The 108,636-nt window shown below is 41.2% G+C and overlaps 1 protein-coding gene across 1 annotated transcript; it reads left to right on the top strand.

Moving 5' to 3' along the window:
• Positions 1–3,108: 3,108 nt before the first annotated feature.
• On the top strand, positions 3,109–58,894 carry NOL10 (nucleolar protein 10). Its single transcript, XM_086608385.1, has 21 exons — positions 3,109–3,195; positions 4,064–4,109; positions 4,895–4,993; positions 6,043–6,120; positions 7,953–7,990; positions 11,790–11,926; positions 12,648–12,713; positions 14,155–14,215; positions 14,735–14,820; positions 15,182–15,260; positions 16,467–16,616; positions 19,384–19,450; positions 24,877–24,929; positions 44,298–44,424; positions 46,069–46,148; positions 46,297–46,395; positions 47,018–47,107; positions 48,874–49,047; positions 49,450–49,697; positions 55,060–55,162; positions 58,505–58,894. Exons 1-21 carry the CDS (start codon positions 3,130–3,132, stop codon positions 58,622–58,624), a joined length of 2,067 nt encoding a protein of 688 aa, XP_086464511.1. The 5' UTR covers positions 3,109–3,129; the 3' UTR covers positions 58,625–58,894.
• Positions 58,895–108,636: the final 49,742 nt, after the last annotated feature.

The following is a 108,636-nucleotide window of genomic DNA, read 5'->3' as shown; positions in this document are numbered from 1 at the left end:
GGATGAAGCAGCAGTGAAGTGGGAGAAGGGAAGGAGCATGCAGCACCACATGCCATGGGATACGGGGAGTGTGCTCTATATACTCTGGTGGTAATCTATGACAGCTCGTGTCTCCCCTGCCATTTCCCTGGCTGGTCCTGTGTGTTGTGCCTTGTGATCTCACAGCTGTCTAATTCCCTTGTGATCATCATGTGTCTTTCTGCTCCCTTTGATCCATCAATGCAGTGGACCTTTCTGTGACTTTGCCTCTTTCTGTGTTTATGAGTATTTCTTCAGATGTCACACTGAGGAGCAAAACTCTGCCTCCAAACAGTCATTAAGAGCACTGAAATATCCTACTTGAAGTATCTCCCAAGGCAAATTTCTCTAACAGACAACAAAACTTAATTACCTAGACAATTATGACATCGATACTAATGGAAAAGCTTATGATTTAAGCTTGCAAAACAGCAACGACAGAGCTGTATTTCTCTATAAAACAATTTATACATCTATTAATGTGTGTTTAGTCTTCTAGTAATGTGTGGGGTTTTTTTCCCCTCTGCATAAAAAGAATCTTTAAAAATCCTATTTCCTAGTCCCACGAGTGTTTTATTATTATTGTAGCAATGTATTTAAAATGATAGTCTAAAATATTTTGATGAAGGAACTCCTAAATAACTTGATAATGGATAATAAAATACTATTTACATGAAACATCTTTCTGTGTACTTTGAAGATTAGTGTGCAAACTACTTCTTTATCATAATTCCTTAGCTGTGTATCTATTTCTTTATTATGTTAAAGAATTTTGGTTACTCAATCTCTCTGCACTGTGAAGTGCAGGAGAACCTTCCTGAGGAATTGCATCTATTTACTTTTGTACACTGAATGTGAAATACGGTTTCAATGTGAATATACCTGAATTACTTAACATAATTATAAGTATGTATGTACTGAAGGGGCACTGTCTAGGTACTAAAATCAGGAAAGATGACATTCAGTTTGCTTATAATCACGTTGCCTCAGAACACTGCAGCACCGTCTCTGTCACCAGGTAATGCACACAGCAAATTCTGGTGCTAGAAAAAAGAAAGAAAAAGCAAGCAAAATTATTTGCTCTTGGTTGAATGCATCCTGTATCACACCTGTGTGCCATTAGCACACTTACCTGCTCATCTATATTCATTTGAATGGAAAAACTGAAAGCGTATCATTACTACATGCAACAAAGATTCATTATACACAGGAAGCAAAATGCTTTGTCAAAGCTTCTACTGCATCATTCAGATCTTGATTATTTTAACCCTGTAGCAAGTATAACAGGCAGATTTAGCTGCTCTTAAGTTATCTGGACTGAAATTTTAATAGTCCACATTCTAGCTGATCTTTTCCCCTTCTATTTTCTAAGAAGTCTTAAATGTATGACTGGCCAGGCTCAGATTTATCAACTTTGCCTGAGAACTGAACTGGACTGAAAAGAACAAAAAATTAATTTCAAGCAACTTGAAATAGAACACTGTTTCCTGCTGTGCAGTCAGAACTTCTGGGTTCTACCCTTCCTCTTTTGCATTGTGGTCAGTTAAATGCATTTGGAGAATGAATGAGAGGGTCAGGAATTCTTGGGCAGTCTCACCTAAACATAATTCTCCAGTCTGTAAGAATCTCCAGTGGTTTATACCTCTAGAAATTCTTTGTGGTTTCAGTCATCCTGACCCTGCCTAATGCCTTTTGAGACACCCTGGAGCATCCTGTTGGGCATTCAGCTGCTTTTCCAGGACGACACTGGTCTTCTGTACCTCTTGCGTCACACCAACCCACCACTTGCAGATGTCTGGGATTCCTTAGGGCATCCTGAATGACACAAGACTTCTATGTGTTGTCTAAGTACTTGAGCAGTGGCATCTGGAAATGACTGAGCTCACCCTGAAGAAGACACCTGGTGGCTACTGCACCACATTGCTCCTCAGGCTTCATCAACTGCATTTACTAGGGATGAGATGCAGCTGCCTGAGCTTCTAGTGCTACTTGAGATGTCCTTGCACATCCACCTGGCATCAAGCTCATGCTGCAGAAGGGGATGGGTTTTCCATAGGTCTTGTGTCACCTCTATCTAGGTGTCCTGAATACCATATGGCATCTCAAATGCCACTAGACAACCTACGTTTAAGCAACTGAAGCCTCAGCTCTCTGAAATGAGAGCTTATACGTCTAGCCTCCACGTAGACACCTGTATGTAGGTGTGTTATTCTCCCATGAATCACAGCTATGAACTAGAACAGAGTCCTTTCTAGTCATGATATTGGTATCATCATTGTTGAAATACATCATCCAGGGAATATCATACATAAGACTTATTTGAAACAGCTTCAATTTGTATCTTGTATCAGACTTATGTATTGTTGTGGTTAAGCGTTTGGCTTTGGTTTTCATTGTTTCTTGAGGACGTCCGTAGATCAGATACGCATTACTTTGATCCTTGTCTTTGCTCTTACAAGTTGAAGTAGGAATGGTCTGACTTTTGTATTGTCCCTTGCATGGTGATGCTACAAAGCAATAAAAAAGGTTCTTTTTATGTTCGCTGGCAAGGTTCTGGTCAGCCAAATCCTAGATTAATTGTTTTCCATAGATACAGGCACGGTTTGCTGTAGGGTGAGAAAAATAACCTCCTCCACCAAGTCTGGAAAAGCAACTCCTGCCTTCCTACCGAACCGTAAGGCCTCCCGGGACAGCAGCGCCGCCTGCCAGGCCTTTGGATGTTCCAAGACAGAGTTTTGACCACCAAGGAGGGCCGCAGGCCGTCCCCAGTTTGCCTGCCATCTCCCACACGTTTCGACTCCCGGCAGTTTCTTCCACAGGCGCTTTCGGAACGCTGGAAACGAACGCCTGGGGACGCCGGCACCGGCCGCGTTGTTTCGTTGCGGGCAGGGCGCGCTTTCTCACGGATTCGCACCCTTCCCGACGAGAGGCCTTTGCTTCTTCCCCATGAGGAGGAGCGGGCGAGAGCCGCCGCCGGCCGGGCTGCCCCCAGCCCCGCGAACGGGCGCGGCCACACGCCGCCGCCGGGCGGAAGCAAAGGCGGGGTGGAAAGGCGCCGCATTCCGCTTCCGCTTCCCCTCCGCCCGGGAAGGGGCGGGCAGCGCCGCCGCCATGCAGGTCTCCAGCCTCAACGAGGTGAAGATCTACAGCCTGAGCGCCGGCAGGAGCCTCCCGGAGGTGAGGGAGCGGCGGAACGGGGGGACGCGCTGCCGGCCCGGCCCGGCCCGGCTTCTCCCGCCGCGGGTCGGCGGGCCCCGGGCCGCCCGCCGGTTCCTGCCGCAGGCGGCTTTAAAATCGTGTTGTTCGCTTTGGGCCCGAGCTCCGGCCCGGCCGGAGCGGCTCACCGAGCTGCCCCTTTCGTCTGAGCGCTTGTGTTCGGGGTGGGGATCGTTGACTGAAACCAGGCAGGAGTGGTTTTTAGGCTGAAAGTGCAGGTGGAACGCGTGCGTCTCCGACTGAGGGTGTGTTATGCCACAGACCTTTAACAAACACTGCTTTCTAGGTGTTCTTGACGGCAGTGGAAACTTTGAAATAATAAAGAAAAAAAGAATTAACGGCTTAAATGTCGCATGCTTTCAAATTGGATAGGTTTTAAGCGGTTCTCTGGTTCCTTTATGAGTAATGAGCTCAAGACTGATCATAGAATCATAGAATGGTTTGGGTTGGAAGGGACTTGAAAGATCATCTAGTTCCAACCCCCTGCCATGGGCAGAGACACCCTCCACTACACCACGTTGCCCAAAGCCCCATCCAACCTGGCCTTGAACACTTCCAGGGATGGGGCAGCCACAGCTTCTCTGGGCAACCTGTTCCAGTGCCTCACCACTTTCATTGTAAAAAAATTTCTTCCTTAGATCTAATGTAAATCTGCCCTCTTTCAGTTTAAAGCCATTGCCCCTTGTCCCATCACTACACGCCCTTGTAAAAAGTCCCTCTTCAGCTTTCCTGTAGGCCCCTTTAGGTACGGGAAGGCTGCAATAAGATCTGCACAGTCTTCTCTTCTCCAGGCTGAACAACCTCAACTGATTTATATATTTTCTTTCAGTGGCTTTCAGACAGGAAGAAGAGAGCTTTACAGAAGAAAGATGTGGGTGAGTTTTCCTGTAACAGAGTCTTGAGGAATAGTCGGCTGTGCATACACAGCACGCAAGTCCAGAAGGAGACACTTCACTAACTGATACAAGGAAGTTACGCATAGCTCATACTTTAAAAACTACAAAATTAAAGCTATAAACATTTATGGTTCAAAGGTCATACTTCAACTTTCTACAAGCTCCATATACATAGAATGTTGCCAATATTGCATTAAAATTCAGGCATTAAATATTGGGGTTCTAGATTGTAAAGAAACGTGATGGATGAATTCCACCTATAGCTTATGATAAAGTCCAATTATAAACTCTCTTAGGTCTATTACACTCATTTTAGTGTGCAGGAACATCATCATTTTAGCCAAAACTTGTTATCCAAAATAAAATATGTCTATTTACATACTGTAAGTAGCATTATATAAAAATCTCAACCAACCAAGAATGCATAGAGTTAACAGGAGGATGGAATATATTATATAACATCTTAGTTGTGTAAAATATGTGATAAATATTTGCTACAACATTATATAACAATTTGTTACATAGTGACCACTTCAGAATAGGCATTTATTTTGCATGGAAGTAGCCTCCATCTCAGGGTTAACAGACTATTGATCTGCTTATAATATGTGTTAATTACGGTTACAGGATCTTTATATTTTAAAAGATCTTAAAACATATTCCATATATTCAAGTAATTCAGCATGCTTCCATAAGAAATCATTACAGTTTTTTTGGCTGATAAAATGGTACTACCTTTAAAAATATATTTTTTTTCTTTTTAGATATCCGTAGAAGAATTGAACTTATTCAAGACTTTGAAATGCCCACAGTTAGCACAAAGATTAAGGTATCGAGAGATGGACAGTATATTATGGCAGTTGGTGAGTTAACAAAGTGCCTCTCTCTAGCAGAGGCCAAAAGTGCTAGAAAATCTTGATTGCAGAATGACTTAGTATTTCAGGTAGAATTGATGAGAGTTCATTTTTAAATGTAGCATTTAAGAGAGTTTTGGAAGCTTAGTCTTAAGATGTGATAGAGTGTTTGTCTTGTCTCGTCTCTGTAGTGGTATTGTGAAACACTTCTTTTTAGAATACAGATGCTCTTAGAATCACAGAATGATTTGAGTTGGAAGGGACCTTTGAAGATCATCTGGTCCAACCCCTTGCCGTGGAGGGTTTATAATACAGTTAAAAACTAAGTTTTTAATTATTTTTATTGTGTGTACATAAATTTGCTTTAAATACCTTCTGAACATTGTTCTTTGAGGATCATTTTAAAGGATGGAGGATAGTGCTACATTGTGTAACTCACAGAATCATAGAATGGTTTGGGTTGGAAAAGACCTTAAAGATCATCTAGTTCCAACACCCCTGCCATGGGCAGGGACACCCTCCACTACACCAGGTTGCTCAAAGCCTCATCCAACCTGGCCTTGAATCCTTCCACGGTTTGGGGCAGCCACAACTTCTCTGGGCAACCTGTTCCAGTGCCTCACCACCCTCAGAGGGAAGAATTTCTTCCTTAGATCTAACCAAAATCTACCCTCTTTCAGTTTAAAGCCATTGCCCCTTGTCGTATCCTGTCAAAGCAGGATCCAAACATGAATACTTTAGTAGACATTAGTAGCATAAGGAGACTTGATCTTTCAGACTTACTGGAGGGTATTAAATTCTGGGTGATATACCTGGTAATCAGAAGAACCTGCATACAAGTAGGGTGCTTTCAGGCACCAAAGACAAAAACCAGGCCATAAAGTTATGTTACTAAGAGGCATGTTTTTCCAGGCCAGAGACTGGTAAGATCAGAATACTTACAGTTGAAATGCAGTAAAGCCTGTATATGTAAGACTTTATTTAAAAAAAAAACTGACAATGCTTTAATGTTATCTTTTTGTTTAATTTTATTATTAAAGATGAAATTATTCTTTCAGGAACTTACAAGCCAAGGATCCGCTGTTTTGATACCTATCAATTATCCCAGAAATTTGAAAGATGCTTAGATTCTGAAGGTTAGTATAAGCTGTGGTTGTTAGTACAATAGATCTTTCATACGTAATTCACGTTGGACTCGAGTGGAAAGTATCCCTCCCTAGGGGACAGAATGTGCTTTGAGGGAACACAAGAATCTAGAGTAAAACATCCCCTAGTCTTTATCTCTGTATTTTTCCCTTTTCCTCCTCCTTCAAAGTTCTTTCCTCTCTTAGAGCAGTGTGAGAAATGTAAGATTTACCTTGAGCCAGTAAGTGTGGGGCTCAGAGAGTGAATGTGGCTGAAGTCTGCACTGTCTGGGGAGTGCATTGCAGGTACGATGGCTGGGGAATGGCCAGATCTCCCTTCTTTCCCTTCTGTGAAGCTGTAAGGTAGGAGAGAATGCACTGCGGTTGCACTGTTGTTACTGAAATGAGTTCTCACTGGAGCCCCAGCTCAGTAGGTGAGTTACAGGGCAGAGAATTCCCTCAGAGTGGGTTGGTTGATTTGTTTGTTTTGTTTTTTCATTTGTTTTCTTGGAAACAAGGTACTTGGGGATAGACGGTAGCACAGCCAAGGCCCTAATTACGCTTTGTTTGCTACTAATTTGGAGGGAGAACAACTATGGTGAGGAAAGCAAAGAGCCATCTAGACAATGGGAAGGGGAGAATCTTCTGGCAGTTAGACAAGGGGAGGAGACCAGAGCTGCTGTAGCTCTGAGTTTTAGGGTGCATTCATTTGGGGAATGGTGTGTGGGATTTTTGTTTTGGTTTGTTTTTTGTTGGAGGACTGGGGTGCTGAAAGACTGATGTCTGAAGATGTCAGTACAGAGGTGACCAAAGGAATGAGGGAGTGAGCCTAGAGTGACAGAAATCTTAAGTCATTACCAAAGAATGAAACGAGTCTAACTGTGATGTGAAAAATAGAACTTGAGAGCTACTGAATTAGGTCAGGAAGAGGGGATTAGAGCATGGTAGTGTTTCCTTACCCTGTGCCTCAGGACTACACGAGGTCACGTTGGGTGAAGGGACAAGTGCTGTAACATAGTAAGAGGGGAAGTGGGTAGGGGTAGGGGTTCAGAGAGGCTGGGGAGAGGAAGGCATGGCAAGGGCGAGACCCACTTTAAAAGGGGAATCGGTGTAGTAGTAAACGCTTGCTGGTAATTTGATCTTAAAGTAATTTTTTTTTTGAACTGGCATCTTACTAGACTGCAGAAGTATGTTTAATTTGACATGTAGCGTAGAGTCACTTCAGGTAACTTTATATGAGCTGCTTCAGTTAAATGGAGCCAATTTAGCTGAAGCAGCTGCTCCCTAATGTTCCCAGCCCAGCTCACTTAAAATTAGGCAAAGTTTAATACGTTGCAGTGTTCAACATGGATAGTAGCTTTCAAATTTGTGGGGTTTTTTTTAACCCTTAAAACTTTTTCTATTGAAGTGCTGACCCCTTAGAAAGATTGTTTGTGCATAGTATATCTGAACTCATGTAATTTTTTATCATCTTTGGCAGATTACCAAAGGTCCATGGACCACACACTCACTGAAAACTGTTTGATTAGACCTTCCCCAAGCCAATAAATAAAAACATGGTTGAGTATTGTGTTGAGGAACATGTCAACTATACAAGAACGATAAAAAGATTACAAGATGCTTCATATGTTTCTAAAGTTTTAGAAAACTACTTACTATTTTGCAAATAAAGTTATATAATTAAAGATTTTATCACAATGCCTGCATTATGCATTGACACCTGTGGGGAATACTTATATGACTAAAGGTTAGCATGAGTGTAAATGTTTTCAGGATTTATGCCAATGTTTGCAAATAAGTTTGGTTGCTTAGTTAACTTAAAATTCTCTTGCTCTCTCCTCTAGTGGTTACGTTTGAGATTTTATCAGATGATTACTCAAAGGTATGTTTAATGTTTTCGATGTATAAATGAAAAAATTGTTTAATATATATATTAAAATGCATTTTCATATATAGTAAAGGCAGACAATCAACACAACTTTTGGAACAGAAACGTTTTTTTAGAAAAGCAAAGAGGATAAATGTTTTTTGTACCTTCAAAATGTTTTGGTTTTTCTCTTTGTTATAATTTTCTTTAGTGCTTTTAAAGTCTTTTGTCAGTAGTAGAGAAAAACTTCAAATAATGATCTATAAACAAAATAATGTGAAAAATGGAATTTATTATTCTTTCTAGGATGTTTAGTTACAATCCCTTGTGATGAGTTGTACACCATGTTTGAGAGGTGGGATAGCTATAGATAAGTTACCAGCATTGTTGTAGCCATGATGATTATAAGCATATGAATGAGGCAAAAATTGTGGAGAGAAGTAATGTTTGTTTGTTTGTTTGTTTTTTTCCATGAAGTGCTGTAACTGGAGGAAACAGTTGAGCTCTTAGGACAGTCAGGCCCAATACAGTTACCACTTCTTATTCAGTCTGACACCTTGAAAAGTGTTAATGTGCATGAAAACTCATCTGTTTCCTCCAGCTGCAATAGTTGATGTAACAATGTTATCTCTTTCTGTAAACTTTACTTTGCTGATTCATCAAGATGTTATGTTCAAAATTAAATATGAAATTTAAGCGTATAATTTTGCTGATTTCATTGGGACAAGCCTTTTTAACATTTATTTACTTTTAATTAAGCGGGTTTGTTTTTTGTTTTTTTTTTTCCGAGAAGAAACCTTAGCATTTCCAGTACAGGTTTGTTTTAATAAGTGTTTCTATTTGATCAGAGATATTATTGTATAGCCATCTAGCTTTAGTATTTTAAAATTTTTCCCCTGTGAGATTTCAAAGAACATCCATGAATTCACGTAGCAGAAGGTGGTGACTGACACAGTACAGTAGCCTCCCACTTCTCTGGGAGAATGTTTCTGGTTGTGCGGACCAAACAGTTACCTGGGAAACTGAGGAACAGGTTGTGTTTGCAAATGTGTTTCTGACTGGTTACAAATAGTAAGGCGCATGTGTGTGTTCAGCTGAAATTGGTACTGTATTTCAGACTGAAGCCTTACTTTCACAGCTTAATATGACTTTATTTTCAGTTTTCTTTTCCTAAAACTTATCAAATCATTAGAAAGAAAACTAATTTCAGGTAGCTGTGGTAATGTTTTGAACGTGTTAGAAAGAAGGAACGATATTTGAGAAATTACGTTTGAAATGCTTAGAATCATAAGAATATTGATTGAAAGGGGACCTTCAGACATCATTTAATGCTTGAACAGGACTGTCCAATACTGCAAACTTGGAGGTTCGACGGATTCACGGAATAAATTGTTGCAATGCTGCACTGCATCATTGTAAAGAATTTTTCCTTCCTGTCCAACCCACCCAGGAAAATCTGAAATTTTCACTGTTGCTACTGCAAAGAGTTTGACTCTTCTCATTTTTTGTAACTTCGCTTCAGCTGGTGACTGCTATTAGGTTGTCACAAGGTGCTCTTTGCTGGACTAAACAAGCTAAGATTCTTCCAGCCTTCCTTTGTACCTTTTGTGTTCCGCCCCTTATCTGTCTTGGTAGCCCTCTTGTTGCTCTCAAAATCCCTCTGAAATTGGGGGGCCGGACACTGGACACGCTTTGGCAGCGCAGGGAGAACAGCTTCTCCCCAGTCTGCTCCCGCTGTCCTCGTAAGGTCGCCTTTTGAGCCTTGTGTGCATTTCCGCAGTGAGAGCACGCTGTTGGCTTTCATTCATACTGGTATCCATAGGGCCAGTTACATGTCTGTGCTCTCTTAAATTTTAGACTTACAAGTTTTAGACTTGAGATAAGTTTCAGACTTAGGAGAGTGTGATATCTTTTTTTCCACAGCCTTTTGCAAAAATATATGTATTTCCACTTCGTTTTTTTGCCACACCGATGGCTATGCTTTTGCTACTCAGGTGTTTTCTGGTAGTGACCAAAACTAATTTAGTATGAAGGAAAGACAGACATGATTTACAGTGAGTGATATCCACTGCTAGTGAAAGAGGACACAAATATCTTCAAGTCCAATATTGTAAAAATTTATCTTAAAATAGAAAATTATTAGAGCTAAGGCAATCATTAGCAGAATATTTGGTTGCTTTTGGCAACTATAAAAACTTTCTAAAATCTTTTTGGGAAGTAGCGTGGGTGAGAAGAAAATTCACTTTTCTCGTAGAAAGCAAACTGCATCTTCTCTCTTCCTGGTAACAGGTTTTTGATGGCTTACTGGTAGTGAACTAAGAGAATGTGATACTGATATTTCAAATGAAATATAGTTTATTTTTTTTGTTCTTCTCGTAGTTTATTTAGCTTCTGTACTGCATGAAGATGCAGATGTTTCTTCTTTTGCAATGATGATAGAGAAAAGATTTGATCTATACATTGTTTCTAACAGATAAGTAAGGAGTTTTACTTGTTGTAAACCTCCAGTTAAAAGCATAAAGGCATTAGACACGCAAAGGATTGATTGGGATGTATGTGAAAAACATCAACCGTGCCAGTGCATCTGTAATGTCGTATGAAATCGTAGTTACGCTTCTGAAAGATGATACTCTACTTGATCTTGGACCAAGATGAGCGAGTCCCTGAACAAAAGTGGAAACACTAGGGGTTCTGATATCAGAAAAAGCATAAGTAAGGGAGGACTTAATGATAAATAGGCATGAAGTACTAGTCCAGGTCAGTACTTTCTCCGTGTCTCATAAGGGAAGAATATACAGATATATAAATAAAGACAGATTCAGAAAAACTTTTGTACCTTGCCTTTCCTGAGCTTGTCATCCTTGTTTGCGTTGCTAACAATGTAGTCCAGCAGTAGAAAATTTAAAATCTTCATTGTCTACTACTTTTAGAAGATGCATGGACTATACATATTATAAACTAAACTAGCACTTTTCTAATGTAAGCTGAATAAGGATGAGGCTCAGAATCAGGAGTTAGCCTGTGATTATCCATATCGTTTCATTGTTTGTATACATCGTGGCATGAATGTGGGCCAGGCCAACTCCATCGTGCAGTGCCTGGGCATGGTTTGAGGTACAGTACGAGTGTAACAGGTGATGCGAATGATACGGTCTCTGTTTGGAGCAGGAAGAATTCCTTCGTATGGATATGAGTTGTGCCATGTTAACTTGCCATCAGGACCATAGAGGCAGGTTCTGGCCTGTATCATTTACTAGTATAGATCTAATCTAGTAATGCCTCCCCATGAGCTCTTCCAGGACTGAGATGTTTGTTTATGTTTCAGAAAGAAGCAATGTCCTTATTCAGCTGGCAAACAACAAAAAAATGCACAAAGGTTGTCGAAGTCGTTTACTGGAATGCTGCTGTGCATCAGGGTGTATAGTTCACATGCTTACTTTCTGTGAACACATTGGTGTCTGCATGGCATTGTACCTGGAGGAAATTACTAACTCTGGTGTCTGAAAGAAGTACAGATGTTAATTTTGGTGCAGCGTAACACCGAAGTGACTGTACTGCTTCTGGTTGCGGAGTCACTTTCAAGGTGTCGCATGTGCTCTTGTGAATATTCATTTAATCTTTATTAGTAAAGTGCTTTGCTGTGGCTAGTGAGAATGATGAAGCCCTAGTCGATTCTGTCATTTTAGTACAAGTGGTTTAAATGGGTTGTGATAAACCTGTGTGAGCTTGAAAAAAATCACTGGAGTTTGTAAGACAAGTTGAGGAGATTGTTGTCTGCTTCTGTGTGTTTCAGTTCTTTCTATTTTATTTTCAGATTGTCTTCTTGCAGTGTGGCAGATTTGTGGAGTTCCATTCACAACATGGCCATTATTACAGGACAAGAATACCAAAATTTGGTAGAGATTTCTCTTACCACTATCCATCGTGTGACCTGTATTTTGTAGGAGCAAGGTATTGATTAAGTGGCTTATTTTGTTTCACTTTTGTTAGCAATGTTTTCCAAGAATAAAAAGAGTACTAATATACCAGCAAAAGTAAAAATTAGAAGTGGCAATTCCTTCCAAATTAATACTGGAGACAGTTTGCGAAGGGTGGAAAAAGTGGGAAGACTAAGATTAATTCAGTTTCCTGTACTGTTTTAGGACTTTATTTCTTCGATTCTTAAACCAGGTGCATCATGTATTTGCGAATTTGTTATAAAAATTGCAATTCAGTGTGCTGTTTTAAAAATATAAAATAACTTTTTCTGTCCTGGTTCGTGTTTTGTTGCTGTTAAAGTGTGAGTCAAATCACGTAAAATAATTAATTGAATTTGTGAGAAGACATAGTAAAAATAAAATGAGGTCTTTAGGGTTTCAAACAAAATAAGGAACAATTCAAGATGTAACGTAAATCATAGAAAATTGAAAGATCTTAAGAAATGAATTAATGCATTTTTTCCCCTGGAAAAGAAGTAATTGGTAGGCTATTGCAGTGTAATAAATATTTTTGGTGAACATGCATGATTTTCTGTGTATTTTTAACACTGCGGGGTAGATTTGTCTTATGGTTTAGATTGTGAAAATTGTATATTTGGTAAAATTAGGCTGCCAGCAAAAGTTTTTGTAACTCTTAACTTGTATTTTTCGGTATTTGTAAGAGAAATGAGTAATTCTGGATTTTTCCCTTGTAGCTCTGAAGTATACAGGCTAAATCTGGAACAAGGAAGGTTTCTCAACTCCTTGCAAACTGATGCTGCGTAAGTTACCTGTAGTGCATGATGTCTATCTGTCGTCTTTCCACCAGGTGGAAGCAAACGACCAACATCAGTACTGTATTTGAATGCTCCCCAAACGTGTTGTAGAGTTGAAAAGGAACATATGCTGAGTCTGAGCCTCATTTATTTTATGTTCTGTAATTCTGTTGTTCTAGTTGTTAAGTTTTAATTGAGTTATGTTTTGTAGATATTTAAAAATTGCTTAATATAGTCTTGTAGTAGGTGTTATATAACTTGATCTTAAGAGCATTTTATTAAAACTTTGCCATTATTGCTCAATTTAGCCATCATATAGAGATCTACCCACAGGGCATGTACTTTCCCAGGCATGTCTTTGTCCTTCTGCTCTTGGAGTAGCCCAAGGAGAATTTTTGTATCTCCAGCTTGTGTCTGATTCTTTTGGAAACCCTACCAGAGCAGGAGCTGTTCTGCTTCTATGTGAGGAAGCAAATGAGAAGAACAGACTTGACTAGATAAAGTGGCTAGTTGGTGGGCAGCAGCTGGTGCTCAGTGAGTAGGAGAGTTTAATGCATGAAGGAATATTTGGGCAGACATAATTGCAGAAACTGAGCAGTTGCAAAAAAAAAAAAAAGAAAAGGAAAATCCTGGAGCGGGAATGCTAAGGGGTTTATGTAAAATCTGAATTAGGGAGATGAGACTTGAAGTTGTGAGAAAGTTGTGAAGGTAGGGGAGTTGGGAAAGTTATAGAATTAGAGGTGGAGGGCTTTGAAAGGAGGAAGTTGGAAGGTGCCAGGAATAGTGGTGTGAAGAGAAATATTTGCGCTTTGGAAGAATTGATGGAGAAATACGGGACTTCTGGGTGCTGTGCTCAGAAATAGGATACTTGGGGGAGGGAAGGGAAGACTATGGAGGAGGTCAGAATATGTTGAAGATGTAAGCTTCGGAACATGAGTGCTCAGGAACACCTTTTGACATAATTGAGTTGTTTAAGAATATAGTGGAGCAGAGCGATATGGCAAGGCTTGGTGGTGGGTAGGGGCGCAGAAACACAGAATCATTCAGGTTGGAAAGAGTCTCAGAGCCCAGTCTCCTGCTAGAGGCCTGGTCACACTGAATTCAGATGAATTTTCCCAGGGCGTCCTGAAAATTCCCAAGATGGAAATTCCACAGCCTCTCTGGGCAACTGCTTCCAGTGCTTAATATTCTGCATTGCATAAAATTACTATCCTTACATCCAGTTGGAACCTTACCTGTTTCAAGTAAATCAGCACTGTCTCTGATGGCTCCAAATTCTTGGTTCCTCTTAAGTATGGGAAGCTGCTGTTAGGTGGCCATCTGTCCTTCCCCTCAGCTTTTGCTTTTCCAGGCTGAACAACAGTGTATATGATTACAGAAATCTTTTTAATTGTTCATGTGTGAAGTTATTTTGACGTCATTAAACTTGCTCGTTTTCCTGTTTTAGGGAGAGTAATGTCTGTGACATAAATCCTGTACACTTCTTGTTTGCTATGGGAACAGCTGAGGTAAATGTTTGCGTTTCTTTTATAAAAAGGGCACTAGTGTTTGTTTCTTTTTTCTATTAGTTTGCATGAGGATAAGAAGAAATCGTGACCGGAACCTAATTAATATATTTGATCTCGTTTGCTACATTAACTATAGATCTGTTAAACAAGGTGACTTTTTAGAGCATAGTGCAGATATAATTTCTGAGCTACCTTGGTTGCTGAGATGCTTGAGATTTTGCAGATGGGAGAGAAAATACTGTTATCTTGCTTTATAGTATAGCCATCTAGAAATTAGCTAGCATGTGTACCCTATTAATCTTCGGAAATTTAGTGTTAATGGTTTTCATTTATATCACATTTTTTAAAAATATAAATGAAATGTGCGGAGCTCCTATGCCATTATTAGAACAACTTATGTCAACCTAGGAAATTTGATTAATTATTCATAGATGAAATAATTAATAATTTTACTTACACATTTTCAGAATACCAGACATCTGTTGCATAAGCTTGAAATGTATTTTCTAAACTGTTTAGGGTAAAGTGGAATGCTGGGATCCTAGAACTAGAAATCGAGTTGGGCTGTTGGACTGTGCTTTAAGCAGTGTGACAGCAGACACAGAGTGAGTAAAGGCTACTTTTTCAAAGTGTGTTCTTCTGTTTTTTCAGAAGTTTTACTTTTAGAAACATATCCCACTTTGCCTTTAAATGACCTGCCCATGGTTTTCTCTTCTCATTGCTAGTGTGAATAAAGGCTTTCCTTAGTCATAAAGAAGTCTCTTAGCTGCTGATCTGAGTAGTAGTGGCTGATTTTCTATACAACCACAACCTGTGAAAGTAAACAATGCAGCTTTTTGAAGTAGTATTTCTGAGTGATATCTATGAGTGAATTTGCGTTCATTGTCTTAGCTATTTTTAACATTTCGGAAAGTATTTGCAGTCTCTATCGAAAGTATTTCTGACTATAAGCATTGTGCTTTGCAGGATAGAGGGTTTACCATCCATTTCAGCACTGAAATTTGATGGAGCTTTGAATATGGCTGTTGGAACATCTACTGGGCAGGTAGACTTCATCTACAACAGTTCTTAGGAGATCCTGTTCTTGAAATTGCCAGTCCAGGTCTATCATACATTGAGTGCACTTAGTGTCTTGTAAATATATATTAATAAAAGTATTTATAAGAACATAAATTAGATGTATGGAGTAGTAGTAGTCATTCTAAAACCACAAATTAATTTTGTCAAATGGGCTTGCTCTTCAGAATACTGTAGGGACCACTTAAAATCATCACAATCTGCATACTATATAACTTCAAATTCTGCAGTTTTCTTATGACTTGAGTCAAGTACGTGGGGAAGTTGCTGCTCTTTGTGATTCTCAGTGCCATCTCAGTGCAACATATATGCTGTCTCTTATCTTGATGGTGGCTAACGAAGCATAAGTCATTGTCTTTACTGTCTTATCTTTCTATAAGGGATCATTTAGATTAATTTATTCATTGTTACCATCATATTTGTAAAGTGAAGTATGGAGACTCTTTCTGCCTTCATGAGTATTTTGATGGGTTTAGAAAACTGTAGCTTGTTCAAGAGCAGATATGTATGTCAGAGTTGTATTTGTGGTAATGTTAATATTCACATCAGACAAGTTTTACTGGAGGTTACATTTTTTAATTAAACAAACTGGTAATATTTATTCCCCAAAATTATTAGTATTCACACTTTATGTGTGAAAGATTTAATGTCTTTCTCAAGTTCTGTAGGAACTCTTGGAGATAAAAATGCAGGTTTCTGCAAGACAAGTTCTGTGCTCTCTATTTTCCTTAAAATAAGAAATTACATTCTGTGGTGTTTCACTGAGTGAAAATGATATTCATTGAATGTGGAAGGAAGTCTGAAAATTTAAGTCTTGTTAAGAACAGCACAAGAATCTGGAAGTGAAATATTAGTAATTAAGAAATACTAAGAGCCTTGAAAACTTCATTTTTTCAATAGAAATGAAAAAGACTTTAGAAAGATGGTGAGCTCTTAAATTTGCTCTTAGTTTTTCTAGACTGAAGCATTCTGAGGTTTAAATATATTGTCAGAATAACCTGGACTCACTTAATAAACTGTTTTCAGAATTTAAAATTATTTCTTTTACCTAGATCCTGTCCATGTATTTAAGTAAAAAATCTCAAGTTTAGTTAAATCTTTAGTGAAGATCTGGTGTGCATGACTTCCTCTTGATCTTACAATATTGTAAGTTTAATCTCTCTTATCCTTCAAGGTTTTATTATATGATCTCCGGTCTAGTAATCCATTGATAGTCAAAGATCACCACTATGGCCTGCCTATTAAGTCAATTCAGTTTCAACGTCAGCTGGATTTAATTATCTCTGCAGATTCCCGAATCATAAAAATGTGGAACAAGGATACGGTAAGTGTTTTTGTGCTACTGTATTCAGATTTTTTCAATTTTATTTTTTTTCATCTGGCTTGACTATAAAACTGAAATTCAGTGTAGGAAGTTGGGTTTTTAACCTGTCCTAATTTACATAGCATTTTATCCTGTCTGGCTAAATAAACCAACATCTGGGAAGTTATTCAGCAGCCTGTTAGGTATACTAAGATACAGTCTTAGGGTTTTTTTTTTCAGCTGTTTGTACATGTCTGCGTAAGATGCTTCTTTCAGTAGAAGGATTTAAACATAAAAATTAGCGTCTTGACCGTTGCCCTAGCTTGTGTATTTCTCAGTGTGCTTGAACACATCCAGTTAGGATTTTTCATCAGAGAAAAAACCACGGTAATTCCAGTTCCTTGCTCAAAGAAGAGCTAACTTCAAAGGTAGATCAGGTAGTTTATGACCTATTAAAATCAGGTGCTGTGTATTTTCACAGAAACCTGTTTGGATATTGAAGCACATGCTATGCCTAGATCCAAATAACGACGTGTATTATGCTGTATTAATCGATCATGTTGCAGTAGGCAACGTCTTTATCCCTTGCTTTTGCACCTCTTAAGGGAAATTGAAATCTCTAATTTTCCTAACATTCTCTTTCATTATATTATGCTGTTCTTTTTCTTACCTTTCCATCAATGAAGCTTGCACAAAATATTCTACTCCAAAGATTCGTAGTAATAGTACTTAACTTACGATCATGGAATCGTAGAATGGTTTGGGTTGGAAGAGACCTTAAAGATCATCTAATTCCAATCCCCCTGCCATGGGCAGGGACACCTTCCACTAGACCAGGTTGCTTGAAGGTTCATCCATCCTGAGCTTGAACACTTCCAGGGATGGGGCAGCCACAACTTCCCTGGGCAACCTGTTCTAGTGTTTTACCACCCTCATTGTAAAAAATTTTTTCCATCTAATTGAAATCTACCTTCTTTCAGTTTAAAGCCATTGCCCCTTGTCTTGTCATTATATACCCTTGTCAGAAGTCCCTCTGCAGCTTTCCTCTAGGCTCCCTTCACGTACTGAAAGGCTGCAATAAGATCACCCCGGAGCCTTCTCTTCTCCAGACTGAACAACCCCAGCTCTCTCAGCCTGTCTTCATAGGACACTTGGTTCGATTTGAGGGGCTATCTTTAGTCATTTTATTCCTTCTAAAAAACATAACTCCATCTATGCTTTTCTAGCTTTGTAATGAAACTTATCAAGAGCTGTTATAGTAATTTAGAGGCACTTTTTTCTGACTATTTCAGGCAGTCATTTCTCTATTGTGCTTCTTCATAAACTTTCAACAGCCTCTTTTATTTTTTCTGTGAGCGCAAGCAGTTTTTTGTAAGCTCCTTTGCAGTTACTTTTTATTGTTTAAAAGAGCAAATAAATTATTGGTTATTATTATTTAAAACATTTGCAGTGTGCTCTCCATTTTTCCTAGGTGTATATACATTTCCCTCATTGAGAATGAAACACTGTAAGGTTTGTCAGGTGGCCTCTGCAGCGGGAAAAGGGAGGGTTTCTTACTGCTGGAAGGTAAAGATAGCTTTGGACTCTTTCCTAGAGTATGTTCCAGCTGGCTCCACCTCTCCCAGATGTTGGTTCCTGACTATCTCTGGCTGGGAACCAACTGCAGAGGCAGACTACGGGGTGGAGAGCATATGGCTTTGATACCAGAATAGCCCCATGCTGAGACGTGCCTTGGGGTGGGGAGCGTGAGGCTTTTGTCTGCTAAGACCGGGGTGGGGGAGGACTCCTATTAATCATCAGGGAGAGACCAGAGGTGGGTGGGGTAACAGCATGTAACTGGGAGGGAAAGGAAGGGCCCAAAAAGGTAGGTGGGATTGCTGCAGGGAAAGAAAAAAGAGGAATGGATCAAAATTTGCTCTGTTCCTGTCCCTCATTTAGAACCATGAAGGCATGTACTCTCATGCTCCAGATTCTGTGGCCCAGTTCTTAGAGACTCTTCCTTTACTGGCTGCCGTGTGTGTTGGCTTATAAGAGCACCTGTATTTTGTCTGGGTTTTTCACACTCTGTTCCAATTTTTTTTTTTTTTTGAGAATGTTGTTTCCTGCTTTTACCTTATTCTTAAATAACGTTTATAACTTCAAATTTGATCTAAGCTAGATACCACTGTATCTTTTTATTTTATATTTACTCTTTGTAGATTACTCTTTAATACCGAGTTTATAAATTACAGATAAAGTACCAAGCTATATTTCATTTTATGTAGACATGAGCAGGGTGGAGGAACCAAGCTCCAGAATGAAATTCAACTTCCAATCCGTCATTTCAGCCAGTGATACTTACCAAAATAAAATTACTTAAAACTACTACATTCAGACTTGAACAAAAGGAGAGTTACACTGGCAGTGTGCCAGGAACTCGGGGACCTCACACCCCCTTCCCCCCCCCCCGCCTTTTGCATAAAATAAAATGAAGCAGACCTGACACATATTTTCAACACAGAAGTATGAGCTGAGAAGTTCGAAGTACCACTGTACATTGCTGTGTCTTCAATAACCAGTAGGCTGCACTTCCTTATAAGAGATCGAATCAGAGAGAAAATGCAGTACTGAGTTCCTTGTGTTATGTTCACGTACTTTAATAACATTTTATTGTTCTGCAAAATCTGTTCCATCTTTATTCCATCATATTTCTTAGCGTCTATAATGGCTATTCTTGATGTTTAGATTTACTAAATTTAATTATATTGTTTGGAGTTCTTTATAATATATTTTCTTCCTACAATTTCAGGGGAAGATATTTACTTCAATGGAGCCAGAATATGATATCAATGATGTCTGCCTGTATCCAAATTCAGGTATGTAAGATATATTAATGTCTTAGTAAGTTCAAAAGGGAAAACTTGTGTTAACCCAGTCTGTGGTCTTTTTTCTGTTTAGGTGATACGCATTGGGTCCGCTTTCCTCCTTTATGACAGAGCTAGGAAAAAATGGCTACTTGTCAGTTAGTGTCATTGTTTCCTCTGCATCTGTATTAAATCAGAGCCTCTTTGCAGTTAGGAGCTGCTGTGCTGTCTATTGAGTGACTGACGTCTTTTGCCCTTTTGAATATCTGAAGTGTTTCGTTTCATAAGAATAGGAATTTTGGCCTTTTGTTTTGGCAAAGTCCCAGATGAGTTAGAGCTTGCCTTCTAGAGCTAGGAAAAGTCTCTACAGCAAGTTTACAAATTTTTACAAGTGTTTACAACTATTTGATCTTTCCTCATTTTAGATATAGCACTTAACAGGCCCTCCCTGAGATTGAATATGTAGGGTTTAAGTGCAGATTTCTGAGTGTAGATTCCACAGATTTGCATGCTTTTTGCGACTGTTTTCAGATTTGCTGTGTTTCATAATGTTATGCTTGGAAGTCAAAACTGAGGGTCACTTTTAACCAAAGTTTCCAGATCCTGCCTTAGGAGTAAAAATATTTTACAAAATGGCGCTTCTATGTGCACATGTGCTTTGATTGTACCTCAGATTGCAACGGGCCTTGATTTTCTCTGCTTGATCTGAGTTGCTTAGTTCTTAACTAGTATGTGACACCTACTAGCTTTTTAGAAAACAGTACTGAAAAAGATGAAATAAAAATTAAGGCCAGTAGGATGGCACAGGACAAAATTCTAGATCCAGAGAATGCCTATGTTGCAAACTCTGCTATTATCTTCATTTTAGAGAGAGGTAGCAGTGAAGACAGAGCAACTTGGACTTTGATTTACACTATCAGCTTAAATCCAAGATTGTAGATAATTGAGATTTCTAACAAGTTAAAACTTATCTTGTCTTTTCTGCCAATTTCAGTTAAGAATGTTTTCCCTTTTTTTTTTTTTAATTGTAAATGAGCACTTAAATACTGATCCCTACTGAGATGGTGAGTATTTTTGACCTTATGCAGCAGCAGAACCGTAAGGGTCTGCAGGACCTTGCTGATGAAAATATGAACTCACTTTCATACTGCTCAGGTTTTAGCCCCCTGTGAAACAGACTGGTGTTTCACTACTTAGGAGTTGAGCTAGGCTTTTCTGAGCTCTCAGAAAGGCATCAATACCATTTTTATTTGTGTTCCATATATTTGCGTTTCCAAGATCAAAGCGCTAGAAACAATGTAAGCAAAGACGTGAAGCCTGCCGAAACAGGGACTTCCTGGCATGGTGCATCTTCCTGGAGAGTGCATCTCATGTGCCCTGGTTGTATGTATGAGTTTCTTCTGGGGTATTTGAGTATAACTGTGTGGTAAAAGTGTGGACTGTGCAACGTGGTAGTAGACAAACCTCATCTTCTGTCATCCACAGTGGCTACAGAGAAAGGTCATTGGAGTAAATTATCTTTAGCATTTCATCCAGGTTTTGCCTTTGATAAGCTTATGGATTTTATCCAAAAGAGAACCCAGCAGTGAATTAACATCGTACAGCATTGATAACGGAAGGGCTTATGACAGGACATGAAATGTAGGTTGGAAGGGACCTCTGTGGGTCATATATTTCCTGCTCAAAGCAGGGCCAAACTTGAAGTTAGATCCAACTTCAAAGTCTGGTCAGGTTGCTCAGGTCATACCTGGTTAAATTTGAATACCTACAAGGATGGATGTTACTCAGCTATGGATGCCCTGTACCCCCTGTGATGTGTAGACATGCCTCAAGTGCTTTTGCAGAACTGATTTTCATGAGACTCTGCAGGAAGAATTTTGCAGCACAAAAAATTGAATGTACATATCTCCCTAATGTCGCTTATTGGACATTACTTTTTCATGTGTCTGTGACCTAGATTGTACATTCCAGTTCTGTGTCCTGCGTCTCCTCCTGAAGTCAGTTCTGCTTTCCTTATTGTTCTTTCTTTGACCATGTCTGTTAGGGGAGAAGGTTGATGTCTTTTAGTAAGCACTGTTGTGGGATGAAACTAGGTTGTATTTTAAAATCTTATGGAAAAGATTTTAAAAATCTTTTAAAAAAAGAAAAAACAGAAAAAACTAGTTTTTTAGCAGGGAAAAACTAGAACGTGTTGCAGTGAAAATTAAGAGACTTAAGGTAAGAGGTGGTGCATTACATCTTTGTCATACATATTGTTGCTGCAAAATTTAAGATGCCTAGCACCATCTCATGCTCCTTCAGAATAATTATGTTTCAACATCTGAAAATAAGGAAATAGTTTCAGTGATAGGAACTTGCAGTTGTGGAGAGCTGGAAATACAATGTAATTTAAATACTGGTGTGGCTATGGCTCAGTGTTGTCACTGGTGTCCCAGCATTCTCGGAGCACCCTTGGATGTTCATGAAGCCAGCATAGCACAGGAAGCCCAAGAGATATTTGCCTGATTTCTGCTCCAACAGTTTGCGTGACACTGCTGCTTAGAAAGCCCGTATCCTAATCTCATCCTTATGCTCTTAAGTTCGCTTAGAACAGCTTTGCACTTCATCATTGCATGAAAGGAAACGCTTTCATATTGTGTTTCACTGATTTGGGTCAAAATACAGAATTTGTTTCATACACTTGCGTGTCTTGTTTCGAATGAAAGAGAAAAATTTCAGAAACGTCATGAACCAGAAGTCATTGAATCTACGTTTAGAATGCTTTTGTTTGGGAAGAATTGTTTAGTATGTCTAGACATTTTACTCTTCCATTTTATTTTTATACTTTTATTACAATAGTTGTAATAATGAAGTTTTGTTTTTAAACCTCAGAAGGTAGCTGATACTTTGCGTTAGTTGCAGCCCTGTTTTACTTCAGCATGTCCGCAGCATGTGCAGTGATGAAATAATTTTAACACCGCGTTGTTAATTATAAAAAAAGTTAAAAAAAAGAATTGGAAAAGTGAAACTATATTGTAACATAAACCATTCTGAAATATTTATGGTAAACTGTAGATCAGGGTAATGTACATTATTCTTTTTCAGTAGTTTTGTGGGAGCTTTGTTGTACTTGGGTGTGTTTTTTTTAATTTACAAACCAGCTTCAGTACTACTACCTGTCATGGGAAACAAACAAACCCTTGTGTATCTTTGGCCAGACTATACAATGACAAACTTTAGTGGATCTCTTAAACTAGCTATGAATCTCTTTTCTCTGATCACATGTACACAGAACAGGGCTAGGGGAAAAAAGGTTTACCACTTAGTAAGTAGCCTTGACTCAGCTTCAGTAAATTGTACAATATAAATGAAACTTAACAGCATCTTCGATGTGTAGAAATCTGTGCTTCATTTGTTTCAATTATTGTAAGATGTTTTTTTTAAAGTAAAAAATTTGCTTTTTCTAAAACTGCTTCACCCATTTACTACTGCTTCATGCTCGTGTTTTCTTTCCTTTAAATTGATGATACTATATTGTAGACCACTTTCCAAAAATGGTCTTATAAAAACCTTTTCTCTGAAAAAAGTGTACTCATTTATTTCGCTTTTAAAGTGATCAGATGAGGCTGCTGTGTAGTTTGTTAGGGTGTGGTCTCTCTTCCCATAAAAATTGGTTAAAACTAACAAGCTGAAACAATGAAAATGCATGGAGTAGACTTCCACAGAGTAGTTCCTTTTTTAAAAATTCTTTTATTTCCCCTGTAGTGTACGCCCATGTACTGTTCCAAAGTCTGTTTTTTTCCTCCTTTAATTATTGGTGGAAGACTCTCAAAGAGGAGTTTTTCCCTTTACTGTCATCTTTGAAGCACCTGCAGAATTAATTTCTATCCTTTTATCTCGAGTGATTCATATGCAGTCAATGGAGAAATGCTTTGTCTCCTGAAATAGTAGAGAGCATGTTGATATGTTAAGACAGCATGTAATCTATATACTGTAGTATATACTTTTAGTACATTGTGTGCACGTATATATGTATTTGCAATAAATTCTTGCTTTTCCCTTAAATTGCCTGCAAACCTTTCCAGGTATGGTTTTTAGCCTCAGTTTGCTGACTAAGCTTTCACAAATTCCTTGCTTTGCCAGGAAAGCAAGCCCCCTTTTTTCTGACATTTTAAGTCCAGCTGCATTGTATATTTTAATGAAAGGATTAGGTAGGAAGGATTACTCCACCCATGTTAATTGCGTTCCTCTAGTTGGGTGTAAATTATATTTCTACCCTCTGGGTGTGTAGTAATTGACCCAATTATTCATAGTCTCAGTGGCACATGTTACAGTACTTTGAGATCAGAATGTTATCTAACTTGATTACTCTTTTCTTCTTCCTATTCCATCTCTTGTATTACCCGGTGATCAGCTATGTTGGAAAGACGAAATTGAGATAAACGTGAAAGTATATGTCAGATGTCCTTATTACTCTTTTATGTAGAAGGAAATCGAGAGTATTTCTCATTTTGAACTTACATGAAGTCTTGTGGCAGTTGGAGATTTCCAAGGATTTTAGTATTTCTGCAGTGGTTTTTTTTATATTCAGAGCATTTACAATCCTTATTCATGGTGTATCTTGGGTATGTTCATAGGTATTTCAAATTTTACATTTGCCCTGGTTGACTAATATCAGTAGTATTACTGCATTGAAGCCACAATATCCTCTCTCTCGTTTTGTGTTGACAAGCTACTGTGCTGATTTCCCAAGATGAAATATGAATAAAGGTGTAAACCATTTTATGATTTATGATTTTTTTTAAATTATAGATGTGTGTTAAATCACAACAAAACAAAAAACCCAAAATCCTCTTCTATTAATAAGAGGGTTTATGCCCAAGTTGGCTTTAAGTGCAATACTAACTGGATTTGTTCTAAACGGTATCATGAGATGAACTAGTTAAATTTGTTATGAAAATTGGCAGCCTGCAATTGTCAGGACTTTGTGTTGCTTGAAGTGGTGCTGAACAGTTGTTGAGATAGAGGACAAAATGATGAATATGTAGGGAATGAAGCTTCGTTAACTGTGCTGCTGTCAGACCTTTTTGTTCTTAGCATTTGATGCAACAATTTATTATGGATCCCAGTTAGCTGTTCTGTTGCAGGCTAAGAATACGTACTGTATGAGCTACAGGTAATGTGTTTTCACCCCTCCTCTCCTAACCCATGAAAGGTTCTTTACTTACAAATGCTCAGGTTGCCATCTTAATTTTTTTTTTTTTTCTGGTGCTAGTAAATTTTCCACTTTTGTAATTTCATTTCCTGGAAAAATATTTTAAGTCCTATGTACATATCTACTTCATGTGAATTAAATGCCTCAAGTATGTATATGTATTTTTGTTTTTGTTGTTTTTTTTTAAAAAAATGGTGTTATCCTCTTGTGACCAATATATTTAAATGTGGAAATCTCTTTCTAGGAATGCTAATGACTGCCAATGAAGCCCCTAAAATGAATATCTATTATATACCAGTAAGTAATACAAATTGTTGCTGATATCACGGTTTTAAAACTCAGTTGTTTGGTGCTGTTCTCATGTTGGAAAATTACTTCTACAAATTCATGTTTACATTCTCTGACTTTTTGTGATAAAGTAAATTTAAGCTAACAATAATTTATCAATGTAACATATTGAATTACTAAAAAACCAGCCTGTAATTTGCCTTTTGCTACCAGTTCCAAAACTGGCTAGTAGCAGTAGAAAATTCAAGTGGAGTTTTGCTGGAAAAAGTATTTTTTGATAGCTATCAGAAAAGAATTCCTAAATAGGTACTATGTAGCTTACTTCCAAGATAATAATTTTGCTTCATTGTGAAATATTTCGTTACTGTCTTTGATATATAGTGACATAGTCATGGCAGTACACATTCTTCTCTGTTCTGACAAAGAAATGTTATTGTGTGGCTTTAAGTGTGGCTCTTGGCAGTAGCTTCTTCTCAATGCCTTGCTTCAATTGCAACTTTTCTTTTGAGAAGCTCTTCACTTGAAGGGCTTAACCGTAGGTTAGTGGTATGTTTTATCTCTGCAGGTAGGTTTTAGGGAGATCTAACAGCAAGCTTTCTGGTGTTAGGGAATGGTACAGAAAACTACATCTGTGTTTCACTCTTGTTTTGGTTATTATTCTATGGTGCGTTCACTAGGCATTTTTTGGCCTGGGAGGAGATAAATAGTAGGATATATGTGCGAATGTTAAATGCAGAATAGCTGACCAGACTCTAAAAATACATGCGTTTCTTCTTAAGTCATTTTATTCAAATTCTGGACAAAATAAAATTTGTTAATGTTAAAATATATTTTTAGTTGTTTTTTAAATCAGCCAACAAGTCTTCATTCAGATAATCAATTTTAAATTAATTTTAATTTGATTTTCTTTAGTTTTTTTCTGGATTTCCCCTCCGCCCCAATGGTCTTGATTACATTTAAGATGGGGATTCATTAGTTTACATTTTTATTTGTGGAATAGACACTATATACCTCTATGTACGTGTCTAAACACACCAGTATACCACTCTAAACAGTTCTATAGTTATCCTTACTTTTGTTACTAGATTTTTGCATTTAAAGAAAGGTAAAATTTTATACGTGAGTTCTTTGTGTGTTATTTATGTCAGGTTGTTCTTCAGATGTAAATTACCTATTTCTCTAATTCAGCTCTAACCAACTTGTATTTTTTTAAATGGAGCTGTTCCGTGCTTTGGATAACAAAGGGCGGGAGGACAACAAGTGTTTTTATATTTAAGACAAAGTATTAGCTGTAGTTAGAATCTGAAGACTTTGTTTCTATTTACCTTGTCCTTTGTGAGGTTCAGAGAGTAGCTCTCCAAGCATTTTTTTCTATCTGTCATCTTTTAATTAATGGATTGGGGAAGACAAACTCTCATATTTTCAGTCTGATGAGTTTTTAAAACTTGAATGGACTAGTTACTCGATTTAAGTAATTCAGAGGGGAAAAACATTCCTCTTGTCACTAAGGGTAAGGTTCAACTTCACTCTGAAAATTGTGCACTGAGATTTTTTTATGCAGGTGTGCATGATATATGAACTTTACAGCTATACTATGTTACATTATTTCCAAACCTAAATATCAACTAATACTGTCTAGTATTTTTGCTGCATGCAGGCTATTTCGATGAAAATTAACACAAGTCTTTCCTTCAACCATCCTACTTTGTCACCATTTTCTGATTATTGATACTTGAGTCTGCCTGAACTTGTTCGGATTGTACCTTTTCATGGATTTTGTGTTCACAGTGACACATAAGTGAACAAATGGACCCAAATGATGAATATTAAATCTTAGAATAGTTTGGATTGGAAGGGACCTTAAAGATCATCTAGTTCCAACGCCCCTCCATGGACAGAGACACCTTCCACTAAACCAGGTTGCTCAAAGCCTCATCCAACCTGGCCTTGAATGCTTCCAGGGATGAGGCATCCATGACTTCTCTGGGTAATGTGTTCCAGTGCCTCACCACCCTCAGAGGGAAGAATTTCTTCCTTAGATCTTATCAAAATCTCGCCTCTTTCAGTTTAAAGCCATTACCCCATGTCTTATCACTACACGCCCTTGTAAAAAGTTCCTCTCCAGCTTTCTTGTAGGCCCCCTTCAAGTACTGGAACACTGCTAGTAGGTCTCACTTGAACCATCTCTTCTCCAGGCTGAACAATGCCAACTCTCTCAGCCTGTCTTCATAGGAAAGGTTCTCCAGCCCTTGGATCGTCTTTGTGGCCCTCCTCTGGACTCACTGCAACATGTCCATGTCCTTCTTGTGTTGGGGACTCCAGAGCTGAACACAGTACTGCAGGTGGGGTCCCACGAGAGCAGAGTAGAGGGGCAGAATCACCTCCCTCAGCCTGCTGGCCACGCTTCTTTTGTTGCAGCCCAGGATACAGTTGGCTTTCCGGGCTGCAAGCGCACATTGCTGGCTCATGTTGAGCTTCTCATCAACCAACACTCCCAAGTCCTTCTCCTCAGGGCTGCCATTCTGCTACCCATTCTCCACCCAGCCTGTGTTTCTGCTTGGGATTGCTCCAACCCACGTGCAGGACCTTGCACTTGGCCTTGTTGAACTTCATGAGATTTGAATGGTCCCACCTCTCCAGCCTGTCAAGGTCCCTCTGGATGACATCCGTTCCCTCCAGCATGTCAACCACACCACACGGCTTGGTGGGTGCTTGCTAAGGGTACACTTGATCCCACTGTCCATGTCACCAACAAAGATGTTAAACAGCGTCAGCGTCAACACTAACCCCTGAAGAATGCCAGTCGTCACTGGTCTCCACTTGGACATTGAGCCATTGACCGCAACTCTTTGAGTGTGACCATCCAGCCAATTCCTTAACCAGTGAGTAGTCCATCCGTCAAATCCATGTCTCTCCAATTTAGAGACAAAGATATAATGTGGGACACTGTCAAATGCTTTGGACAAGTCCAGGTAGATGATGTCAGTTCCTTCACTTATGCACCAATGCTGTAACCCCATCATAGAAGGCCACCAAATTTGTGAGTCACGATTTGCCCTTCCCACGTTTTCCCTAGCCCTGCTTTTGTCACTGACATATCTATAGAAGCTTTTCTTGTTGCCCTTGATGTCCCTGGCCAGATTTCGTTCTACCAGGGCTTTAGCTTTCCTAACCTGATCCCTGATTGCTCAGACAATATGTCTCTATTCCTCCCAGGCTACCTGTCCTTGCTTCCATCTTCTCTAGGCTTCCTTTTTGTGTTTGAGTTGGTCAAAGCTCCTTGTTCATCCATGCAGGCCTCCTGGCGTTTTTGCCTGACCTCCTCTTTATTGGGATGTACCGCTCCTCAGCTTGCAGGAGGTGATCCTTGAATATTAACCAGCTTTCTTGGGCCCCTCTTCCCTCCAAGGCTTTCTCCCACAGTACTTTTCCAAGCAGATCCCTGAGGAGGCCGAAGTCTGCTCTCCTGAAATCCAGAGTAGTTAGCTTGCTGTGCACCCTCCCTGCCTCCCTAATGATCTTGAACTCCACCATTTCATGGTCACTGCTGCCAAGGCTGTCCTTGAGCTTCACGTTCCCCACCAGCCTCTTCTTGTTGGTGAGAACAAGGTCCAGCAAAACATCTCTCCTCGTTGGTTCCTCTATCACTTGGAGAAGGAAGTTATCATCAGTGCATTCCAGGAACCTCTTGGAGTGCTTCTACCCTGCTCTGTTGTCCCTCCAACAGATACCAGGGTGGTTGAAATTCCCCAGGAGGTCCAGAGCTCGTGAACATGAGGCTGCTCCTGTCTATAGAGGGCCTCATCTGCTCGGTCTTCCTGGTCAAGCGGCTTGTAGCTGACCACCACTATAATGTCAATAAGATCATAGATCATTTAAAGCATGAATCCAAATATGATTTCTGTTTTTGAAATACTGTTGTGTATAGCAAAACTCTACATTTCATTCAAAGGCTACTGCCAAGCTTATTCAAAAAGTGAATTTAGTCTGAACTTCTCCACTTCACGTCAAGGGCTTTTGAGTTTGAAGGCTACTGAAAATACCTTAAATACCAACATGATTTTTTTTTCTTTATTCAACAATCTGTAGTTCATTTTGAAACATGGAATGTTTACTTTAGACAATAGAGAAGTTAAAGGTAGTGAGAAGTTACTTTGAAATAGAGACAGAAGTCTCACACTCTAGTAACTGGCTTTTTTACTCTGTCTGCCTTTTCACAGGCAAGACTGAAAGGGCTGGCACAGGTAGTATTGCATAATTGAAGGGTTTCTTATCACATTTCCTAAAAATCAAGTATATAGTTCACTAAATCTGTTTTGGTTGGCTGTTTTGGCTTTTTTAAATCTCCTTTTTAAATGAAGATAATATAAAACATAGAATGGAGAAGTCATGTCAGCCTTAAGCTGCTCCAGGGCATTTGTTATTAAGGAAAACTCCATGTTATTAATGTGTTCAGGTTACAGTTTTATTCCTTGATCTTTTGGGCTAGTTATTTGAGCTCAGAGATGCACACCTGTCCTTTTGTTTCTATGTCAGTAGATTATTAGGACATGAGTTTTTCCCATCTTTGGAACACTGAGTAATTTCTTTGCACAGACAAACATGAGTTTAGTTGCATGTGTCTTTGGAGCAAAGTGATTTGCTGGATTACCTGATCTCTTTTCATAGTTAAGTTTTCTGGCATTTTTTAAGAACTAGGATTCACCATTTTTTTTTCCAATGATTAGCTTAATTTTCTATTTGTTTGTTTTCTTTGAGGTAGACATGAATACTACTTAAAATTTGTCCTCTGTTTTTGGGTTGTTGACAAAACTGAGTTATAATTCTTGAATTCCGCAACAGAATAAATGCCTGGGGGAAAGGCTACTGCTATAAAGAACTGTTGTGTTTTAGAGCTCTTGGAAGTACTTTTGTGTAAATAGGGGCTAGGGCAATCGAATAGATTCTCACTGTCCTGTAGTTCTAGTAATTATTCTCTTTTTTTAAGTCTTCATTGGAACAGCTACAAGGAATTAGCACGATTATGGTCAAGGGGTCAAGGAGGATACTTAAAATCTCAAATGTATGATGCTATGCTCTAGCCCTTCTAGGTTACAAAATGAGAAAAGAAAATCTTAGGAAGAAGAGATGCACAGAAGTCGAAAGTCTTACAGAGCAGGAGTGTGTGCGTATGCAGATGGGTGCAGACAGACCCAGCATCCTCTGTCCTTGATTGTAGTTGGCCAGACAGTGTAGGACTGTGCCCAGCCTAATATACCCTGCCTCTCAGCAGGTTTTATTAGTGTGGGCACAGTGCTGTGCTAACACAGCTACATGACTTGTGAACTAGAGCTGGCTCACGTCTGGCCGGCTTGGAGTACGGTCTGACTGAGCTCATGTCTGACTGAATTATCTGTGTACATGTGCCCATTCTCTCCATTGTTAATGCCAAACCTAAATTTCCGTTGCAAAACCAAAAAATGACTGTCTCTTGAACTTCGGGATTATAAAAGAGTTGACAACAGGTATCATAATATTGTCTGTAAATGAAATGGCATGCTTCAGCTTTTCCTGCAGAATTTTCAACAAGATAGGTATGACATTTGAGACTAGGAATGTCTGAGAGAACTATGCTTTTTTTTAAAAAAAAAAAAAATCACACACAAAAAATCGCCGCAGTTGTTTCTTTTTGTGCAAAACTGTTAGTAGAGGGAAAAGAAGGTGAGTTTTGGTTTACTAGAAAGGACAGACAGGTTTAGTTTTAGATGGCAAGAAGATGCCTTATGCAGGTACACAGTGCAGGGAGTGAGTAAAAGCCAAACTGAATTTGACCGTTAAAATGAAATGTTTGTTTTACATAGGTAACATCTTGAATGGCTTAGCTTAGAGACTTTGTTTTTGTTTTATTTTGCTGGGCTTTAATGAGGGCAAGTACCTCTGACTGGAATTGGGCTGTTTGCCAATAGTTTAATAGTTAACTTGCAGTTTATGCAAACATTTGGAAGCTACTTCTTGCCAGCTGGCTTCCTGGTATATCACTTTGATGTGCGCCTTGGGAAGGTTGAAATGAAAGTTGTGTGTGCCTTGGGATACTTTTCAGACTACTGACTCAGAAACGTAAGTTGAGTCAATAGTGCAACCAGGTCCTGGCCAAAGAAGGGAAGAGAGGAAGAAGCTCCACCGATACGTGGTGGTCCACTGGCTTGCGATCTGAGTTGAATTCTCTTACATTTAATTGAGGCTGTCAGCTTCCATAACATATAATGTTCTCCTTTCAGGTTGTACAGAAAAACCCCTATGTGTTAGCTCCTGATACTCTGAGTAGAAAGCAAGAGGCGTAGATGTTGTTTATTCTGAGTGTTTACTACTGGTTACATGAACAAGTCTGATCTTAGCACAGACATTTCAAATCAGTCTTGTCTCCTTTATTGGACTTGAAACTTTCGGCTGCATATTCGTACTGAAACTGAAACTTGCTCTGTTCATTAGGCTGTTAGAAGAAGAGAGCAATTAAGCGTGTAATTAATTGAGTGTAATATTCTGTGTTCTGGTTTTTTTTTGCTTTCCTGCAGTCTTGGCAGAAAGCTCCCTGTTGAGGCTAGAAGCAATGTACTTTTGGTATAGAGAAGATATTAAGCTCTTTAAGAAAAAATAAATCCTGGAGCGTTTCTGGCTTCTTTTCAGGTGGTTTTGGAAAATCATTTGATATCCTAGCACTCTCCTAGTTCAGGATTGTTGAAGTTAGAAACTGGAAATGTGTCAAGGGCAAGTATTTCTTGCCTACTCAATGATTCAGTTTCTCCAAGAATATCTTTATAATGAGTCTGGTTTCTAATACAATACCTTCTTTGGATATGTGGATTTCTTTATTGCTAGAAGTATTTATGAATTTTGTCCTCTGCAAATTGAGTGGCTTTTCAACTAAACCAGCCATTCCTGGTACTATTTCCTTTCATACATTCTGTTTTAAATTATTTCATTTGTCCTTTTTTCAGGTCCTCTGCTTGCCTGTTTTAATTGCTCGTTATCACCATCTTTTTGTTTTGAATATGCCTCAAAAATGCTCGTTCTTAAAAAAAAGTGTTTTCCTTAGATTTATGAAGAAAAGTTTAAGAAAAACTGTAGAAAAAGCTAGTTTTCCGTAGTAGTTAACCCTGAAATATCATAATCACAGATGAAGGCACCAAATTTTACTAGCTTACATGTTTTCATGTAATGCACTGAGTATTTGATGAAACAAATCTGTAGAGGGAACTTGTACTGAAGGAAATACAAGTGAAGACAGTTTTTTAACACCTTAATTCACCTCCTTTCTTTCTTTCTTTCTTTCTTTCTTTCTTTCTTCATACTAGTTTGGAACAGCTCTGGATTGTAAATTAAGGATGAACGTGTTTTGGTTTGATTGTAGACTTCCAGGTTAGCTGCTTCTAAATCTACTTGAGACTGAATTGACCAAAGTGTTGCGTTCAGTTCACTCACAGACAGAAAAAGCATTTATCTGAAATAGGCAAGTATTTTCTGTCAGTCTGACAGTCCTCTCACTAGTTCTGTACAAGGGGTTATGATCATCAGATAACCTGTCCTTACAGTCTGTCCTTTTTCACTTTAGAAGGTGTGGGAGGTTTCTTTTGAGTGGCACGCTCCACGCTCACCTCTATGGTCATAGACTTTCAGAACAATTTTATCACTCTAAGATTTACTTTAATATCTTTTCATTATTTTAGGATCAACTAATTGTTTTTTTCTCTCTTGGATCTTTACAATTAGAGAAAAACACCTATCCACACCTTGTAGTTAATGCCCTTAAGACCAATGTTCTGTATAGTCAGCTGTCGTTCCGATGTTTTATGGGTGCAGTTAGAGTTACAGCAAGATCTTCTGAACTGATATTTGACTTCTACATGGTAAAAGCCATGAAGCAAATGATGCAGTTCTTTTTATGTTTGTGGCTGGCACGTTGATACTAATAGAACAGACTAGGACTAGTGTGTAAGATTTCGATTCCTTTTAGGATGTTTACATGTCTTCTGATTGGCAGTATTAGGTCATTCTGGATTAATGCTGCCTCAGCTGTCATCTCGAAGATCATATGATGAGACTGTATTTTTTTAGAAGGCAGTTGTTCATTTCTTTCATACAACCCTTAACTAAAAAGTTTTAGGTAAAGTGGAAAGTAGCCATGAAACTGAATTGTGCCAAGAGATTTTTTTTTTTTTTTTAATCCTGAAACAATATATAGTGTGGAAAAATGTTTCATTTCCTGGGAAGAAATGTAAAATACAGTAGCTATGACGCTGAATGGGAAATGCTTGTCTTAACCTTATTTTGCTCATTTTGAGAACTGTGAAATGACTGGAAAGCGGGGTTGTTATGAAGTAGCGTATTACAGTTGTGCTTTGGGGCTGCCAAGTGTTAAAAGAAGAAACTTTCCATTGACGAAAAGATGCTTGAGTGTATCTTTGAACTTCAAGCTAATTCGGAATTTTGCTATATCAATCTTTTAGACCTGTCTTTTCCATCCAGAGCAGTCTAATGCTTTGCACAGAAAATCGTGCAAACAATATATGAAATGTCTGGTGAATGATACATTACCTATCTCACAGTATTTACAAACATAGGAAAAAAGTTGTTTAGCTTTGCAAACAGAAATGTGAGCTTCCTACTTTTAACCTAAACACTTTCAAACTGAAAAATAACATGCTGGGCTTATTCCCAACAAAGGATATCCTCCATTTCCCATGCACTGGCTGAGAGACGCTGCACCACTTGTCACACATACATAGAAGGAAAACACCAACGTGCAATAATCAGGAAACAATTTTTGATCTTCCTGTAAAACTTTTAGATGTTTTTTGGTGCTGATGATGTAGTAGTTCAACATCATGTATAGATTATGAAGATGTATGATCCCTGCTTACTGCTGTTGTAGATGATAGTATGATAGGCAGCACTTCTCTGTTATTATTTATTTACTAGATAGCAGCATGCTAACTGTTAAGTCCATACTTCCTTATAGTTTATATCATACCATTCATACAGCAAAGGAGAAAACTCTTAAAAGCAGAAGTTTTACTGAATTATACCAGATGATTGTTCTGCCAGTTGTTAGACTTACATGTTTTTTAGTGTTTTGACTCTTTCTTAAGAAATTGGTAGTGTGGAGCTCTCTGTTCCTGGGTTCCTATTTTAAGAAAACAGGGTTTGGATGGAGAGTGTCCTCCCCTTTTTAAGTGCTAGAAGTTTTAAACTTTGAATATCTAAAAGGTTTTTTTTCTTTTTTAAGTTGCACTTGTTCCTTCCTTCGGGGCATCTGTTCTTTACCTGGTTTCTGAAAATTGAGAGATGGAGTTGCTCAGCTTTGGTCAGTGAAGAGAGAAGCAATCACGGGTAATGAAAAGATGTAGTTTCTGAAAGGAAGTTTTGTACTACTGTTATCTATCAGCATTTAATAAGAATCAGTGTCTTTTTTAGCTTTTGGATCAGAAAAGACAAAGCATCTGAGAATTCTCTGTATGATAATTTCAGCTAAGTCTGTTTCATTATACTTGAAAGCAGAGGCAAGTGACTCTTGTGACTTTTCTGTACTGTCATCTTCTGTGCAGCACTCAGTAGTGAACCAAAGGTGCTATGAGTTACGACTGTTTTATACAAAAATAGTGACAAAGTTGTGAGGATTTAAGATTTCTGTCACGCAAACCAGGGAGATGAATAAAACCATCAAATACTTGAAAGCTTTCAAATATATATTTGAAAGAATGTTTCCTACCCTAAGAAAATTACTTTGTAAGTTATATAAAATTTCTTCTCGCTGGCATTATGCACTGTAAAGGGTAGGTTGGTTTATGCTGAGGTTATCTTCATCATCTGTCTGGAGGAATTGCACGTTCCCAACAGGTAGTTGCCTTTCCTTCCATTCCCTTTGTGTTGTCTGGCAGTAGTTGTATAAACTCACAGAGCAGTGTTCCTCCCAGGTTTGCAAAGAGCAATTAAGCTGCCATGGTAGAGAGTTATTAGAAGCTCACACGTTCCTAGATTTCCAGTAGTTTGTCAGTTATGTAAGGTAGATGTACAGCGGGATTTGCCACGATCTTTATACCTGTAGTATCCCTCAAATTCCTTTAAAATGCAGGTCATGCTCTGAGCTCCAGTGCAGTAAGTTGTGTTTTCATGACCGTAAAGATACGTATGCTGTGATGTTCCTTGGCATCTAGTTTGTACTGCAAGAGCTCTGTGTTCCCGGTGACTTAAGAGGCAAGTCCCTAGACAGTGTGACGGTTGGGAAGTTTCCTGTCCCATCAGAGTATTGGAGAAGGAGACTTGCCGGGGTTTTGCATTTCTGGCTTATTCTTAGTTCTTCGTTCTTCTTAATTTAGATTGCAGTCAGAGGCTATTATGTACATACTGAAACCAATGCACATGCTACTGTCATCTCTATCAGTAGTGGAAGTTTTGACCGTTGATGGCCCGTGCCCTTAGTGTTGCAAGAAATGCTGTTGTATTTTGAGATACAGATTTCTGATTGTGTTGGAACAGGTAGAAGTTCCCTCCTTGTGTAAGAAAAAAGCCAAGGAAGTTAGGAAGTCTCCCACTTGCCATTTCCTTGTCTGTGTCCCTGCAGTCACAATTGTTAAGTGGAGGGTGAGAGCTTTGTGAGGGATTTATTCTTCAGAGTGTATCATAATAGGGTGGGGCGTTCTTTTTCATTAGACTTCATATAAAACGTGGCGGTGTTGTTTTTGTGAGGGGGATTGTGCTGGGTCAGTGATGTTGAGTCACTGAACACTAAATTGGCTTAATGAAGGGTCTAACGAATATCAGGACCTATGCAAAGGAACTGGTAAGAGCACGCAGTCAGATGTGGTAGGGAATGGGAAGTGTGGTTGGCAAAAGTAAAATGTGGTTGCTGCCTTTTATCGTCAGCAAGGCATCAGATCAGCTCATCATACATGATCTGCACCTTCTTTTTCATGGATAAAGAAACTGTCAGCAGATGTTCATGGGTAAATAAATCCTGTGAAGTGAGTCTCAGCTGAACTTACTGCACAGTATTTAAGTAACTTAAAGTTACTGTTACTACAACAGATACACTACAGAAGCTGCTATATTAGAATAACAACAGACTTTTGGGAACTTTTAATTCATTTCCAGCTGATATTTGTGGGAAAGTGCTTGAAAAGCAGGTCATGCTTATAACACGTGCTTTGAGAAGCCACTTTCTTTCTACCTCTTGAGCTTTATCTGGTTAGTTGCCTTAATGTGAAAGTAGCAAGTTCTTGTACTTCAAGTTTCTATCTATTTTTCCGACCTCTGATCATCTCGGCTCCAATTTTCTGAAGACCTTAGACATGTAAGGAGTCTGATAAATAAAAAGATCCGTAGCAATAGTGACAAGAGTTTATCTTTTATGTATGTCAGCGTGTCAGAACATGATAGTGATATTGGAGAAAGCATTGAACTCCTTACTCTTAATGTCACTGCTGGTGAGTTACAGATGACTTGTGAGAAGTGTCCCTTTTTATTCCTGTCTTGTCTTATTCTTTATTCTTGTCTTCTATTCTGCTAATCTTATTTACAGTTTTAAGGAGTAACTTCATTTTCTGAAAAATTACTTGTTGTTCCTATCTTGGAGGACATTTTCTCCCCAACATTATGAGCAACAGAGCGTTACCTCTTTCAAAAGATGGTGGCTTCACCAAGAAGACACAGTAAGAGCAGATGGGTGACTGGTTAACTGACTGTAGTACCTGTCAGATCAGAGAATATGAGATTTAAAAAAAAAAACCTAACACTATAACGCCAAACTGCTTAGGATTAGAAAAAGAAGTACTTACTATCTGATAACTACCAGGGCAGAAAGATTTAGTATCTCATTCCTAGAAGATGTGTGCAAGTTCCTGCAGCAGTTTTTGTTTAACAGTGGGAAGATCTTAAAAGCAATGTTTCCTTTTACATGCTCTCTAAGGAGTAAAACCTCCAAATTGTTGATTTGGCAGCTTCCATCGCATAGTGAAAGGTAGGAAAACCAACCTCTCTCAGATTAAAGGATCTGCCAAAAATGTCTGGACGTGCTGGAGTTAGGATGAGAGAAAGAGCCAATTTGTTGTATAGTTCAGTGAAATTTATGAGTGTGTGGGCTTAAAACCAAACACAATGCTGTTGTCAGTAGTATGCTGAAAAGGAAAAATTCGCTGTTTGGTCTCTCCTGGTCACAGCTGCACTCCAGTGAGCTACTTGATGGCCATGGAAGTTCAGTTACCGTAAAACGATCAAATCTACACCGTATAATGTAGAGTGAATGAAAGCATGAGGTTATGAAAAATGAAAATATATGGGTGATTTGTTTGGAGTTTATTCCCAAAACCCATTTTAAAGAATTCAGGAATTTTATTCAGTACATTAAATGGATTTACTCAGGAGATTAACAGGGCATGATTGGAGCTGATCATAGAACATTCGTAGGGAGAAAGTAAATTAGAAAGGAATGGCAGAATCAAATTCAACATCACAAATTGTTGGGAGCACGTTGGTTGCTAAGGGGAACGCACTGTATATGGAAACGTAGTAGATAGAAACATAACAAGGTAATGTGATCCCAAGGCTCCTTTCTAACACAAGCTAATCTCCTGAGCTCTCTGAAGTTCTTGGGCTAAGTATGACTGAATCCCGAAAGCATAGAAACAAGAATGGAGAGCCGCAGCTTTTCATGTCTACATGCTAGAAATAATCCGTCTGATTTTCGAGACTTACCAATTGCAATTGGTGTAACCTTGACTGCTAACAACCTATAATAACAAGGTATTCTTTCTTCTCCTGCTTTTTCAATGCATATGGATGGAAACTTTTCAAAGTTATTACATATTGAGAGATCTGTCTAATTCTTAAAATTAGAGAACAAAACATTGAAAACCGTACTCTTAAAATGAATAGTAATTAATTACTCATGTAATTGCATTAATTAAACTTGGCTGTGCAATTAGGGAGCTAATTATGTTTAAAATGCAATTGCACATTTCAATCACTGCCCACACCCTGGGAATCACCCGTTTTTTTTCTCCTCTCTTATGAGGCCTTCTGTAATCTCCTTCTGTTAAATGGCATGATTGAAGCTGAGAATATGCATACATAGATGTGCCTTTACATTCTCCAGCAAATGTGTCCTGTTAAAAGTTTTAAATGCTTTTTATTGTGCTATTTTATTTAAAAAAAAACCCACCAAGTGAAGATTTATTATTATTATTATTATTATTATTATTATTATTATTATTATTATTATTATTATTATTATTATTATTATTATTATTATTATTATTATTATTTGTCTCCTCCAAGGAATTACTTTTGTCTCCTACAGGTAAATGTGTATGTGAGGTCTTTGAGTCATATGTGTAAAATATATTGAATTTAAAGAAATTATAATCTAGAAAAGAATCTCTCTTTGTTAAAGGGCTCTAAGTTTGGGTTGTGGGTTTTTTTTTTAAATGGGAACAGAGCAATGGAGGAGCTTCCTTGGATCATGGAGTACAGTCGCACCTTACGACACACAAACAGATTGTATAATCTTTTCCATGAATATGTCAGATTTTATCTGACAATTAGTCGCTTGTTTCTTCCTCTTTATCTCTATTAAAAGGCTATTCAAGAGTCACGTTCCTCTGATGCTTAGCTGACTTTTCTAGTTTACTGTGTCACTGTGATACCTTGGTATGTATTTATTCTTGTGCAAGCATTACTGCTTCAGAAATCATCCTAGCAGCCTTTCACTGTACTTGCTACAGTTTGCATTCAGGTATCCTGAACATTATTGCCTGGAGTTGTACAAGATGTACACTGAGTCATTATTCCTATCCTATACTAATACAGTGGCCTTAGATGACTATTTTATTGTCTTGTGATCAGATAGTATCATTTTTTCCTATTCTGTTCCTTACAGCTGACAGTGATTTGCTATACATTTCATCCAATTTCCAGCATTCTAGCTTTCAAGGTGGTTCTTTTTCCTTGAGAGATTTTGACAGGGTTTTTTTTGTGACATCAGTAGATTTTAGTGGTGTTTTCCTACTGTATGTGGCAGTCGTTAAGGAAAGTATTTAATAGGACAATCCTTGAGCTTCAGTTGTAACCTGCTTTCTGTGCAATAATTCCCTTTTCAGCATAAACTGTTTCTTATTACCCGGTTCCTATGCCTTACAGGATTAAAATTCTCATCCTGACTAGTAATTTTGCACAATACAGTGTACCCAGAGCTCTGCTGAAATCTTTAAAAATGTACTATTTTCATAGCTAGTCAACATTGTTCAAATAGGATCACAATGGATGATTTAACAATAATTGTACGTTTTTGCTACCTGGTGAAGGTTTTACAGTCTTAACTAAAATCCATAGGAGACACTACAACAAATCAATTTGAAGATTTTTGAAAGAAAGTTTTACTTTTAAAATACATTATGAAACAACAGTAATATGATCTATTTTATACTTAATTGTTATGAACTGTATTTGGTATGGCATGATACACCATTACATTGTTAATTTTTGTGAAACTGTGAAGTTTCTGTGAAACTGCACGTTGCTGTCTTGTACAGCTGTGTCAGCTAATACTTCTGCTTTCCAGAACCTCTTCAAGTGTTTTATTAAATGATGTCCACGTACATTATGTTAGTCTTCTAGATGGATTTCAGGCAGTTTAAACTTTGCAAATTCTTTGCAAATGATTTTCTAATCCGATTTATGCTATCTGTGAACATTTTGTGTGTTTTTGATTGCTAAAATACACCAGTGAACGTTGGAAGGAGTTTCTGCTGCTTGAGTCTTAATATATTTTGACATCTTATTTACAGCTGAATGGTTTATCACTGCCTTGTATGAAATCTTCCAGAGACTTACTATTTATTATCCTGAAAAATAGATTTTGGAACCTGTTTTGCCTCCCTGAGAAGAAAAGAGCAACTGTTCAGTTTACGCATGTGGAATTGGTCCCTGAAACCTTCACACAGATACTTAACAGTACTCACCTGTATGTGCATTCAAAGTCATTTAATTTAAATCTCATGACATCTGACTCAAGCTTCTACACATCCTGGGCTTCTTTTAAGTTGTTGAGCGTGTTTAGTACTAGTTAGGATTAGACCCAGTTTTTCTGTGGCTCTAAGGGCTCTGCAGAGCCGTCTGTCAAATTGTTGAGTGACATTTAAATTGTACAAGTGCTGTCTGGTGTTCCAGATGGAAGATAAGGAATATTCTGTTGTGGGTTGGGAATAATACCTACTCTGTCCTAGGGTTCATTAATTTCAGGGGAATTACAGAATGGTAACAGGATGATATTTTCTACAGAAGTGCTGAAGAATTAGGCATGGCCGTAAGTGCAGCACATTGCAGAGCTGTACCACGTAAGATTTGTGGTGCTACAAGACTATTAAGATATACATCTTGTAAAATAGAATACAAAGAACTCTGTTGTTTGAATTTATTTTACAAAATTTGAAAAATATTTTTCTGTGAACATTTTTATCTTCCTTTTCTTGAACAGTTTGGCCTTGCACTCATCACCTCCGCTTGGTTGGATGCTAGATTACTCATCATATTTTGTGTTTTCTCTTTAAAAAAAAAAGAGACGTTCTAATGTGTACCAACAAATATTTGGCATTAGATGGCACGATACAAATAATTGTAAAGTCCAGATTTTTACGTGTTGTGACTTGATATAAGACACAAAAGGCGATGGCAAGATGTCTGTATTACCTGTGTATGGCAGTGGGAAGCCTCCTGTGGTACGTCCGGCTGTGGGGAGGAGAGGGCCATGCTCCCTGGCTGCTCCTCATCTCCTGCCTGGCGTGTCCCAGCCACCACCCTGTCTTGCAACACAGTGGTGGGACACGATGTGGGATAACTGCATTTCAATCACCTCATGGTTGCTGTTTTGAGTCGGCTAGGGACAAGAGTGCTGGGAGGGGAGGGGAGCAGGGATCAGCCCACCCAGCTCACTGCCAGCGGGACCCAGCCCACAGATGGGGCTCCTTTGTTGATAGGCAAAAGTATTTCCAAAGGCAATCTTCTCGACTTTCACCAGCAATTGGTTAAAGTTGTCTCAACAGTGGTTATCCTACTGAAAATAGGAGAATGATGAAATAGCAAAAATACCGGTTCGATCACTTGGTGATGATGTCTGGTTTTCCTATCCTAAGAAATATTGGAGTAAAAGCCAAATGTAGATGTACACTAATTTAATAATCATTTTCCCATTAGCTGTATGCAACTTTTCTAAAACTTGCAGGGAAACCTATTTGATATATCATGAATATTGTAAAGATGAGACCTGCCGGTTTAGTTGCATGCGATTACCTACCTCAGAAACATTTCCTTATTCTTGCTGTGAATTCCAGTGCATTTTTCTCCCTTAAATATGGTAGAATTGTACGTTCTCAATCTAAATTGACAAGTATATTAATTAGACTACACAACCTCCCCAGCTTCGTGGCTGTTTTGCGGGTTTTGGTGGGCACTGTGCACCGGGCTGAGGTGGTGCCAGTGCTGGGTGGCAGGAGCTCTGAGGGGTGCCAAGGGCTCCCACCTGTGCTGCCGCGCGCCTGCTCTACACAAACCCGTGAGCTGGGGGTGAACAAACAGGTTTCACCTGTTCGCCTTGTCGTTGGTGGCCCAGTGCAGACCAGCCCTCTGGACTGTTGTGTTTGTACCTGGGCAGAGGAATGGCAGAGCTGCCATTTCAGAGCACTCTTGGCACCATCCTGGGATGTCTGTTGGTTGACAGTGGGTGACAGAGGAGCGTTGAACTCTGCAGTTAAAATGCAGTGGCAGTTAAACTCTGTGAAGAATTACTGTTGCATAAACATCTTGTTTATGTTTTTGTTATTGTGGCTGGTATTGTTTGCCTTTTCTATTTTTAAGTTTCTTCCTAAGCTTTGAAAAATGTTCTATTTTAATATAGAAAACAAAGCACCTTATGGTGTCCTAGAATAGGTAGACAAGTGGTTTCAGTAGGGTGGGAGAGAGGGAAATAAGGCAATGAAACATACACAGACATCTCTGTAGGATTTTCCTTTTTGTCAGTTTACATGTGAAATTTGAATAATAGTTGGACTTTCTATTTTTTCCTGGTATTCTGCCCCTGCTTTTTTCCGCTAATTATCTCATTTCCCCCCCCTTGTTTTCTATGATCTGGTCATCCAACTCATTCCACAGATTATACTGAGTACTTGGGTCTTTTGACTTTGTGTTTTATGGCACAGATTATGCGCCATGAAAAGTTTTACTCTCGTATCAGGTTTTGAGTACAGGGATACTTGGAACAGTGAGCGGAGCTACAGCTGAAGAGCAGATAAACTGTTTTGCCTTATTTGTGACACTTCTGCTTTAGTTATTTGTTTAAAGATTTACACCAGTCAAGTTCCCTTCGGGGGATTACCCTAACTGGTTGGAGCGGCCCGAGTTCTAATGAGTAATGTGCGCTTTGTAAGGCTTGAGCAGATAGTGTTGTAGACATGGAAGTGATGAAAAAGGTTTGTTGAAGTGATAGAGATCTTTACATGATGAGTCAGCAAGATGGAATGAAGGGGAACTTTTTATTTAATGAGAATGGACGTGAGTCAAGGATTCTCTAATCTCATTTCTAATAATCTTCAGCAGAGAAACTTGTACTTAAATTTTATTACAAGAGAAATTTTGGTTAGTAAGCTACTTATTTTTTATAAGGACAAACAATTTCATCCAAAACAAAACTGTAGGTAAACTTTAGAGAAGGTTCCTCCACCCCAGTCATGCACTGATGGTCTGGTAATGAAGCACAGATAACTGATTTCTTGAATGGCATGAAAAGCAGTGGTACATTTAATGTATCTAAGCTGCTTTCTTATTAATATAAAAGCTTGACATTTAGATTTGAAAAAGTGTATTTGGGAGAAATAACTGAAAAATTTAAAACCTGAATGGAGACAAAATCTTCTGCAATGTTGGCAAGAAATCAACCTGAATGTAGTATTGTGTTTAAGCTGAGTATTACTGGAGCAGACACGAGGATTTGGTTAATTCATTAGGTAGGTAAAGTCTTTCCTCTTAGTGACATCTTAGGTCTTTCCTTGGAAGCTCTTACTAATTGGAATAAAATATACAGCACTGTAAAAAAAGTGAAGGTTTTCATTTGGCATGTTATGGTTCTCAGCTAGGGCTGAAATCTTACAAAGATAAATCATACAGAGACAATAGCGGTCTAGAATTCAGCGTTGTTGTCTGGAGTGTTACAGTCTAGAATATTAGTAGAATATTATGGTGTAGAATACAATTTTACAATTTTTTGTGTATAGTTGTCTTCAAAACAAGACTTTTGAATGAGTAGTAACACACTTTAAATGAACAGCATTGTCTCATACTGTTACCACATTACCATGTTAAAACAAACTATATGTGTATTATATATATAAAATCACTTCTACTTGTTTTCATAATAAAATAGGATCTCAAAACGTTGTTGAATCACAACCATTCATCTGGTCATATGGACTGCGGAGTTGTTAATGTGAATTTTTAGCAAACAAATCAGAAGTCTCATCAAAAGTCCCACTCTAGGAGTTACATGGCTGCTTTACGTTCTAAAATGTCAGCTGATTTGCTCTAGAGAGAAAAACATAGTGTTGGATTTTTCCATTCAGCTAACTCACCTAAAATAATAGTACTGGAACAGTTGAGTATGGCTGCATGCACGAGGATAGAGAGGAATTTCAATCAGAACAGCGGGAGGGAAAAGTGAAGGGAGTTAACTGTTAACTTGGGAAATTGGAGGAAGCTTATATGGAAAAGTGCATTGATAGTGCAACGTAATATTGTTGAAATAAATCTTTTGCCTCATGGTGGAAATATGCAAGTTTTTAAATATTTCCCAATATTCATTCATACAGTCTGGGTTTATCCTTGAATAAAAATACATGAAATATACCTGTGGTGTTCTAATGAAAATAAACAGGGCAGAATAGGATTTAACATGATGGTGTAGTTCACCTAATGAGTTCAAGATCCAACAATACTTTACAAAGTAGGTGCCATCTAGTGCCATTAGTTCATAATTTTATCTGTAATGTTTGGCTCTGAGCTTTTAATAAATTAATCAGTCAGACTGAGACCACTTGAAACAGTTCAACTTGAAAACTCTGGATGGTTTGTCTCAAATAAATTACATAAATGAAAATAACACTTTCATAATCTGTAATACTCCTTATTGGTAATGCAAGCAATACGTTTAATTGTGTTCTCTAACTGCTGTAGTTCTTGAAGTCTGTTTGATTTCAGAGGAATTCCTTTATTATTCCATTTCAGCACAGTAGCCGAGAGCCTAACTTTAGGGTTTTTTTCTGTAAGAATATACAATGTTATAATTTCCTATAATATCCACAGGTTTTAGGACCTGCCCCAAAATGGTGTTCCTTTTTAGACAACTTGACCGAAGAACTGGAAGAGAATCCGGAGAGCACAGTTTATGATGATTACAAATTCGTTACCAGAAAAGACCTTGAAAATTTAGGTAAAACAGTTGAATATCCTCTTTAGCTGACTTCTTTGTTCAGTTTTTGATCATTTGCACATGTAAGTTTTGTGATTCTGATGTGATGCATAAGGACTGTTAGAAATTCACTGGCAGTAGTTTCCTCCAGTTTCTTTGTTATTAATATAACAGACTTAGGGCTTTATGTTCTTTGGTTCCCAACCAGTGCAACACTAGATAGTTTTGTTTCTCAGATTTTTATCCCAAGAAAATGATTGATATTTGTTGATTTAATATGCCTAGGAATCTGTTGTGTGTGCTTTCAAACACTAAATGGAAGGCATAGGAAGAGAAGTTGATTCAGTTTTCAAAATATTTTTGAGGTGCTCAAATAGCACAAAATCTGCCAAAGGCTACCCTATGTGAATGTAGTAATTTCCAGAAAATGCGAATAATTTTAGGGCTAATAGAAACACAGTTTCAAGGAATTGGAATGCTGAAAATTAGATAGTAGAGAAGGTAAGCATGCTTCTCCCAAGGTAGAGAGTCCTTTTTCTGTCTGTTACATGTTTTGATTGCAATGTTTTGCTCCAGTTTAATTAATTTACCTCTGAATATGGGAGTTGGGTTTTGGCTGGCAGGAGGCCGTATAAGGAGGAGGTCATCCAAAGCACCTGCAGTTCTAGAGCAGGTGGTCTGAATGTAGCCGGCAGACCCCCATCCCAATCATAAGGGAATAAGGCAATGTAGTATTATCTACACAGAGACTTGACTTGGAATACTTATTCTGCTTTAAATTCACTATAACTTAGTCAAATTAATTTCCCCATAAATGCAAGCTTTCAAATGAAGAACCAGCTTAAGGGATATTTTGTATTTCCTATGTCAGGGTTACTTTGTATTACTAGCCATTATCTGGTGTATTCTCATTTTGGAATATACAGGAAGATGGTTTCCTGGAAACAGTTAAAAAAATTTTTAGAGACAGCTTTGCTTTCTGAGACGCACAGCAAGTTTCTCACTTTTTTTTTGCCATTTAGTTCTAGAAGTTGTTTGTTAATCCTTAATTTCTAAAGATTTGGGGTCTATAGATGCTATTGCAGCTATTTCACTATTAAAAGCTTTTCCTTTTCTCATTCTTGGAATTTTGTGAAGATACATGGAAGGAAAATCAGAGAACTCTTAAGTATTTTCATTCTTACTTAGATTAGCGCCTAGGGTGACAGTTTTATGACCTGATGTGGTACTGTATTTTTTTCAACATGTTGATTCTTCAAAGATAGTGACCCAAGGCAAAACTCTTTAATTAAAAACATCTCTATACTACACTAAAAAAGCGATTGTCAAACATCTGTGAACTTTCAAAAAAATAATCTCAAATTTTTCTTTGTAAATTTTTGTGGACCATAGTGCATGTGGGCGCTTTTAAAAAGTGCACAGTAACATGTATTATGACAAGAAAAAATTATTTTGTTGCTCTGAAGAATCTCAAATTTCTTGCAGGCAAACCTTTTTTTTTTTGCAATTTTACGTAGTCTTGACGTAATGGATGTGACTGTTAGATTGATGTGTTGTGTTGGCGGTGCTTGTTTGTCGTGAATTGGGTAAGTGAAGTGGCTAGCTTGGAACAGTAGTTCTTTATATATGAAAGCTCTTTGAAATCTTCTGTAACTTTTTTCCCAGGCCTTGCTCATCTCATTGGATCATCATTGCTGAGAGCATATATGCACGGCTTTTTCATGGACATAAGACTTTATCATAAGGTAAATAAGGCTGATCTTGTAATTTTTAACAATAAAATATATGTTGGTTTTTTGTTGTTGTTTCTTTGGGTTTTTTTTCTTTCTCCAAATGACAGACTGTGTCCTGTATTACTGATGTTTTCATTTACTTCCTCCTGTTTGTTCAAAGGCAAAAATGATGGCCAACCCCTTTGCCTATGAAGAATACCGAAGAGAGAGGATAAGGCAGAAGATAGAAGAAACACGTGCACAGAGAGTTCAACTAAAGGTAAATCCTGTAAACAATGAGTATACTTCTGAGAAAACTATTCATAAAGAGTAATACATTCTTAAGTGTATCTCAGAGATGTAATGACTTAGGATTTGATTCTGTTTATCATCAGAGACACAAAGTAATTTATAGAACTTTTGGAATGGAACTGTAAAATTTCCATGCGTATGATTCCTACAGATGAGAAAGACTCTCTTCGCATTTGTTACTTGAGTGGGTAACCCACTGGTAAAACTTGCAGTTTCTACTTCTGTCATTAAACTAAGTTGCTGAAGCTATTAAGATATAATGCTCTGGAAAGAGAGATATAAAAATAGTATTGTGTTTGTAACTAGTAGCTTTCTAGATTGAATTTGCTCAACATACAAGAAGAAATAATTGCTTTTAAAGTACTAAAGCTGATGCATGACAAGGAAAAAACAATACAGAAGATCTACTTAAATTTTCTCCAAGTGCTTACTAGTACCTAGAAATGCTTGGAACCAGTCAAGGAGTTTTTCAGCAACAATTATAAGAATGAGTAAGAATTCTCTCTTCACCACACTTATGAATGTAAAACATGTAGGTTTTTGCATATGTAAAAGAGTGATTTACTGAATGATTGCTTTCTTTTCTTTAGAAACTTCCAAAAGTCAATAAAGAGCTTGCACTGAAACTGATGGAAGAAGAAGGAGAAGAGCAACAGGTTGCTAGAAAAAGGAAGCAGAAGGTGAGTTTTAGTTTTGGACAATTCTCTGACTGGGAGCACAGAAATAGTAATGCTTACAGTATTGATTTTGTTGTTGTTGGGTTGGGTTTTTTTTTGTTATCTGGCTAAAAAGATTCAAAATTCCACTGTTTCTGTTTTTCATAAATAATTCATTCTAGTAGGAGGCTTTAAGGTGGACTTCACTGTAGCTGCAGCACCACAAAAGCCATGTAGTAAATTAAAGCTTAAAATGATTAAATACTCACTGTGAAGATGATACGAGCTTCGTAGGACTCTAGAAGGTAGCTAAATGCAGAGTCAATACCAAAGTTGTTCAGAAAAAAACTGTTGTTTGCATTTATTGGTATTTTGGTGGCAACCACGACAAGATAGATGTTATCTGTAAAACTGAAGATGCAACTGCCTTTCTTTGTGTACACAGTTAACTACATTTTATAAAATAGCCAAAATTATTTGCTCTTACGCAACGGGACTTCTTCCTGATGTTGAAAATAATCTACTTTTAGCCTAAGTGAAGTCTAAAGGAAAAAATAAGTTAATGTTTAACTATCTGGTGGGGAGGGGGTGCTTTCTGTAGGTCACACTTCATAGGTGCTCTTTCTCACAGGAATATAGCGTTCATGAAGGGCAGGCATTAGCTTTATGTGGCGTCTAATGAAATCCTCTGTGTTACAGTTAGTAGGAAGCATGAACTACTGAAAAGGCAGGTGGTGGTAAAGCCTTAAATGCAGACTGTCTAAGCCAGTGTTACGATGGAAACATGAGTTCAATAAATGGGGGCTGATTTGTCTAGGAGTACGTGTGGACTGTGTTAAGTCGGCTAAAAAGCGTGTACAAAAAATGCGTGTTCTGGTTATTTTCCTGAAACGGCATTAGAGTCTTATGAAGAGCAATATATTTTAGGCTTTGGGATTTAATTTTTGGCTGTGCACATTTGCAACAGTTTCTGTACTTGCAGTTTATGCTTGTTGTTTTCTGTGTCTCTCCTCCCCGCCGTGCACCCTCCCCCCCCCCCCCTTCTTAATTAACAATGAAGATTTAATGCTGCAGTGGGATGAATGTGCTAGTATAAGTTTGGCAATGTTGAAAGATCAGCTTTTTATAATAAAAAGCTATGCATTCAGTAATTTTAAAGTGACGACAACAGGTATTCACATAAACTGAAATTGTAGCTTGAACTGTTCCTAATTCAACAGTAGCATAACTTACACTGAGTTCATTTTACATTGACATGAATGAAACTGCTTTTTCCATTCTGTGTGTGAGGACAGTGAAGAAAAACTGTTATAAGATGTATAGAAACACTTACTTTTATGTATTTACAGTAAAACAGTGGTAACATTGCAGAAAGACATGTTTACCCTGATAATTTGTTGTACATCTTGTAGAATCATTCCAGTCAGGCAGGGTATTTGCCTTGGAGGTACTGCTCATTAGTCAATAGATATCAACATGTCTCCAGACTAGCTGGCTGAATGTATGAAAAACATTAATTCAAAAATATTAGTAATTGTGTATTTATGGTGTCTACAGTGTGCATAAAAAAACCTGTCTTGCTTACAGGTAGCTTAGAATGATATTTGTTTGATCTTTGTGAAAGTAATAAAATATAATAAGCATAAATCTTGATTTTATGTGACCTGGAAGGATAAAACAACTGGCATTTCACATGCTTGTTTTAGAGTTTTGTTTAATTAAAAAGGTGTTACTTTACCAGTGTCTATTTCAGAATTTTATAACTCACTCATGCTTTGCTTCTTTTGCAGAATCTGCCTAGCCTTCTCAAAGATGATCGTTTTAAGGTCATGTTTGAGAATCCAGATTTCCAGGTGGATGAGCAGAGTGAAGAATTTAGGCTGCTTAACCCACTTGTTTCTAAAATAAGTGAGAAAAGAAAGAGGAAACTAAAGATGCTAGAGGAACTGGAAGCGCAAGAACAGGTAAAATATTTTCCATTTGGATTAAGAAAAATTTATAGTTTTTTTTTTTTTTCTTTTGTGTCAAGCATTCATATTTTTCACCCTAGAAAGAAAGAAAGATGGAGGCAATGCAAGAATGTCTTATCAGCTACAATAATTAAATGTAATTTATAATGTTATCCTAGTTTTTTAGATATGAACAATATTGTGTCTACATAAATATATGTTTGAAAAACATAAAATATGTTGGTGGAAACAATTTTATAATATATCTTCTGCTTCATTTGCTGTTACTCCTTTTGCTCAAACATTAGTTTCCTTCAACTGTATCTATGTAAAAGCTGTCATGTACTCTAATTGCAGGAATAGTTTGAAAAGAAAATTTGTTGATGATTTCTTATTTTGTACTATTTTTGTCTGCAGGAAGAGGAGGAAGAACCAGAAGGAAAAGCAAGTGATGCAGAAAGTTCTGAGAGTTCAGATGATGAAAAAGGCTGGGTTGAAGAGGTCAGGAAACAGCGCAAGCTTCTACGCCAAGAGGAAAAAGTAAAGCGGCAGGAAAGGGTCAAGGAGGATCAGCAAACATTACTGAAACCTCAGTTTTTTGAGATTAAAGAAGGAGAGGAATTCAGAAGCTTCAAAGACTCTGCTAAAAAACAAAAATTAATGAAGTAAGACTAATGTTCCTAATTTAATAGCTGGGGGTGGACGATTCTCAAGTATTTCTCTACAATGCAGGCCAGTGGCTTTTTGACTTGGAAGCACTTACTAGGAAAGCCACATCTGGCGATCAGGGATATAACATAGTTGTTGAAAGCTTTGTTTTGTAGTTAAAAAATACAGCATTTAAAGTATGGCAGAGAGACAACACAAATGAGATGAGCAAGAGATTAATATTCTGAGCCAGATTTGGGGCTTTACTCAGAGTTGGTGAACTGCTACTCTCACGAATAACAGCACTGATGCCTGTGAGACTGCTTATATTTCTCCACCAGTGTTAGTATGAGGTTGACAGTCTGGATGTTTTTCATCTGACCCTCCAAAAGGATGTAGAATACTGCATGACTAGTTGCTATTTTGGGGTTAGGATCAAGGTGATTAAAGAAAAATTGTTTTGTCTGGGTGTTTCTGTGGCATCTAGAAACTTTCAAAAAACTATGCTGTCCTTATCTCACTATTTCTGTTTTTCTTTTTGCAATACAAAACATCAGACTTGGGGTGGGTTTTTTTTGGTTTTGTTTTTTTAATTTGGGTTTCTTTAAATCGATGATCAACTAAAGTAACTGGGTACTGTATAAAGAGCACATCAAACTATAGGACTTGGCTTTGAGGTGCTTAATGTCAGCAAATCTAGCTGATTTTTTTTTTTCAGAGGTGAGCTGAGCTCTTCAGAAGGTGAGATTTAATAACCTGTTATTTGGAGTGCAGATGCTAATTTTCAAACCTTGAAAGACAATAGCTTCAAAGTTCTTGCAGCACACTGGATGGAGAGTAGAATTTTGACTAATGTTGGAAACAAGTTGCTAGGCTAGATGAATCTCATAATGGCCATTATGTTTTTACTTAGAATAAAATGATACAGTGAAAGAAAAGGAAGTGAATAATATATATAATGGGACTGTTTCTGTATGTCACTAATTACTGCCTCTACAACTTACTTGCTTCATGATGGAAATTTTCTGGAGATACGTAAAGAAACCTTTGATAAAAATTCATCCTGTCCCTTAAATATGCAAGTTTTTAACTGGAATTATCATGTAAAATGATCTTTAAGTATTACTGAGACAGTATTTCTGCAGTAGACTACTGGTCTATGATTTCCATGTTGTACTTGTAAGACCTCTTTAAATAGAAGTAGTATTTTTTATTGGGTTTTATAGCAGTTCTGCAGAAGTGACTCCCATGTTTTCCGTAGCTCTTTTTAATCAACAAATGTTTTTACACAGGGATTTTTCTTTGTTCTTTATATTGGATATACCCATTCATTCTGGACTCTAACTTTCTTAGATTTCTCCATCAACTTTTTTGATTTTTTTTTTCTTTCTTTTTTTCTTCCAGAAGATGAAGCAACTTTTTACTTTTGTCAGCTTTTCTTTTTTATCAGGAGAAAATCCACTGTGGACACTGACAGAGTGTTGTAGGTTAAGGATATTTTTCACATTTTACTTGGATTTATAGTCATATTGGCAAGTGACTTGAAAAGAGCCTGAGACAGTGGTCAAATGGTACTGTATTCTCATTGCCATCAAAACGCTTCCCTAAAAGGCAGCATGGCTGCAGCTTACTCACATGCTGTTCTTTTACACAAATTCAGCTGCTGACCTCTAAAGGAAATTCTCAAGGACACTCAAAGTATTAAGGTTTCATTTTGTTCAAAACACCGAGGGTTTAAATGTAAACAAGGATACTGAAAGTTAAGTAAATAAGACAAGACCAGTGTAAGAAGAGAAACATCAAGAAAAAATTAGTACAGAGTTACACAGGACAAAGTAAATTATTTCATCTGGTATGTAGAACAAGAAAAATCATTGCTTCAGGTCTGGAAATATGAAAGCAAATACCACAGACCTGTCCAGTGGATGGGGGAATATAAGTGATGAGATAAACCATAGAAAGACACTTAAAAGACTGCTCTTAGGGAAGAGAGAATCTGTCTTAAGATTTGCTGCTAACTCTCTGCAGAATATTTTACAAGGTGTGATACATAATTATGGCGGCTTAGGTTAGACACCCTCTGTGTGGTAGGTGTGCAGATGGGATGTAATGTAAAATGTTAAAAAAAAAAGAGAAAACTGAAGATAGAATAGGATGACAAAAAAAATGAATGTGATAGCTTTACATCCTTCACATTTTTCTGAGTTGCTGTCATTGAATTGTCTTTTCGTGATTTTTTTTATTTTTGTCTAAGCTACTAGCTTTGTACTCACTTATCCCATTTGTGCTCATCCAAGCATTGTTCTTAGTAGGGAGTTTGATATTCCTCAAATTCTTAGAAGAAATTTAAAAATTAACAGCTGATACCTGTTTCTTATAATGTATAGCTGGTAGAATTTTGTAGTCATAGTGACTTAATCAGTGTTCTGAGCTAACTTGTTTGGTTAATAAGCATTTTTACATATTAGAATCTTATGAAGAAAATACCACTAATATGTTTTCTGCTAGCCTTATTCAGTGATAAGTAGTCAGCATAAAAATAATTAATTCAAGTAAGGTACTAAAAATTGGGAAGACTGTAGTGGCATGTACAATCTGGTGAGGCTGGCATGTTTGTCTTTGATTTGATTTATCCAAGTTATGGAATGATCGTCTGTGACCAATATAATTAAGTACCTTAATACCTTCACTAGGCACTTAATGGTTAGGTGTTCTTTTTTTCTCTAATCGTATAATGTTCTACCTGAGGAAACAGTTTATGACTTATATAAAACTGGGTGTTTCTTTTGACATGTTCCTGACTCAGCACGGCTCCAAGCCCAACTTCTAAAGCAGTGGTGCGTACTATAAATTTCTTCATAGACCAACAATCTATGCATTTCTTCGTGCAGAGAAGCTGCAAAATTTACTCATGGTTGTAAAAAACACCTTGTCTCAAATCAGTCTGCATTTCGTTTTCCCCTTTTGCGCTCTTATACCTACACAGGAAAACCCGCCGCCCATGGCAGGGAGGTTGGAACTAGGTGATCTTTGAGGTCCCTTTCAACCCAAACCATTCTGTGGTTCTACAATATTCCCAAAGATACAAAGTTTTACTTTGTTTACTTACTGCATAAATTCCTTACATAGTAACTTAAAAGGAATCCATAAAGGGAGAGGGTTTTTATCAATGTGCTAAGAGCTCTCTTGATTTTCTTTGATGTCCCTTTGTTATTGAAGTTAGAGCGTGTCAAAATTAACAACTACAGTAATCATACTTTATAAAGTATGACAACGTATGTATCTTCAGAGGTGGCCAAGAAAGTCAACAAAAGCCAGCAAAATCATAGTTGACATTTGTAGATGTTGCTAAAGTAAACCAACAGGAAAAGTCCTGAAAAACTGCTCTCTTTATAAGGACGAGAAAAAAAGAAGTGCCTGGGCAATTTGTTTGGTTGGTTGGTTTTTACTGTAGGGCAGGGAAGTTGCTTTTAGTAACACTGTTAGTGTATCCTTTGAATCAATTTATTGAGGATTATTTAAAAAGGAACAACAAACAAAACCCAGCTGTTGTGTTTGTGTATCAGTGTGTGCAATTCACTATCATTTGAGGTCTGCACATTTTCAGATAAATACAGCCATACCTGCAATTATTCAGTAAAATTGCAACCCCACAGCGTTTTGCTAATATCTCCTCATTTTAATTTTTCTCCTGACAGAAGCAGTATCTAGGCAGTCATGCTAAATAATTGCTGGGTAGTAGCCATATTTCTCCAGTTCACTTTCAAAGGGGAGAAAATGGAACTTCACTTGAATGTAGAAATCCCACCACGATGTGGGTGACTGATCTTTTGCCATAGTTAGCTCTAAGGCTTAGCTTGTCTTCCCGATTCACACAGATGGAACAAGTTTTTACATGTACTCAATGAAAAATATACTACAGAAAAAAATACAATCAAAGTACCTATTCATGAGAAATAAAGTAATTCTTGACAGTAATTTTTCGTTGTTAATCTGGAAAGTCTTTGTTATATAAAATGGCTCATTAACCAAAATTCAGCAGACTTCAGAGACTTCATGGACAGGCCACAATCCATGAGCCCTTCATCCGTGGCAAATGCCATTGACTTTGGCTGCTAATCGTCTGTATTTTTATGATGACTTATTTTCCACTTCAAAACTTGTTCAAAAAACGTCTCTTAACCCTCTTAAGAGAGATCTAAGAAGACACTAATAGCAGCATCGCAAATTGCAGAAACTAATTTCGTGGACAGTTAGGCGAATGTTTCTGAGCACATCGCAGAGTCAGTGTGTCTGATCGAACAGGCCATGTCGTATTCTCAGGTGACACCACCTACTCGTAGGACCCACATTATGGAAGAAGGATGAGCCGTGGTAGGACTCACAGGTGCCTTTAGGGAGGCTGGCTGCAGCCAGCGCCTCGCCCCTGCGCTGGAGCCTCTGCGGGAACGACGTGTATTTGTGCTTCTGAGCTGCTCCAGTTCACATCCCAGCTTACTGAAGTCAGCAAGGGTGCTGTTAAATATCAGCTCACAACCTGGAGCAACTGGGGCACATCCATGTGTCTTGCTTTTGTAGGGGCATTAACTTGCAGTGGAGGAGAGCTGAAAGCAGTATTGTTTTCTGCCACAGCAGCTGCCTCCTCCTCCTCCATAGAAATGCCAGAGTTCAGCGCCCGAGGGACAGTCTCTATACCAGCTCACTTACAGAAACTAGCTGAGAGCACCATACGCTTGAAGGGATATGCTCACGTGGTGTTCCTTCTGGGATCAGGATCTGTCTTATTTATCACACTGGCTTGTTTGCATTCTTTGTTTAGAAAACTGTTTGCATTAGACTGTTGCGGGCGAAGTGTCCGAAGAGTCATTTGTATTTGGATGAAGTAGTTTGCCTCTATCAGTGAAGTGATTCATTCAGTGACGAATTCATTCTGATATATAGTCAAGATTATTTCCTTGCCTCAAAAGTCTCCAATTCAGAAATGATAAGATTTCAAGAAAACTGATATATCTAGCCTTAATTTTTTTTATTTGTGTATATGTCTATTACTGCAGCTGAATATTCCTGACTTGTTCTAAGATTTTGTAAAAAACTACAGCAATAGAAGGGTGTGGTTTCTTTCTCAACTAGAGGCTTGTTGCTTTTTAGCAGAAGAAACAATGAACTTTACATAAATTTTAAAAATGTTTCTACTGAAAGCAGTATCTGGAGGGAATGATTTGAATTTGTGTTTCTCTTCTGTTTACTGAATGTTTATTTTTTAGAGTTACGGCATTTCAAGGTTTCAGAGAAATTGAAATTAGTTTTGACGCTATTATCAGCCTTTATTATAGTAAAAAGATGGCAAGAATAGGGACTAATGTTAATTATTCTCTGCAGGAAAACTCTTGGAGATCGTTTAAAGCTTGAAGAAAAACTTGGCACGCTTAATGTGTCTGATACCACAGTAGGCAGCAAACAGGCAACATTCAAATTAAAGAAGGTGAGCTATATATATAATTTTTTAAGATAATACACAAGTAACTTTAGTTTTTGCATGAAAGAACAGGAACTTTAAAACCGTCAAACAAATGTCCCTCTTCATTTCTTTATATGCTGCCAACTCTTCTCTTCTGCTCCTTGCCAAGAGAATGAAAGCCTCCGGTAGTGCTCTGTGTGTTTATACCCTTATAACAGGCAGCGCTCATAAAATCTTGTGTTCCGGTGGAAAATACTGGCTTCCATCTTTTAATAGTTGATTTGCAGACGTACAATCAGAAGCTTGTGACCTTACCCGACTTCTGTGCCAGGACCGATCAGATCTTGGTCTGCAATCAGGATGCTCCCTCTTCGTTGATAGTGCCGCTAGGTCTCGGCATGAAAATAGCAGAGCTCCGAACCACCTTTGTTGTTGACCTGTGTAACACAGATCACTAGAATGAGCTCTGGTCCTGTTCTACTTGCCAAATTGCATTTGAAGCGTATAGTCGACTGCTGCCTGTCTGCCTTTTCCAAAGGGTTTTTATTTCCCATCCTAAGGAATTGTGTAGATCTCAGGTGATTACTTTATAGTGTGGGCAGAGTTAAGTGCCTGTGTGCATCTGCTACTGCTGTAGAACACTTAGGGATTTTTTTTTTCTAGAAATTTGCTTTAGAGCTGAGGAAAGGATGCGTGATGAAAGCTGAAGACCCATATTAATTGATGCTTGAGCTGACAAAATGTACTTAAGTTAAAACTGGTTTTCCTCAAGTAAGCCTCTTTGCTATAATACATTTCTCCTTACCAGAAGTCGAATATTATTCTCACTGGTAAAACTGCTGTCACAAGGATGGCTAAGTAGTTACTTGATTGTCGCATTGGATATGCTTAAAAAAAAAATTTACATAACCAAATTTATTGTACTATTTCTGCCTTACTTGTTTTACCGGATTGTTGTCTGTTTGCACATGTCCTTTTTCATCTGCTTTTGATTCCCGTATTGCTGGAATTTAAAATGTGTTGACTGTGGGATAAGTCACAGATTCCTCTGCAGTGCTGTGTAGGATAGCCATTCTGGGGATTTTACCAACTACTGTAACTGATACGTTAGTGCTTTGCAGCTAATTAAGTGGGCTTTGCAGGGCTTCGAGAGCACAGTCTTTTTTACAGGAGCTTTAACTTAGAATGCACAAAGCCACAAGATTTCTCCAAAGCGGTGGCTAGCAATGAACTATCACCTTTTGCTAACAGTTTTGTGAAGCTTTGGGAGTAAGGTGGAAGACAACAGATATGGCAGTGGTTCAGACGCCACTTTTACTTGATTCCATCAGATATACTATGGCTTTGAGTTTTTTTAAATTAGGTTGCTGCTAACATATATGAACTCTTTTCCTGACTGTTAATTGATGTTGCTTTATTGAAATATGTATGTCGTGCTCACTTGCATTGAAAAGATTTTTAGAAGTCTAATTAGAAGAAAAATAATGCATCTGCAGTGGAGATCTTCTCTCCTATCAACGGAATGGCAAAATACGACTTACAAATCTTCTCTCAAATAAACAGACCCTGTATATATATTCTGAAGTCCCAGGGAATGGAGCAGGGAGAGCTAGGAAGAAGTCACACTATGCAGCATCCTGTGTCTTGACGCTTATTTTCAGAGGATGAAGAGATGAAGTTGGCGAGCCAAAAAAGGGATTTTAGTGTTACTCTGATAATCCGTTTCTGCTTTGTGATGCCCTTTCCTTGAAGTGCAGGTGTATTTAGGGGCAGGTAGAATGATTTAGTGGGGGAGAGGACTGGGCTTCCATGGGATTGGTATCACTCAACCTTGTAAGTCAGTGGAATTGAAACTGAACTTGATTACTACAGTTGTGGTATGTTAGCAGCCTCCCAGAAGCCTAGCAACTGCTGACAGATCTAGCAATGAAATTGTTTGTCATTGGTATTTCACAGTTTAGTTTTCAGGGGATTTTAGTATGGTTCCTACAGTGTGGCATTCCGTTTCTCAGTTTCGACATGCTTTATCATAGCAAATAGATACAACAAAATAGCAGGTTTTCTAAAATACCGAAGTGCTTACCCTACTAGGGAGGTATAGAGAACTTTTTTAAAAAAAAAAAAAAAAAACAACAAAAAACACTAAACTTCAAATGCAAATCAAGATCATTCAATTTCAGTATGCTAGCGGTAGCAGTCAACATTATATTAAGTAAAATTTCTCAAGACTGTTTCAGACAAAGTCTGGAGACCGAGGGAAACTACTTATATTTTCACATAGTGGGTTTCTTGTTTCCCTACTTGCAGTAGAAACAGGAGTCAATATAATTTCAACAAAGTCTGAAGACCACTAGCTTTTCTTACCATGATACTGGTCTGGGCTTACTGTCTAATTTGGTAAATTGGTTCATATCTCACCTCAGCCAAAATGTTGTCTATGTATGCAAATCTCTAGCTCAAGTTTATATGGTACTTCAGTGGGAGATTCAGGAAGAGATGGGCTGATGTATGAATGAAGGTGATTACAGAATTAGGTGCAGTGGGGATACAGCTGCATATCCAGTAATTCTGTCACACTGTTAATGCGCTTACCCTGTGCTGCTGTTGAAATCGCTGTAGTTGCTGGAGTATTTTGTAGCATGGACAGTTGCCTGAGCTTGGCTAGTTCAAGTCTGCTAGTTCCAGTTTATGCTTAGTTTGAAGACAAGCCTTCCAAAGAAAATAGTAGTTTATGGCTGTAAGAGCCATTTCATCTATGTAGTGTGTAAATGAAACCCTTTGATGAAGGGGAAAAACATTAATAGAGCATGTGCCACAGGAGCATAGATTTTAAATTATTTTCATGTGGAAAGCCCTTCTAGAATTGCATATGGCATATCAAACATTTTCAAGAACTTACAAGAACACTTTTCTGAAAACCTATATGTTTTAGCAAATTTAACTAATTGTTCTGTCTTACCAAAATGTATTTGTGCAAATGTTAAATGTGATAACACTAGTTAACCAAAGCAGATACTAAATAGCCTCAAATTGTGCTCAACCTTCTTCAGGGCATTAAACCATCAATTCTGGAGTGTAACTTTACAGTCTATTGTTAGACATTGGTTTTCATCTGAAATACATGACCTTATTCACAGTTTTTTTATATCTTTGTCTTAAATGTTTGCTCTGAATTACTTGGAATGATAATGCCTAGGGATACCCAGAATCAACAGGTGCAGTATAAGACAAGATAGCATGGGACCATTTACAGGAACATTTCCAGATTTTTGTAATGGTATTGTGACTTGATGTATAGACACTTCAACAATGAGGTGATATGTAAGTTTACAAGAACCTGACTCTATTTTTGTTTCAATATTCCAGTCAGAGCAGCAAAAGAAGCAGCAAGAAGCTGAGAAACAACATCGTCAAGAGAGGAAAGCTCTTAGGCGTTCTGCTAGTCATCTCAAGAGCAAACGTGGAAGAGGACGACTGTTTCGTTGATTTATTTTATGTTGGTTTTTTAAGAAACTTCTTTTATCTAATTTTTTATTTGAAAAGGGGACTTTTTCAAATTGGGACACAGTACCAATGTATTTGTATTTTAATTGATTGATGAGCACAAAAACCAGAACTTGCTAAACCCTGTGTTAATTATTGTAAAGTTTATGAAAGTAAAAGTATTGACCAAAGGACACTACGGGTATGGTGTGTTATAAATTCCAGTGTGAATTGTATTTGTGCAGAAATCACCAGCAACTGGTTGTTGTGTAACCCTTGATGTTTTCTATATAAGAATTTATGTATACAACGAGGCTGCCTGTCTTTTATTTAAGAGCTTTGGGATTTTCCTTTCTGAAATCTTTATTTGTGACTGCTTAGATAGAAGATCAAGGGTAAGTTATTTTGTCTAAAAGCTTATCTTTACAAGGGCACACGGAATTTTTCTTTTATAATTCTTGAAGGATGACACACAATTGTGTTTTTCAAAAACTGACTTTGACTTTATATTCCTGGATTACCTGAGTAGCCAGGAGGAGGTACAAATGGTCATCATGAGGGCAATTGAGAATGCCTGATTTAGGTTCCTCTGAGTCACTCTATAAGGAAACCTCTCTTGCCACACCGATGTACAAAGGGAAATCTCAGAAGGATAGTCTTACTAAGTTAAACTTTGTGAATATTGCCTTTGCTTGGAATTCTTAGGACCATGTTTAATATGTTTTGGTAAGCCAGCCGTGGTTCAACATAAATCAAGTGGTATGTGTTCACATAACAAGCACATTAAGGCCATGCCAGTAGCCTCCTATTGTTCAAAAAGTTAGTTTAGTTAAATAAGTTAAGAAACTAGAACCTACATTAAGGAAATGATTGTTTCTTTTCTATGTTTTCTTTTTGATTCCCAACAGAATGCTTGTTGCTAACCAGGATACAGCATGTCTTCTTGGTTTTTAACTTATGAGGCCATCATTCACATAAGTAGTTCACTGCTTAAGCAAAGAAATTAATTTTTATCTTTGATCCAAAAGCAGCTTTGTTTATTGCTTTTTAAAAGACTTTATAAACTGTCTTTTTGCTAAATCCAAGAAACTTTGAATCCAACAAGAATCGGTGAATCTCCCCGTCACTGTAAATCTTTTTAAGAGACTTGGAGGTTCTTAACTGTTTTGCTGTATAAACCAGAGAGGTTATTAATCTGGTCAGGTCTCCTGGATAGTATTTACTGTAGATTTTTTGCAGTTATTTCAGTAAAAATCTTGGTTTCTCACAGCCTGATGCTTTCTTTTTTTTTTTTTTTTTTTTTTTATTTTTAGCTGGTAGAATAATCAGTCACCTGGTTAAATTTATTTTCTTCTCCCTGATTTAATTTTACTTGGTTTAATTCCTTGCTTCTGTTTTTAATTATGTTGTTTCTTTTAGTTTAGAAATACCTTTTGCACCTGGTATTTTAATCTTTAAAACATGTATTGTAATCATCACCTCTCTGTCCTTGCATTTAACTAAAGGATGAGTCTCTCAAAACCTGTTTTTTACCTTTTCCTGTCAAATTTGTGCATTCTCCATAAGCTTCTCGTGCTTTCTATTTAACACAGAACTATCCAGTGTTCCGGTGTCAGTCTCACCCATGCTATGTATCAAGGAGTACCATTATTACTTCTCTTTAGCCGCTGAGAAAATGTAATGCAGTTGTGGTTGCTCCAGGGTATGTCCCTCTTTTTGGAATCTTGTCATTTGATAAGATTGAAGCCTCTGAAATCCAAGTGCAACAACAAGTTAAAGTTTGTACTAGTGCAACGTGTTTCCCCTGGAGTGTTGTGTTATCTCTTAGAAATTACCTGCATGCAATTCAGGTGCGTCTGCTTCACATATGTGCCTATACTGAACGTGGAAAGATTGATGGTGGAAACTTGCCACAATTCTGGTTGATACAGGGTGCAGTGGGGATTAGGTGAACAGAACTGGCACTGTAAGTACAGGAATTCAGAGGAGTTTGTTCCTTCTTGTGGTAGGCCTAAATCCCATTATGTCTGATCAAGAACTAAAGTTGCATTTATGGTTTAAGGCATCCTTGTTTCAGCAGTTATTTGGTTGGCTGTCAAGAGCAGTAAAAACAAATCTGGTTCATCTGCAGGATAGTATTGAACTGGTTTAAAATAGTTAACTTTCAGCTTAAAAATTATTTCTTATTTTGAGATTCTCATTACTGACACTGGTTTAGGTCAGTGTATGCTTTGTTTTTTTTGCACTAGCAAAGTACACTATTATGCTAATCCTGATCATGTATTTAAGTTGGAGTCTGTATGATTAGAGGAATATACTTTTACTGCGAGAGAGGAGGAACATGCAAACTGTAGTTAGCGTACCATATATTTCACAGAAAGGATATTTGGGATTTTTAAACTGTGCTTAAATATACCACACATAACCAGTGAGGTGCCTGTAAAGACAGAACGGTGACTATCATTAAGGCTAATTAGAGATAAAAGTGTAAGTAAGAGATACCAGCCATTCTGGAGAATAATTCTAGAAAACTGGAGGTCACAGATAGCATTTGTGAACATTAGAGTTGGCTCAAGAATCTGAATATTCGTGCACGGCATACCTAACAACCAGTTGTGATGTGCGCCTTCAAGGAGGGAGACTGTTCTGTGTTGTAGGTTTGTCTGCCTGTCTTTGCCCAGGAACACCTGGCATGTGAACGGTTCTTCCTTCAACAGTTTCTTCGTTTGTGCACTGGGTTGCTCAGAGCTGGCACGAGATGGTGGTGGGATAGGGCGTTTGTGTAAGGTGAAGAAGAGGCAAAGCTCTGTGCAGTCTCCATCTTAGCTGTGGCTGAATTCGTGCTCCACTTGGTAACCCGTGGCTGGTGTAGATTTGGAAGGACCAGAGAGAATTAATCTTTTGATGTTGATCACTTGAGTCAGGAGAGGTTATGTTTGCGTTTTGCGAACAGTGAGGCATGACCGTTCAGGGTGCCCAGTGCTGGAACACAGACGAGCTATAGCTGGTGGGCCATGCCAAACTGTCTGACAGGCTTTCAAGCCCAAGAATTTTTTTGTGAAATAGGAATGACGTTTCCTCGCAAGCCTTTGTTTTTGAGGTATTGGGGAGCAGCAGGAGTGGGCAGCTCGGTGAGGGAAGGCAAGCTGGGAGCTCGGGGTGACAAGGCAGGCAGGGGCATTGACCTCCCTGACAGGAGGTGCAGTCCTACAGCGACCAAACAAGAGGAGCAGTAGGATGGCAGCAGTGAGGTTCAACCAACAGACCAGATGGACAGTCCGTAACGACAAGGCAGGTCCAAGGTCAAGCGGGCAGGTTGGGATCTGTGAGGTGCTCGGACAGGCATGGGCACGCCTGCGCCATGGCTTAGGTGAGCACCGAGGGTGATGCGGCTCTCAAGCAGAACAGGAGGAGGCCTCTGGCAAGGCTCTTCAGAGCTCCTTCTCACACATCTCACTGCTCGTAGCAGTCTGGTCCCCAGTTGTTTGGCCATACTGTTACCAGAGCTGGCTTTCAGCACAGACAACCAAACCCTTGGCAGGGTGGAAAGCAGTAGCAGAGCCATAAGGTCCCGCTTAGGGACCTGGCAGGAAGCCTGTTTAGGTTCTTGAGATTGGTAAAACAAGTTAATGTCCTTGAACAGCTATTTGGGGGAAGATTTTGGAGCTTCGGTAGAAGCTGACATATTAATGCAATGTCATCGTAACCAATTAACTTCATAATGCAACTGAAGCAGGTGTTTCTTAGGTATCAGCCTGGTTACATCAACCAGTTTTCAGTCAACAGTACTTCATTTTCCATACTTCAAGAATCAGTATTGATCCAGTATTGCCATTCCTAGAAGCTCAGCAGCTGCAGGGTTCCTTTTTGACATTGAAGATTCGTACTCTAAGGTAAGAGTGACCAGATGCCATAGCCTTGTAGATTGTTTCATGTGTGTGAGAATTTAGTGGTGAGAATCAATTTTAAAAACTCCCCATAAATAAATGTACAGATAGTGGTTAAATGTGAGTGGAATAGTAGCAAGATTAAGAAAAGATCTGGATCTGATGTGTCACTTATACTTCAGTACTTTCTTACTCCACAAGTAATACGGTTTACTTCAGAGCTATTAGTCATTGAACAAACATTGAACCAAAACGATTTGTGTAATGTTCTTTCCAAAATACTGTTACCAAGCCAAGAAGCATGCTGTGTTCCTGTGGCTGGTGTAATTGTCTGAAATGGAGGCCATCCATCAGTTCATACAAAACAATGAAAGAATTCATGGTACCACACTGCTGGTTTTTAATATCTGAACAAAATAGTGAAAAACTTGAAATATTTTAAATATTCCCCTGCATATACAGCAAATGTGTGTAAAATGTATGTACACATTTTTATACTCATGGGGTTCATTTATGTATAGAGCTTAAAGTGGGTATTATTTGAGATTGCTGGCTTCAAGAAGAGTTGTGAGGGAAGGGGTAACGGTTTTCACATTACTCATCTTTCTCTGCAGCAGCCTTTTATGTTTGTGTTCTCCATGTTTCCAGATGGGAAAACGAGTAATAGACTTGAATTCCAGGAAGAAAGGACCAACTTTCAGATGCAGAAGGACAGTGAGGCAGTACAACAGCTTATCTGGGGAGGTTGTGCAACGTCCACCAAAAGACTTGCCATGTCAGATTACACATCTGCAGGAACCCCACAGGTATCGTGAAGCCAGCCTTGAGGAGTAGGAATGGATTAATGAACTGTAGAGGACTTCTCCGGCCTGATGACTTATGGTTGTAGGGCATAAGGAAGAGGCTTGCGGCATTAATTGACTAGAGTCATTTTCCTCCTTTGTCCCATCTCTCAACTGAATCACTCGCTAGTTTTATCTTTTTATCTCTTTCATAAAGATTGAATACTTTTTTTGGCTCATTTCCATAGCTAATATATTTTGTCTGATCTTGGGAAGTATGGGGGTTTTAAGCTGAATAAAAGCACCTAACTCTATTAATAAACTTTAGCTCTCGATAGTTATCTCTGTGTTTCAAAGCCCGTTTTACTCAACAACTGACTCTTTGTGATGAACATGAAGAAGTAGTCCTATTCTATCACCAAAATGAACAATGTGTAGTACAGCCAGCAGAAAATAATCAGATTTAGCAGAGCTTGTAGTTTACACAACCGGAGGAAAAAGAATTCCTACATTTTAAAGACTCTGTAGATGGGTAGCTGTAAACCTTGCGACGCGGTTCGTAAGTCATTCTAATTTCCACACCCGTTCCCCCACCTGTAATTTAGGCATTCTCTCTCTGCCTCGTTCCTGTCTCTCATGACTCTGCTTCTGTCAACTGCATTTTAGTGTCACTTCTTTCCTCCTTTGTTTTTTAATTTGGCCCAGATCCTTGATCCACATGGAGCCTAGTGGCAAATTTCTATGGATAATGTGTCACACATTATCCCGTGTGTGTACTTACGTGGGATTTCCATATGAAATACTGATGAGTGTCCTATGGTTCAGACTAGTTTGGGCACTCACAGAGGTAAAGTAAGCTGATTTCTGGACAAGTGAATGAAAGCTGCAGTGACTGTAAATCATCCATGCTAGTATAAATTCAGAAATGCATCTGTCAGTTGCTGATTGTGTTTTTCAGGATCTCATCCTTTGTCCTTTGTTTGCTGAGTGGTTTAGGTTGCAGTGCATGTGCAAGGAGTGAAGATCAACCCTGAGCATGTTCAGAAAGGAGTAATTTTTCTCTTACCATTTGAAAGAAATAATTGCAGAGAAAAGTGCTGCATTTCCTTTGACAGTGGCATTCAATTAGAGTTTAACTACAATAATTTTACAGCAAGATCAGGTATGAGTTTAAAATACTCTCATTCTCAGTGTGGTCCTGCTTTACAAGTGACCTTTGGGTCAGCTTACCTATGAAGGCAAGTCCTTGTTCCCATAGAATTCTTCATTGAGTGGGGCAAAAGTGAAAATCCCATTTCCTCATTAAAGAAAACACTAGGCAGTTGAAGTGGGAAATACCAGCCCAGCCCTAATCAAAATTTATACTCTCAATTCCTGGAACCACCCTTCCCTTCCCTACAGCGGTTTCTGCCAAAGCTGCTGTGTCTCTCCCACTTATTATCTCTTGTTTTAACATCTGGCTATTTCTTGTGAGGTGTCTATCTCTACACTCCAGTTTTTCCATTAGTATCAGGATCTATAGCACGAATTTGTACAGATACAGCACAGATTTGAGAATGAGGACTAAAATTGTAATAGTAGCCAGGTTGTGTATAGGCACATCCTTGTGCAGAATGGAATTGTATGAGCTTGGAGATGTGGAGAGCTGTGACATCAAAGTGCACGGTGGGGGTTCGGGGAGCTGGCATGCGCTCCTGTGCACATTGTCGGTGATAGGCAGGGAGGAATGTTGCTTTAACCCCCAAAAATTCCACTCTTACGGCTCTGCGTGGGTCTGTACTGCTGTGCTAGCTAGCTCTACTTCAGTAGCAGTCTGGGTGTTTTGGGTGGGGTGGTTGTATTTTATAATTTTTTCAAGAATTTTACTACTGCATTAGTACAATTGAAATGTACAATTACATACATGCACAATTACATTACATTATGTACAATTACACAAAACGTTTGACATTCAAAAGCATTTAAATTATGTATCATCTGACTTCAGTAATGAATATTATGTCCATTCCATTTACCAACATTTCTCCTGTAAGTATATTTTCTTCTGTATTTTAACCTTTGTAATATTGCAACTTTATATCACAAAGTGAAGTGCATACAGTAGGGCTCATAAAAGACCAGATGCTTACCTGTAACAATTTAATCGTCTTATGCAAATGAAAATGTTGTAAAAAGTAATTATCTTATCTGTTAGGTTTTTGATGATGTTCTTGTAAACTGAATCAAAAAGGAAGTTTGCAACGCTCCCTTCACAGCTATTGTGTCTTTCTCCTCTCCCAGATGTAAATGGGAGATTGCCCAATGGACTATGACACCGTTGCTCTGAAAATATGAGGCAATATTTTAAACAGATCTCCAAAGCAAATAAATATCCTTTATATGACATATTTTAGACAGGTTACGGCAAATCACTTTTGCACAATGCCATGGTAACTACATTGCTGCAATTCAAATATTACTAGAAGCAGATCATAGATGATCGTGCTCCAGAGCTTAGGACTGACGCTGTTCAGTTTACGAGTATAGACATTGGCAAGAGCATTGTGTGTAATATCCCACATGTGTGTAGCTGGGGACTAGTATTGCTAAAATAACTGTAGTTTATCCAGTTAAGGGAAGAAATTAGAAGTATTGATAAGCTTAGAGAAAGTTATTTTAGGGGAATTCAAAGGAGAGGATCTTTTATTTCTGTGCTCAGTTTCTCAAACCATGAGAGGTTCCAGTCAAAACTAGAAGAAGATGGAAACTTCTCCAGAGCAGAGATGAGGCACGAAGCTATTTCAGGTATTCAAGAAACATTTGACCCCCCTGGAGTGGTGGGAATGAAAGCTGACTGCAGTGGTAGCATTTTGGATAGATGTGAGGGCAGGGATGCTAGTATATGGTCAATATTTAATGTGACCCAAGCAAGGGAGATTTTACACCCAAGTGGAGAGAACGCAGTGCCTCAGGGAACCCAAGGACGAGATAATCAAATAGTTGAGGCAGGCGGCTCCTTCCCTCCACCATTTTTTCCAGAGAATCTCTCTTCGCTTCCCTTGTTACCTGATGTGTACATGATGTCTACTGAAGCAGTTTCTAGAGAGTAATGCCCACAGTGGATGTCTCTCTTGGTCTCTAGTGATACTTACATGCTTCCCCTTAATCTCAGAAAAGTAATTGACCTTTTGTGTCAGTTAACATGTGCTATTTCCCCTTGTGTCTGAGGATCTGGGGAAGCAGAGCTCCTTCCTTCAGAGGCCACTGCTCCCCATGAAATTAGAGGAATTTCTCATAGAAAGAGAGAAATTGGAATAAGAGTAACAGTCTAGTAGGGCACTCGGTGAACCAGCTGGGAGGGAAGGGAGAGAGGAGAGGTGGAAAATCATTTCAGATCAATCCAAATGTTTCTCTTAAACCACTTTCCAACAGAGAAAGAACTTGTCAATGTAAATGTCAAATTTTCAAGAGCTGAACCTAATCCGTTCTGGTTTGGGGTTTTCAGTGAAGACTTTATAGCTTTTAACTTTACCACCATTTTCTCCTAGAGGGCACAGTCCTGTCCTGACCTGCTCTGGTTTCTTGCACTTCAGTGTCTTTTAAAAGCTAGATTCCTCCAGCCAGCATGACAAGGTTACTAGAGCTGGTCAGGTAGAAATAAGAATGTAAACTCTTTCAAAATTTATCTGGGTGTCCTTCCGACACCACCATCTGGAGTTATTGGGGGTGAGATAATTGGGCACTTTCTAATCACAAGGCCTGGGTCAGTAAGTGCCTGTGTGGAGCAGCGGTCTGAAGTGCCTACAGCTTGTGACTGACAACTGAACTGCTGAGCTGTCTGAACCCTTTCTATCTTCCTTTCCTTCTGGGTAGGCATGTTTTGACACGGACAGCATCAAGACAGTGACCCACAACAGCTGTCAGCAACAGGTTTCCCAGTCTCCTTTCAGCTGATGGAAAGGGGTTTTAGTGGATAGTATTCAGAGGACAAAACAGTTATAAGAAGTTTGGTAGACCACCTTTTGTTTCTTCAAGCTATCTTTAGCTGTTAAGTCCTAATACCAAACCAATTTCTGCACTAAGTAGGAAGAGTGGGAATGAAAATTATTATCAGTGCTGATGTGAGTTTTTTTCCTAGTGTAGTTGGGATTTGATGACAACTAACTGTTAGGAGCTAAATGGAAATTATTTCTTAATCACAGGAAGCTTTGGAGCTTCTGACTTTGAGAGATCCCTACTTCTTGCTTGCTTCATGCATACTTCATCTGTCTCACCACACCGAGTAATGCATTTTAGGGCATCTAAACTAATACATCAAGATACAAACCAGGCTGAAGAACCAGACAGGCTTAAGAATCTGTCATTGCGTAAGGTACTTGTACGGCCAATGGACTTTTTCTGTATTAGATTGTGTAATTCCCATAGGTCACAATGCCTGCCTCTTGGCTAAGGCAAAAGTTCAGACTGGGCTCCAGGCTTGCTCAAAGTTCCAAGGTGCTTGAGTCTAAGAACGTAAGCCTATCCCTGCTTTGACTGCAGCTCAGAAATCTTCAGCTCAAGGCTGTCCTAAGAGCTTGGTAACAGCCGTGCTTCCAGCCTTCCCTCTGCCACGCATTCATCTTCCTGGTCTTTCCTGGAAGACTTCGGTATGTCAGTGCATTTTGAGGCCAACATATCTAGAAATATCTTCGGTGTTTCAGAAAGGTACCATAAACTCCTTGTGGGGCCTAGGCAATGTTCTTCGCCACCAAGCTGAAAAACAAGAGAACCAAAACTGTCCATAGTCGATTTTATTTTCTTCCATGAATATTAAGGGTATCTGAAAGTAAAGAAAAACTGGCCACTGGATTCAGAGAAAAGAGGAGTAAGACCTAAGGCACAAGGACATAAATAAACAAGGGACAACAATGATTCTGAGGCAGTTCAGTGTCAATCTCTCAAAGCATCTGATGCAAATGCCCCAGAATAAAGCAAGAAACGTGAAAGCTACTCGAACAGTTTTTGAACACCCTTTTGCATGTGGATTTCAAGCATCGAAAGAAGGAAATTCTGTTATATCAATGGGCTCTCTTGTGCTTTTGCTGGAGAAGCAGTGATGCCGTGAGAGCTAGCTTTGGTGACTGTACTCTAAATCCCTCAACAGCAGATCTGTACCTTGGGTTGATTAGCTTGTGATTGAAGAAAAGAAAGACTTTTCTCTCAATTCAAAATTCTTACTTTGGTACATAACTAAAGCAGCCCAAAGGCAGAGAGTTAATTTGAACGACCGGTACTTAATTTGTATTGGCTCTCATGGATAATGCTTACATTAATTACAGGGAACCCGTTGCACAGGATGAGCTATTACTGAATCATTTCTTAGATTTATTAAGCAGAAGCCAGCTTCCATCCCACGTGGAGGGCTTTGAACTCTTTCTGAATAATTTCTCAATTCATTTTCTTTGGGCTTTTATTTCACCTGCAGGTCTTGTCGTTTCCACCTACACAGCCTCCAAAACAACAGGGTCAATCCTGCTGCTTTGACACAAGCCACGCTCCCACTGATATCAAAGGAGTTTTTCCTGTGTTGAGATGGTGTTTACCATGTGTTTACTGTGACAATTGCAAGGTACTGTCTGGCTTATTGGTTCCCTGTTGATTTGGGTTGTTCTGGTGGATGGAGTTGGAGGGAAGGAGCGTATCATATTGGGGTAAGGGAAAATGGTTGTTCAGGTGTGGTGAGTTCGTTAGCTCTAACGGCTGCTGCCCTGAGCCCTAACAATGGTTTGCGTAGACCTAGTTCCTGGTTGCCAAATAATTTCCCAAAGTGGAAGGAGGGTGCAGAAAAGCACTCGAAGCTCTTGTAGGGTTTCTGCTGCTCACTCGCTTCACACCCATTCCCAATGTATGTGCTATGGTGGGTCCCAAAACGGGAACGGATGAGACAAGGACCATGTTTCAGAAGAGCAAGGTGAGAGTCTCTGAATCCACTGAGTATTTCTGTCTTAACTTGTTGTCTTAACTGGCATGGGAAGGAGCTGAAGTTTTGGTCTGCTCTGATGGACAAGACCTTATACATCTTTGCTTTGATTTCCTGACAGCATGGCACATCATACACCAGAAAGGTGGTTAAATGCAAATGAGTTCTGTTTTACACAGAAGGCAGGAAAAAAAAGATGCTTACCCTGCTCTGAAATTGGTGATTTAATTAGAGATAGGATTTGTCAAAACATCTCTGTGCCCTAGTTTCTGTTGCTAAGGATTTAAACCAAAGACAACCTTTTCTCCAAGAAGATACATTTTGAGAGAAGGGAAAAAAAAAAGAAAAAAATTTATAAATAAACAAAACAATTCACTGTTGGTTTTTTTTTTTTCTTTTTCTATTTTATTTCTGATGAGCTAAGGGAGACCAGCAGAGTCTACTTTTGTGTGGTTTGTGCCTTTGAAACGCCATGGATCCTGCTTACAAAGATGTCTGCAGCCACAATCAGGAACAGTTCAGGTCTTAAATGCCATTGTTCGTTGGGTTTCATATGTAGAAAGCTTTGAAGTTTCTCCTGAAGAACAGGTTCAGCATCTGCAAGGGACTACACAGGTTTCTCACATGGTTATAGGATTAGACACGGGCAATGGGATTGCAAATTGTCAGAGTGCTTGAGAGACAAAAACCCTACGGCCATTTGCAGCTTCAGATGAGTTGGTACTTCCCTCGCAAAACTTTTTTTGAGCAGTGCATAGTTATGGTGCAGCCCATGCCTACTCGGAGACATGACAGTTGCTTCTACAGCAGCAGCTTCTACCTCATAGTCACCCAGCTATCAGCACCATTTATCTTGGAGTCAGCCTTAGCTGGACATGGTTTCTGTGTCCTTGGTACCTCAGCTTCCGTGTACTCCTCCAGCCTGTAGATTTTAGCATCCACAACATCTACTGACACTGCATGGTGAGTCACTTCCTATTGCTAGTGCTGCGCCTGGCTCCGTGGCTTCACTGGAGCTTCATTCACTTTTCTTGGCTTTGAGGAAACAGCGAGAAAGCTGTTCCTGTCTTGTCCTCTTTGTGACAACACTCTTGATGTCATAGACTTCTTTGATGACCCTTTTGAGTCATCTCTTTTTTTCCAGACTAAAGTCCTGAGCTATTCAATCACTCCTTGTACAGAAGCTGCCGCATGTTTGGGATATCCGTAAACATGCAAACAGTTGAGTGCACTTGGCTTTCTGAAATGCTGTTAGTAATATATTTTGCCTTTGGCTTGGAAACTAGGCAGTTTCTGTCAGTTGTCATGGGGTAAGAGGAGAGGTCCTCCTGTGGATTAATAAGTTGTTATAGATAGGAAAGAAAGGGTGACAATAAATGGACAGTTTCCCTGACAGAAGGAAGGTAGCGGTTTCCCAGGGACCTGCATGGATCCCTGTGCTCTTCCACATATTTATAAGTGATTTGGAAAGACAAATCACCATCCAGGAAAGTAAAAAATAAAGAAGGCTGCAAAGAGCTGTAAGAGACTTCAGTAAACCTGGGTAGAAAGCAAAGCAATGGCTGTCACTGTGGCATGCTGCAAAGTAATAGAGGCAGGCAGGAAAATCCAGCCAGCTGCAGGGACACAACAGTGGTTGTTGGTATTAAGGAAAGATCTTATTGCAGCCTTCCAGTACTTAAAGGGGGCCTACAGGAAAGCTGGAGAGGGACTTTTTACAAGGGCGTGTAGTGATAGGACAAGGGGCAATGGCTTTAAACTGAAAGAAGGTAGATTCAGATTAGATCTAAGGAAGAAATTATTCCCTCTGAGGGTGGTGAGGCACTGGAACAGGTTGCCCAGAGAAGTTGTGGCTGCCCCATCCCTGGAAGTGTTCATGGCCAGGTTGAATGAGGCTTTGAGCAACCTGATCTAGTGGAAGGTGTCCCTGCCTGTGGCAGGGGGTTGGAACTAGATGATCTTTAAGATCCCTGCCAACCCAAACCATTCTATAATTCTTTCTTGTCATTGGAGAAAGTTTTCTGAAAACGTGCTATACATAAACCCCCAGAGCTCCTGTACCTTGGGTGTTACGTTTTGTTCTGATCACCTCACTTTAAGAAAGAGCATAATATAACTATGTGCTGAAGAGAAACAGCATATTTCATAAGAGACACAAAGAACTTCCTTGCAAATAAAGTTTGAATAGTGTGGGACTTTTTGGCTCGGAAATAAAGCCATGTGACAGAAGCCTATAAAATAGTTGAAATGGTGTGTAAAGGAAGGTTACAAAACTACTAATGAATATTCCTCATGGTGTAAGATCCAGGTCTCATCAAATGAAATTATCAGGTAGCAGGTTTAAGACAAACATATGGAGTATTTACATGTATGATGTGTAGGTACATTATGAAGCTAGTTATCTTAGACTAATATGGAGGCCAGTTAGTCCTAGAAGGGGTGAGATATGCTCACAAATGATAAATCTACAGAGATTTACTGTACCTGAGAACCTGGATGCCAGCTCAAGAAATCCTTAAATCAGTGATTGTCTGAAGCTGGAGGTATGTACTGAGGAAAAGATCACTCTGTACTTGTCCTATTCTTTATACCCTTCCTATCTGCAATGGAGCCGGTAACTTTGGTCTGCTTATATTTGTACGTTGCTGTGAGCATGCTGAAGGCTGTGAGATTTTCATTACAGGACCTTAAGAGCAGATTAGCTAAACATTATCTGGATGGTCACACTTAAAGAGTTGTGGTCAACAGTTCAATGTTCAAGCGGAGACCAGTGATGAGAGGTGTTCCTCAGGGGTTAGTACTGGGGCCAGTGCTGTTTCACGTCTTTGTCGGTGACGTGGACAGTGGGATCGAGTGCACCCTCAGCAAATTTGCAGATGACGCCAAGCTGTGTGGTGTTGTGGACATGCTGGAGGAAAGGGATGCCATCCAGAGGGACCTTGACAGGCTGGAGAGGTGGGCCTGTAAGAACCTCATGAAGTTCAACAAGGCCAAGTGCGAGGTCCTGCACATGGGTCAGGGCAATCCCAAGCACAAGTACAGGCTGAGCGGAGAATGGATTGAGAGCAGCCCTGAGGAAAAGGACTTGGGAGTGCTGGTGGATGAGAAGCTCAACATGAGCCGGCAATGTGCGCTTGCAGCCCAGAAAGCCAACTGTATCCTGGGCTGCATCCAGAGAAGCGTGACCAGCAGGTCCAGGGAGGTGATTCTGCCCCTCTACTCAGCTCTCGTGAGACCCCACCTGGAATACTGCATTCAGCTCTGAGGTCCCCAACATCAGAAGTACATGGAGCTGTTGGAGCAGGTCCAGGGGAGGGCCACGAAGATGATCCGAGGGCTGGAGCACCTCTGCTATGAAGACAGGCTGAGAGAGTTGACATTGTTCAGCCTGGAAGAGAGAAGGCTCTGGGGAGATCTTAGAGCAGCCTTCCAGTACCTAAAAGGAGCCTACAAGAAGGCTGGAGAGGGACTTTTTACAAGGACATTTAGTGATAGAACAAGAGACAATGGCTTTAAACTGAAAGAGGGTAGGTTTAGATTAGATCTAAGGAAGAAATTATTTACAATGAGGGTGGTGAAACACCAGAACAGGTTGCCCAGGAATGTTGTGGCTGCCCCATCCCTGGATGTGTTCAAGGCAAGGTTGGATGAGGCTTTGAGCAACCTGGTGCAGTGGAGGGTGTCCCTGCCCATGGCAGGGGGTTGGAACTAGATAATCTTTAAGGTCCCTTCCAACCCAGACCATTCTATTCTGTGATCTCTCTGACGCAAGGTAGGTAGAGCTTGTCCTGCTTCAGAAGGGAAGCTAGACTCAGGGACCTCTGGATGTTGCTTTGATCCCATTTCATGCAATTCTGTGGAAACAGAGTGTGGAATTACCTGCTTCTCTACTTCCCACCTGTGTGCTGTCATTGGGATGTGACAGAAAGGAGTCCTGGGTGCTAAAGGGAAAGAAAGGCTGAAACATGGGCAAAGCCTGCAGCCAGCGTGTAACCTTCCCACCATTGCAATCACCGTGGAGGCTGAGGGTGAGTTACACCTCTGAAGTGCAGCAGAGCAGACATGCCAGGATGTGACTCAAAGACCAGGCTAAGCCATAAACCAGGTCTGTAGGCACTGAAGCCAACATCGTGTCAGTCTGCTGCGCTACTGGCAGCCTGCCTACAGAGGAGTGCAAGTGGCAGGATGAGATTGCTTCAAGCTCTGGGAGAAAGGAATTGCAGCTGCTGAGCGCATAGGGATGAGCTGTTGTTAAAACATCACAGCAGAAATGGTGAAGATCCAGATAAAGCATCTAAGGAGCAATTTCACAGTGCATCTGGCCTATGACTTTCCACGGGAAAAAGGATAAAACAGGAACAGGCTTACAGGACAGATAGTAGTCACATCCCTACAATCTGCTCTTAGTTTCTCTTTTTGGTATAATTGTGGTTTTGAACTGTAAGCTAACTTGCAGGTGCTGTTGCCAGATGCAGGGTGATGTTGATGGTAGGGAAGACACCTACAGCAGATACTGATGCTCATGTGTTTCAGAGGGCACATTATTCAAGGCAATGCCATGGGGAAGTTACCAGTGACTGAGTCTCGCTTCTGTTCCCTCTCGCCCAGCAAAACCAATCCCTGTTGGTAGCATTGAAAATGGACAGCAATAGACTTGAAGAGCTAACAGACTATGCTGGGAGAAAAACATGGAAAAAAACCTCAAGAGTTATATACTTGCAGTTACAGACATAGATTGAGCTCCCAAGGAGCTCAAAGAATGTAGCAAGAACCGGCATTTGAAAATCACAGCAAGCAAGAAAACATATAAGCAAACAGTGAATTAGCTCATATTCCCCTACGTTCTCTTTAAAAATGTCTGAAAATTTATGTGAGCTACAGCTTTTTTTTTCAGGGTCTTACTTTGAGGTTCTCTGTTGTTAACAGTCAAGTAGCATTGCCAAGAAGATAGCTGAACCTCAAACTTTCAGTCCAGCTCATCAGCCCTCAGTCCAGGAGACTGGAGCTGCGTCTAACCACAAATACCCAAGCCTGGAAATCCCTCCTCAGAGGCAAAACAGCTTCCAGGCTCTGACTAGCTATTGTGAAGAAACCTGAAGATGCCTTCCATGGCTATATCATGCGTGTTATGAGCCTGAGCAGTCAGAAATGTTTGATGGCTCCTGCCCAAGTCAACCTCAAAGTGTCTACCACATGTGAAGTATGAGTAACACCCAGTCTTTGAACCACAAGTAAATCAGTTCAGTGTGGTTCTGTTAAGGTATGTTCTACAAGGAATAATTGCAAATAGCTCCCTGCAGTTCCTAAAGTTCCAAAAAGTCTTAGACTAGCCTGCTCTGTAAGGGACAACAAAAAGTCTTTCTATAAATATATTAATAACAAAAGGAGGGCTAAAGATCACCTCCAGCCCCTACTGGACTCAGGGGGTACGTTAGTCACTAGGGATGAGGACAAGGCTGAGGTCCTTAATGCCTTCTTTGCCTCAGTCTTTAATAATAAGGTCAGTAGTTCCCAGGTGAGCTGGCCTTCGGTGTCTGAGTGCAGGGAGGGAGAGCAAATCGAAGCTCATGTGATCCAAGAGGAACAGGTCAAGGATCTGCTCCTTCGGCTGGATGCCCACAAGTCTATGGGGCCTGATGGTATCCACCCGAGAGTCCTGAGAGAGCTGGCGGATGTCATTGCCAAACCCCTGTCCATTATCTTTGGGCAGTCTTGGCTCACTGGGGAAGTTCCGCTGGACTGGAGGCTGGCGGATGTTACCCCCATTTACAAAAAAGGGCGGAAGGAGGATCCGGGGAACTACAGGCCTGTCAGTTTGACCTCGGTGACAGGCAAAGTCATGGAACAGGTTATCTTGAGTGCTATTAATGAGCACATACATGTTAACCGGGTGATCAGGCCCAGTCAACATGGGTTTATGAAAGGCAGGTCTTGCCAATCAAACCTGATCACCTTCTATGACAGGGTGACCCGCCTGGTTGACGAGGGAAGGGCTGTGGATGTAGTTTTCCTTGACCTCAGTAAAGCCTTTGATACAGTTTCTCATAGTGTTCTGGTGGAGAAACTGATAACTGCTGGCCTGGATAGGCACACCCTCCTTTGGGTTAAAAACTGGCTGGATGGCCGGGCCCAAAGAGTGGTGGTAAATGGGGCTAAATCCGGCTGGAGGCCGGTCACCAGTGGGGTTCCCCAGGGCTCAGTGCTGGGTCCAGTTCTGTTTAACATCTTTATCAATGACCTGGATGAGGGGATTGAATGTACCCTCAGTAAATTTGCGGACGACACCAAGCTGGGAGGCTGTGTCGATCTGCTCAAGGGTAGGGAGGCCCTTCAGAGGGATTTGAACAGACTGGATCGTTGGGCTGAGGCCAATGGCATGAGCTTTAATAAGGCCAAGTGCAGAGTCCTTCACTTGGGGTATAAAAACCCCAAGCATTGCTATAGGCTCAGGGAAGAGTGGCTGGAGAGCTGCCTGGCGGAGAAGGACCTGGGGGTGTTGGTTGACTACCGGCTTGATATGAGCCAGCAGTGTGCCCAGGTGGCCAAAAAGGCCAATGGGATACTGGCGTGTATCAAGAATAGTGTGACCAGCAGGAGCAGGGAAGTGATCCTGCCCCTGTACTCGGCACTGGTGAGGCCGCACCTGGAATATTGTGTCCAGTTTTGGGCCCCTCGCTTTAAGAGAGATATTGAGCTCCTGGAGCGAGTCCAAAGAAGGGCGACTAAACTGGTCAAGGGGCTGGAAATAAAACTTATGAGGAGTAGCTGAGGGAGTTGGGGCTGTTTAGCCTGGAGAAGAGGAGCCTGAGGGGAGACCTGATTACGGCCTATAAATACTTGAGAAAAGATGGTGGGGAGGTAGGGGAAGGGCTCTTTACATTAGTGTTGGGTGATAGAACAAGAGGAAATGGGTATAAGCTTAGTCAGGGGAGATTCAGGTTGGATGTTAGGAAGTATTTCTTCTCTGAAAGGGTTGTCAGTCACTGGAATAGGCTGCCCAGGGAGGTGGTTGAGTCCCCATCCCTGGATGTGTTTAAGAATAGGGTGGATGATCTACTTAGGGATATGGTTTAATGGGGATTAGGGATGGTTGGACTCGATGATCTCCAAGGTCTTTTCCAACCTAGAAATCTATGAATCTATGAATATGTTACACCTCTGCAAGCCCTCTCCTTTTCCAATGGGGTAAGATCTTTCCCTAATGCTTTTGAAACAAGAGCAACAAATGAAAATATTTCCAACTTGTTTTTAGCTGTTGCTGACATCCTCTGAAGTGACTAGAGAGCGTATTTCTTTCATTTGTTCATTCTTTGTTATGTTATTTGCATTCATTAAATGCACGCATAGGACAAAAAATTAGAGCGAAAGGAATGTGTTTATGGAATAAAACCTGTTTGGAAGAATGCCAGTCTGACTGCTAGTAGTCTTGAAGGTGGCATTTCTGTAATCCTGCTGGAATATAGAGCCTAACAGGACAGCACACCTCTGCTGTTCCAAAAATACTTCTGCATTTAACGTAGATAGACCAAAGGAATCACATCCATTTTAGCTAGACTCGTCCTGGAGCCATCGCATGATAGTTTCAGGAGGGAGATGATGTGGTACCAGCTCATTGTTGTCTGTGTGTCCTTCGTAGCTCCTAGCATTAGGGAAATCAAGGACTACATTGCAACATCCTAACAAGGATCCTAATGAGTTTATAGGGAGTGATTTTTTTGTGAAGAAGTGCAGTTTTGGCCTGTTTCAACTCTGATCTGAATTCCCTAGATTTTTTAGGCAGGACTCCTGAAGGATTTGGCCACCACTCACAACAAGGGCACGAAGACCGAGGTTTCTTACATAAGCTGACTAGAGCTGCCTTCATCCTTGAGGAACAAGACATTTGGGGAGTAGGGCTCCCCTTGCTCGGCAAGCAGGACAGGTGTACTTTACACAAAACTTTAGTTTGAACTGCAGAAGAAAACAAGAACTCTAAAGCCTATTGATTAAAACATCCCTCTAGGAAGTGTAACACATTTGTACCCAAATTCATATTTAAATATTTTGCAGATCCCAGGTGTCGTGGTTTTAGGCTGATCCAGCAACTAAAACTCACACAGTCTCTCCTTCTCCAATAAAGTGGAGAGGAGAAAAATATAATAAAGGGACTGAGGGATGAGACAAGAACAGAGGAAGCACCCACCAACCATGGTCCTGGGCAAAACAGACTTGGCTTTCTTAAAAGCAAAACAATTTATTGATGGTTACTTAGAAGGACAAAGGGAAACAAAACCGGTTACTTGAGAGGACAGAAAGAAACAAAACCAGATCTTAAAACTGACACCTTCCCCCCCCTTCCTTTTCCTCCTGGCTCTACCTCCTCCCCCCAGCAGCACAGGGGGCAGGGACTGGGGGAGTGCAGGTCAGTTCATTCCGTGCTGTTACTGCTGCTTCTTTCTTAAAGGAGAAGGAGTCCTTACACCCTTTTCCCTGCTCCAATGGATCCCCTGCCCACGAGGAAAAATCCACAAACTTCTCCAGTGTGAGTCCAGCCCACTGGAAACAATCCTTCCCCACAGATTGCTCCAATGTGGGCTTTACCACAGTCTCGGGTACTTAGGGAGCTGTAGCCACTCGCTCCGACGTGGGTCATCACGCAGACTCCAGATGCCTCTCTGCCTTGTTGTGCATCCCAACACGACCATCCTCAGGCTCAGGCATCTTCTCCCCACGGGCTGCGAGTGGGTCTCTACTCCACCGAGGCCGTCCTGGTTGCAGGGGGGCAGCCTGCTATCTCACCATCAGCCACAGGGGAAACTCAGCTCCGGCACACCTCCTCCCGCTCCATCCTCACTGACCTGCTGTCGATGCGGCTGTTTCTTTCAGATCTCAGTCCTCTCCAGGTGAACTCAGCCCAGTGGGCACCCCAGGAGTGGGGTGCCCCCGAGTTCCCCAGCTGGCTCCGCCGCCGCCATTCTCCGTGGGCGGCGCCATCCCGATGCAGGCAGCCACCCGGCCGGAAGCCAGGGAGCGGGGGCAGTGCCCTCCTCCCTTCTCTGCTCGATCCTGGGCAAAGCACCTTTTCCAGTTCCTTTGTCCTGACTTAAATAGGGCAATTCGCAGAGGCGCCCTATTGGCTCAACCCCGAGGGGGATGGCAGTCTGATCTGGTGGCCAGAGCTAAGCCTAACCCGGTTCCAAAACCGGGGAGGTCACAGGGACCAAAACCCCTCTCCTGCCACCAGAACCCCCACCCCCTCCACATCAAACCATGACACCAGGACAGTTTCATTAGGTGAGGTTGTGATAACTCCACTTGGAATGGTGTATGGAAATGATTAACAGACACTGCTCAGAAGGAGGTCTCCATCCACACGCCTGCTCTCACATAGTGGAGGAGACCTCCAAAACCAGTTCTCTGTCATGTCTCTTCTACCTGTTGGTACTAGCTCTGACAAATCTTTCATGTAAGTTTGTCACCTGCAGCTGTGAACTCAGCCATTGGCTTTTACTGCTGATATAGCTGGCCAAAACTGAGTTTTCCATTTTCTCGAGATTAATTAAAATCAAGCATTTTTCAGTTTCATGTTCACCTAAAATATTTTTATTCATTTTTCTGTTCAACACTGCAAGCCCCTCCTCTCTTCTCTTCCCCAGTAAAATTTACATGTCCATAATCCTAGGATTTACTTAAGCAACTACAGAGGATCCTGAAATGGCTTCTCCTCCAACTGCTTTGTCTCCAGCTGGAGACAATTACCGATTTGACCAATTCTCACCACATAATATTAAGATCAAAAGCAGACCTCAAAACATTAGCAACTAATTTCAGTGTTATAGTTCTAATAAAATAAAAGCGAGCCAATATTAGGCAACATCTCTTTTGTATGTGGTAACTTCTTCATTGAATTCTGAGGTTTTCTTTCTTTCCAGATAGAATTAATCATAGTTGCAAGGATCTATGGATTACTGCTGCTTTTAAATTTGCAGCAGGGTGGCAGATGGGAGTAATTTGGGTATGTCCCTGGCAGAAGCATGGAGAGAGGCAGAATAGCGTTAATAATTTTTTTTTTCTTATTCTAATAAAATTCTGCATTCAGTGCTAGAGACTCTTTTTGCAAGGGTCTCCCTTTATCGCATGGCTCGGTAGCAGTTGTTGATTTGTCCTGTGTCAGTGCAAGCAAGAGGAAAAGAAAGTGCCACACTTCAGTCTTCTGGATAGCAGATTTGGATGAGGCCAGGGAGGAGCTGCCAGGCTGCAGAACTGGGGAGCTCTGAACGTGGAAGGTGGAAAGAATTAAGGGGATAGGGAATAACGCGTCTCATCAATACAGGAGACAAAGGCAACTGTAAATAATTTACCCTCATTGAACTAGAAGATAAGAGTAACTGCTTGCTTTCAAAGTATTTGTATGTTTAGGCCCTGCTTCCCAGAGAAAACGTCTTCCCTTTCAGCTCCCAGCCTGGGCAAAGGAGGTTGTTGGCCTTCAAACCCAGAGTGAGAAACTGTCTGCAAGGCACAATGCTGCTATCAGCTCCGAGGCCTCTACTCTGACCATCAGAGCAGGAGGTCTGATGAAGATGAAGGTCTGAAGCAGAGCTGCCAGCCCAGCCTTGCCTCAGCCCACCAGGAGCTCCACCAGGGCAGGGGCATGGGGAGCTGCCGGCATGCGGCCGGGGGTCCCTGCTTCTACCTGCCTGTCTTAGGACACCCCACTGCCTGCTCTTACTCCTTGGGACTGGAAAGAAGCGTGAAAGGAGGCAAAAGCTCTGTTTACTGCGGGGCTGTGCTGTGGGGACCCAGATGTCCAAAGCACGGGCTGTAGAGCATGTCTCAAGAGGGAAAGGTGAGCATTAATGCCCACCATGTCGCAGGTCGCAGAAGCGTGAGGTTTGCCACTGGTGCGCACAGGCAGACAGGCAAACCAACGATGATGAGAGGACTATGTCCAAAACCACCTCATCTGATTCATATCCCAGTGCTCAGGTCAAGGCTGGAGGAGGACCACTCTTGCCAGCAAGATTCACAGCCTAAAAGGACCCTGTCCCTTGGGCTGTTGGATAGAGCTACCCAGGGGTGAGAGTGTTAAAAATCAGGCACAAGCGTGGGAGCAAAGCCTAGAAGCTGAGAGTCTAGGATCCATCTTTCCATGTCTTCTGAGGTGCAAACTAGTCTCTGGGCTGCTGCACAGAAGATGCTCACTAGCGTTTGCTCTGGACGCTTCTCTTGCTTTGTTCATGGCTGCTGCTTTTTGAGCTGTTGGAGACATCCATTGTGGGTAATCCTCCTGAGTGGGACTTTCCAGGAGCCGTGGGTACTAACAACACTGTGTTAGCAAACCTCAAACGGCAAGAGGTGCACGCTGTAGCTCTCAGCTTGGCCGGGGTGATTTTGTCACCAAATTGCTCTGCAGCACCGTCCTCCCCATCGTCACCCTCCAGACTATTGCGCTGGCCCAGGTGACGGATGGGGCGATGCGGTGGCAGAGTGGTGCGGTGCCTTCCGCTGGCCTCCGTGCCTGTGCGGGAGACAGGCTCATTCCCTGTGCCCTGAGCTAGGTAGCCGAGGTGCAGCTGTGAGCCCCGTCTGCCCGGATGTGCTATGAGATAAAGGGGACGTCTTAAGCCACTGTGGCAAAATTTGTTAGAGCTTCTCTGCCAAAGCCTGAGTTAAAAGGGGCCTTTTCCCATGTAGTCATGCCAGAGAGATGATCACAAACAACCAGCTGTCGCTGATCTGCTCCGAAATCCCAGTTTTGCAACACCCCGATTTAAACAGTTCCATCCCCCAGTGACTCCAAGGGCACTGATGAACTGGGCGAAGCATCCTGCCTACAGGGAGAGCTTTGCAGGAGGGACTGGTGGCTCAGAGCCATAGCTGCTCCATCAGGGCAGCACAATGCAGCCGCTGCAGGGGGCCAGAGCAGAGCCTTCGGCATCTGTGTCACCCTTCCGTCACTTTGTGGTCGACAATGGTGCAAATCGCTCTTTTGTGATTTTTCTTTGGAGGTGAGCTTGACCTCACCTTTGCGTCACCTTTAATTTTCAGACAATGTATTTTTCTAAAGCTGAAATGATACGTGGACTAATAATATTGTAAGAAGAGTATGGCTCTGGATTTTCCCTCTGCTTCACATCTGCAACATTATAGACTTGATCCGACTTACCACAACTGCGTTGTGTACGCTGCATGATACGTCATTACAACTCCAGAAGGCCTCTCAAAGGCTAATCGGAAAGCTGATCTATGGTGACCCACCTCAACCCGTAACAGCCATTAGCTCACTTCTGACACTGCTCGGTTTCTTGATTTTCTGCCTGGTTCGTTTCGGAAGCAGAAGGCAAAGATGGTATTTCTGTCGGATATAGGCCAGGTCTTCAGCCCCTCTCTGGAGCTTTGCCAGTTCTTGCCAGATGGGGATTGGGCACTGGTTTTGTCAGATGGAATATTACCTAGCCAAGATTTAGTGGCATCTGGCTAGACATTCTTTGCTTTCTAAAGGATTTTCTGTTACTCATCCCAAATACTTGGGATCTTGGGTCTTGGATCTGGTATTATCTGACTATAGCTTTTCCTCCAGCTACTTGCAGCGAGGTATTTGCGTACACACAATCACAGCAGATAAATCTCTTACAAAGAGATAATCGTAATCTCTTTAATCGGCACACTGTAGTAATCCCCTGTAAACAGGCTGCAGCAAACCTTTTACTAGGTCAGTGCCACCACTGATATTTTCTCTCTTCTCTTTTGTCCTGTGTCAGCTGCGTAGCAGCAGGTGTTTCAGACAGATCAGGAAATTAAGTGATCGTATGTACATACAGGAGCTGATAACATGCATCTTGCATGCATATGCTGTTTGGTGATAGCAAATCTAAGAGTAGCAAGCAAAGATGATTAGGAAGAACACAAACACGTCTTCACTGTGATTTAGCACATGGCAAATTCCAGTAACTCCCATCTTGGGGCATTCCCTGCTAAACCAGCATTTAAATGTGCTTTTGTTTGCTCTTCGTTCCCGGAAGCTAACGATGCTGCTGACGCTGCAAAAGTTACAGTTATGTTTCTTGTCCCTCGTGGTACACATACATTATTGCAAATGTAGTTGTATGAATGAGTTACTGAAATAGCAGGGAACGTGAATTGCACACCTGCCTCCAGCAAGCTCTCCTTGTCTGGGTTTATTCAGTTGCGGTAGAATCAGTGAAAACATTTCTAAAGGAAAAATGATTCATCCAAGGAGCTCTAGCAAGAGGTCAGCTCTGTTCAGACCCATTCCAGAAAACGGAGGAGAATATCTGACCAGAGGAAAGTCAGTGGTGATTCCTGTCCACAGCACCTGCTCCAGCCCTTCTTACCATGCAGGCATTAACACTTTTGCATGCATTTTTTAAAGAGGATTGTTTCTAAGTACACGCGAGGGTGTTTAGCATGTGGACTACTGCTAAACTACTACTTTATCTCTCCAGGTAAAGCGAGAGCAAATGAGGTTTGGGAAATTGGTGGTGCTCATCTAAATTGTCAGACGACGTTCTCATTTCAGGCAGTGGTGCTGTAACTCCAGCTTTGGGGCCGTCTGGAGAGACCAAGGAAGCGTGATGGGAAAGATGAGCACCTCAGGCATCCCGGGGTTTTCCTTAGAAGAGAGGACAGGGTAACTGTTAATGTTTGCTTTCTTTCTTGATTTGCAGGTCAGCTTTAGCAGGCCTGCACACACTTGAAAAAAAAATGACAAGCTGCGTCCAGTCCTGTGGGTCTTACTCATGGGACTAGTCCTTACTCATCGGATCGGCCCCCGCAAGGTCAATGAGGCTGCTTGTATGATTGAGCCTTTTGGCAGAAAGGCCTGTTCATTCAACAGGGATCTGTTTGTTTTGCACACTGTAAAAACGCAACCACCGCTGGAAGGCAGCAGGAATTTTACCCGTGTGAGCTCAAATGTGCAAAGGGTCATCAGGCCACCTGGGACAGTCCTGGAGTCCAGGACAGTCCTGGCACCCCAGCAACGGTCTTCAAGAAGTCATCATGAATGTGCATCCAGGCATAGGATTTTTTTCTATTTCTACATCTCATCCTGGAGTCCCCAGAGCGTCCCTCTTCCCAGGGCTGTGGCAGCAGATAGGGCCCTCGTGTCTTTTTAGTTGCTATAGGATTTGTGTCATTTGAGTCAATTGAGGAAGGTGGGAATGGAGGCAGAGTGTTCCCACATTCATGTGATGTGTTGCAAAGGACATTGCTCTATGTACGTTTTTTTCCCCATACAATCTGAAATGTTGCCACCCTCAGTCCGGAAGCAGCTGGGAGCCAGAAAAAGGGGCAAGCTCTGATCCGGGCAGCTGAAGACGGTGAAAGTCTGTGTTGGAATTGGTCCAGGTGCAGAGACTCCTCCAAACCCCAATGATCACCAACATCCTGGACATCCGTTTCAACATGGCATCTTCATCAGCGGTGTCCTTGGCTGTGGCTGCTGATGCCGGCTGTATTTTCACTGTGGGGATGGATGTGTGGGGATTGCCCAGCACAGAATAACAATGGTGCTTCCTGCCTGGCAGAGCAGGCAGCATAGGGCAAGGCAGCCCTGGAAACCTCTTTTTTATCTCAGCTTCCTCTTAAAGTTGAGCGTCTGGAAGGAATGATGGTCTTGCAATTAAGACACCGGGCTGGTAGGACTAAGCTGCAGTTGTAGTTTCTACCTGCTTTTTCCCGTGTGATTTTGAAAGTCGCTGAAACTCTGCTTCATTTTGTTGCATTTTAGGAACAGGAGCAGTTCCCTATTTCAGAGGAGAAAAAGTCATGAAAGTTTGTGGCTTAATTGGAGAACGTGGTCGTGAGAGCCTAACAACAAATGTGAGAGAGGAGGAAGAGCTGGTAGGCTGTGGCACTCGGGGATCCTGTTTGGTGGTGGTAAAGGTATCACGGCGGCAGGAGTCCTCCAAGTTTGGTGGTGTTTCTTGTTTTTCCTGAGATGTCTGTAGGAGACTCCTGAAGTTCAGCTTTTTGTAGTTAGGGAGATCTTTGGAGTGTGCAGACTGCAAACAAGGAGAGACTTTACCCTGCTGTGTATAACTTGCAATGATCTGTGTGTAGGCAAATTTGCTGATGAAGAAAAGTCCTTCCTCACTGTTAGCACAAGGCTGCCATGACAGCACACTCCTGCAATGTTACCATCACTGACAGATGGGCCCAGCACTTGCTAATCTGTTTAAAAGCACCTGTTTGGGGTCAAACTGCTCTCAGGAACAGGCCTCCAGAATGCAGCTTGATCAGGCTGGAGACCAATTAGCTGATTTGTCTCTGCTGCCCTCGGTCCATTGCAGAGGTGAGAAGACGAGGACACACTGGGAGAATTGCCTGGCAGCCTCACATGGCGTTTGAACTTCACAACTAGTGCTTTTGATCGGGCTTTTCTCACACGTGTTTTTCACTCAGTGGAAGGTGTTTTTAAGTGGGGACCTCTGTCCCACTCACTAAAATGGTGCTGACCAAATTGGGGTGGGGAAGAGCTTTGCTGTAGAGACAGGGCTGGAGCCTGGAACAAAGAGCCAGAAGGGAAGGCGCGTAAGTAACTTTGGCTGGGGGATCACAAGACCCTTGGGACCAGCCGTGGGCTGCTACAAAGCCACACTCTCAGCTAGTCAAAGTTGTTGGTGCTCTTTTCAAGTCAGCTGTCCTGCACACTGCAAGTGTTCATCTCCAAGGAGAGGGAGCCAACAGCTTAAAAACTTGATTTTCTTCCGAAGCTTTCCAGGAATTGATAAAATAAGCTAAATTCTCTTTTTTTTTTTTTTTTCTTTAGAGAGGACTCCTTAAGTGTAAGCATTATAACTAAGAGTTTAGACTTGAGGACACTTCAGTGTGATTTATGACGGTGGCCATACTGTTTGAATAAACTGGCAGCTGTATTCCAATGAAGCTTGACTGAGAAATTCAAGGGGCTTTTGCTCTCCAAGCATCAGCCCCATCCAGCATTACAGGTTACACCCCTTAGCTGCTCCCGCAGGCAGTTTGATATTGGAGCTAGGACTCCCTCTGTGAGCACCAGCAACCTCCTCTGTGCTTTGAGGAACACAATGTGATGAATTTGTCAACACGGCTGAGAGGTGGCCAGCTGCGAGGGGCAGCCACTTCTGAAACTGATCCTCCTGTTGCCAAAGGGAACACGTTTTTTGCAGTTAATAGTTAAAGTTAGGTAGCTGTTCTATTTTAGATGTCGACATTTCTGCTTTAGCTTTGCTTAAACCCATGTTTTCACGGGCTCTTCTACATGCAGAAATGGCAACAGCCTGCTGATAAACTAGGGAAGTTCTTTGTAGAAGCTTTGACTCATCTTCCACAGGCAGTTTAGCACTGATTTAAGCACTACAGTTTAAAGGCTGTTATTTAATATTGTCAAATTGGTCAGGTAGCTGAAATAAATTTGAACATGGTTTTGCTTAAGCCATTTTCAAAACCAGTCTTTAAAGCGCATCACTACATTGGTGCAGAAATCTGAGCATAGATATGCTTTTTCATTATTTTGCACTGTGTCAAACCAGCTTTTACTTGTACAACAGTGACAGTTCAAATCACAAGACATAACACTTCTTTGATACTTTGAAAAAAATTTGGTAAAATCCTAGGTCTCGTCTTTTCTGTTTAAGGATCTGCCAAATAAAACTGGGGAACATGAGCTTTAAAAAAGACAGGAAGAAAACCCCCCAAATCTCCACCCTTCTTCATATGCTATAAAGCAACAGAAAGACCTCATGAGTTAAAAATGCTTTCACAACACCATTAAATCTATTTATCTTTTCAAGGTCCAATGTTTCCTTTTTGTCAGTGCTCTTTAGTTATGTTCCTTTATGATCTCTTTTCCACTTCCAGCCCACAAGACTAAACACACTTTATTTTTTTCATGGTACATTTCCCCCCTTCTTGTTCTTGCCTCCTCACACTCACCACCAGAGATCTATGATGGTCTGAAGACAAGACAGAGCTCCTGCTGTGTCTAAAGATAGCTTCTGGGCTGGATGGATAATGCGATGTGGAGCCTTTCACTACCTGGGTTGCTAATTTGGCTATGAATGGAGCAGTCATGACTGAAGTAGGCTATTCTTCAGTAGCTTTCTAGTGGTCTGTTTGATATGATTTATTCACGTTCATATCAATCCAATCCCATTTGTCACAAATCACCACCACAACTGAGCTTAACCTGCTCTCGATCTGATCCCGCCAAGATGATGTGAGCCTTTGGATGCATCTGTCCTGTCTCAATTTTCTCTCCTGGTGTTGTTGCTCATGTGACAGCTGCAACGTTCATTTTACAGAATAATTGACCTATTGCTTCTTATTAACTGGAAAGACAAGTCAGCGCCCCAGCAGTAAGGGTGCAAGCTAACCCTCCCTTTGTTGTCAGCTACGCCATTTGAAGATGTTATTGCCTCTTCAGGGTGTAGGAGATTGTCCCTTTGCTGGAGGTGACCATTTCCAAAGCTCGTATGCCAGACAAGACACACAAACAACCTCTGATCAGCTTCAGTCAGCCATATGGGTTTGAACAGCCAACACTGGTACATTAAAATAATCTGGCTGATTTTGACAACAGCAGGTTGGAGAGTCCTGCTGTAGAGGGTCCCTCCTGCTGGTAGACTGCCGGAGTGGCTGCTGTTAGTAAGAAGGTGCTGTTGTGCCTCTGGCAATGAAAATGCTTTTCGCTGGCAGAGATAACCCTAAAAGTCTGTTCACAGCCTGTGTGTACACTCAGAGCTGGACTGGGCAACCTCTCCAAAAATGGAGGAGGTTTGCTGCTGCAGCTCTTGTGATGCCTGCAGAGCCCTGTTGACTTGCTGTGCTGTGCCTAACATGGTTTGGACCTGAATAATCAGCTTGACCTTCAGGCAATGTCCAGCCTGGGCCCAGGCTCACTAAGCAGTTCAAATGGTGCCACCCTACTGCAGAAAGCTAAGCTGGACAGATGTGATTGACTTCAGGATCAAAGAATGGGTCTGAATGCATTTTATTTGCTGGTGTTACTAGCCCCTCTGGGCCTTACTGTTTGTCCAGTGTCTGCACCCCAGTTTTTCTAAATCCTAAAGATGTCATTGTAATACAAAGGCATGACCTGAAATAAGAGTGGTCATTTAATAGGCAGGGAGACATCTCTTAGGATTTTCTGCACCCTAGAGGTCACCTCGTCATTCCAGTGCTCTCAAGGGACGCAGGAGATGGACTTGATTAGACAGACAGGAATGGAGTGATGTGGTCTCCGGTCACATTTACAAGTAGCTGCATAGAATCATAGAATCACAGAATTTTTGGGGTTGGAAGGGGCCTCAAAGATCATCTAGTTCCAAACCCCCTGCCATGGGCAGGGACACCCTCCACTACATCACGTTGCCCAAAGCCTCCTTCAACCTGGCCTTGAACACTTCTAGGGATGGAGCATCTACAACTTCTCTGGGCAACGTGTTTCAGTGCCTCACCACCCTCTGAGTGAAAAATTTCTTTCTTATATCTAATCTAAATCTGCCCTCTTTCAGTTTAAAGCCATTGTCCCTTGTCCTATCACTACATACCCTTGTAAAAAGTCCCTCTCCAGCTTTCCTGTAGGCCCCCTTTAAGTACTGGAAGGCTGCAATAAGATCATCCCAGAGCCTTCTCTCTTCTCCAGTCTGAACAGCCCCAACTCTCTCAGCCTGTCTTCAGAGGAGAGATGCTTCAGCCCTCAGATCATCTTCGTGGCCCTCCTCTAGACTCGCTCCAGCAGCTCCATGTCCTTCTTGTGCTGGGGACTCCAGAGCTGAATGCAGTATTCCAGGTGGGGTCTCACGAGAGCAGAGTAGAGGGGCAGAATCACCTCCCTCGACCTGCTGGTCACACTTCTTTTGATGCAACCCAAGACACGGTTGGCTTTCACTGGAGTCCCTGCTCTGGGTGCACCAAGAGGTAGAGACTAAAGGAGATGAAACATGAATAGGAGCTGCAAGTTTGGAGCTCTTTTCTGGCGCGGCAGATCTGCTTTGTGACTTTTGCCAAATTTTGCTAAGCTTCTGTCTCTTGGCATTGAAAATGAAGAAAATACTTTACTCCCATGGTGGCTACAAAACTTACTGAGGAGCCATCAGCAGAGTTCTTTAGATCAGCAGATGGGAGGATTTGTATGGTGTTCGTTATTTGCATCACAGACCTCCCTTTTCGTCCGATCAGGAGGATTTTTTGCCTCAGTGTCTTGATGGAACTGCCATTGGCATCTTAGTTCTGGGCATGAAGTGCGCGTTTTACCTGCTGTCTGAACATTGATCAAAGCTTCTGGGAGGGGAAGCCAGCAACATATTCAATACATGTCAGTTCAGTTGTTTTCACATGCAGAGCTTTGCTTAGCCTGCTAAAGCTCATTGTCTCCAAGCCAAGTAATTGAAGGAGTCAAGGCCCTATTTAACCTTTCGGGAAGAGCTGATGCTTTGACATCTACAAAGAACTTCATTGTTCGAGGAGCTAAAGGATTTCTGCAAGGTTAGGCTCAGGTGTTACAGCCCAGCACGTGGTTGCTAGCTCTAATGAGTAAGGTAGGTGGTTGGGGCTGGGATGGGGCAGACCTAGGGCTTAACTGATTCCTCTGCCTGAGGGAACCTGAAACTGCACTTCCCATCCACGAGGACATTACCCTGGTCACCACGTGTGAACCAGCGTACTCTTGAGGGAACTGCAGAAAGATATACAAGCACTCTCAGTCCTTCATGTTGGAGCTTCTGCCTTCTATAAGATAAATTAAATAATGATTAATCCATAGGTGGAAAAACAATCTTCTAGCCCTCGAACAACTAATTTCAAGCACTGATTCCTGCACCTATGAACAGAAGGGACTGTGGAGTCCCAAGGTACCTTGGAGTTTCTTTTGTGATGGCAGACCCTCAGTTTGAAGCCTTGTGATGAATGAGACAAAGACTGGATTTGAAACCAGGAATGTCATAAGCCCTGGATTAAAGAGAGAACAGTGGTCTTCCTCAGTTTTTAAACCTGGGCTCTCTCTTGAATGTGGCGAAAAATTCGGAGTAGAGCAAATAAACTTTTTTCAGGAAATATTCTGCCTGAGATCCCAGGCACCATCCTGCAGGCAGTCTGCCTGTGTAAGGTGGACTTCTTCACAGACTTGAGGCAATATGAATTTTACTCCACAACTGTCCTGGCATTCAGTATGGCTGTTGATCTATCTGTCATGTTGCATTCTTCTATGAAAATGTCTATAATAATAAGCCTGTAATGCCTTTTTTTGTTATTCAGACTATTTTCCTACAGCAGTCATTTATCTCTTTTTTTTTTTCCTCGCAGTTGTCACTGGTGCTATTTTCTGTGTTTCTGCCTGTGTTGGAAGTGAAGTTGGACCAACACACTAAAGAACTGTTGTTCCTTATCTAGCAGCAATTATATTCAGCAACTCTGTGTTCAAACTGGCATAGTTAATGGGAAGAAAATGTAATTGCACCATCTTTATTTCCTTTGTCCCTTCAGGATTGCCACCTTGGCATATGCAGTTGCAGCCTTGCCCTCTTTTAACGCAGGTGACCTCCTAATTGATGACCATCATTCTGCAACCTGCAAAACCATGGATGTGCCTTGCTGCAAGCTGTAACAGGCACCACGTGAGGCATTTCTCCAGTGTCATGCCTAGTATTAGCAAGGTACTCTACAAGCTACTTTGGCATCTTCACCCTTATAAATCTGTCCAGTATAATGAGGCTTATGGGTTATTTAAGGTGGAGGGCTGTCGGCTAGGGTGCTAAAGACTTGTCTTTCAATTCCACATGTTTGCTGTCCATATGGACATTGCAAGAACAGAGGAATCTTGCAAAAGCACTTAATTACCTCATGTTAACTCAGAAACCCATTTGACTTACTAAGTTGACCAATAATCACATTTTGTAGTTGATTTAAAATGAACAGCAGCAGTATCCAGGTTCCACATAGTGTAATGACTACATTGATTGTAGTTATTTAACAGCACGCTCCTTCTTATTCTGGAACATGACCAGAAAGCCAAGTGTGTCATTAGCACCTACTGAGAGAGTAATGATTAATTTGGTTTACTATTTATGTCCACAAGAGAGCCAATGACTGTTTGGCATGTTTGAGCTGTGGAGATGCACTAATATATATCCTCACAGTCTTGCAGCTTATTTTATGTTGCACACAGAGGGGTGATTCTTGCTGTCCAAACCCAGGCATAAGCCATACAAATCTACAAACAGCTGGGCCAGTGCTTTTCAATTATGCTTAACTCATCCCCTGTTGATGCCTTGGCAATGAGCCTAGAGTAATGCGACGCACTGCCTCGTGACCCTGAACCCATAGCCTGAGAATACTTAAAGGACTCTGGTTCTCAACTGTAGAAATGTTTTTCAAGAACAGGTTTCCTTAAATATCGATGAGGCTTTGAGCAGCCTGATCTAGTGGAAGGTGTCCCTGCCCATGGCAGGGGGGTTGGAACTAGATGATCATTAAGGTCCCTTCCAATGCAAACCATTCTGTGATTTTATGATCAATTACTAGAAGTGAAATGATTCAATGAGCTGAAATGACTGTAGGATGGATGCTGCTGCATTGCTGCCTTTCTTGAGGCAGCTTCCCTCTGCCTCCTGTTCTGCCTGTGGCTGGTGCAATGGTACCAGCACACCAACAGCTCTGGACACACTGCAATGGACAAGCTGGGCAGTCAGGTCATCTAGGCCTGGCTCACCCTTTTTCCAGCAGGTTCTTGAAGCAGTTTACCATTCATTTCAGTGGTCCTAAGTCTGCTTCTTGTCTAGCTCTTTTCTGGAAAGTTTTATGAACTCAGACTAGCATATAGGTAAGCTAAAAATATGCAGATGCCTCTGCCTAGTGAGCAGTACGCAGCCAGTCAGATGCCTGGAGTGTACTTAGACAGTGAGACACAGGACAGAGGTTCTGGTGTCCCATCCTGGCAGCGGGCACACAAACATTGCTTCTTGGGGAACACCTGTATTTGTGCCACGTGTTGGATGTGCACCCAACAGTGTGAAGAAGGTGGAGCTAGACAACTTTTTTTGTCTCTATAAGCAATTACAAAAACCTTCTTAGCCAAGAAAAATTTTGAGTCAATGAGAAAAAAAAAATCCTCCTACCTCCTCCAAAAAGGTACTGGAACGTGAGGCAAAAGTACACTTTTGCCTTTGAGGTACTAAGCAAGGCTTTGTGGTTGACCACTGCCAATTGCTAGTGCACAAAGCCAGAACTCTTGAGGCTCAAGAGCAGTTGTGGTGCTGGGAAATCTCTGCCCCACCAACCATCTACTGTTTGTCCTTGGGGTAGTCATGTCATCTCTCTCTGAATCTCTGCTTCCTTCTCAGAATAGGCCTTGTCTATGTATACTGGGTTCTCTGGGGTAAAGACTGGCCCCTGACTTTTATTAATATAGCGCTTGGCATGCTGGAGCATGACTCCAATGAGGTCTCCAGTTACTACCAAAGTGCAAAATAATTAAAAGAGTATGTTAAGGCTTCTTTTATGTAATACTGTCATCCAGACAGTTGATGTTTGTTAGCTTCGAGGTAGAGCTTGACTTGGACCTCAAAATCATGTGTCTCACTTATCAGATTATTTGCTTGCAGTGTGCTCTACTGTCACAGTTACAACCACTGGAGAACTACACTGTGAAAGAGTAGGTGAGCATTTTTCCTGCAGGGCCTTTAGACTGAAACTTGTCCTTGCTTGTCCCAAAAGAGCACTCAGTGGAAAACACCTTCACAAGCATTTTAGAAAGCGATCTCTGATTTTGGGAATCCACAAAGAGACACCTTGGTCTGCCTCAGAGGTTTGAACTTCCAGAAACCAAAGCGCTTGGCAGATCAGAAAACCCTCCTCTGGGAGATGAGCTTGGCTCTCTGAGGTTAGAAATTTTTCCTGAAGATCTGAGTCTGAGGAAATATCAGTCTTTTGCAGATTGACATGAGATGGAGAAGCTCTCCTACCACCAACCAAACCAACTCCTAACTAGAAGTCAGGTCACTGCCGTTAGAGTACAGTGTACTTGAGCTTTATGCAGCTGTGCCTGGTTTGCTCTGGCCCCGCTCAGAGCAGGCACAGGAGTCGCTCGTGTCTGGTGTCAAAGGTTGGGTGGAAAAACCTCATGTGTTGTCTGACATAAAACTGAGTCAGTAGCACAGATAACAGGAGAGCCCAGAAATACATTCCCTCCCTCAAAGGGCAGGGTGAAATAACGTTTGAAGTATGGGAGCACTCCCTTTGAGACTGTTGAACAAACCATTGACAAGTGCTAGGAGATCTACTAAGAGAAACCTTTTGGCTCTTGTGCCACATTATTTCTAGACCTTTTACCCTCCTCAGCAAGTTGCAGTCTTTTGCGTGATGCTATTTGGCTCTGAAGTCCCCCTGGTGTGACCCAGAAGACGGCATGCAGGACAGCTGTAGCTCCAGGCAGCACTAGACTTGCAAACTATCAGTACGCTCGACTTCGAACTTCCACCTTCCCTGCGCCTGGCAGCTTGCCTCTTTGGTGCAGATGATGTAGCCCTGAATAATGTGCTCTGCCACATGACACAGACACAGGCAAGCAGTGCAGACAGTGGCAAAGAGATGATAATCCCCTATGAAGAAACACAAATTGGAGAGGAAATGCTCATTTTCAGTAAATGGCTTTCAAATAAACAACCATGACAGGACAGCTTAAAAAGCCTTTTAATTAGTCAATTTTTCCTTCCGCTGTTTAGTGCCTTATGACTGCTAAGCTTTTTATTGCTTCACATTTCTGTGCCAGCTTGTATGGTAACCCAGTAGCCTACATCATACTCTAGTACCAGCAAAATCTGTTGTACCAAAAGCAGCTGACAGCTTCTTGAAAGTCACCTTAGGTTTTACAAAACAAAAGTGCAGTAACTTCTGTCAAAGGGATGGTACAGCATCATTTTTTTTCCTGTACTTCAGTTTTACCCCACGCAACAAGAGGTAAGCTTCATTAGAGGAAGCCAATGCTGGGAGACCGCTATGCTAAAGCCCAGTCCTACACAACTGCTGACATTACTGCAAGCAGCTGTCAGAAATGCAATTAATTAGGTAGATTTATGCCTTAGGTTTGGGCATTATTGGGGTAACAGGCAAGCAAATGCTTGAGAGTGGGACGCAGTGCCCTGGAGATCACGTATCGATCTGGAAACAACAGAGTTCTCTGAGACAGGTAAAATGATGAAGAAAGGGTTGATGGTAACTTGCCTGCCACTGAGCTGATCTTATGATGCTAATGAGAACGACCTTGTTTTGTTCTGCATTATGCAAGTTAAGGAGAGAGAACTTCCCACGCCAGGCCTGTGCTCTGCTTTGTCACTCCCAGGGCTGGTGTATAGTGGCTGATGCTGCCACGGCTGAGAGCCTGCCTTGGCTCTGCACACTTCTCCGAGTTGAAGTAGGCTGCTCGCAACCTACTCCTGCTGAGCATTTTTTGGTTGGATTATTTCCTCCTGGGGTCAGAAAACAGGAGGGAATCTAAAAGAGGGGTGGAATGGATCAGGCACGTATCTGGGCCACGTTCCTCTGCTGCCACAGGCATGCAAAGGCAGCCTGGTGCAGGTACCCAGCCCCATGCATGGTCCATAGCGAGGGGTCAGTACTGCTGGAGAGAGATGCAGAGAGCAATCGTGCTATGTCATGTATAGCTTTTCCAGAGCCAGTCAAACAAAATGCTGGGCATGGGGCCATCTGAGCTACCACCTGTCTCCTGAGGTTGAGCACCTACCTAAGGTCCCCTGCCTAGGACAGGGTGCCAGCACTTCATCTCCTGGTGTGCCTGGAATACAGGCCTGGAAAAGCTCTTTTGGGAAGATAAGCTTTGGACTCTTGTGTTTGGATTTGCTGTGCTGGACCTTTCTTCTCTGCTATTTCCCTTGTTCTGAAGAAATCTTTTTCTTCACCCACTTGAGCACTGGAACTAAAGATTTCCTGCTTGCTACAACCATTTCATAGAAAAGGGCCTGGCTGCCCCAGGCTTGTAGCAGCCCAGCCCTGGGTTTGGATTTGACATGTTCAGGGACATGTGAGAGCGCCATAACAGGCATTGTAAAGACTGTAGGAGGACAATCAGTATTTGCTGAGCTAGCGTGAAAAATGCATGGTTAAACAGAATGTGTATATATGTGGGGTTGTGTATGTTGTGTATGTCCATGTGTAGTTCCATGTTCAGTTTCCTGTCGGGTATTCGTTGAGCCAAGGGCAGTGTCCCCTGACTTATGAAGTCCTTCTGTGACAGACTGCAGTGCTGTGACTGGTCCTCTGCTTTGATGTCATGCCCTTCTCCTGCTGGGACTTGTAGCTTCTTCTGAGGTCACCCAGAGCTGCTGAAGAACTACAGTTTTTAAAAAGCAGAACTAATCCTATTACTTTGCTCTTCTGTGTTGGAATTACTTGCCACCCCCCATTCTTCTGTAGCAACATTAGGAAATAAAACATTTGATTACCATGTAGATATGTTTCAGTCCAAAGCAAAGGGGGAGCTTTAATTTTTAAATATTGTCTTGGGTTTAGGAGATAGGAATGACATAGCCTCGTCAGTGCCATGGATGCTAAAGCACTGCGATTTGATCCAATCAGCCTGAGTCCATGAGCTGTGCATGGAGAGATCCCCTGGGTAGCCACAGGTCACAGCTTACAATGTTGAACTCATTTGTAGGTACCACTCTCAGATATATATGTGTCGCTGTTTTTGTCCAAAGCCTGTTTTCAGTTCAGTGGCCTCACATAAAAATGGTACAGTAGACAAAATATTCTGGACAGAAATCTGCTGAGCAGGAGAAATCTCTAGTTGGAAAGTACCCTTTCTGCAATCTCACCCAACCCAAAACACTGGCATACAATTTGAAATTGTATCACTTTTTAATTAAGTGCTGACTGATGTTACCTTTAGAACCATAGGCTGGAGACACAGGCTGCTAATGATTAAATATCTTGATCCCTATCCCATAATCCTAATATTCTGCCAGTTGGCTATCAAAGTATGTCCAGAGCAGAGCAAGCATTTGGCAACTTTTTAATATTCAGTGATTTAAGGAAAACCCCAAATGACTCTTTAGCTGATATTCCTATTTTAATCTATAAGCAGTATCTACAGCTTCTGAAGAAAGACTGTTCAGCATTTCTTGGGTTTCACAAGCTTTGAGGAACGGTCATGATGAACTCTTCTTCCCAAGTGCTTGGTAGTTTAGTAACAGGCTTTGGACAGGAAGACCAAATGCTTCTCCAGTGAGTGACAGTAAGATTCAATGGAACAAAAAGGCTTTAGTCACGGTCGTGTCCGCACGGCTGCAAAGGCACACTCACAACAGCATTGCTTTTGAGGGAGTTCGTGCGGTGGACACAACTGGAAAACCCTTTGCCATGGTCCATCTCCTTCAATGATAGATTGCTTATGATTTTGTCCTGAACTGTGTCCTGTAGTTTCTTCAGCTTGTTTACTTGTGTAGTATTTGAACTCATTCAGAAGTCTATAGAGTATTTGGATTAAAACTGAGCTGTATTTCTCAAAGACACCTACCTGGTACTGCCACAGTGCTGAGACTGGCCAGAGGGCAGTCAAGCAGCCAGCAAATGACCTAAAGACAGTCCCTCTTCTGACAGACAAGTTTTAAAGGTATCAAATTCAGCAAAACAAAACTGGGCAAGAGTAGGTAGTCTTTTGCAGGAGCTTGCCCATCTGAGGCCACACATGCTGAGAGCTGGGGCAAACTGGAGGTGGGAATCTGGCTGCAAGGGTGTAGCTTGTGTAGCTTTTCCAGAAATGGATAACCCCTCCATTTGCTTCAGGCGGTTGCTATTTCTACCCCTTTCTTTCCTTTGGTTTGGTTTAAAGCGGCTTAAAACCCATGATTCAGCTATTCTCATTATTTGTTTTTGGTTTAATCATAGATTACTTACTTTAAGTGTTGCACTTATCAACTACAGACCACTGGACACAAAAGACTGTTTTTCTGAATATCCTGCAGTGGGACAGCCAAAGTTTCCAAAAAGGATTCATTAATTGCTCAAATTGAGCCCACTTTTCCAGCAGATGTGAACCCAGGTCTTTCTGAAAAGGGAGCCTCTTTGAAATGCCACAAACAGTACACAGGAGAAAGAGGCTGCTCAAACAGCTGGTCTCTGCTGGAGGACTTGCCCTAATCTCCTGTTACAGGTCGGTGGTACCGTGTATTTACTTCATTGACTCCTATCCACTTCATGCACTTCCTTGGTGCTATTTCGTCCTGAAGATTTCTGAGCTGAGGGCAAAGTCAAAGCGTGAGATCTCTCTTCTGTGGTAGTTTCCATTTGAAGGCTAAAGGGACTCTCCTGCAGTGATGCCACATCCTCTCCTCTTCCTTGCTCTGGTTATCAGGGCTCTTCAGGCTTTTCTTGCATGTCTTGAGAGGGTGCAACTCAGTGATTTTCATCATGGTGAAAACGAAAAACTGTTTCATGCTGAAAATCAATCTGTTTCATGCTGAAAACTGTGGGGAAAAAAAGTGTTTTACACTATTTTATTTCACTCGTTTTCTAAAACATAAAAAATGGTGAGGAAATACCCATTTTGTCTTAGAACTCTCTCTGTCTCACTGCTGTAGGCACACTGAGGCTGGTGCTGGGAATCACACTCCAGCTGTTAATGAGTTATTTAAGGGTACTTAACATGCATGTCATAACTAACCCAACATTTCTGCTGTTGCTGCTCTGGTGTTTCCCAGGCACCATTATCTGATCTTCTAATTATCACAATTTTATTCTTGTGTGGGTAATTAACTGAATGTATCAGGGTTCTCTGAGTGAAATCCAGAGAAGGGCAACTAAACTGGTCAAGGGGCTGGAAAATAAAACTTATGGGGAGCGGCTGAGGGAGTTGGGGCTGTTTAGCCTGGAGAAGAGGAGGCTGAGGGGAGACCTGATTACAGCCTACAAATACTTGAGAAGGGATGGTGGGGAGGTGGGGGAAGGGCTCTTTACATTAGTGATGGGTGATAGAACAAGAGGAAATGGATATAAGCTTAGTCAGGGGAGATTCAGGTTGGATGTTAGGAAGTATTTCTTCTCTGAAAGGGTTGTCAGCCACTGGAATAGGCTGCCCAGGGAGGTAGTTGAGTCCCCATCCCTGGATGTGTTTAAGAAAAGGGTGGATGAACTACTTAAGGATATGGTTTAATGGGAGATTAGGGACGGTTGGACTCGATGATGTCTAAGGTCTTTTCCAACCTAGAAATCTATGAAATCTATGAAATCTATGAAATGCTGCATTCAGTTTTTAACTTCAGAGCATATTTAAAGCCAATTCAACAAGGTCCTGTAGCACATGTCCAGTTTTGAAGGTGGCTGAGGCAGTGACAGATATGATCTGTGGGTACTTTGAGAGGCTACTGCTCTCAGTTGGCCATTGGCCAGAGGTCACCATCCTGAGCCGTTTTTTCTGGAACAGAGATTGATGCAAGTTGAAATTTAAGGCACCTGGCTGCAAACTGTCAGATGAAGAGTTCACGTGCTTTGGCTTGAGTGGCAAGGGGCAATAACATCTGTAAAACAGTAAATGGCAGAAATTTCTTCTATCAGCTCATCATGAATTTGTCTATAGGAGTACTTGTCCTAATTTATTCCATGTTTTCTTTAACCCAGCTCAGTGCAACTGAGCCAGAATTAATGCCCCTGAGAAGGGGTGACCTTCATCCACCTGAGAGAGGGCAGCATGAGGTAAAGAGATACCCTTAGACACCCTAGGCAGAGGGGAGGAAGGACAGATGGAATAGTAATCTTGGATTTCTCTCAGCTCTTTTGCCTGGATGTTTAGGGCCAAACCTTCAGGAGGTGTGAATTTGCCCAACCACTGCACAGCTTTGCATTGGCAGAGAATATGACTCTGCAGAAGTAGAAAATGCAGCAGAAATGTAGTATCAGGGAAGGAAGCATATGTCTAAAGGGCCAGACAGACTTTGAAGAGGACAGCAAAGTGCTCTGATAGCATCATGCCAAATTGAGACAAGTGCAGGAGGGACTGAATGAGATCATATAGATGGAGAAAACTGTCCATCAAAGCAGAAAGACCAAGTTCTTGCACAGCTCGTGCTCTGCCCTGTGTGTGATATGGTCTTGAACTGCGGTACAGGATATGAAGCACTCCTTGTACTGCAGTTCCTGAGAACATTAAAAGCAAGGATCTTTGCACTTCATCACTGTGCCGTGAAGACACATGGGTTTTCCTGCTCTCCTTTGTTTGCTTATATTGTGGTTTAGCTCCAGGCAGCAACTAAGTGCCATGCAGCCTCTCGCTCATTCCTCCTCCACCCTTACGCATCAGATTGCTCCAGCAGAGACTTTTCCAATGGTGTCATGGCTTCTTAGGGCATAGTCACCTGCTCCGGTGTGGGTCTCTCCTCAGGCTGTGGGTGGATCTCTGCTTCACCATTTCTCATGGGCTGCAAGGGGGCAAACAGCCGTCTCACCATGGGCTGCAGGGGAACCTCAGCTCCGGCACACCTCCTCCCGCTCCATCTTCACTGGCTTTAGTGTCTGCATATTCATTTCTGTCAGGTCTCAGTTCTCTCTCTGCTACCGCTGAGCTGGGCCCAACCAGCTCATGGAACCTCAGCAGTCCCAGCAGGATGAACTCTGCCCAGCGGAGACCCTGGAGCTCTCCAAGCCACTCCACCGCAGCCATCTCCAGTCAAGTGGTGGTGGCTGAGCATGGGCAGCCTGCCCAGGAAGCCGAAGGAGGCCAGGCTCTGCCTCCCCCCTCTCACTGCAGGGGGTTTCTTTGTCCCTCTTTTAAATATTTTATTCACAAAGGCGCTGATTGTCTCGGCCGCGGCAAGAAGCGGGTCTGACTTGGAGCTGGGGAAGCTTCTAGCAGCTCCTGACAGGGAAGCCTTCTCCCGCTACCAAAACCCCACCACATAAACCTAACACAGCTCACTGCCCCCTTGAAGGAGTCACCAGTGTGGGATTATGGTTCCAGAAGTGATTGTCCTGCTCCCTGGAAAACAGCTGTGGGGGCCTAGGGAAATTTGACTTTCTGTATGTATGTTGCAGAGGGGACGGCAGGCTGGGCAGCACTGCAGTGCCCTGCTGCCCAGCCCTTCCCTGCCTGCAGCTTTAGGGCTCATCACCAATCATTTAACACCCGGCTCTGCTAAGCTCTGTCACTGACTCGTTTTTCAGTGGTGAGGCACTGGAACAGGTTGCCCAGAGAAGCTGAGGATGTCCCATTCCTGGAGGTGTTCAAGGCCAGGTTGTATGAGGCTTTGCGCAACCTGGTGTAGTGGAGGGTGTCCCTGCCCATGGCAGGGAGGTTGGAACTAGATGATCTTTGAAGGTCCCTTCCAACCCTAACCATTCTATGATTCTATGATTCTATGCCTTGCCCTTGATTGGTTTGACTGAGATTTATTAATTTGAGGAAGATAATGACAAGGATGAAAAGGCAATCATTCAGAAGAGGTAAAGGGAATTTTCCTATAAGAGGGTGCACATCGAGCTCTTGGCCTCATGGAAAAGCAGGTAAGACCTTCAGAACAGTAGGCTGTTCCCAAAAATCAGTGTCCAAAAAAACCACTCAATGGTTCTGTCTCTACATCTCCATCCTCCACACCGTAGATATGGTCTCTGTGCACTTAGAGAATGTGCATTTTGTAAGGTAATTAATGCATGTAAGCATGCATTAATCCCCTCCTCAGTTACATTAATTCCTACGGGAAAAATTACATCCTAGTCCACTAACCATCACATTTCCCAGCACCCTCAATGACAAGCAGGTTGTGATACTGATTTTCCCTCCATGCTGTCGACATGCTCTCCTGCTTTTTCCATTTGCAATCCCTGGCTTTGCTGTTGCTGGTCCTGGATCTGCTGCTGCCCAGCTTCTCCCCTCTGGTCCCCACACAGCTCCTCTCCTGTGCTCTGTCCTTGTGCCTGGCATTTTCCCCGGCAGTCAGGTGCGAGGCATTTTCCAAACACAGAGCTGGGACACAGCAATGCCTTGTGAGCAGGAGGAAACTACCAAACATGCCTACCCACTCATCAGAGATCTTCCAGAGGAATTTTCCAAGCTTAATTCCCCACCTGCATGGGATGGAAAGTGAGATAAGGAGAGAAGAGCTCTCCTGCCCTGCTCATGTAGCGTGAACTCAACACGCAGCTGTGGTCCAGCCAGCCTACGTCAGGCTGCGTCACTCCCCCGCTGAATGTTTCCGTGCGCGGGCTGGGGCTGGTGGTGACACTGGAAAGCAGATGTTTCTCTCCTGAAAAAAGCTGTAGCTGAATCCTGGACTGTTTACATTCCCAGCAGATACGTAATGTGGAAATGTCTTGAAATAGGAAATAGTGTCCCGGCTGAATGAGTAAAAGGCATGAGATTAGAAAAAAAAAATCACTATCATCATTTCCGAGAGACTTGCCAAATTCCTCGTTTCTGCACTTGATTTGCACATCCTGCAGATGTGTCTGCTCAAATTTCCCTTCTGGTGTTTTCCTCTTACACGATATGTCAAGCACAGACACATATTCACCTGAATGAAGAAGCTCAGTTAATGGTAAGTGAAAAACCTGCTGTCAGTGAGAGAGCGTGAGGAAGGGGATGTGAGCGGGTGCACGCAGATGTGTCCGCGGAGCACACAGCAGCGGATGAGCACTTCATGTGTGGTTCTTGCTTATCTAGGGGACTGCAAATGGTTCACTGCTGGGACAGCAGAGGTTTTGCAAGTGAGACACGGTGTATGCACAGTCCTGAGTGCTGCTAGGTGTCCCCTGTTAGATGTCAAGAGCCACCTCTATTAGATGTACCTTTGTGGCTTACATTGGAGAGGGGCCCAGCCTACAGAAAATTTCTGAGTTGATTTCCAATCTTGTTTAAATGGAAAACATCCTTCCTCCTTGTCTCTCAGAGGATATCAGCTGCACCTTTAGTTGCAGGTACCATTGGGAAACATTGCAAGGGAACCGAGACAGGCTGGGAAAGCAAAGGGTTTGCAAAAATATAGATTGGATTTAAGATTATGGTTGTAATTATTATTTCTTTGTAATAACCTTGGCCCAGAAGACCTGGCCATGAACCTCCATGACCGCAGATTCTATAAAACACAACTTTTACCTCCCACTGGGTCAGACTCTGACCCCAACTGGATGCCAACTCCCACTTGCTGTCTCCTCTGGTTCATCTGGGTTGAGATCAGAGCAGGGGACAGCTAAGTGGTCACCTAGAGTGGCACCTCTAACAGGACCCTTACCTCATTTTGACACAGTCAGAGTCATCTGCTCAAGCAAACATGACCAGTTAACAGGCTTGGGAGCAGAGGATCTTGAGCCAGGGCAACCAAATACCATCGTCTCCTTGCAGGAGCAATATTCCCCAATCAGGCAGATGACACCAGATCAGTGCTCCCAAAACACTGCTTCCAGACTCCTGTTTCTTGCAGGATCTGTTCTTTTCTTATTTACCTGCACTGTGTTTATTTGGAGGGGCAACAATGCTGTGAGGTGCAGCAGAGGTACCGGGTGAAGGCTGGGCTGGAGTGGAAGCTCCCTGGTTTGCAGGGCATGGTGAGGACCTGGCCGGAGCAAGCAACTGTAGGGAAAAAGGAGACAATAACATAGTCTTTGCTTGGCACAGCACCATATCATGTGCACAAGCAGTTGTGGTGGGATCACAGCAAATGACAGAGCTGCTCAGCATGGCAGATCCAGGCGGGCGCCACACAGATGTCCTCAGCAGCAAGCAGGCAGGGCAGGCAGTGCAGCAACAGTTACTCTGTAACAGACCTGGTGACAGGATGGGATTCCCCACATTTTTCTAAAATATGTGGTTGCAGGGTCTGTCAAAGGCAGGAGGTGCAATCTGACAGACCAGTGGTGTGATGTGCTGTATCCAATCCTGTCATGCCAGCTACTGCTGGAGAAGGGGCATCTTTGTCAAAACAGCCATTGCTATCATGACAAAGAAATCACCCAGAAGCACAGGGAAGATTGTATCAAGGGAAGGAGATGAATGAAGGAGATGCATTCTGAATGTTAAATTTGAGTCTTACAGGCTGGAAATGTCAAAACTAATATTGCCTGAGGGAGCTGGAGCACAAGTCCAACGCCAGTCACAAGTGGAGATGAATTCACAAGGTGGCTCTCTGCTCATCCCAAGGAAGCCGTGCACCTCACTGCGATTAGTGCTCTGGGCTGCCGAGAGGCCCAGGCCAGGAATAAAAATAGCAAGAAGAGATCAAATGGAGAGATTAAGGTCTTGTCTCTACAAGAAAAGTTGTATAAGTTTATCTAGGTGGATTTGGAGCGATGTAGTCAAACTGGTGAAAACCCCAAGCATAGGGGCACTTAAGCTCCGGCTGCAGTCGGTTTAACTCAAGCTGCAGTGCAACACTGCCTCGACTCCTTTGAAGATGTGAGGCCAGATGCCTATCTTGACGTCTGAACACTCCTGAAAATGCCTTACCCTTGGTGCTGTAGAATGTGGCAATACCCCGCAGAGGTGGGGTGAGGACAGACGCATTGGAGACTGCGAGACACCAAGGTGAGGCGGTGGCTGGGGCACGTCAGGATACACCACCCCCTGCGTGCTCCAACTGCAGGTGCTGGGGGCAAGGACCTCTGGAGGGCTCCAGGGCATCTCCCAGTCCTCCCATCCAGGCATAAGGACTGTGGGGCAAGCGGTGAACCACAGCATGGGCAGCTGTGCTACTGCACGGGGAATTTCCACGGCAAGTGCTTTCATGCCATTTGGCTCAGGTGCTAGAGGGCTTTTTTCTCCCATGTCCACAGAGGAAAGCACTGTCAGAGCAGTAGAGAATCAGGTCTTCCTTGGGATGCGGTCTGAGCTGACGCTGCCCTGTTCAATGGAGTTTCCTCACATCTGTACAGGCCTTGTTTCTCGTCTTGTGTGGCTAACCCACTAAAGGTGATTAGGATTTTATTTTGCTTTTAGGCTACCTAATTAATGAGTTACCCTCTCAAATTCTGCCAAAAAAGGCAGTAATTTTTCCTTTAAAAATCAGGCACCAGCCCTTAATTTCCAGCACCTGAGCCCTGATGTGCTGTTACGATTATGTTATCTAAATGCAATGGGAAATCTGCAGCAAAGGGGACACCACAAGTCACGAAGACCTCACTGAGAGCTCTGCATTGTTCTGAGAAAACAAGCTACTATTTTTTCTCAGCTTATTGCAAAAATAAAAAAGACAATTTTTGATGGACTTGATCCTGTCGGATGCTGAACACAAGTTTGTGTGCACGGTGCTGGGTGTCTGCACCTCTACTGACATTAATATGAAATTGATATGGATGAGAACGTTGGTTTGTTGGTAAATCATCGGGTGGCACTTGGCTCCGGGCAGACACCAGCACCATCTCCACTTGCAAGCACATACAGAGCTTGCATAACTCCTTCACAGTGAAAGCAAATGCTATTATTAGTTTATAAAGCAAGTTTTGTTGAGTTTGGCAGACAACGTGCATGTGTAAATTCCCCCAAATTAATGAAAACGTTTAGAGCGATGGTGGAGATAGCAGTGCTGCTCATCTAATAGATAGTTTTAACAGGTTCACAAATGCTTTTATGTAATGAATTAATGCTTGGCTACCTCAGGTGAAATAATCTGGGCATGTACGTTTCCTTAAATCAGAGCAAAGGTATAGGGGCAAATTCATACTCTGTTTAAGCAGCTTCCCTCAAAGTTGGTCTGAAGCCCATTGCGGGCTCTAATTTATCTCTGGAAGACGAAATGTGATCTGAACTGACTGTACGAGCAGAAGAATGAAAATGCATGAAATAATAAATAAGGCCATTGTGCTTTCCAGGACTGAGTGCCAGGATTTTCTTCTTGCCCGGTTTAGCTCCTCTCCTGTTGTAGCCACAGAGTGAAACCAGGCTCAGACCTGGCCAACAGGAACTTGTGCTGACCCCATCACTGGCACAATGGCACTGCGGTGATGCTCGGCAGCGTGGAGGAGGAGGCACAGTGTGACATGAGCTGTGTAGCGTTGGTCACCTCCTGAAGTGAAAGCATGGGATGTTTGGGTTCATGAGCCACCACAGTCAATTTGGTGAATGAGCTGCCTGAACTCGATGGAATATATCAAAAGTGCTCCAGTCAAACAAGGACAACTAATAACCTTAATCTTAATGTGCTCGAGAACATTGCAAAAAAGAAGATGTCTGGCTATAGATGCCATGGCTTAAACGTAGCTCCTTTGTCTCCTACTCAAATTCTGGGCTCGGGACTTTAGATCTGGACTCAGTCCTCCGCCTGCCTTGTGCGTGGGGACATAGGCACGTGCAAAGCTTGAAATGCTGCAACAAGATGAACAAAGACCTCTCAGAGAAGAAAACCGATGGCTTAATCTGTAGATTTTCTGAAACAACTGTGTAATTCCAATGTGCCTGCAAATGTGGCTGAGGAAAATAACCTTTTTCACATCAGATCCTCTATATGTTGTGAGTGCTACCTGCTGATTGCTGTACCATATAAGTATATACTTACCCAATTTTGATTAATGCTCACCAAGAAGAATTGCCCCTGCTTTAATAGAAAGCTGTATTTTAGTTCTTTAGTGCATCATTGGAATAATTCTTTGATAAATGACTGTCTGTTTTCCCTGGACAAAATCAGGCAGAATTAATGACCAGAGTATAAAACAACCAACCTGGCTCCCAGAGGAAGGTGAGTGGAGAACCTCCCCCTCGTTTTCCTCTGCAAGCAGGGCATATCTGATCTGAGTCACTGAGGCAACCAACTCAGAGACCTACGATCCCGTTTTTACCTCCTTGCTTTTCAGAGCAGCATCACACTTTAAAAATCTTCCTTATATAAAGCCCATTCAGGTAGGTGAAATGCAATGCTCTGCTGCATCCAGACAAGAGGGAGGTACCCAGCTGACTCAGGCACACCTCTGTCCTGCAAGCCTGCATGGACGCCAGCTAGGCACAGCTCAGAAACAGATCCAGCTTCCTACCAAATGTGTTTTCAAGCCAGTGTTATTGGTGTCTGGGTATAGCCCAATCTAGCTCAATCCTCTGATGACAAGGCTGCTTCTCACTTGTTCATCTTCTGACCTTCTGAGTCTTGCAGTCCATGCTGCATGTGGCCCAGCTTTAACATATAAATAAATAAATGCCTCTTTCTTCCGCTCCAAACACCAGGGACATTGTGGCCAGGACAGTGTCCTCTGTGTGCAAGAAGAGATCTCATACTCATGGAGGCTGGAGATACTGGAAGCCAGGTCTTACACTCACTGAGGGTCTGCTCTAGCCACAGGGATACTATCCAGAAGTGGGTAAAGCAGGTCAAGATGTGCTCTGGACTGATTTTAATGCTCTTGCTATGGGTAGGCTTCCCTAGAGCACACCTGCCAAATCAGACCCATTAAAAGTTTTAGAGACTTCTAGTGCCTATACCTGAGTCCATTCCAACTTCTTCTGCATCCCTGTCCAGATCAGGACCTTTCTGAGCATCATCTTAGGAACTTTCAAATTATCAGGTACATTTCTAGTGAACGGTTTCCAAGATTAAGTGCTGCTGCAAAGCAATTTTAAGTTGTCTGCATTTTATCCTGAATAGCTTGTTATGACAGTTAAGTGAACCACTGCAGGGAGGCTGATGGTGCTTTCCCTGGATGGAAGTGGCTGGAACTCTAGTTTTTATGCAGGTAGTCACCTAGGGATATCTCCTCCAATTAACTGCGGTATTGAATAGATGCTAAATGAGAAAGCCATCATTGTTGCTTCCTGCATCACGTTCGGTATTTTCTTTTCCATGACCGTGATGCCTGACAGAGCTCCCACCCTGGAAAAAAGGCTTGTAAACTAGATATCCTGCACAGCTGTATGCGAGAGTATTTCCTATTTATTGTTTAAAGAAAATCTCTGGAGTAAATTGTGGAAGAAAAACACTGAAATAAGTGTGGGTTAGGTTACTCCCTTGTAAAAGATAGAACACTTCAAAGAGTGTGAAGCAGAGTGCTCACGTTGCTCCTTTGTTTCTGCTTTGCTTACTTTGACCAAATCCCTTTATTGGATTACATAAATCCTCATACGTTGCACAGAAGATTTTATCTCTGCTAGCTCAGGTACAATTCTGGAGTAGCTCCACTGGCTCCATCCAACAAAGTTGTTCCAGATCTAGGTTTGGTGACCGCATTTGGGCATTGCTGTAGCACCTTGCAGATCTAAATCTGAATCAGGGTCCTGTAGTTTTCGGCACTGCTCCCTTCTCTGATGGAAGGAGCATCCTGGCCACACGGGATGTATGATCTAAGTCAGATTTACAACTTCAGTTACTCTGTGGCTTTACTTGCCTGGCTCTTACTGCTTTTTGTTTTGCCTCTTCCTTGATTTTCCTCATGTTATTTTCCATCTTTTATTCTCTTTCTGTTTATTTATACAGATAAGCATATTTGTACATACATATGTATGTGCACGCATGGAGGCACACTCTTTCTGGCCTGTCAGGTCTTATGAATGAATCTCATTCTAGCCAAATATGTATGCATGCATTTATAGGTATATTCATATAAACATACAAATAAATATTTTCATACACCATTCTTGCCAAGAAAACTTGATTTCTGAAATGTTCTGGCATTGTTTGACTTGCATGTCAAAACTTCAGTCAAGAAACAAGTAAACACCATCTAATTGTGAATAAACTGAATACAGCCTTTTATTTGTCTAAACACGCTTATGAGTATCCACATGTGCTCACCCTAAAGGGATGTTTGCCGATAGGCGCAAGCGCTGCTTGTGGCCTTCTGTTGAGTGGAATCTAGGAGCCCATTCAGAGCCCATTCAGCCCATTTCTCTCCCAAGGAGAGTGGATCTCCATATCAGAGCTGAGAAGTTTAAAGTGATGCAGCAATGTGAAGGGCTAAAGGTCTGACTCTTAGGCTCAGTAGTTGCATACAGTCAGTAAGCCATAATGACCTTCCTACAGCTACAGAGGATTATTGACTTTTGATGGTTGGGTATCCCTTGCACCACAGTTACAAATTATAGGGTCATGGCCAGGCCTGATATGTTTTCTACTCAAAGCCCAACAGTTTGGCTATATGTGGAGAGATGCAAGTTGCACCATCTTTTTATAGAGACGTTGGAATTAAGGACACTTTTTAAAAAATGTGTACTCCTCATCAGTGGTTTTGATCTTAAAGTCTGACATTGAAAGAGTCACTCTCAGAACAGCCTGTGCTTCCTTAGTGGGTTAAGAGGAAAGACTGCGCTACTTTTGGATTCTCTTCCCTGTAGCAGCAATTTAATTTGGACTGAAATTATCGTAGTCTGCAATTAGTGGAGGAAGCAGATCTTCAAGTTTCTTTTTCTTGGCTTTACAAATGGGCCTAAATAGTGTCATTCAGATAGCAATTCCACCCATGGGCAAGGTGGACTTTATACACAAGACTGTGTTTTAGCCTTATGGGGAAAAACAAGGCAACCCTGAAGACAGCCATTTCACTCTCTTCAATGAAAGCCTTCCAGAAGAGAGAAAAACTGTGGCCGTGTCCCGGAGGGACACCTTAATTTTGTTCTTTCTTGCTGTGTTTCTTCATATAAACGTATCCAAGACTGAAAATATTTGGCTGTTATTCCATCTGGAAATATAACAGGAGTCATGATGATTAGGTAAGTTAGCTGTGGGGGTGATGCATCGCACCCTGTCTTAGCCACCTGGCAATTAGGCGTCTTGACTCCATGAGTTTTCTTGGCTCCAAGAGCCAGTGGAGGAATAAAAGGCACCTTTGCTGGGCAGTTCAGCCCCTGCCTTAAGCACCTGTCTTAGGACAGGGTGACTTACCCTCTGGAGGTGTTTGCCTCTCTGCCTTTACCTATAGAGGGAACGCATACAACTAGTTCAGATTGAACATACAACTTTTCAAGGTATGAAGTTAGCTGTCCCTGCATATCTAGTCTCCTAGTCTGTGCTCTTGCTGTCCTGTGCTGTGAACACTGCTGCTTCATGATCAAATTCAGGCTGCCACAACCATCGTTTCTGCCTCCGAGAGACTGATGAAATGAAATGTCCCATCTAACCGGGACACACTTTGCAGACAAATTTTCCACACCTCTTAGTTTGCACAGACTAGTACATCACTTTCTTTTTAGCATAAATACTTCATGTGAGGAGTCTGAAAATCTGTCAAACGTGGGAGAGGATTCACTCTGAGCTGTGCCCTAGCAGCTCTGTGTCAAAACATCTCTGCATGTAGTTTTATCAGCTATTTCAGGGCTGTTGTTTTATATCTAACGTTGTTATGCTTTGGAACAAAGATACAGTGGCGCCTCCTGGACAACTATTTTTATGCTATTGAAAACAGAACTCCTTTTTTCCTTCCCTAAAAAACAGCTCCAGCAGAAGTCTCTAAAAAATAGATAACTTGCTGTCTACTTCTGGTTAATGCTTGATTTACACTGTTGTTACTGGGCCTTGTAAA

This window comes from Tauraco erythrolophus, chromosome 2, assembly GCF_009769465.1.
Source record: "Tauraco erythrolophus isolate bTauEry1 chromosome 2, bTauEry1.pri, whole genome shotgun sequence".
NCBI classification, from domain to species: domain Eukaryota; kingdom Metazoa; phylum Chordata; class Aves; order Musophagiformes; family Musophagidae; genus Tauraco; species Tauraco erythrolophus.
Note: the sequence above shows the minus strand (reverse complement) of the source record. Positions and strands in the feature narration are given on the sequence as shown.

Bases quoted from the DNA above. Each gene is read 5' to 3' on its own strand.
- NOL10 (XM_086608385.1), top strand. From the start codon at position 3,130: ATGCAGGTCTCCAGCCTCAACGAGGTGAAGATCTACAGCCTGAGCGCC. The intron at 4,994-6,042 runs GTGAGTTAACAA...TTATTCTTTCAG, and splicing joins ACAGTATATTATGGCAGTTG to GAACTTACAAGCCAAGGATC. The intron at 46,396-47,017 runs GTAAATCCTGTA...TCTTTTCTTTAG, and splicing joins CACAGAGAGTTCAACTAAAG to AAACTTCCAAAAGTCAATAA.